Source organism: Apostichopus japonicus, chromosome 21 (assembly GCF_037975245.1).
Source record: "Apostichopus japonicus isolate 1M-3 chromosome 21, ASM3797524v1, whole genome shotgun sequence".
Classification (NCBI taxonomy): Eukaryota; Metazoa; Echinodermata; class Holothuroidea; order Aspidochirotida; family Stichopodidae; genus Apostichopus; species Apostichopus japonicus.
In genome coordinates, this window is record NC_092581.1 from 13,444,521 (window position 1) to 13,588,699 (window position 144,179).

General features: G+C 37.8%; 8 protein-coding genes across 9 annotated transcripts; 6 read left to right on the forward strand and 2 right to left on the reverse strand.

Moving 5' to 3' along the window:
- The first annotated feature begins 13,308 nt into the window (after window positions 1-13,308).
- Window positions 13,309-37,266, forward strand: LOC139962961 (uncharacterized). The gene is made up of 13 exons (XM_071963382.1): window positions 13,309-13,463; window positions 19,377-19,580; window positions 20,364-20,807; window positions 22,091-22,270; window positions 25,697-26,146; window positions 29,015-29,146; window positions 29,597-29,767; window positions 30,812-30,993; window positions 33,410-33,493; window positions 33,953-34,170; window positions 35,310-35,447; window positions 35,906-36,041; window positions 36,259-37,266. The coding sequence occupies exons 1-13, from the start codon at window positions 13,334-13,336 to the stop codon at window positions 36,469-36,471; spliced, it is 2,682 nt and encodes an 893-aa protein (XP_071819483.1). The 5' UTR covers window positions 13,309-13,333; the 3' UTR covers window positions 36,472-37,266.
- Window positions 37,267-41,431: 4,165 nt separating this feature from the next.
- Window positions 41,432-59,896, forward strand: LOC139962964 (histone-binding protein RBBP4). The gene is made up of 12 exons (XM_071963387.1): window positions 41,432-41,592; window positions 42,311-42,461; window positions 44,111-44,161; window positions 44,957-45,051; window positions 45,707-45,880; window positions 48,068-48,183; window positions 48,723-48,883; window positions 49,345-49,408; window positions 51,754-51,816; window positions 52,488-52,642; window positions 56,112-56,280; window positions 57,241-59,896. Exons 1-12 carry the CDS (start codon window positions 41,574-41,576, stop codon window positions 57,307-57,309), a joined length of 1,287 nt encoding a protein of 428 aa, XP_071819488.1. The 5' UTR covers window positions 41,432-41,573; the 3' UTR covers window positions 57,310-59,896.
- A 3,601-nt stretch (window positions 59,897-63,497) lies between these two features.
- Window positions 63,498-74,178, forward strand: LOC139962965 (betaine--homocysteine S-methyltransferase 1-like). Its single transcript, XM_071963388.1, has 7 exons — window positions 63,498-63,658; window positions 70,165-70,355; window positions 70,627-70,821; window positions 71,160-71,271; window positions 72,013-72,212; window positions 72,772-72,853; window positions 73,249-74,178. The coding sequence occupies exons 1-7, from the start codon at window positions 63,646-63,648 to the stop codon at window positions 73,521-73,523; spliced, it is 1,068 nt and encodes a 355-aa protein (XP_071819489.1). The 5' UTR covers window positions 63,498-63,645; the 3' UTR covers window positions 73,524-74,178.
- Window positions 74,179-74,321: 143 nt separating this feature from the next.
- Window positions 74,322-90,932, reverse strand: LOC139962962 (tubulin alpha-1A chain-like). 2 transcript variants are annotated; one of them, XM_071963384.1, is made up of 4 exons: window positions 90,676-90,932; window positions 81,259-81,481; window positions 78,868-79,016; window positions 74,322-75,377 (listed from the first exon to the last, which is right to left on the reverse strand). In XM_071963384.1, the coding sequence occupies exons 1-4, from the start codon at window positions 90,754-90,756 to the stop codon at window positions 74,391-74,393; spliced, it is 1,440 nt and encodes a 479-aa protein (XP_071819485.1). In that variant the 5' UTR covers window positions 90,757-90,932; the 3' UTR covers window positions 74,322-74,390. The 2 variants fall into 2 exon arrangements, with proteins under 2 accessions (XP_071819485.1, XP_071819486.1); XM_071963385.1 differs by lacking the exon at window positions 90,676-90,932 and adding an exon at window positions 82,184-82,642.
- LOC139962963 (tubulin alpha-1 chain-like) lies at window positions 87,711-93,187 on the forward strand. Its single transcript, XM_071963386.1, has 3 exons — window positions 87,711-88,032; window positions 89,355-89,574; window positions 91,305-93,187. The coding sequence occupies exons 1-3, from the start codon at window positions 88,030-88,032 to the stop codon at window positions 92,435-92,437; spliced, it is 1,356 nt and encodes a 451-aa protein (XP_071819487.1). The 5' UTR covers window positions 87,711-88,029; the 3' UTR covers window positions 92,438-93,187.
- A 3,804-nt stretch (window positions 93,188-96,991) lies between these two features.
- On the forward strand, window positions 96,992-107,915 carry LOC139962967 (c-Myc-binding protein-like). The gene is made up of 4 exons (XM_071963390.1): window positions 96,992-97,151; window positions 99,791-99,912; window positions 102,078-102,207; window positions 105,837-107,915. Exons 1-4 carry the CDS (start codon window positions 97,137-97,139, stop codon window positions 105,882-105,884), a joined length of 315 nt encoding a protein of 104 aa, XP_071819491.1. The 5' UTR covers window positions 96,992-97,136; the 3' UTR covers window positions 105,885-107,915.
- Window positions 107,528-114,445, reverse strand: LOC139962966 (DNA-directed RNA polymerases I, II, and III subunit RPABC2-like). The gene is made up of 5 exons (XM_071963389.1): window positions 114,358-114,445; window positions 113,524-113,584; window positions 112,334-112,473; window positions 112,132-112,203; window positions 107,528-111,622 (listed from the first exon to the last, which is right to left on the reverse strand). Exons 1-5 carry the CDS (start codon window positions 114,381-114,383, stop codon window positions 111,532-111,534), a joined length of 390 nt encoding a protein of 129 aa, XP_071819490.1. The 5' UTR covers window positions 114,384-114,445; the 3' UTR covers window positions 107,528-111,531.
- An 8,007-nt stretch (window positions 114,446-122,452) lies between these two features.
- LOC139963065 (uncharacterized) lies at window positions 122,453-142,812 on the forward strand. The gene is made up of 9 exons (XM_071963549.1): window positions 122,453-122,561; window positions 126,969-127,147; window positions 128,595-128,746; window positions 131,216-131,474; window positions 134,037-134,209; window positions 135,175-135,266; window positions 137,810-137,971; window positions 138,822-138,891; window positions 140,151-142,812. Exons 2-9 carry the CDS (start codon window positions 127,008-127,010, stop codon window positions 140,219-140,221), a joined length of 1,119 nt encoding a protein of 372 aa, XP_071819650.1. The 5' UTR covers window positions 122,453-122,561; window positions 126,969-127,007; the 3' UTR covers window positions 140,222-142,812.
- Window positions 142,813-144,179: the final 1,367 nt, after the last annotated feature.

Genomic DNA, 144,179 nt, shown 5'->3' on the forward strand with positions numbered 1-144,179 from the left:
AAATGTTGATACAAAGTACTTTCATCATTTTATGTAAATAAATTATTATTTATGTTCTTTGCTGATGGCAAGTCATCTCTGTAACTTAATTACCTTGTTTATGTCATCTTATATTCCAACTGGAACTGGTTAAATTATCTGTTTGGTTTCGGGCTAATAAATTATCTTTAAACATTGATAAAAACAAACTTTTTGATTTTTCGTCCTTACCAAAAAGCGGTCTGTGATATAAATATAAAGATTGATAATCAGCTGATTTGTAATGTTAGCACTACTAAATTCCTTGGTGTGTTAATTGACAATCATATGAATTGGAAGTCAAATATTCATAAAGAACAAACTTATGTTGCTAGAATTTTAGGTGTCATGTATAAAATTAAATCATTTATTCCAAATAATATTCTACTCTCTATTTATAAAACTTTAATAATTCCGCATCTTCATTATTGTGCTATATCCTGTGCAAATTCTTCTCCCATGAAATTTAACTCCCTCTTTCTCCTACAAAAAGGAGCTGTAAGAATAATTTGTAATGCATCTTATCGTGATCATACCTCCCATTTATTTAGTGAGCTTAAGTTACTGACAATTTTTGACATTTATCATGATCAGTTGGGTATTTATATGTTCAAGTGGTGGGAATGCTTTCTTCCAACAAAGTTTTCATCTTTTTTTCACTCCTACTAATACAATTAATGACCATAATACCAGACAATAGTCAAATTTATTTCGTGAACATACCTATTCTGCAACTTCACAACTAACTGTTAGATATACTGTAACTAGGTTTTGGAATACCCTAGATACCCAGGTTGATAGTTCAAAATCACTTTTACATTTAAAAAAACAACTGAAAACGGTCTTATTAAATAAGCACGTGTAAAATTTCTAGTTTCTTTTCTTATGTTTAGGTGTATTTTGGTGGGGAGGTGTGTTTTTTGGTTGGTGGCCTAGACTTGATAAGCTCTGCTTCTGCCAGGTCTCCCCTACTTAACATCATTTGTATTTACCAATTGTTTAATTCATATTGAATGTATTTGTATTGTATATTCAAATGTTATATGTTCACTTTGTTTATGTTATGGTGAAGTGGAAATAAATATTTTTCAATTTCAATTTCAATTTAAAAAAAGGGCCATAATATGATAAAAAGATTTATACGTCATAATCCTCAGTGCAATTCCTTCTCAATGCTTATCTTATTTGTGAGAAAAGAAAGTTCTTCTTTCTTTTCTGCCCGATGTGCTACATGAATCACCTTTAAAGTAAAGCATTGTTTGGTGTCATACTTGGATTTGTTCCGAGCCCATTTATCTCCTCTTTTGCGAATTTTTTTTTTATTGGAAAAGGAGTTGTTCTTGTCTATTGTTACAATCAACTTTCACCTTTGCCTCCTAAAGCGAGTGATAAACCAGAGATAACCAAAATGCATTTCGCTTACTTTGTAACATTCTATCAGACCATTTATAGTGTGTCCATACTCGTACCCCGTAAACTTCCAAAGTTGCAATGTAATCTTATTAGACATCATGATGGATTCATAGTCGTTTTCGATTGCAATATTTAATACTTGTATTAACCATTGTAGTGTAATTACTGTGTAATCGTTCTCGACGCTCTTCATCTCGATTTTTATCAAATGAAGGACTTGCCATCTTTCATTTTGCAGAAGTTTCCATGACATAGTCGGTAATTGCCAGTGCAGAGATCTATACCTCTCTTGTATTACCATATTTTGCTTGCTTTCTTGCTTGCTGAAATTTTGTCTGGCCCCCTAAATTTTGAGACCTAGCTACGTGCAACCACTACTCAAACCGCCTTCAATCTGAGATCCTGACGATAGTGGAAAGCCATAAGATGTATATATAACCGCATATTGACGAATTTAGATTTAAAGCAATTTATCACAAAAATATTGTATCACCTGTTCAAGATCAGGAGAAACGACGGGCTCGGATTGGCCTAAAGTGTTTCTTCAACGTGTTTCCTCTTATCAATAAATAAATCTCGTTGGTACCTCAACAATTAACGGGACCCAATGAAATTGCATTGCAACTTGGGACCCATTAATATAAATAGGAAATACATGGGTGACAGCCTCCCCCCCCCCCTTCCCCTCATCCCCGATAGATCTGCCTATGAACACAATCTCAACCTCACTGCTCAATCGGAATAGGTTATCCAGATCACCATGACTCAGATAGCAGGAAAACATTAGCATAATTCGACTTTTTCTTTTTAAGACCTCTGCTGATATGACACGACATTCGACCTCTGTTGCCCTGGCATGACCTAAGATAAGATAAGATAAGTAAAACGTTATTGATCCCAAAGGGAAATTCAGGCACTCGCTCATAAAACAATGAAAATGTTACAAAAATAGATGTGTATATTGTATAATAAGACAGTAAGAATAATAAGAAAAAGTCAATATATGAAAGTCAACGTAACAAAACCTCATTGAAAAGCTTAACTGCACGGGGTATGAAAGAATCTCTGTATCTATTGGTTTTGAGACACGGAAGTCTCAACCTGCCACTGCCTCTGGACATCTGACTATTATGAAGTAGCTCATCGAGTGGGTGGATATGGTCCTTCCATACCGCGTCCAGTTTGGACTTGAGAAGGCTGTGGTAGACCGAGTCAATGGAAGGCAAGGGTTCTCCGACTACTCTCTCCGCTTTCTTATTGATGCTGTTAATACGATCTATTTCATCTTTGTTTACATTCCCACCCCAGCAAACCAAGCAATAACGCCAAACCCCGCTTATGGTACAATTATAAAACATTTCAAGGATGTCATGACGAACATCAAAATTCGACATCTTACGGAGGCAGTACAATCTAGAATTCAACTTTTTAACCAATATATCAATATGATCTCCCCATGCCAAGTGATGATTCAGCACTACCCCAAGATACTTATATGACGTAACACGATCAATTAAACTTCCTTTGACAACAACATCGGGTGGAGGATTAGTATTGCGACGAAAATCAATAATCATTTCTTTGGTCTTAGCAACTTTTATTTGGAGGAAGTTAAGATCACAGTAGTTCACAAAAGACTGAATTTGACGTAAGTAAGCATCATCACTATTACCATTGACTAAGCCAATCATGGCAGTATCGTCAGCAAACTTGATGAGCGAGCACCCTTGTTCTGATGACCTAGCATCGTACGTGTAAAGTGTGAATAGGAACGGTGCTAGAACTGTTCCCTAGGGTGCCCCTGTATTTGAAAGAATGACATCGAAGAGGCACGAATGGCTGAATTTCACCAACTGAGTTCTGTTAGTTAAATAGTTTAAAATCCAGTGAATAAAACCCCCGGGAACGTCCATATTCTTAAGTTTACTGACTAAAATATGTGGTTGGATAGTGTTGAATGCAGACAAAAAAAATCGAAAAATGTCACATGGGCAAAATGTCCTCGGCAAGAATGTTCTAAATGAGAATATAGTTTTTGAAGGATCAAAAGAATGGCATCTTCACAACTTCGATCTGATTGGTATGCAAACTGGAAAGGATCTAAAAAATGGAGTTACGAATGGTCTAAAGCGTTCTAAAAATATACGTTCACAAACTTTCATTGGCACAGCAGTGAGGGCAACAGGACGTAAGTCATTCAAATATGATATTGCACTGGTTTTGGGTACTGGTATGATACATGATTGCATCCATAAGTTGGGTATAACACGGGTCGTGAAAGATTGATTGAAAATATACGTTAAAATGTTCGAAAGTTGTATTGCACATTGTTTTAAGACCCGCGGGGAGAGCTTGTCTGGTCCGGCAGCCTTCGATGAGTGAAATCTTGACAAATGACGACGAACCTCCCCTACAGTAACCGTGATGTCACAGTCAGAATTTGCGAACTGCTGTTGAAAATCGTCGAAAAATCCTGTCGATTGAAACGATTATAAAAGCAATTCAGTTCGTTCGCATAGTCTTCATCCACTCTAGGTAATAGGCAAGATTTCGGTTTATTGTTGTATCCACTCATCAAGTGCACGCCTTCCCAGACGCGCTTCACGTTGCCACCAGTAAAATGCCCTTCAACTTTGACCTTGTACACGGCCTTTCCACGCGAATAATCCTTTTCAGTTCAGACCGGATTTTCTACAATCCCTCATGATCTCCTTTACCGAAGAGCCCTTCTACCTATTGATGACGTCCTTTACCCGTTTCGTAATCCAAGGTTTGTCGTTAGGATAAACTTTAATCTGCTCTGTTGGAATTGTAAGTTCAACACAGAAATTGATGTAATCGCTTACTGTTTCGGTCAATTCATCCAAGTCCCCGGCAGCGTCTATAAAGGCATTCCAATCAGTAGCATCCAGTTCAGCTCTAAGATGTTCTAAGCTGTCTTCATTCCATTGTTGAACAGTCACGGTCGACGGTTTCTGCCTCTGAACAATAGGTCTGTACTTGGGTAGTAAGTTGATGAGGTTATGATCGGCAATACCAAGCGCTGGCAATTGAATAGAGTTGTAGGCATCCTTTACGTTTGAATAGAGCAAATCCAGGGTAGCAGTAGCTCGTGTTGTGCAAGTTACATGTTGATAGTAGTGCATTTCCGGGGGCTACAATGATTGAAATCCCCATTGACGATGAATAATGCGTCGGGAGATGCCGTTTCCAATTCATGTATCACGTCACACAGTTCCAAAGCAGCCAGTTTCGCAGCACTCCGATGAGAAGCATAAACAGTACAAACAATGACATGGGAGAACTCCCTGGGTAAATAGTACGGCCTCAAACTGACTATCAGAATCTCAGCGTTTGTAGAACATGAATGATGCTTGATGGATGCATGGTTGGGATGGCACCAATTCTCGTTGACATATAAGCATACACCTCCCCCTTTCTCCTTCCCGAATCAGTAGTCCGATCACCTCGCATTAACTTGAATCCATTGATTGATACATTAGCGTCATTATGATGTTCAGTAAGCCAGGTCTCCGTGAATGACATGAGACTAGCATTCCGGAATTCATTTAGGTAGTTCACATTGGCACATAGCTCGTCGATTTTATTGCTCAGGGATTGAACGTTATCCATAATAATAGATGGTAAAAAAGGCTTACATAACTGTCTACGTATCCGTCTTTTAACACCTCCCGGTTTGCCTCGTTTCCTTTTCTTGATATCTTTCGGAATGTCCGCATGTTGGAATGTCGGAATGTTGGTTAGGCTAGGTGATCCAGTGTGTAGGCCTACACGTTTCACATTACGTAGGGCATGTAGCTGAGCCGGAGAATAGGACAGTCTGGACGCTGACATAAACACATCGTTTTCTCCCAAACCGAAACACGTCGTCACCAAAAGAAATACTAATCCAAACGTTAGAACCTTTGATTCCATGTTCAGTAATGTTCCATGAACTTCTAGTGTAGAACGAGTGTCGAAAATGGAAATTCTAAGAGCTTGAGCGAGTTGCGTCGCCACTAGGGTAGCGCCATCTATATAGTACCTTGGACCTTAACAATGTGGATCTTGCACTAACCATGGTGAACACGCACGTACCAAGTATAAGCTCAATGAAAGTTTCCCTTATCAAGCTATTGAAATGACGAAGTTTTCATAGTTTGATCTCTCGCCGCCTCAGATGACCTTGAAGTGAGCATATCAATTAACTATTGTGAACACACACTGCACACACACCAAGTACTAGTTCAATTGAAGTTTGCCTTATCAATGTATAGAGTTTTCAATTTTGACCTCTGTTGACCTAAGATTAACTTTGACCTCAACCGTAAACAATAGGGTTATTGTACTTACTATGGGTTATTTACCTACCACGTGATGTTTCTTTATCAAGTTTCGTTTTTACAACGGAGTAACATACACTCGTTCATACACATACACACAAGTAATCAAACATGTGAAATGGGAGAGTGGTGGAAGATAATAGGTTACCCGAAAAGCTTATCAAACCTCACGGTTTGTGACAAAAGTGGGTGAAAATTGGACAAAAATGGTAACCAATTGTGTTATTGTCCGCGACTCAGTTTCTACCCGACGATGGCTGCAATGTCCCACATCCACTGGTGTTGGTCTTAGTCGCACCGAATGCCAAGGTTATTTGGCTAGATTGGAAAAAGTCGAAAGATAAATGGTAATGATAAACTTTGCCTCACACAAGTCCATTGATAAAATGACTTAGGTTTGATAATAAAAAAGCTGATTTATTACTTGGCAATACTTAGACATTAATATACAGCACTTTATACTGAAATATTCCACTAAGCAAAATGGGCTAATTAAGAAAAGGTCAGAGGTGACAGACATAAACATACCTAGCTTGGAAGGGTGTTTAGTGTAATTCAAATACATTTTTTTTTTCGAAAACTACATGGCGATGCCACAATAGCTGTAAAACAGTGAACATCTATGTTGATGCTGGGTATTTCCATTCACCTAAATATTTTTTTTTAATTTCTTTTCTTTTAGCTGGGACACTAGAACTGACAATACCATTAAGCCAAGCCATTCTGTTGATGCTCACACAGCTGAGGTAAGCAGTGGACGCCAGAGAGAGGGGAATATTCTTACAGTGTTCCTTTCAGTTGGGGGGGGACATCCTTAGAGTGTTCCTTTCAGATGGGGAGGGGAAGCCTTACAGTGTTCCTTTCAGGTGGGGATGGGGGTGGCCATCCTTACAGTGTTCCTTTCAGGTGGGGATGGGGGTGGCCATCCTTACAGTGTTTCTATTGCCATGTTCTAGCAAATCCACTCTTTTCTTGATCTAGTCTGTGTCATGTCACAACTTATGCAGACCTGCTAATCTCTTACCATGACCTGTAGTTCCCTTGAAATCTCCCACTCACTGGCATTCTCCTTGAATCACTGTTGCCATGACATTGACAGATAACAAATAGTTCCTTGATTAAATCCTTCTCATAATTGTAAGGTTTTTGTCTCGATTAATAAAAAGTAGTATTTTTAGGTCCTGTTCACGTGGCAGATACAAAAGAAATCCTTTTGCTAGGGTTTGGTCTTGACAGGCACATACTACAAAATCGCCAATCCCACCCGGCACTATATTTCCACTTGGTGCGGGCAAATCTCGAACATATATTCCTGATCGAAAGTTTCAAATTCTACACTTGATAATTTCATGCAGAGTATAAAATAAATCTACCTTCTAAAAGTATCGTGATAGTTATGCAAACTACATAAACAAGCATTCGACATCGCTTAAAGCATCGGTTCATGTAGTAAGCCTACATAGACCTAGCATGCTATCGCCGGCACGCTTTGCCGGTTACATGGTTACATATGTAGTACCGTATGCGTTACTATTTGCCGCACAGCAGATTCATAACAGTGAGACAGCACAGACTTAGTATAATACAACTTTGATTTGATTAAAGTAACCAGTTTATTACTGCCCTATTTAGGCTAGATGTACAGCTGAACAGCAAAACTGCTCTGCTCATGGGGTTTGGATTTTGACCGACTAAGCCAATTTATGAATGTGGTCTGAACACTGCACTTGTGATTGCGCTAAGCTGTCAGCCTCGTTGAAGCTAGCGGCCACTAAGTGTAAACCTAGGCCACTAGTATTCTGTATATAACATCACTGCACTGTTTTTGTATGTCTATGTATATGCGAAATATATTAACTGAACTGAACTAGTCCAGACTTGTAACAGCAGCTGATTGGAGGAAAAGGTGATCAACCACGCATAACGTAGATGAATACTCTATTGGCTATAAACTGGCATTTGAGCACCATCAACGTAACAAAAATTCTTGAAGGAGACACCACCTCCCCTTTGACTCCTCCACCCAGGACGGCCATCAGTGCAAACACTTCCTGGGCACATCCCTGCATCAACTTTTAAGTAACCACGACTACAGCTAATCAAGAGTTGTTCTTGGTTCATCCGTGGGCTGACAGTCGTTTCCAAAGGTAACCAACTTCTGTTGGTTCTTCTAGTAGCTTTATACTGAGTCTTTGCTTCGTTGGTGATAAGTCTACAGCAGGGTGTTGATTGATTGATTAATTGATTTGATTTGATTTCGTTAGAGTTCATTCATCTGGAGGTGTGTGTTGTTTTTTCTCTGCACTGCTAACTCCATACAATACTCCAATACTAAATGACCAGTAACCGGGCACATTCCATGTAACAACGTTTGGTCGAAATGTCACTGCAGTCAGTAATGTAATAGGATGCATTCCTAGATGCCTGCATTGCCTGTTAGTAAGTATCACCTAGGCCCTTGCTGACCTTGCTAAATCAGTAAATGTACTGCATATTGAGAACCAGTTTTGTGATGCATATGACAAGGATTTACGTTTTGATATTCCAGCCAATATCGTGCATGAATACATGCGTAAATAGTTATGAGTCCGTCCCTGCTTAAGTACTTCATTTTCATTTTCTTGACGTATTTGTTACCAAAAGTTCGAATGGTGATCATTTTGGGGCTGGTTGAGAATTTGAGTCAGTGCGTCCGTTGCTTTATCAGTAACGTTTTCTTTCTATTAAGCATTTTATTTTTATCTTTCCAACAGGTTAACTGCCTCTCTTTCAATCCGTACAGTGAATTCATCCTCGCCACTGGTTCTGCTGATAAGGTAAAGTGTTAGCCATCAAGGCATCAATAACGTTTTAAAAACTAGCTATTCCATTTTGAGATCAACAAAAATTGTAAAGAAGGAAACATTTATTTACGCAATCTGAGAGGCTTTCTGAAAACGAAAAACTTTGTGAGTAATGCGGAACATATAACCCCACTGAATTTTACAGAGAATTGTGTTGTTAAGTACATTTTGCTGAAATCAAATTCATCTCCAAACTGACTGTTTTATAAAGATGTTAAAACAATGTGAATTATATTCACCGCAATACACTTTATTACTGGATTAACAATTCCATAACAGTTATTTTTTTCTGAAAAAATTGGTCAATAAATCTGGCAGATATAGAAAGTATACAATATGGATGTTAAAAGCAAATTTTGAATGTGTAAATAAATTGAAAACCAAAACAATGTCTTGAGTTTAATATAATGAAACAAAAATTGAAGAAAGAGTATTAAGTAAGTCATTGAAAAAGGCAATAAAAATATTTCCTTTGCTCATTTGAAAACTGAAATCTCTCTCCATATTGTGAGTGAACGAGGGTACGTCATGTGACTTTGACTGTACATGAATATTATTTTAAGATATCGTGTAGTTAGTTAAGAGTTTTTGTTTGGCTAAAGGAGTGATATTTCTTTCCATCCTTACCTCGTTTTTTCTTTTCTTTTTTTCAGACTGTTGCATTGTGGGACTTGAGGAATCTTAAGATGAAGTTGCACGCCTTTGAGTCTCACAGAGATGAAATCTTCCAGGTGCAGTGGTCCCCTCACAACGAGACCATATTAGCCTCCAGCGGTACCGATAGGAGACTCAATGTCTGGGACCTTAGGTAAAGATTCAATTTCCAATTTATTTCTATTTGTTTCAATCGGTTACAACCGACTTCAACTAGTCAAACCTTCAGACGAAACGGACTCGAACCTTGTGTATATTAGACTCCCTTTGCCAAAAGGGATTTTATTGTTTGTTTGGTATTTGTGTGACTCTTTGTTTGTAGGTAAGCATGTTGTTTCAAAAAAAAACTTCTGGATGAATTTTTCATATTTGGTAAACAGATTACCACTTTAACAGTGTTTACAAGACAATCCAATCATGTGATTTTGGAAGAGGTCAAAGGTCATTTGAGTATAGCAGAATTTAAAATCTGACGACCCTTTAAGACCAAATTAATGGCTCAAGCTGTGATTAATATATGTTCTTCATATTATGTAGGTTATCCACCATGCATCAATTTTTTTGGGTGAAACTCTTGCTGGTTAACAAGGCGTTCCTTTAAATTTACTTGAAATTCTTTGGCATCGGCTGCTTTGTACACTTAGGTGAAAGTCGCATAGCCCAATAACATATCTTGCATCTGTACAATTGAAACATTGAAGTAGAGAGTGTAATTACCGGCAAGGAGAGAAGTGATGACCAGCCCTCACCTGTAAAGTTGTTTTGAGAATTCTGATACTGCAAATGCCAATCGGCCCTTATTAACCTGCCAGTATTTTGAGATGTCTTACATTTCTTTCTCAAAACATTTCAAACATTTTCATTTCAAAAAGCTGTTTTAAACAGTTGCCTCAGCAGACACAAGTAGTGTGAAGACTGACTGCATCATCACTGGATAAAATGTCGCCCTGTGTATTTCTTTCTTGCTTCCCTTTATTTTTCTTCTCCCCTCTTCCTCCCGCCCACCCACCCCCCCCCCCTACCTCCACCTTTATCATCCAGTGACAGCAGAACTAGTCTTTAAGAAATATTGTAGTGCCCCACTCCGTGTGGTTATTTTGTTGGGATTGTGGAGCACTCTTCTTAGCTGGCAATTTTGATTTGGTTCTGATTAAAAGTTATTTTCTTTACATCTGCAGCAAAATTTGAGAGGAGCAATCACCAGAGGATGCAGAGGACGGAACTCCTGAGCTTCTCTTCATCCATGGAGGGCACACCGACAAGATCTCCGACTTCTCTTGGAATCCCAACGAGCCATGGGTCATTGCTCTGTCTCAGAGGATAACATCGTGCAAGTTTGGCAGATGGTGAGTCGTAAATTTTTGCGGAACGTACGTCCCATGATAAACCTTCCTCTGGTACCATAAATGGGTACCACAGGAGGAACTTCCTCCGAAATTTGCCCCAAAGTGTCATAAACAGATGCTTAAAGGGTGATGTAGGGACCACATCAAATTTGAATTTGTTGACCAATTTTATTTTTTAATTTAATTTTTTTTAACATGACCAATAAAAACCAATGCTATCGGTCTGTGGTGTAATTTTTCTATACCTCTTTGAACGTTCGAGAAGCGACCCAGTAAACTTCTTAGTCTCATCTAGTCTAAAGTACAGACCATTAGATCAGTTTGTCAGATGCAACATAAAACTGTCAAAAATATCCTGGGAAAAAAATGAGACTTCGTGGCCTCAACTAACCGTTACACAATTTCCAAGGACAATTGGTTTTGGAATGTAACCCATAGGTGCTATTTAATTTGTAAGAAATAATTAGAGCATTGTATGTGGCCGAGCGATTAGGATTGAAAAAATAAAGGTTTGACTTAATAGGGGACATCATCATTGACTAGTTATTTAAAAAAATTATTACTGGACATATTGCATTTGATAAAGGTGAATATCTAGAAACAAAACCCCAATGGCTCAAGGATTTTTTTTTTTTTTTTGTGGGGTGGGGGTGAACATGTTATCTCCGCAATAGGGAGTTTATAGAATGTTTTGCACTAGAAAATACTGCCTAAAGTCATCCCGTGATATATTACTTAGCAATTAAACTTTGGAGTAGATTTCGAAACCGCAATATCTTCAACATCACCTTCGTTGGATACCAGCATAAATGTGTTATGTATCTTCAATTGCAGAAGTCTTAGGATAAATGATACTCTCATAAATGTCATTGCTGAAGTCTGACGAAAATGTCTGGGAAAGTTGGAAGGGAGGTGTTAAAGGTATTGCCTGCAATGAATCCTACACAAACTAAGCGGTACTAAAAATCTACCGTTAACTTACAGAAGATACCATTTGGAAAATACATGTAGTTATGCACATTCCACCGAAATCACATCACAGAAAGAGATAATTAGGTTGTTTTTGCAAATAAAAAATGAAAAATATATATATATATATGTTACATTAAATTGTAGGGCGACACAAAATCTTTTGTTCTGAACTCAACTGTTGATAACTCTCCTGGAAGCCCAAATCGCTGGACTGATGATAACCAATTACGTTTTATGTTATACATGATTTGGACATATTGTAGCAACACGTAGCTTTAACGTGTAACGGATTCTATTTAAATTTAAAATGCGGGTATCATTAATGAACGTCAAAAGGAATTTCCATTAGAATAATATATTTAAAACTCTCTACTTCATACTAAAATTATAAATTCTTTGTTCAATGACCTCTTGCGATGTTGAAATGGTTACTTCCTTATTAAGATCATTTCACTTTGTGGTTCAATAATGGTAAGTAACACTACACGAATTAAAAAGGAGCAAGCCCATTTGCCATTATTATGATATATGATAAGCTTGTGTTTAATGAAAAATCCCAAACAGTTGAGAAAAATCTCATTCTATATGAAAGTTGTATTAAAATATGTATTAAAATGATGGGAATGATAACACTATTTTGCATTTAACCCTCCATGCAGACACAACAATTTCTGTGAGGGAAATATAACGGGTACCTAAGTCCCCCACACCTTCCCCACTGGTATAGACAGAATATTACAATAGCTACAAAAGTAAAGTAGGACTACATTGACATATAAAAGGTAAACGCGCTACAACTGGTTTAAATTCTTCAACCTTGTTCCATTTTGCATCCTCCATTTTCACATATTTTGCTTCTTGTAACATCACCATGTACAAATACAATACATTATAATGATTATCAAAATGGGTGGACACATCTGTACCTGATGCCATGTCCCGTCATTATCTCCAGCCCCCCCCCCACCTCCGCCCCACTCTTTCAACCGCTCTCTACTCAGACAATTAACTCCACGAAGGTGAATACTCAACTTGTGGTTGACCTGGGTAACTTCCTGGTTCTGGTTTTAACAGTAATTTGGATAGACATATAAAGCCTGCAATCAAATGTGGTTAAATTGTTTTCTTTGTACGGATGCCATGAAATTACACAATTAGATAATTCGAAAGAAGATGTGGTTATTAGGAAACCTTATCAACTGAACGTCAGTAACAAATATTAGACATGCTCTAATCTGGCCATTAAACTATTAGTTGTATGACTGGTATTACGTCGAAATTTGAACTCCAAGCCCCACGGGTAATCATAGCACAACACACTGGGTAAATTATTTCCGATTAGACCCATTTAACTTTAAAACACTTACATCGGACATTGGATGCTAAATGAAATTATAAAAAGCAAAAAAAAAGTCATTCCATACAATTCATACAGAGAAAGATGGCAGAAGTATGCGATGCGTTATTCAAGTAAAATCAGCTTTTAAGTTTGATCGTCAAATCTGCCAAAGCATAGCTAGTATTACTCAATAATAAGTTTTAAAAAAGTGAAAAAGTTCCGGTAGTTATCGATTGTAGACTTTGAAAGAAATTCTTATCCGTGAGCTTTGAAACGGAGGAGGCCCGTTAAAGCTCCCATATACTTTGTTCAAATAGGTAGAGCAGAGATCCCGTTTATAGTCGTTCCCAGTATGCACATTTCTCTCCGTGTTAAATAGCTGAAGAAGTACCGATATAAGGAAATATGGAGGGACGACAGAGATGTCTTAGTGCCTTATTTTTTGTTCTAAATTGTGCCGGCTTGTTAGCTATTAGTGATGCTGAACCCTCGGATGGAAGTGCATCTGACAGTAACAGTGTCTCCTCCAACCCAGGTAAAAGTTTTATAGTATTTCACTGCTTCGTGTGTTTTACATAAAACGGGTCGATATACTATTACTTAAAATACGAAAAACGACACTCCATTAGCCTGGTTATACAACGACCAGCCTCATTTTGTGTTATACTTTGTACCTCAATTATTTTTATGTATTTTTATTTAAAATATGATTTAGATGCGCTTTAGATTATATAGTACTCATGTGATAGCGTTTGATAAACGCCATTTGTCCAGATGGCACCACAGACCTCTTACTTTAATCCAACTTCATGAAGGGCGTAGTTGAATGTTTAGCCAATCGAAACAGGTCGCACTGAATCGGCAATCCTTCGAGTTTGGGGCAAGATATTGAGATGTGATTCTCAACTATAGAAGTGTACGTGGAATATTTTTCTCTTCTATGTGAGTTTCACATTGTTTGTCATCAGAAAACTTCTTTTTAAGGCTTGTCGTGCTGTAGTTTTAAAATAAGCTACTATACTTTAGGGAAGTAAAGACCTATGTACTAACTACACAATTCACGCACACGATCATCTATATAGTCAAATGAAAAGAGCTGGAACACGAGTGAAGCATAAACGAAAACAATTTCATTATACGTATGATATGAATCGTAGTTCATATGGCCCGTTTTTATTATACGTATCAATGAATCGTAGTTCATATGGCCCGTTTTTATTATACGTATGAACAGTGTTCGATTTTTCCGGTATCGCATCGCAAAATGCGATCCAAAACGACAAACTTGCGAGACGTTTCCAAATCAGCATCGCACATTGTGCCGATTTGTGCGATACAAATTCCTAGTCAGATTTGGGAGCAAACACTCAAACCTTAACTTACGAACTGTCGATCACAATGAAGAAGTTATAATTTATTGAGTTTATACTCAATGTACAACTTATTCACTTGACCGTATAGCGAAAAAAAACCCTGAAAAAATAATATCCTACCATAGTTAAGTGTAAAGCAAATAGCCTAACCACCTCGGCGGTTACGGATCTCACGTAACTAAAAGGTTCCCTGGCAACGTGCCCAAAAAATGTTAACAAACAGGTGTTACACAGGGGATGAGCTCACAGTTGTTGCGAAGGTACCTGTGCAAATTCGCAGCACATGTACCGTGGTACAGTAGTTGGGTATAGGGTTAAACACTGCAGTTGTAAAAATGTACGCATAATGCACGCTATTCATTGTTAGGCAGTCTAGAAACGGGGCTTTGCTGAACGTTGTTTGTTTCATAATATCGGAAGTTTTGTAAGTTGCACTTTTTAAAGATTGAAAGACAGATTAAATCTCTTTTCATTTTATAACATAATATAGCTACTTTAACTTGTCATTTTAAAATTTTCATCAGTTTCGTGACAATTTAAATAAAAAAAGTTGTCAGTATTTTGCATCCTCAACTGCGAATTTTTTCATCGCTAGACATCGCAAAAAATGACAACAATTTTCGGGGGCTTTCGCCCCCAGGATCCCCACGAGGGGTTCTACCCCATGACCCCACCATAGCCCTAAGACGGGCCCCTGGACACCACGCCTTTATGCTCGCACGTTACGCGTGCTAGGCAGGCAAACACCGGCGGGAAATCGGCAGTGTGTTCGCGGGAAATTGAACAAGGTTTTCCAACACTGCTGAACTGTGCAGTTACTGTATGCATCATGTTCAAGGTTTTCACGGAGGCCTTTGAGGAAATGAATGGTTAGTACAGTGTATATATGCTGCACTAATGCTGTGTGTAGGCCAAGGTTCACGAAGGTCATTGGTTATATTTGCGCGCCGTAGACGTGTTTTTAGATGTTACGGAGAGTCAGGTTTCCATGGATATTAATAGAAAATGAATCTGAGTTTAACTGACGCTAAAGAAATGGATCGTCTTGGGCAGATTAACAAATCATTGCAAGTATCAATAAGTACAGGTAGCTCTGCTGTTAAAAAGAAAAGTTCAATATCGGTTTGCTGTTATCGGCAATTAGGCAAAATTTTACCGATACCGATATGCTGCCGATATTGCAAATATCGGCCGATACCGATATTGAAAACGATTATCGTAGCAACACTAGTATAAATAATAATAATAAACAAACATTTTCTAGTTAATACATTAATCGCCAACATTTGGTCCGTTTTGTGGTAATTTCAAAACTGCTATTCAATATTGGGGAACTGCTATGCAACAAAAATATTGTATAGCAATTGTCGAAATTTGTTGCTATGCAATTTTTTGGCCATAAGTCGAACACTGCGTATGAATGAATCGTAGTTCATATGGCCCGTTTTGTTTATAAACAGAGGTCCAAACATAACGAACGCAAACATATCAGGCCACGTGGTCTATTCTTCCCGGGTTCCTGCATGTTTCACGTCGTCGACTATAGTATTTCACACAAGGGCGGCGGAACCGGGGGGGGCACAGGGGGCACATGCCCCCACTTTTCCTCAGGTTAAAAATGTGCCATTTTTCTACATAAAAATTTCTAAATAAAAAAAGAGTTTACAAAGCGAAACCCACGTCGAATGAAATATTTTGGGAAGTTTGGAATGTTTACCACAGGCGTAGGAGCCCAATTTGATTTGGGGGGCTGTAACGACTTGCCCGAAAAATATTGCCAAAATTTTTCGAGCGCTACGCGCGCGTTCAATATGTTAATGTGCATATCATATAGGCATGCATTGGTTATTACATCGCATGCCAATAACATACAATCATTTGCCGTGTTATAACGGTGTTATAAAAATTGGTTAGAAATATTGGGAAAGTCGTTACAATAATAATGATCATAATAATATCAGTTTAACCATTGAAGAACACATAGAAAATTATTTTTCTTTCAGTATTTTCACATATTTCATTTGCTTTCATGCATGTATCGATCGCGTGTGCAGGGACTTGGACTTTATAATGATTTCACCTCATTTTGTCTTTTTCCTTGTTTCCCAATTTGCACATTAGATATTGCAGTGCTAGTATGCATTGTTTCCTTGAGGGAGGGGGGGGGTGGCGTTGATGGAGTGATGTGTATACACAAATAAGATAATACAATAAGAGTTATAAAGGATACTAAATATCAGGCTGCATCAGTCCAATCGAATTTCTGAAAAGTGCCCTTCGACGTTGGTGCCCCCCCCCCCCCAGATTAAAAGTGCTTCCGCCGCCCTTGATTTCACACGATACATATACCGAAGTTGGCAAGTTAGCGTTAATTTTTGGTGCAGGGCGTTTCGTCTGGGCTTTCCGTTATTGTTAATATTCACGTAAGGGGCCGTTTGAAGTTTCAAGTTTCCAAAAGGACACTCAAGGATTTATCAAGGCATGTTGGAAACGTATGTTGATTTTTAGACTTTGGAAGTGAGTGCAGCCCTTATTATGCCGTTTACAAAGTGCTTTAGCGTATGCTTTCAATGTTGAGCCTAGCGTTAGGAATATTAACTACGGTATTCTAATCAATTCATACGGTGAAGCGATGATGTGCAAACATGAACAATCATGTATCAGAATGGTCACAAAATGATCTGTACGAGTATTTTATCGGCATATTAGCCTACAGCTTAATTAAAATCGGGCAGAGAACAAACTGTCACTCAGGAACTGTCAGACATGCATGTGGTAGGTCAAAGCTCACAGATTCCCAAAAGAGGTCACTGACAGGTCAGCTGTTAGAAAATGGCGCGAAATGTTCTATCCATGATAACCGTCTGTTCAGCTGGAGTAAAGGGACAGTTCACCTCATACGCTAAGTAATACCGGTCACAGATGACCCAATTACGGATGACCAGCTGCGGATAACCAAATTATGGGCCCTAAACATTAGATTAACAAAACTATATCAAAGATACAGTCCAAATGCATATACCAAATATGCCTAAATATCATCATACCAAAACGTTTCGATATCCACGACAGTGCTCCTTTTAAGTCGATCTGTCTGACCATTTAATCAATTCTGCACATTAATACCTTTCATACTGATTTCGAATATTCAATGCGAAATAACTCGATTTCATATCCAAACAGAACGGTAACTCTAAGTACATTCACTACAACTTATGTATAAACCACTGATCTTCAAAATCAACTTAAACGATATAGTTGACTTCAATTTGACCCTTTTGGCAATTCATGCAGAATGTGCAGTTCGAATTATCGGCATTCACATAACAAAAAACTTCATTTAACAATTTGACAATGTTTTCAACAATTACACGACTGTCTCGACATTATATAATCGGAAATATTCACCATAATTATTCAATGGATATTAATATTTGAAATATCTTGACAGAATCGTCCTTAACTTACATATTAATTTTGCATAAACTTATTTAATCGCTGGTCTTACAAATATTACACATACATAATTATCCACGAATACTCACTGGTAAACAATATGAAAGGCTTGTTCCAGGTAAATTCACAAGAAAGATATCTCCCTATATCACCTCTTGAAGAATGCACATATTTCACGGCTAAGAAAAGTTCTGTCCCTGGTCAAAAAGCAGTAGTTTTGGCGGCTTAAATCGGCGCCAAATCTTCCCAGCGTTCTGTGGGCTTTAAAACTGTGGCCGGTATATGGAACCAACCCCGTGAATCCCAAGGCAAACATTAACGGTGCCAATTTCGGTGGCTGAAATATGGAGCCAAATTCACTAACTCTCAGCGGCTAGCATTCGGATTCCATTTTGACATCACAGAAACTTTCTGGGCAACTCCCTTAGCCCATTCAATAACGTTTTCTTAACCAGAATTTACAAAGCACAGAAGTATGAGTGGAATGATTCCAGCAAGCCCCGAGTACTAGAAAAAAAAGTAGTGATGCGGTGCACTACCATTCGAGGCTGAATTCAATACAAACTATTAAAGGTTGTCCTCATGTCACTTGCATGTAAATTAATACGCTGATTACTCAGCCTTCATGCCTTCTCATTATCACATAGCAAATACTTTCATAACTGCGTACCTATTTGTGATAAGCAATGATTATTTATTAGTTATACATTAAGTAGCATACGAGTAGCTTATAACATGTGTTTAAAGTCAATGATAAATTTCCCTTCACTTGTTACATGGCTAATGACGAAGACCTTTATGAAGCAGATTGCCATGCAATCTGTTGCCGTCCCTGAAAATTTATGGTGGCGATTTCTTCCCCTGCCCCTCCACATGCAGGCTCTCACACGAGAAATCCCAGAGAAACCCCTGTAATATATTACTCTTCAACTTCATGAAATAATTGGTAATGTTGGTGAATCCATGTTTCTTACTTAAAAAGATCTGTACATATCATCGAATATGTCTTCTTATATCTCTTGTTTCGAATGATGGTGATTTTGTACAGGTACAGTAAGTAAGAAGAGAGATGAGATTTTAGTGAATGTCCTTTCCGCAAGAGTTGTCATATCAAACAGATTGAGATACGGAGCGCAAGAATAATGACAATAATAATTCCAAATATGTGTCATTTTCTATGCTTACATCTTTTTCGTTTAGTCGTTTGTTTGCGATTCATGAAATTTGTTCTGATTATGAAATTCCATGAATTAAATCTCCTGTTTGTAGCAATTAAAGCATTGAGTTCATATCTAGGTGGAACAATTGGATGGGAACTTATCATTAGAGCAGCCTTGTGTTTCCTCCCACCCTCACTCTCTTCCACTCACCGTGTGCTATCTTTTACAGAAGATAAACTCTTTTCATACTTAAAATCTTCGGTTTGAATGCACATATTGTGCAGTTTTTTAGTAAGCATTGAAATACCCATGAATCACTCTATACAAGCTGTGTACAAGCGATGGAGTTGGGAAGTGTCACTAGAAAGCAGTTTTAAACGTGTATCACATTAACAAGAGATATCACAAATTGTCTCCAAATGTAATAACGTGTATAAGTGTCCAAAATTTATATCTCAGTCGACATAACGGACCGAAATCCTTGCTCTTTCCGGGGACAGTTTCTTTTGCATTACCAAGGGGTGCGTCTAGATCCGTGCACGTACTGTACATGTTTCAATGGATCAACAACATGTGAAATTGAAAGCTGTCCTTCCGATGCTGGGTGTGGATCAATTGATATCGTTATCATCTCTCAAGAATGCTGTCCACAATGTCCATACAGTAAGTACATGTGTACAATAAACATCGTATAACCCTCTATGTAATATGTGGACGGGCAATTCGACAATTCACTATCATATCAGAATCATGGGCCAAATATGGCTCCCGTCATGATTAACATGTGCGAGGGTGGTCTTCATGTTCACAACTTTACGCAATGCGGCACGCTTTTCCAATTTCCTCGTTAACTAAGATACAGACAACTCAAGAATTAGAAGAGAGAAGGGAACGTTACCATGTTATGAAAAATTAAGGTAAAGACATACATCTGCACCTGCAATTCATTTTGCGATCTCTGGACGTTGACCAAACCAAAGAAAAAACACTAGCGTCACACAAGTTGTCGGATAATCTTCAATTCAAAGTAATAGTAGGAAACGTGTGTCTGAAACTGTTAGATATACGTAAATATTAATACGATTAACAATATCGTTTCTTAAAGAAAGATAGGTTTGGGAACTATGCCATAGCATATTGAATTCGTATTTTCATGTAACCGTACACATGAACTACTTGAACACACAATTGCTTTGACATGGACAACAGCAATGAACTCATACCAAATTGCATGAATTCTCAATACGTTAATCCATTGTATTCCATTAAACTTAGGAGTCGCTTTGTCAATATCACTGTTGTTCAATCATTGGCACCGATGGAAAAGAGAATTTGTACTTACAACACCGTATCTAACTACTATTTTGCTGCTGCATGTATAGTATACCTAACTTGGTATAAATATATATATATATATATATATATATATATATCATTTTCCTTTAGGAATTGTCGTATCTGAAGCTACTATTACTGGCTTCAACAAATTCTCATTCATGGTGGGTGACACAAAACGTTTCCGGTTTGGCCTGGACATTACAGTCAACAGAAAGCAAAGTTCAACAGTTGTCAGGGGTCAGAAACTTTGGAAACTAAGCATTTGGTTCAGTCGAAACGAAAATGGTTCAGGACCGACATTTGCGTTTCAAGACAACATCTTTAGTGAAAAGAATGCAGCAATGGAATACTATAAACCAAACTATCCACCAATGTACTGGACCAACTTAGGGGTAACATTGCAATTTAAAAACGCCACGTGTGATGACTACAAATACTTTTGCGTTGAATTTGGACAACAATCCAAAGCAAGGCCGCTTTATAACCTTTCTTTCACCTTTCAATCGCAAAAAGGAAGACTGATTGATTGTGTACGTCTTGGAACGTGCAAAAGTGAGTATCCACATTTTAATTGTAACTGTGATGATTTTTTTGTAACGAAAATCTAACAGGCCCACGTTCCTTGCTTGCGTACGATGCCAATAAGGGAGGGTAATCGTGTTCCTTTTTTGGTGTAATGCGTTCAAGACGAAATACTGACCTTAAGTAAAAAAAAAGGTAGTAAGGAAGGAAGGAATAGGAATATCAGTAACAAGATTATGCCGCATTCCGATTCTCTCTAGAAGTTGCGTTATTCATCAAATGCTTTAGTGCAGCAACACGAAGCATAGCACGATGGTAACAAAATTCGTTTCAAGGATGGCAAGTCTCAATACCATTCGTTAAGGACCGTTTCATAACAAGCCAAGTAGTAGTGACTCGTGTGCCAGGATTGTTCAAAACAGCTAATCAAGTGATGAGAATGGGATTGTTGAGGTGGTATCAAAATGTTAAAATGTTCACACAACTATATGAGTACTTTTTTCCAAATTGTTGAATAACTCACTTGTATTCCAACATAATGCGGAAAATTGTCGAATTTACTACTTGTCAACATTAGACAATTTGACATTTTTTTTTTAACAACGACTCGACAATTTTCTGCGAAATGTACTTTTACTATAGCTAAATATAATTTTGCAATTCCACATTTTTTGTTTTAAAATTGGTCAATTAAAATATTTGTTGCAATATTATGGCTATGTTAAAGTGCCGCGAAATATTAGGATCTTTTTCTGCAATTTTGCTACAATGCATCATTTTGCTGCAAATTCTTGAATGGGTGATAATCCGATACGTGCGTCATTAATCATATTTTGAAAACGTTCAGATGCCGTCAAAATATTAAGATCTCTCTTTATGACTTTGCTGCAATTCATCATTTGCTGCAAAATGTTGAAATGATGACATTCCGAAGCGAGCAAAATTAATTGGTTTGTTGCAAAATTTTATTTTCCGACATTTATCAAATTATTGTTTTGCTGCAATATGTTCTAACGTTTATATCCCCGATGCGAGCGTAGTTCATCATTTGTTGCATATCGCTGAATTTACGAGATTTAAAGTAACCGATTATCATTTATCTACAGATTGTGAAATTTTAATTTAATTTGTGGCAAATTGTTAACATGTCTGTGAACAATTAGTCAGTTTGTTGAAAAAATTGCTAAAGAATTTATCACAATATTTTGTAACATTTTTAACTACACCTTATTTTCTGTATTACTTTCACACTTAACTTGTTCAGATATTCGTTGACTTGTAAAAGATGTATCATTATTCCTTATAAAATCAAGATTACACTGAATGTAACTATCAACAACATATTCTTCGGGACAACGAAAGATTGGAGATTGATAAATGCACAACATGCACCTGTCGCAATAAAATAGTGACATGCGAGATTGAAATATGCGTTGCCGAATGTGAAGAAGGAAAAGACGTTACAGAGGAGTGTTGTCCTGTTTATCCTTATCGTGAGTAGAGCCTTGTCCATTAGAGCTTATTTTTCGTAGCAGTAAAATTGTTTCCGAATTAAGTAATGATAATGACCAATGTTACAAATCCTACTATACTTCAAACAGAACCAATTCAATCTTCAATGACTAGAACATAGAACAACCCTGCAGTAAACACAACGAAACATTTAACAATAAGTTTCGAGCAGTCTTATGAGATGAGCAAAACAGTTCTGTGGTACAATAAACTTACTTGTATTACTTTTTCAATTTTCGGGATTAGAATTAATGTAATTTTCTAATTTCAAAATGAATTTCATTTTGTAAGAAAAACTAGATACATTTTGGCATAATCTCATTCAACTTCAACACTTATATAAATAATATTTACAATGGAAAATGAACAGTTCATTTTTTTTTTAAATGCTGAACTACTAAAACTAAATATCGAAGCCTGAAATGAACATTTCCGAGCAGGAAAAGCTGCATAAAGAATACCGCAAAATGTTGTAAAGGGGAGCCTTGTCAGATAAAATATATCCCAAAACTGAGAACCAGTTATCACAATTGAGAGATTAAAAAGCAAGTACCGCTTATCACACGCACTTGAAGGAAAAGAAATAGGCCACATTAAGAGACAGTAAACCGCTTTTGAAAGACTTGGGGTATTAGAAATAACATTTATGAGATGTTCTTCTGAAGCGCAGGCTATCGAAGCCTGAAATGAACATTTCCGAGGAGGAAAAGCTGCATAAAGAATACCGCAAAATGTTGTAAAGGGGAGCCTTGTCAGATAAAATATATCCCAAAACTGAGTATAAGAAATTGGAGAACCATCATTTCTGAAAAGCTCCTTGATGTACATAATCCCGACTTGACGGATCTTATTAAAATAGATTGTTGAATTATTCATTCTTATGAAATCGTTATTACAGATACTCTGACCCTCGAAGTTTTGGGATGGAGTAACACAAGTAGCCTTATAGACCATGCAATGCAGACCTGTCTAATTAAAATGTTTCTTAATTTTAACAATATCGTTTACGTTAAAGTTACAATTAAACAAAAGTTCCTTCCGAAAAGGGGAAAGAGAAGCATCGAAAAAGTATTCCAGTAACCCGTGCAATACTTGTCAAGTAAGCATTTAACCCAAGAAGCTTTTAAGGTATTGACAAAGCAATCCACACGGATAATCTTGAACCCATCTCGAACAATAGGGTTGATCGTGGTATCTCTACTGACCTTATCAGGAGCATTATGCCAAATAAATAATACTATGAACCTTGTTAATACAATCCTTACGAGGGTTTGGAAGAACATGGAAAAGATACACCAATTGGCAAATAGAAAAAGACATTTATGTTTCGTCTAATAGGAGTCATACCTCTAATACTCCACAACAGAAATTGATTTTTAAGTCTAGATTGTTTTTGCTGGTAGTTCAGCCTTCGTCGCCATTATGAGTGAAACTTATACCCAGAAACATAATCGGGTGGAGTAATAATAAAGGAACCTATCGGAAAGACCTGAGTTTTCTGGAAACTTCACCTTAAGTTCAGAGGACAGCTTGAAAATGTTTAGGGTGTTGAGCATTCAAGAGTCGAGTCTTTGCTCCCATCACATAGAATAACAGTATCGTCGGCATACTGTAGAACGTTCAATTCATGACCATAAATACTAATACCAGTAATGTTATTGTTAATAATATTAGCTTTAGAGAGAATATCAGCGCAGATTATGAACATAAACGAGCTCATAGGGTGACCATGCCTAACACTTCCTTTTATACAAAAGGTACCGGAAGAATTACCATTGTGACATGCACAAGCAGTACTATTACTGTACAAGAGACTATGAGTCATATTGTCATGTGTATGGTTTATAAGATAACAAATAAAAACCTAATATTCTCACCAATAACTTTATTCACCATAGACCCCATTTGATTATCCCCGACACGATGCTTAATAATACCTTTCAATTTGCGAGCTTACACGTTTGCACGAATCTTAAAGTCGGTATTTAGTTGAAAAGATTAGTTTGTACTCAGTTAGAAACCATGGGTCGTTGACAGGTTTACAATGAGAGTGATCACTCCCCTACTTTGCTCCTTAGACAAATAGTGATTATGATAAAACTTAAAGTCTCCGCCCCATATAAAATAGCCTGACAATGAAGCTGTGTAAACTGCGTGTAATACTAATGCAAAAACCAGGATCATCTACCATCTTCATCACAGCGAACCTTATATGTATAGTAAATAGAAGTTTGATGTTAACAAAGTATAGCAATCCCTTTGTAAAGAGCCATACCATGAAAGAATCAAATTGGCCCACATTATTCATTTCTCCAGATTTGTTCAACATCTGGAGTACAATGCGTTTCTTGAACTAAGATTATATCAAAATTATGGCAGTAAAATTTTTGGAATTGCTGCCTAAGATTGACTGATTGTCTTATTCCCCTAACATTACTAGAACAGATTTTAAAGTCGGCCATCGATACAGCAAAGAGCAAAGAGCCAAAACAAACGAGATATCTACTACATAAAACGTGGTACTGAAATACCATAAATACTTAAAAAGAAGTGTTGTTTAACAGCTTTACGTTAGCATACAAAGCAATTGAGATGGGAAACAGGATGTTATACAAACTTCTTCGAAAACCTTTTTTTGCAATTTTGATAGTCCTCCTTTTCTGTCTGTCGTCTTTCAATCCAACTATACGTAAGTTGTTTCTTATTGAGAACCGCTCTTGTTTGTTTAGTAGACCGGCATGGTAATCTTTTTCACTCTTTTTCGTCGAGGGTATTACATCTCAGTTCATCTCAGCTCAGTAATTGACAGTTTCAGGTCTTCAATCGCCTTGTTGAAATCATCTTGAAGGGACTATATCTCTTTAAGGAGAATCTTGCGTAGCCGATCAATACCAGAGTTTATGTCCCTCGCAAAATCACCTTCCTCTGTATCAGAGTTATAGTCTTCACCCCTTGAGTGTGATAGGCTAGAGCGAAGGCTAGGTTGAGAAGCCGACTCATGAAGTGCTTTGCTACGGAGGCCCTTCTTTTGGTCTTCCAGCAGGCATTCCTTTACTCAGGAAGTATCCTTAATATTAATATACACTGTCAGAAAAAGGGGCTTTGCAAGACAAAGATATAATATTTAAAGAACATACATCTGCAGCCCAGTAGCATACGGTTGTGGTTAACCCAACATCCCAGTTAGGTAGTCCAAAATCACAGTTAGTTAGTCCAATAATAATAAAAACAACAATAATAATAATGATATGATATGATACCAGAACCTTCGTGTCACAGACCTATCAAGTTTAACCACTCGGCAACAGTTAATCGACTGGTGTGATGGATGTCAAAGGCTTTCTATAACCTGTCAACGAGAGCGTATTACGCATGTTTTACGATCATTTGCTTTCTTACTTTACCAGGTTTGTACCCAGAGAGTACCAGCATCATCTACATAAGTGACCAAAATTTCACTGCTGGAACGCAAACATTGAATGTAACATTTGGATTAAATATAACCGTTGATCGAGAAAAGACATCAAGATTTATTCTGGGCACAAATCTTTGGGAATTAACGGCTTGGGTAACTTCCAGAATAGATGGCGGAAAAAATCAAATCGAGGACGTATTCTCAGAAGAGGACTCTTCAAAAGGGTATGACCAATGTAAAAATGACCCACCTTGGATGGCATGGGAAAGACTGCATTACGAAATAGATCTCTCCGGTGGAAGTTGCAATGATTTCCAGTATTTTTGTGTGAGATTTCGAAACAAAGAAACTGCAAACACGACTTATGATGTTGATCTTGACGTGATAACTACACTACCCAGACAAACAGAGGACTGTATGGAACTCGGCTATTGTACAGAGGGTGAGCTACTTTATTGAGAGTATGTTCATGTAGTACTGAGGTTAGCCAGGTGTACTTGTACCATTTTCATAACGCCCTCTCACATTTCTATGAACATTTTCTGATGCTGTGAATTGGTAGTAAACTCGAATAAAGAAATAGAGAAATAAGGAAACATCAACCACAAAGTGTTTTTTTGCTGGGAAAAACAGGGAAACCCTAGCAGTAGCGAAATTGATGTATTTAGAAACAACAGTACAGACGGTGGGCTTGGTAATGAGCGGCCATATTTGAGTGTGTATGTTTGTCTGCACTAAGTCCATGTCATGGCATATTACGAGAAAGCACGTGAACTGAAAGGTTGCATACATCCATCCATAATACACAATTAGCAACTTGAACACATGTAAAAGAATTATAATTAAGTCCGGTAACTAAATCACATAAACACACGACAATGTGCAACTCTCAACGTAGATATGTAGAAACTGGAACCGTAAGCAGCATAATGTTATAGGGGTACAACACACACTATGCAATAACTACATAATGGACCAGAAGTGGACTAGCTGGAAAAGTTTGAGGTAAGAGTGACGCTGGTAGGTGCCGTAATACTTTATGCCCCTTTCTATCCTCTCTTTATCCGTACTATATAGAATTGGATGAATATTCACAATGTCATCTGCATAGATCAACACATTGAGGAAAGCAGATTTCGACATAGATTACTGTTCCCTCACCCACTTGGATATCTGCGAAGGCCTACAATTAGAGACGTGGCAATACTGCCAAGTAAAATAGTTCAAATTCACAGTATTTATTCTGTAAGACTGTTTTAGAGAAATGATATATAGATATTTATCCAGCCAATCATATAAAAATACAATGGTAATTGGTTGATAAAACATTGTTATTGTTGATTAAACATTAAAAATTTTAAACAACACATAAGACGTATAATAATGTACATAGATATGAAAACGTTCCTATAAAATATTAAGATGAACAAAATATAAAATGTACCTACAAAATATACATACATAACAAATGCATAACAAATGAAGTAGCAATGATCCTTGAAAGGCATTTCGAGATCTGTAAGACTGGCTGTCCATTCGTTAAGCCAATAACCAACCAAGTGCGCTAATACTGCTAATTTGACAGACCGATCATTCATGTGCGAGATCTGTACTGTTTTGGGTCTCTGATTTACAGTAACGCAATCGTGTGAAAGCACTCACAAGCTGCGAACGTGCCAAATGAACTTGTATACTGGCAGGCTGGGTGAACGACTAGTTCTACTTGTGCAGTTTCGCTGCGTTAAATAGTTGCCTTGACTTAAAACTTTGAAGTTCACAAATATGTTTCGAAAAACCTCTTCTTCCTCGTTTTTTTTTCGAAAGAACATTGTAGATACAGGTGGTCAACTCACGGTACCGTTCGTTATAATGTTTACTCATAGATTGCAACTTGTCGAATTTCGCGTAGCACGATAGGACAGATATCGCAGCACGCTCTGCTCATTCTTAAGCATGGTTGGGGAGCCACGTTGGCCAAAATTCTTGCGCATCACATTGAAGGTCATCCTAAAAATTTCATATGTTTAAGATTACCATATTTTAACTATCACACGAGTAGTATCGGTGCTACTTATTCACCCCCGCCCCATGGAGCCACAGGCACCCGTTTTCGGGGCCGTCTCACGTTTTATTCAGGGGGGCGTTTCGGGAGCCTTCGTTTTTTTTAAATGTTTTTCGGAAGCCGTTTCGGAAGACCCCCTCTGAAGGCCGGAAGCACCCGTTTTTCCGAGACTGTCTCCTGTTTTTCGGGAGCCGTTTCGGGAGCCTTTGTTTTGCGAGGTCGTCAACCATGTTGTCATCGTTTATTTTAGGTATTGCGTAAACAAGTCGTAACATGTTCATCATCTAATTTAAGAAACGCACAAAACGAGTTGTAACGCGACTATATTATGACATGATATGATGACATGATATGATGTCATCGTTATGTTGGGATTTGCTACAAAACGGTATTCATTTGATTTCGCATCAAAATAAAGAAGAAGCGAGTTGTTCAAATCAAGCACACTACTATAGCTGATTATCATGGACGACAAATAAACATTTCCAGAAATCTCAGACAAATTGTACAACGGCGGCTGGCGTACGTACGTGGCAGAAAGATAAACCCTAGTTAGTGTATCTAAAAACGAATCAGCGCATCGACGAATTCCCGAAGCTTTCAAAAGATATTTCAGGTTCATCACCAAACTTGACGCTTTTTGAGAATTGTATCGTCGATAACTTTATTGATTTGGAAGAGTTCGCCCTCAATTTTTGTAACGAAACAAAGCAGAGTGAACGACAACATGCATAAGTAACTGCACAATCATCGCCCGTCGAGAAAGGAGAAGCGCTGGATTAACCGTGCCAGTAACATACTGAGGAATCTATGACCCGATTCTCGTTGGGAGGTAAGCGTCACGTTGTCGTAAATCGGTATCGAGGTTTACCGTATGTTAACATCAGGGAAACATTTCATCCTCATTATTGGCGCATTCCCAAGAAAACGTTGACATCATATCATCTAGTCGCGTAACAACTCGTTTTGCCCGTTTGATGAACATGTTACGACTTGTTTTACGCATAACTTTAATAAACGATGACAACATCGATGACGATCGATGACGAGATGACGATCTCGAAAAACGAAGGCTCCTGAAACGGCTCCCGAAAAACGGGAGACGGCCCCCGAAAAAACGGGTGCCTTCGGCTCCCCTGGGGGGGGGGAGTAGCACGATAAATACTACTTACAGGTTATGTTTATAATCTCTTTCAAAACATGCCAACAATTTCCAGTTCACTGAGAACCATTATATATTATTTATAGCCGTTGCAGTTGCACCAAACAATCTCCTCCGGGTTGTCTGGCTTACAGTCATTCTGATCTTACTGTTGTGTCTGATACTCTTTTTTCTGGTTAAAAGAAGGAGACTTTACCAGACTGTTCGTATCCAGTTGGGTAAGTTTCTATCCACTTCCGTCCTCTTCATTTTTAGTCATCATAAGTTGCTAAATTCTTTAAATAGGTGTAGGGATTAATTGTTCTTCCGTAATCATGAAGTCAAAGTTAGTCCATTTTGCTCCGTGCCTTTAGAAGACTTTTTTCCGTGCCACTCGTGTTCCGTGTTCTTGCAGAAGACACCTTTCCGTGCCCTTGAAGTAGAAATCGTTCTATGACCTGTAAAACAAAAACATATATTTGTGAATTCGTGGAAGCCATTTTCCGTCTATTAGTTAAATTTGCGTGCCCGTCAAAAGACTTGTTGCTGCATCCATTTTGAAAGACTTCCGTGAATGGCTATGGATAAGAACGATAGAGCCGCTTGAACAATCACTCCTTTTTCAACAGTATGCCATGTGTATCGTTTGTTTCGTAACAATTATGTTAGGAAGACCATAATATTTACAGAGAACACCAGGGATGTGGAACCTCTACTAAAATCCAAGGAGATAAACCTCTGTCAAGTCACCCTGAAAGAAGAACTCGGAAAAGGTGAATTCGGTGTTGTGTATAAGGGCGTTATCACGGGAGTCATTGGTTATCCTGACAATATGGCTGTCGCTGTCAAAACCACAAAAGGTATTTTGCATTTCCCGTATAACGTATATTTAGTAGTTCTGAAACAGAGATAGATGAGAACAGAGATTTCCAGCAGCTTGTTATGTTCTTTCATATTGATATGTTATGTTAGTTTCACACATTATTACACAGCTACAGAGGCTTCATAATCATTCAGTCATTTGATTTTCCGCCCAAGAAAAGTATGTCTTAACAGACGTAAACAAATAAATAGCTAGCATTTTCAAAGAAAAGAAATAAATACTTGATGACTTGTGTGGATTCGGTCTCCAGTGCGAGACATCAAAGACCAGAGTTCGAGTCCTCGTGTTCGATGCCGTACTACAGCTCTTATGTGAGTTTTGAGGTAGCCAAGAAATCAGTGGCCACAGCGTCACCAATGCGGGAGGGGGGGGGGTGCACGGTGACAATGACTGAAAAAGCAACCACCCATCTCGCTGGAGACGCCCGTCGGGACCCTGTGTTGTCTGTAGGGCTTGAGAGTGCATGCCATATTCAGGAGTATAGAAGTACCTGGTATTCGTAATCTCTCACTTAAGCCCAAACCATGGTTGGGATCGTGTGAATGTTGAATCTCCTTTGAAGACGAATTTTTTTAACTGCTATAATTGCCCTGTTGTTTCCTGCTAGGCCACTGTTATTGTTAATGACTAAGGGGTTTAGATCACTGAAGACCTCAGAAGTATAACCATTACACGGATTCAGATCGTCTAAAACATTCTCTGCTCCGACAAATTTGTTGATAATTTGACCAAATTAATTTTCTATATTGAAGTAACATTACATTATTTCTCGGAGGAAATTATTCTCCAACTGATATCCTGGAAATTCACAGGCTTTATTCATATGGGATTGCTGATCATATAAATAGCTCTTTACTCTTCTTCCGTCCCAATTTATCCCTTTGGGATACAGTTCGATTTAGAACTATGTTGAACTAGGTTTGAAAGAATGGAAAGAAGATTCCGTGTATTTTGCATTTCATGTCCAGAGATGTTGTAATTGCATTTGTTTATAGTACGTTTTTTTTACACTTCTTCACAGTCGGCGCTTTCGCCGAGGCAAATGAAGACCTCTTAGATGAAATGAAGTTACTCTCCTCACTTGGAGAACACAGAAATATCATGTCCCTTGTTGCCTGCTGTTCAAGGAAAGAACCTTATTACCTGATCACTGAATACATGCAATTTGGAGATTTACTCAACTTCTTGAGGAAGTGCCGAGAGGTAAAGTCTATATATGCCAGTTGTTACTCTTCCTACCACACAAAAGCAACGTTTTATGGGAATGAAATGATATGGCAGTAATGAATTACGCATCTAGAGCTGTAAGCTGTATGTTATAATATGGAACTGCTCTGTAACGTATATGTATGCGATTTTATCTGATAATTTAAAGAACCAATCTTAATTGGCTAAAAGTAAACCAGTGATTACGTGAAAAATAAATTTGAGTTCATTCATTTTATACTTTGTGTACCGTTGACGGTATATATTCCCTATTTAAATATTGCGGTTACCAGGTGCAGATGCAATTGGGGTGTGATGGTGTTCACCATACCCACCCTCCCAACCCTCCCCCCCCCCCCCCCTCCCTACCCTCCCCCTGTTCAACCCAAACATAATATGGTCATTCTGTGTCAAATCACGGATGGCTGTTGCTGCACCCTCCCCAAATATTCCCAAATGTTTGGTATGATTGGAACACCATGAAATAAGCATACTTTGAACATTTCAGTTGTTATTCCTTCACAATTGGCCCATTTATCACACAATGTAATTTGTCATTTTCTTGACTTTTGAGGTCTCATTTTTCATCAATTAAACATCCTATTACCTTTTTATTACAGTGCTTATAAAGTCTGTCCCATAGAACAGGAATATAAACATTGGGCTACAAAAACATTGTATTGTGGAGTTAAAGGTGTCCAAATATTCCATTTTTGTATTTTTCAATAAAAAATGTGCTATTTTTAGTGATAAATTGCTCCTAAACCATTGCTTCAGGGTACTTGATTCTTTCAGAGGTTATTATGTCTAGTACAAAATATACACAATAATGATAACAATGCTTTCCTATGATATATTTGCAAGTTGTACAAGTTGTGCTATTTCATGCTGCGATTCAGCATGAGGAAGGGATTTTGATGCCAATTTTTACTCATTGTCCTTATCCAAATGGATTTTATAAGTGGATACAGTAATCAATACAGTAAGTGTTAATGTAAAGGTATTCACATTAACTAACAGTTCAAATTGGTAGGCATAGAAAACAGGAAGGACCAGCAACACAAAAGCTCCAGATTCATCTTTCAAAAGAAACTTGCATACAACTCAAAATACAATGCTATTGTAGTAATGTCTCAAGCAGTCTCTATGATGGATGCACTTTTACCCTTAGAGGATACTTAAGTACTATGAATTAATTTATGTGCTAATACTTTTCTGTAATATTGTGAAAATGGCTTGGCTACTATCATGTTTGGTGGGGATCCATTTGGATAAGGACAATGAGTGCCAGAAGACTATGTTTACACCTAACACTAATACACACTGTACATGTATATATGAATTAAACCAAATAGTATTTGTTTATATGACATTAAAAACTGCACAGTATTGAATTGAATGACCTTAAAGTACAATACCTCAAAACATGTGGAACATCGAAACAGGCAAAACGTTTTGTTTTTTTGTAAAAATCCCAAACTTTGAGGACTTTTAATTTCAAAATAAGGCGAAGTACCCTCCTGAAATATTTTGTACAAACAGGGTGGTACTAAATCTCTTCCAAAAAAAAATAACCGATTTTTGCAACATGACGCGTTTTGAGTTATTGGCTGTCAAAGACGACCTCTTTTGTAAATCGGAGCAACTTAACAACTTCATAAATTAAAATTGAGAAAAGCTAGAACCCTGAAATTTGTTTAAGTGTAAGAACTTTATACTTATAATTAAAGTATAAAACCCTGACAGCTCTAACATGCAGCATGAAATAGCAACTTTAGAGTTGCACAACTTGCAAATATATTATAGGAAAGCATTGTAATCATTATTTTGTATTGTTTGTACTAGGCATAATAACCTCAGAAAGAATCAAGTACCCTGAAGCAATGGTTTAGGGGCAATTTATCACTAAAAAAACTCCACAAGACAATGTTTTGTAGCCTAATTTTTTATATTCCTGTTTCATGGGATAGATTCTATAGGCAGCAGTAATAGAAAGGTAGTAGAATGTTTAATTGCCGAGAAATGAGACCTCAAAAGTCAAGAAAAAACCGAAATGTCAAGGTGGCGACAAATTGCGGAATTTCAAAGTATGAGAAATCGGCCGCTACAATATACTCCCAAATTTGGTGATTTGATTTGGAATGACCCAATATTAAAGGTAGTTATTAGCACAATCGTGCGTGTCGACCTAATTATAGATTTAATTTAGCCTAAAAGGAATCCTTCACACTCGTAGGTCACGTTGGTATCGGCATCAACGACCACACGGCCACACACCCTCTTTTTCTTAAATCCTGGATCCGCTCCTGATTACAAGCTTGAGATATGCAATTGCTAGAAATACGCTGTGTTTATAAAGGTACGAATGTTACTACTATACTACTATCTTCACTGCACCTTATTCTTTCACCAGGAAGGCAGTTCAGCCATCGATCCGATATACTCTTTAGGGGAAGAAAAACAGATCATTGTGGCTCGCGATATCACAAATGGAATGGTGAGCATTCAAACACCTTTGATGTTATAGTAGCCTAACCATATAGCATTGAATGTTAGGATGCGATGTCTGCATCACAATCAGCATTGGTTATTAACATTGGTGATTCTCGGCATAGCTAGAAATGAGCCTGTAAGTTCGTAAGTGTATAAATGGTCCAATATAATCATTTCAAGGGTTAAAGTTAATATATTCAGCCCCATCCAGAAACACACTTTGGTTTTTTATTCCCTTTGACTACGTATGTCGTCTACAAATTGGTTGGATTTCAAAAGTCTTCAACTTAACTTGCAAATATTTTCTTTGACAGTAGCGTAGCTAGGGTTTCAGTGTCCCTGTTCGAGAGAGTACCGAGATCTGAAACCTTGAACGTTCAAAGAACTGTATAGGTTGACTTCGTAGGATCCATAAATCAAATACAACATATCTATTAAAAATTATTTTATTTTTTATCGACAGGCCTACATGGAAAATGCAAAATGTTATCATGGAGACCTTGCAGCTCGAAATGTGCTGGTCGGTGATGGTTTAAAAGTTAAAATATCTGACTTTGGCATGTCCGATGACATCTACACGAGAGGATATAAGAGGCAGGAAACTGCAGACAAGAAAATACCTGTTAAATGGTGTAGCCTAGAAACTATTTTCAGTGGGATATGTTCTTTGAAAAGCGATGTGTAAGTATCGCAATGTATACATTTCGCTTGATTACTTCACAGTTTAGTTTATTGCTCCGGTCTAAGAAATCGTTTGGGTAGTATATGTATTGGTGGTTTATATATTAAAGATCCAGGAAAATTTACAATAAATCGTGACGCAAAATTATTTTCAGACAGCAATTTCTTTGCCGCTAGTGTACACGATAATCTGAACATTTGGTATTTTGGTAAAATTAATAAAAGACACAAACACAACAACCATCGTTTTGCTTATGTGAGAGAGATCTTTGTGAAAAACAACTTTCCCCAAACAGCTGACAGAAATCTTGTTTTGTTAGGGAGATATCACAGAGGAGTTTTAATTTGGTAAACTTGAGATGACGTCATAGAACCACTAGAAGCTAAAACCTTTTTCTTTCTCTCTATGTTTCTTTTGATGTTTTTTTCAAGCTAAATCTGAACAGAATTGACATTTAAACCCCTGTCATCATCTGTTAATCTGATCTTTCTTGTTTAATGGGTTGGGTCGATCATCTCTATATCCATCCCTCTCTTATTTCTCTTTCATATTTCTCTCCCACTCTTTCAGTTTATTTCTCTCCTAAATCTTTCTCGTCTATAATCTATCAAAACCTTTGTTGCATTGAAGTTTTTTTATGGACACTAACCAGTTGGCAATACTTCTGTTTTAAGGGTACGTCATATTATGCTACTTCATACTGTACTGTGTGTTATTTTTTCTTCTGTACAATAATATGAGAAATTAATTTAATATTAATTTTCTTTACTCTTTGAATTGTAAATGTATATTACAGTAATCATATCATTCAATATGTCGATTTGAATGGCAGCTTTAATCTTTACAACATGTATTGCTTGAGTTATTTTCTACGTCTTTTCTGTAAATTTCGATCAAGAGGAAAATATTGGGTCTTGTGCTTAACATACAACAGAGGGAGTGACATCATTATATTCGATAAAAAATGTACCATAGGGTGCAAAAATATAGATATTCTTAAATAAAAAGAAATTTTTGGGAAAATTTGCGTAAAGATGTGGTCAATAAGGTACTGTTTCATAAAGGTAACTTGACGTTCAATCTGGCGAAAGAAATATACGAACGATGTGCAAGTATTCTGTTTCATTTGACTTCTTAGGTGGTCATTCGGCGTTGTATTACATGAAATATTTACATTGGGTGGATCGCCATATCCTGGCATGGCACTGCGATTTCTGGTGAATAAGTTACGAGAAGGCTATCGTATGGAGAAAGCGGAACATTGTCCAGATGACATGTGAGTATAGTTCTGTGTGATCTGAAGAAGTTTCCAATCAGCACATGTGCAGACATTCGAAATTTCCAAACGGGAGTTTCCTTCAATGTTCAGAGCCATTGTCAGTCTGCAAAGGTATCGAGTATATATATATATATATATATATATATATATATATATATATATATATATATATATATATATATATATATATATATATATATATATATATATATATATATATATATATATATATATATATATATATATATGTGTATATATATATATATATATATATATATATAAATATATATATATATATATATATATTTGTACTTATACTTGTATTATTATTTACTAATGTTATTAATTACCTGTACTAGTATTATGAAAAGTAACTACTTAATACAAAATTTACAATAAACAACATATTTGGTGGGTGATATCGACCAGCTTGTTGATTTACTTACTGTTTTTAGCTATCAGTTAATGCTCAGATGTTGGCAAGAAGACCCAGCGGACAGACCAAAATTCGTTGACCTTTCTGAAGAACTTGGGGAATTGTTGGCCAAAAGATGTGATTACATTCAGTTTTCAGTGGATGACGAGATGGCTGTAAGTTTTTTTAAGTCTTGTTGCAACATTTTTGCATCTCTAAAGTTTCACGAAAAGGGACATTCCTTGATTCTTTTTAATTGATTGATTTATTTGTTACAAAATTGTATGCTTTTCCGGAATCTCACTGAGACTTTAATGACCTTACCATCCCTTGTCAAGTCTCCTCTGGATACTTTACTATTACAATGTACGTTTAATATTTTTTGTTGCAAAGGAACCTGATGGAGAAAACTCACATGGACGAATGTTAACTTCCTCCGGAAGTACCAATCCTCAGCTAAGACAGCCTCGGGAGCTACATCCCATCGATGAGGATGGAGGAGAGGTGGATGTAACTGAACTGCTAGCTGTTCTTCAAGAAGACGAAGAGGGACGTTCTCTTCAATCCAGAGAAGACAAAACAGATGAGAGTTTGGGACAGATTTGAACATGTTTAAGTTTTTTAATTCTTTTTTCGACCTTCAGAGGCAGGTGGTGGTAATTATACACATTTGTAAGAGTATAGAAGAAGTTATGAATTTATGTATGTATGTATGTTATACATGTATATATGTATATAGTCCGTACCACTCGACCACGGGGATTCTACTGGTGTGTTAAAGCGTATAAATTGGCTTTTGAATAACTGTCATTAAGGGCGTATTACCCAAGTGTAATGATTGTACAGAGTGCACCTCTGGGGCTTTGAATCTGAAAATTTTACACAGGCAAGCCAAGCCGTAAATAAGAATTGAATGTGTAGCTAATGGTATGACAGATATATAGTAAATCAATAAAGGATAACACACCAGAAAAAAATCCACTTATATATATATATATATATATATATATATATATATATATATATATATATATATATATATATATATATATATATATACATGTATCCTGTAAATTATCCTGTACATTATTAATAAAATTAATAAAAATAGGAGGGAGTATGGTCGTGAGGTTTTTGAAGGCAACATCCAAGAAGGGGATCGAGACTGCCTCCCACCAAGATAAACAAATTACATTTTTAGACGCGAAATGGTGCATTCGTAGGCATATTTAGGTTATAAATTATATCTGTAATTAAGCCTACACTCAGGAGTTTTCTAATCCCTTTAAACTTCTTCAGCTGTAAATAATGGTGTTATTGTCTCATTTGGTCATCTGGATTAGGAAACGAAACTGTCTTCCCTTAAGTTTATTCCAATACTATTTTTTTGTAACTGAAGGATAGTAGCCTCTAATTTTTATACATTATATATATATATATACATATATATATATATATATATATATATATATAAATATATATATATAGTATCTATGGTTTAATACCTTTTAGACAAACTTTATCTTTCCCAATAAATCAACCTTTTCCAAAAGATCTTCAATAAATCCAACAAATTTCTCAAACAAATTTCGATAAATATTTAAAATCCACTTTTAATAATGATAAATTCTTATTTGTATCCATGTTGGAAACATCCAACTCTCCTCGAAAGCTAAACGTAGGTATTGCATGGTCCTTTCTAGCATACCAAAGGATTATTTTTAAAAGGTTGACAATAGGAAAACCTTTAGTCCTGCTTTGTCATGTATACTCACAGAAAAAAAAAAACATTTGAGAGATTTAATTATGTTTTTATATTAATATTGCTGCTTTCAAAATCTCCAGCATTAACTTATACAGCCGGTATATATGTCCGGTAAGCTCTTTTCTATCCAGAAGGCTCGTCGGTGTTTGCCTGAGTGTTAAATTGAAGATGTTCTTTCAACTTCATATAAACAAAAGAGCACTTTTGGATGACATTCAACACCGGATCATCCTGGACGATTGTGTAATGACTTGTACACATCTTGCTGCTGGTGATAAAAATCTGACTGTTTCCCAGTTGTATCTGTTTCTGCAGCTGACAACCGCAACTGATGGTCTTCTGCGTGACGTAAGAACCTTTAGCTGATGAGCACATTTTTCAAGGGTCATCTCTCCAATTCATCATTTTATGTAAATAAATTATTATTTAAGTTCTCTGTTGATGGCAAGTCATCTGTGTAACTTAATTATCTTGTTTATGTCATGTCATATTCCAACTGGAACTGGTTCATGTATCTGTTTGGTTTCGGGCTAATAAATTATCTTTAAACATGGATAAAACAAACTTTTTGATTTTTCGTCCTTACCTTGTCCTTTTGGTCTGTGATATAAATAAAAAGATTGATAATCAGCTGATCTGTAATGTTAGCACTACTAAATTCCTTGGTGCGTTAATTGATAATCACTATGAATTGGAAGCCACATATTCATAAAGTACAAATTTATGTTGCTAGAATTGTAGGTGTCATGTACAAAATTAAATCAGTTATTCCAAATAATATTCTACTCTCTATTTATAAAACTTTAATAATTCCTCATCTCCATTATTGTGCTATATCCTGGGCAAACTCTTCTCCCAATAAAGTAAACTCCCTCTTTCTCCTACAAAAGGAGCTGTAAGAATAATTTGGAATGCATCTTATCGTGATCATACCTCCCATTTATTTAGTGAGCTTAAGTTACTGACAATTTTTGACATTTATCATGATCAGTTGGGTATTTTTATGTTCAAGTGGTGGGAACGCTTGCTTCCAACAAAGTTTTCATCTTTTTTTCACTCTTATCAATACAATTCATTACCATAATACCAGACAACAGACAAATTTAGTGACGATAGTGGAAAGCCATAAGATGTATAACCACATAATGACGAATTTAGATTTCGAGCAATTTATCACAAAAAAAATATTGTTACACCTGTTCAAGATCAGGAGAAACGGCGGTCTCGGATTGGCCTAAAGTGTTTCTTTAACGTGTTTCTTCCTGTTATCAATAAATAAATCTCGTTGATACCTCAACAATTTAAAGGGACCCAATAAAATTGCAATGTAAATTGGGACCCATAAATATAATTAGCAAAAACATGGGTGACAGCCCCCCCCCCCACCCCTTCCCCCATCCCCGATGGATCTGCCTATGGACACAATCTCAACCCCACTGTTTAATCAGAATAGGTTATCCAGATCACCGTGACTCAAATCCAGTTCGACTGTAGCCGAATGTTACATTAAATCTTTACTCGGTCAAAGGATGGTCATTTTGGGCATCTACTGACACACGATGATGTCATATATTTAAAGAAGAAAGCCAAGGGCTTTGTGATTCCTTGCCTTTAACAAGAAAACATGAGCCTAATTCGACTTCTTCTTTTTAAGACCTCTGTTGACATGACACGACCTTCGACCTCTGTTGCCCTGGCATGAACTTGGACCTTAACAATGTGGATCTTGTACTAACCATGGTGAACACACACGTACCAACTATGAGCTCAATGGAAGTTTCCCTTATCAGGATATTGAAATGACGAAGTTTTCATAGTTTGATCTTTCTCCGCCTCAGATGACCTAGGAGTGAGCATATCGATTATCTATTGTAAACACACACTCCAAGTATTAACTCAATTGAAGTTTGCCTTACCAATGTAAAGTGTTTTCAATTTTGACCTCTGTTGACCTCAGATGAACTTTGACCTCAACCACAAACAATAGGGATAATGTACTTACTATGGGTAATTTACCTACCATGCATGGCCTGATGTTTCTTTACCAAATTTCGTTTTTACAAGCGGAGTCACATACACCCGTTCGCGTATTTTTTTTTTCCAGGGCGAACGTGGGTTTCAGTTTTTTTCAGGAATTTACAAATTCGTTTGAAATCAGAGTTAGGGTTTAGAGAGTGGGTTAAGGATCCGGGCTATAGGAAACTGAAGGATTGTCGTTCATAATCTGGGGTCAAAACTAGGGAAAAAGATTCAGAACAAGGTTTTTCAAAAAGCGTCACATGTTTGGAATCCAGGGATTTGATTGGCCGATGCCCAAGTTCGTCCTGGAAAAAAAAATACGTCACACGTTCACACACATACACACAAGTAATCAAACATGTGAAATGGAAGAGTGGCACGTGGAAGATAAGAGGTTACCTGAAAAGCTTATCAAACCCCAAGGTTCGTGACGGAGTTTTAGCTCAGTGGTTAACGCCGGTGCCTTTCAATCATAAGGTCCCCGGTTCGAGTTCGAGTCACTCCAAGATTAATGTATGTCGTCTAGCTACAGAGTTGTTGACAATTGACAATTCATAATCATGGACGTTAAATATGAATGTAAGAGACTGACTTCGGTCAGCTTGCGGCTTTGATAAGCCTACGAGGCTTCTCCGCGAGTTCCTGTTTGCAGGAGGATCTAAAATACATACATACAAGTGGGCGAAAAGTGTGACAAAAATGGTGACCAATATGATCTGTTTTGGGTCCCTTGTTGTTTGTTGCCTATATAAATGACATCGACGGAGATATTTTGTGTACAGCTAAGACACCAAATTGTATTCTGAGGTCTCTTCCAAAAGTGATTCTGAGAAGTTTCAAACGGATTTGGATAAAGTTCTTCTCTGGTCTCAGGGGTGGCAAATGCTTTTTAATATTGATAAATGCAAGGTAATGCACATTGGTAGTATAGTAACAAAAAGTTTACACACAATCTGTCTTGAAGCTGCTAAAAGAGGTAATATGCTTTTAGGTATGACCAAGAAGAACTTCAGTTTTCTGAAAGAGGACATCGTAGTTAGGCTTTATAAGCAGTTTGTTAGGCCTCATCTGGAGTATGCTGTGCAGGCTTGGAACCCTTTTTTTGCTAAGGATAAGGAAGTACTTGGAAAGGTCCAGAGGAGGGCTACTGGGATGATTAGTTCCTTAAAGAGTGCTCCTTATTATAGGCGGTTACAACTGTTGAATCTCACCACACTGGAGCATATATGAGGTTACGTGGGGACTTGATTCAGGTTTTCCAGATTGTGTATGGTTTTGGCAATTTATCCTTTACCGACTTTTTCATGTTTGCTAACAGTAGTTGTACCAGAGGTCATTGTCTTAAACTCCAAAAGTCACATAGTAGGATTAATATTCGGCATAACTTTTTTTTCTAATACTAATAGGGTTGTGAATGAGTGGAACGGTTTGCCTGAGAAAGTTGTACTTGCAAAGTAGTGTCAATGGGTTTAAGAATGCTTTGGACAAGCACTTTAAGCATTGTTATCGGGTATGAGTGTTTGTGTCTTCAGTTTTTTTCCCTCTCTCTATAGGGTCCTTGATGGGGACTTAAGTGTCCATCCCGATCCTTTTTTCTACTAAACTAAACTAATACGTTTGTGACAAAAGTGGTTGCCACCCCAGTACAATGTACGAGGTCATGGTCAGTTGAAAGAATATATAAACTTACAAACTAGAAGAGCGCCACCGATTACATTTCAAAACCGCGGGGAAATCTGCTTTTGTTCCGCGAAAAGTTTTACACATGCTTTACATTGAAGTACTGTGTATATGTATGGTAGCGTAGCGTAATCAGTTTTGTACTGTTCTACTTTACTGTGAAACGTCGTCACTCAGCAGCCTAATTCGGTAGCAATTGGTACGCTTACATCGACCAACGACAGCTTAACTCAGACTTGATCCAATGGCTGATAAAGAGCAGGGTAATAACTCACACTATCCTTTTATAACACGGTTTTCGCTAAGCTCCTGTACAAATTAGTGGCATCGTTTAACTTTTCATGGAAATGATGTTGCCTATCACATACAATGGTAACGCTAGGCCGGACTGTGGTGTCCATTTGCAATAGGATAGGCTAGGCTTCACGTTAGGACCTAACTAGTATTAGAACCTAGTTAAGGTTGGGTAATTATACAGCATAAGCAGCTAACTGTGGAACGTTGATGTTTAATATCACACCTAAATGATACGTCCATACAAATCGTATAGCCTTTGCCTTTTCCGTAGAAGCAGGTCAAATGACTAGGCCTATTTAGATTTTGTAAAGGGACCCCAGAGTATAACATAAGCCTAGACATATCATACCATCTTTAATCTTAAAAGTATCCTCATAAATGCTCTTGCTGCAATACCAGTTTGGTACTCTAGTTAGAGATGGTTTAGCCTAAACTCTGATTGTTAACAACTACAAGTTAATTCATTCAGGGCTAACCGATAAATTCAACTCGGGATCTTTATAGGATTTCATAACCTGTTTTTCTCATTGCAGACTGTAAAAATGTACTACTCCATATAGCTGTTACTAAAGCACTGTGAGTTTTTAATGTGAGATATGTGTTGCACAGTAAATATTCTTAGATTCCAACACAAGGATGTGATCATTATAAGTTATGTGATCCAATTGGTTTTTTTTTTCACAGCTGAGACTTTCGATGATGCAGTCGAAGAGAGGGTCATTAATGAAGAGTACAAGATTTGGAAGAAGAACACACCATTCCTCTATGATTTGGTGATGACCCATGCCCTGGAATGGCCCAGTTTAACTTCACAATGGCTGCCAGAAGTCACAAAGTGAGTTAAAAAAGAAACTTAAATGCACTTAGTATCAATGATAGTATAAAATCCCATTAGAGCAAGAGCTGATTTGCATCATTTAAAATTTTAGTTTCAAAACTTGGCCATCTTTCACTTTACCTGTCTCATATCAATGTAGGAGCAGTTTGAAAAGAGCTTCAAAATGCTGCATAAAGTCAGACTGAAGGGGTAATTGGAAGTTTTGTATATATATATATATATATATACAAATCAGAAGACTAATTATTGTTTTACATTTGGCATTTCTTACTGACTAGACATTAAAACCACCTGTAGTGCATGTTTAAACATTAGTGACCTGTTTGAAATTATATCAACTCAACTCAACTATCCTCTTCGTGCCTTGTGGCACATAAGGCCATCACGCTCTGTTTCCACTTGTCCCTGGCTCGTGCACTTTCCCTTGCCTCATTCCAAGTCTTCCACCCACCTTGCTTTCTTTCTCTTTCTACTGTCCTCCTCCACGTTGTTTTTGGTCTGCCAACTTTCCGCTTCCCTTCTGGCCGCCATGTCAGGGCAATCGTACAATGGTGATCATTTGGTTTCCTTAAAACATGACCAATCCAATTCCATCTTCTTCTTTTGACTTCTTGACTTATTCTTGCAGTTTGGGTGTATTTATTGAGCTCATCCATTGAAATGATATTGGGCCAGAATATTTGTAGTGCCTTCTTCAAACACTGGTATTGGAAGGAATCCAGTCTATTTTCATCACTTTTGTTCATTTTCCACGTTTCGCAACCATAAAGAAGTACTGGTCTTACCAAAGTTTTGTATAGCTTGATTTTGGTTTTTCTTCCGTACTGTTTGGATCTCCATATCTTGTTCAATTTAGTAAATGCAACTCTTGCCTTGTTTATTCTGCTATTCATTTCCCTCTCTCCACCTCCATCTTTGCTTACTATTGCACCTAAGTATGCAAATTCATTCACATCATCTATGTCATCCTCTTCTATTTTGACTGCATCCCTCTTCTTGTTATTCATTCTCATGATCTTTGTCTTCTTTTTGTTTACTTTAAGTCCAACTCTACTCGCAAGACCAGTTATACTGTTTGTTTTCTTTTGCATTTGAGAATGGCTGGAAGATAGGAGCGCAATGTCATCTGCAAAATCTAGATCTTCAAGCTTAGACATCATCTGCCACCTGATCCCTGTGTTGTTGTCTTTGGTAGTCTCTCTCATCATCCAGTCAATCACAAGAAGAAACAAAAATCCGGACATTACGCATCCTTGCTTTACCCCAGTCTTTACTTGGAACCACTCTGTTACTTCGCCGTCATCTAACACTGCACACACACTGTCTGAATACATTAGTTTGACTATGTTGATGATTTTCCCTGGTATGCCGTAATGCCTCATGATCTTCCACAAACTGTCCCGGTGAATCGAATCAAAAGCCTTTTCAAAGTCGATGAAATTTTTGTGTAATGAAGATTGCCACTCAATGGATTGAAATTATATGCACAGACTAAAATCATATGATGGTCTGAGGTATTGTGTCAGCCCGTGTGGAATTTAAATTATCTTTTGGGACCTGGAGGTTAGCCTCGTTTTATGGTCTTATAATAATTGTTGGTAAATCATCAGGTATGAAATAATTCCTTTCCTCTGCTTTCTTCACAGACCAGAAGATAAAGACTACACAGTTCACAGACTTGTTTTGGGTACTCACACGTAAGTTTCTTTCAAATTTAGTTCCTCGTCCGAATGTATCATCGTCTTCACATGATCAAGGAATGCTCCTTGTTGGTGTTGGCGAGTTCCACAGGGGAAAGAGACCCAATGCTTGCACTTTTGTACATTAACGTATGACCAGCCTGTCAACTGTCAGAAGCACACCGATAAAAAAAGCTGTGCAAGTGCTGGTACAATTCCTCCGCTAAGGGAGACATTTTGTCTCCCAAACTTGACAAGCGCTTGCAGAAAGTTGCCGACAGGACAAATGTGAGGGTATCCTAGCGTGGACTCTAGACTCAGCTGTCTGCAGTATTATACACCATCGACACGAAAGAGTTAACTTTGCGCATGTGAAACGTAACCTCAATTGACTGACCAGAACAAAACGGGTTTTTAAAAATAATAGCGTTTATAGATATTAGTGTTTTATTCAAAGTTAATGAGCATGTCATGAAGATCACGTGCGTTGAAATTTGATGGAACGCTTCGGTAAGTTTTTACGGTTTTCTGTAAAGTTTTCACGACTCTCAGAGTATTTTCCACGACCTACCTTTCGGGCATCAGGGATTTAGATGGTAAACCAAAGACTGGACTCCAGGAATTTGAAGTAGGTTTTCCTGCAGATTGATTTGGACTGGACCTGCTATTTTTCAATGATCAAAATGGAGTTTTTTTTTTCTCCAGTCTTGTAATTTTTTGAAGAAATTTTATTGTCAAGGACTTTGCCTATGGCCGTCTGTAATTACTTGATATACCCAGTTTCCATTCTTTGTCTCTCCACCTCTCGCTCAGGTCAGATGAGCAGAACCATTTGGTCATAGCCAGCGTACAGCTTCCCAAGGACGACGTCCAGCTCGACGCATCCAACTACGATAATGAAAAAGGAGGTAAGTCGCAGCCTTAAATTTGACTAATTTGCAGCAATTGAAATTTTGCCCATAAAGTTTGCCGTGAAATACATAACTTGTGCCTTTCAATCTGTGCGTAGGAGCTTTTGACACACTTTATTCAATCGCACTACGACTCCTCGTGTAGTTTTGTAAACCAACTGGAAAGTAGTTAATGATTCCAACAGATTTGGAAAACTATTTCGTAATTAGTTATTTAATCATATATATATGCAAAAATCAGGAAATTATGAAAAGAAAAATGTTCTTTTTTTTTTCTTTTTTTATTGTATCAGTTTGAAATAAATATTGGCTAGCCAAGCAAGTGCAAATGCATCCTTATCAGATTCTATCTTTCATTTGTTATCAAGAAATTTCCCAAAGAGTCAAAGTTGATTTGAAAAGCTGCTTTCAATGAACTGTCCAAAGTTGAATTTTGAACAAGTTGTTGATCGACAGTCAACAAGTTGATCAACACTATTCCAGAGGTGGACTGTCGTGTTGTTGAAATAAGAATCAGAATTGCCAAGAGTTTCCGATGCAAATCATCGTTTCAACCCCAGCAGTGTACGTGCAAATTCATTAACATCCTCATTTATAGCAATCTGGTATTTAATATGACTTTACGCCCTCGCAATTCTTTTCTGATTACAAGAATTTGGAGGATTTGGTTCGGTAAATGGTAAGATTGAGATAGAGATCAAGATAAACCATGAAGGAGAAGTAAACAGAGCAAGGTACATGCCACAGAACCCGGTCATCATAGCAACCAAGACACCATCCAGCGATGTACTTGTATTTGACTACACTAAACACCCTTCCAAGCCAGGTATGTTTATGTCTGTCACCTCTGACCTTTTCTTAATAAGCCCATTTTAGTGGAATATGTCAGTATAAAGTGCTGTATATTAGTGTCTAAGTATTGACAAGTTATATATCAGCTTAAAATTGATAATCCTGTATTAAGTAGTGCATATCAATTGTGTGTGTTTGTTCAGTATGTGCAGTCTATTGTATGTGTAATGGGTCTTGTCTAGAAGTGAATATATGTAGTCTATTCTAGTAACTATTGCATGTGTGGTGTAGGTATGTGTAGTGTGTGTGTTGTTTATGTGTTGTATGTAGTGTATGTGTAGTGTATGTGTTGAATGTGTATCTGCTGTGTGTGTATGCTTAGAATGTGGTGTGTGTTTACATGTAGTGTATGTATGTGGTGCGTATCGATGGGTAGTGTGTGCTGTGTGTGTATAGTATGTGTTGCATGTTAATTTGTAGCAAAAAACTTGTGTTTGTATGTGTAATGTGTCTATATGTATGTATGTGTGTTTAGTACATGTATAGTATGTATTTGTAGTGTGTGTGAGTAGAGTGTGTATTTGTATGTGTCTATGTGTGTAGTGTATGTATGTGTAGTGTGTGTAAGTATGACATGTGGCAGATTCTTGTCTAGTAGTGAGAGGGGTAATTCTTATTATATATGTGACCATCTGGTTTCAAAATGAGATATTTTCTGAACTGTAAATTTAGATGATCACTCTGGTTCTTGATACACCTGCACCAGTTTAGTGTAACAACACACACTTTATCACATTGAAGTGACTGGTAGAGAGAATATGTAGAGACTAGTAGTCCAGTTTAGTGTAACAACACACACTTTATCACATTGAAGTGACTGGTAGAGAGAATATGTAGAGACTAGTAGTCCAGTTTAGTGTAACAACACACACTTTATCACATTGAAGTGACTGGTAGAGAGAATATGTAGCTCTGACTAGTAGTCCAGTTTAGTGTAACAACACACACTTTATCACATTGAAGTGACTGGTAGAGAGAATATGTAGAGACTAGTAGCCCAGTTTAGTGTAACAACACACACTTTATCACATTGAAGTGACTGGTAGAGAGAATATGTAGCTCTAGACTAGTAGTCCAGTTTAGTGTAACAACACACACTTTATCACATTGAAGTGACTGGTAGAGAGAATATGTAGAGACTAGTAGTCCAGTTTAGTGTAACAACACACACTTTATCATATTGAAGTGACTGGTAGAGAGAATATGTAGAGACTAGTAGTCCAGTTTAGTGTAACAACACACACTTTATCACATTGAAGTGACTGGTAGAGAGAATATGTAGAGACTAGTAGTCCAGTTTAGTGTAACAACACACACTTTATCATATTGAAGTGACTGGTAGAGAGAATATACATAGAGACTAGTAGTCCAGTTTAGTGTAACAACACACACTTTATCATATTGAAGTGACTGGTAGAGAGAATATGTAGAGACTAGTAGTCCAGTTTAGTGTAACAACACACACTTTATCACATTGAAGTGACTGGTAGAGAGAATATGTAGAGACTAGTAGCCCAGTTTAGTGTAACAACACACACTTTATCACATTGAAGTGACTGGTAGAGAGAATATGTAGAGACTAGTAGCCCAGTTTAGTGTAACAACACACACTTTATCACATTGAAGTGACTGGTAGAGAGAATATGTAGAGACTAGTAGCCCAGTTTAGTGTAACAACACACACTTTATCACATTGAAGTGACTGGTAGAGAGAATATGTAGAGACTAGTAGCCCAGTTTAGTGTAACAACACACACTTTATCACATTGAAGTGACTGGTAGAGAGAATATGTAGAGACTAGTAGTCCAGTTTAGTGTAACAACACACTTTATCACATTGAAGTGACTGGTAGAGAGAATATGTAGAGACTAGTAGTCCAGTTTAGTGTAACAACACACACTTTATCACATTGAAGTGACTGGTGGAGAGAATATGTAGAGACTAGTAGTCCAGTTTAGTGTAACAACACACACTTTATCACATTGAAGTGACTGGTAGAGAGAATATGTACTAGAGACTAGTGGTCCATTTCTAAAAGTTAACAAATTAAGTTAAATAGTTTTCTGCATGGAGGCTGGCACTCAGAGATATCAATTTATGTGACTGGTTCCCTAATCAATACTTTTAACTTATATGTTGCAATGTTCGCTTTTCCTGCAGACCCAAGTGGAGAGTGCAATCCAGATATCAGGTTGAGAGGTCACCAGAAGGAAGGCTACGGTCTCTCCTGGAACCCAAACATTAGCGGACATCTCCTGAGCGCATCAGATGATCATGTAAGAAGCATGTTACCTCTACACTCATAGGAATCGTGGATTTTACACTGTGCACACTTCAGACCATGCATGCATGTAAATTATGTTACACCAATCACAAAAGTCCTTGGATCATTGTGAACTTCCCACTTGTCCTCAAGTTCAAGGCACTTTTCTTCCTCCTGTCCACCACCCTCACCATCATCCCCACCCACCCACACCATCCCTACCCTAGAGAGAGAAAAAAACAGGAACAATTATGTATGTTGCATAATTTCAATTTTTGACTCCACTTTTCTTCCTGCTCCTAATACGGCATTCATTGTGTGTTTTGAAACGATGGTAGTCAGTGTACTAAGCGCTCTTCCAGTCCCTAAGTCTGTTTTCATCAATTTATGGGTTTTATTACAGATCTATTTTACCTTTTGTTCATGTAACTCCCAGCATACTGTCGTTGGGAGAAATAATCAATAAGTATTATTTTTAAGCTTTTGGCAAATGAGTTCGATAGAATATGTTTTACGACTTGACCATGGGTATTCATTCGCTCTCCCTCACAGACTATCTGCTTGTGGGACATCAGTAACATTTCACGTGACACTAAAGTCGTGAATGCCAAGACGATATTCACAGGCCATACGATGGTGGTGGAGGACGTCTCGTGGCACCTCCTGCACGAGGCGATCTTTGGATCTGTCGCTGACGACCAAATGCTTATGATGTAAGTGTACAAAGTTGTGCTATTGTCCGCGACTCAATTTCTACCCGACGATGGCTGTAATGTTCCACATCGACTGGTGTTGGTCTTAGTCGCACCAAATGACAAGGTTATTTGGCTAGATTGGAAAAAGTCATTTCCATGTGTTAGGGCGTCGAGAGATAATTGGTAATGATAAACTTAGCCTCATACTAGTCCATTGATATATGAAACACTGGAAAGGAAAGTTATAAGTCTTTGAAAAAGGAGGAACTTGCAAATTAAAAGTATGATTGTGATTGGATATTTGTGGGGGAAAAAGAAAAAAATATTGTAATTTTTGTTTTTTCCTTCTTTTTTTGGGGGGGGGGGGCGGTTTGGAAAACTACTTGGCAATGCCACAATAGCTGTAAAAGAATGAACATCTATGTTGATGCTGGTTATTTCCATTCACCTAGATAATGTTTTACTTTCTTTTCTTTTAGCTGGGACACTAGAACTGACAATACCATTAAGCCAAGCCATTCTGTTGATGCTCACACGGCTGAGGTAAGCAGTGGATGCTGGAGGGAGGGAATATTCTTATAGTGTCCCTTTCAGTTGGGGAGGAAGGGGCCATCCTTAGAGTGTTCCTTTCAGTTGAGGAGGAAGGGGCCATCCTTAGAGTGTTCCTTTCAGTTGAGGAGGAGGGGGCATCTTTAGAGTGTTTCTTTCAGTTGGGGAGGAGGGGGAAACCATAGAGTGTTCCTTTCAGTTGGGGAGGAGGGGGCAACCTTAGAGTTTTCCCTCAGGTGGGGATGGGAGGCATCTTTAGAATGTTCCTTTCAGTTGGGGAGGAGGAGGCATCTTTAGCATGTTCCTTTCAGTTAGGGAGGAGGGGGCATCCTTAGAGTGTTTCTTTCAAGTGGGGATGGGGGGTGGCCATCCTTACAGTGTTTTTATTGCGATGTTCTAGCAAATCCACTCTTTTCTTGATCTAGTCTGTGTTATGTCACAACTTATGCAGACCTGCAACATCTCTTACCATGACCTGTAGTTCCCTTGAAATCTCCCGCTCACTGTCATTCTCCTTGAATCACTGTTGCCATGACAATGACGAATTACAAATAGTTCCATGATTAAATCCTCATATTTGTCAAGTTTTGGTTTCGACTGATTAAACAGTAGTACTTTTAGGTCCTGGTCACGTGACAGATACAAAAAAATCCTTTGTTAGGGTTTGGTCGTGACAGATAAAGATAGGACATAATCAACAAAACAAAAGAAAAAAAAACAAAGTTGAGTAGGCTAGGACTGTCTGTGTTTAGTGTTAGGGTAGGGGTACCATGGACATCCAGGACCTTTGAGACATTAATCAACAGGGATGTACCCACGCCGAGTAGCCCCGCTCGGCTCTAAAAATTTCCACCAGGCACTAACTACAAAATCACCAATCCCGCCCGGCACTATATTTCCATCTGGTGCGGGCAAATCTCTAACATATCTTCCTGATAGAAAGTTCCAAATTCTACACTTAATAATTTCATGCAGAGTGTAAAATAAATCTACCTTCTAAAAGTATCGTGAGAGTTATGCAAACTACATAAACAAGCATTCGACATCGCTAAAAGCATCGGTTCATGTAGTAAGCCTACATAGGCCTAGCCTACTATCACCGGCACCCTTTGCATGTAACCTCCCCACGGTTTCATATGTAGTACCGTATGCGTTACTATTGGCAGCACAGCAGATTCATAACAGTGAGACAGCACAGCCTCAGTATGATAAAACTTTGATTTGATTAGAGTAACCATTTCATTACTGCCCTATTTAGGCTAGATGTACAGCAAAACTGCTGTGCGTAAGTGGGTTTGGATGTTGACCGATTTAGCCAATTTATGAATGTGGTCTGAACACTGCACTTGCAACTGCGCTAAAGCTGTCAGCCTCGTTGAAGCTAGCGACCAGTAAGTGTCAGTCTAGTCCAGACATGTAATAACAGCAGCTGATTGGAGGAAAAGGTGATCAACCACGCATAACGTAGATGAATACTCTATTGGCTATAATCTGGCATTTGAGCACCATCAATGTATCAAAAATTTCTCGAAGGGGACACCACTTCCCCTTTGACCCCTTCACCCAGGACGGCCATCAGTGCAAAAAATTCCTGGTCACATCCCTGCATCAACTTAACAATTTAAGTAACCACGACTACAGCTCATCAAAAAGTTGTTCTTGGTTCATCCGTGGGCTGACGGCCGTTTCTAATGGTAACCAACTTCTGCTGTTTCTTCTGGTAGCTTTATACTGAGTCTTTGCTTCGTTGGTGACAAGTCTACAGGAGGGTGTTGATTGATTAATTAATTGATTTGATTTAATTTCGTTAGAGAACATTCATCTGGAGGTGTGTGTTGTTCATGTATTTTCTCTGCACTGCTAACTCCATACAATACTCCGATACTAAAAGATCAGTAACCGAATACATTCAATGTAACAACGTTTGATCGAAATGTCACTGCAGTCAGTTATGTAATAGGCTTCATTCCTACATGCCTGCATTGCCTGTTAGTAAGTATCACCTAGGCCCTCTGGTTTTGAGTTGTGGACGTAACTTCACTATTTCCCCTTGCTGACCTTGCTAAATCTACTGCATATTGAGAACCAGTTTTGTGATGCATATGACAAGGTTTTATGTTTTGATATTTGATATATTCCAGCCAATATCGTGCATGAATACATGCGTAAATAGTCATGAGTCAGTCCCTGCTTAAATACTTCATTTTAATTTTCTTGACATATTTCTTACCAAAAGTTCAGGTGGTGATCATTTTTGGGCTGGTTGAGAACTTGAGTCAGTGCTTGCGATCATTCAGTAACGTTTTCTTCTGAGCATTTTATTTTTATCTTTCCAACAGGTTAACTGCCTCTCTTTCAATCCGTACAGTGAATTCATCCTCGCCACTGGTTCTGCTGACAAGGTAAAGTGTTAACCATCAAGGCATCAATAATGTGTTAAAACTCGCTATTCCATTTTGAGATCAACTCAAATTGTAAAGGAGGAAAGGTTTATTTAAGCAATTTGAGAGGATTTATGAATAACGAACAACTTTGTGAGTAATGCGGAACAGATAACCCCACTGAATTTTACAGAGAATTGTGTTGCATTTTGCTGCAATCAGAATTCATCTCTAAACTGACTGTTTGATAAAGATACTAAAGCAATGTGAATTATAATCACTGCAATGCACTTTATTACTGGATTAACAATTCCATAACAGTTATTTTTTCTGAATTATAAAAAATTGATCAATAAATCTGGCAGATATAGAAAGTATACAAATATGGATGTTAAAAGCAAATTTTGAATGTGTAAATAAATGGGCAACAAAATTAATGTCTTGAGTTTAATAAAATAAATAAAAAATGAAGAAAGAGTATTAAGGAAGTAATTGAAATAGGATAAAAAATATCTCCTTTGCTCATTCGAAAACTGAAATCTCTCTTCATATTGTGAGTGAAAAGAGGGTAAGTCATGTGACTTTGACTGTACATGAATATTATTTTAAGATATATCGTGTAGTTAGTTAAGAGTTTTTTGGGGGCTAGAGGAGTGATATTTCTTTCCATACTTACATTCTATTTTTTTCAGACTGTTGCATTGTGGGACTTGAGGAATCTTAAGCTGAAGTTGCACTCCTTTGAGTCTCACCGAGATGAAATCTTCCAGGTGCAGTGGTCCCCTCATAACGAGACCATATTAGCCTCCAGCGGTACCGATAGGAGACTCAATGTCTGGGACCTTAGGTAAAGATGCAATTTCCAATTTATTTCTGTTTGTTTCAATCTGTTGCATCTGTACAACATTGAAGAAGAGAGTGTAGAGTGAAGAGGTGATGAAAATGCAGGCCAGGAGAGGAGTGATGACCTCCCCTTACCAGTGTTTCCGCTAAGCCGCTATGACACGATTTTGACGCAATGGCTTGCCGATTTGACGCACTGGCGTTCAGAGAGAGAGGGAAAAAAAGAGGGTTTCATTTTCTCCTGAATTTTATACAGTGTGAATAGAAAAAAAAACGTTTCAAAAGGCATGGTGTTCAGAACTTCAACTTGAAGTGAAAAAATTATTACTGTAAATTGTTTCCAATTTTTCGTCAGAAATGTTAAATTAGCGATCGTTTACTTTACCGTAGCTATGTTTTTCTATACAGTCACGCAGATTTAGCTCGATAGCTGTAAAGCTAAATCATGTAACGCACTGATGCATTGCCTACACTACGATGGTTCACACTACCAGTGTACTAAATATAATATCTGTATAGCCTACCTTACATTACATTGCAACAGGGTCAGAAATAAGCGGGGGCGACGGGCGATTCGCCCTAGCAAGTGCTAAAAAAAGCCCTCCGAAAGCACAATTGCGAGGGCGAAAAAGAAAAGAGAAATATAAGAAAGTCGCCCTCGTAATATCAGGTGTCTGTGTAAATTTAATTGTGACATGCTTTTGCTTTAGCTACAGTAGGGGTTGCAAGTAGCAACGCGAATCACACAAACAGTTCTCACAAACAGTTCTCACAATCCCGCATCAAATTTGAAGCAGTGCGGGAGGGTCACGCACAATCACCGGGCCTTCACCGGCCTTAGTAGTAAGTTGAGTCTCGTCTATCCGACATGCTCAGTGATTAACCTCCGCCACGTATCACGATCTTGCGCAAGGTTTATTGCTTCCTAGAAATTGTTAATATTAACGTCCTTTAATTGCCTTCACTAAGCAATTTCAGTACCAGCGACAATAACCTAAAATCCCCATAAATCTCCGACCACATGGTAGCCTAATTTCACACTAAGTCAACATGGAACTCTAATCTAGCTATCTGTTTATTCGCTTAAGTTGTGTCGCAAATAAAATATAAAAATATCCAAGAAAAACTGCAACTGCAATCTTCAACAACATGTTAGCCTAACAACCACACTAAGTCAATGGGAAATGTAGCCTAACCATCGGTTTGCAAAAATATAATAATAAGAATACTTTGCGTAGCTTTGTTTACATAATTTCCTTGCTGCTATCGTCGCGCGCATGGTAGCCGAACACCATACGTAGTCAGCGGGAAAATCTACCCTAAGCATCTCTTTATTCGCTGAAATTGTGACGCAGTTAGCTAGAACTAAAATATCCATGAAATACTGCAACCTTCGACCACATGTTAGCCTAACAACCACACTAAGTCAATGGGAAATGTAGCCTAACCATCGAGTTGCAAAAAAAAAAAAAAAATCGTAGCTTTGTTTACAACTTCAATTTGCTGGAAATTGTTTGGCAGTTGTTTGGAAGGTATGTGGTATCTCTTAAAGAGGGAATGTTTTATTACGTACACCGTTGCTGTGGCGATGGATTGAAGGTTTTAACTTCGATTACTTTCCAGCGGTATAATGGTTTCGTATTTGGTGGTTAGTGATTTTATCCACACACGAAAAAATACATGATTAAAGGAAAGGGCACCTTCAGTGGAAGTAAACCTCAGTGTTTTCTATTTCAGCTGATGGGTTATTGGTTTTTCGTCATATATTCGGTGGATTGACGTTATTTGCTAAACGATCGCAAGTTTTGGCAATTATACTTTCAATGAATTTGCCATACGGTCGCAGCTAACTAGGAAGAGGGTAATTGTGCTTACTTGATCCTGATGAATGCTTACAACCTTTCCGTATTCAGCATATTGAACTGGAAAAGCGCCCCTTAAACCTTAACAAAGCCCTCGTAAATACATTAAGGGGGGTGGTTTTTACTTTTCATTTTCCAAAATAGCCCCAAAGCCAAATCTTAATTCCTACCCTGCATTGCAAATGGTGCACTATTTGAGCCAAATTTAGCTTGTAAAAATATAGCGTAATATGCAACGAACTAATTTATTATTATTTAGCAATCATTGTTTAAATAAAGCTCAGGGTTCCATGCCTCAATTTAAAATCAGACATTGGATTGGCCGATGTTTAGTACACAGGGGCGTAGCCCATATGTAGCACTGTAGGCCCGGGCCTACACTTTTTTTGGCCAAGTTATCTTTTTTTTTAAAACACCCATAATTCAAATCCAGCTTGCTGGACGAGTTTTAGAGTCTAGACAGGAAAAAATATTGAAATGAACGTAGCAAGAATATGGCTAAATTAGGTGACCTATTCTTCTGTCATCTACAGTAGGCTGTCATTTCTATCGCGTGCCCGTTTCAATCAACACTCTACCCACTGAAAAAGACTAGGATCCGATCTTGTCAGTTTTTTAACATCTAGTTAAGAACCCGTTTATGAAAATGATATTTCAGTTGAGAAACATTCCACAGTCAAATAAGCCTATAGTTGTTGATTAAAAGACCTTATAGAGCTGCAGCACTTTGTTGGCTGCTGTTACTGGCTTACTCTGTACATGTACCTTGCATTAATTTTAAATACAAATACATTATGTATTATCGAATTACGTACTATTTTAACTTGTTTGTTTTTTGTGGTTTAAAAGTGATATTAAATGAGGTGTCTCAATTAACCAAGAGGCCAGGGAACCAGAATGAACACTCGGGAAGGGCCGTTTCCGGCCATCTGGGGGTTTGTAAAACCAAAAATTTTCTTGTACGCTCCGCGCCAACCGATGGTGGCACTCCGCTCAGATAGTCGTGCCTACAACTTTGAAAATCCTGGCTCACCCCTGGTACTAATACTGTCGGCAAAATGTAACATCGTGAAAAGGCATGGAATTTTACCCCTCCCCTTAGACCCCTCCCCCAGGACAGTAGTGAGTCAAATATTCAGATATTAGCCATTTTGACTCAATGGGAAATTTCTTAGAGGAAACACTGCCCCTTACCCATTTTGAGTAAAATTATTTTTAGAATTCTGATACTGCAAATGCCAATCAGCCTTTATTAACCTGCCAGTATTTTGAGAAGTCTAACATTTCTTTCTCAAAACATTTCAAACATTTTCATTTCAAAAAGCTGTTTTAAACAGTTGCCTCAGCAGACACAAGCAGTGTGAAGACTGACTGCAACATCGCTGGATAAAATGTCGCCCTATGTATTTCTTTATTGCTTCCCTTTATTTTTCTTCAACCCTCCTCCCCCCACCCCCACCTTTTTCCCCTTTGCCATCCAGTGACAGCAGAACTAGTCTGTAAGAAATATTTTTCACTCGTGTGGTAATTTTGTTGGGATTGTGGAGCACTCTTCTTAGTTGGCAATTTTGATTTGGTTTTGGTTAAAAGTTATTTTCTTTAACCCTGCAGCAAAATTGGAGAGGAACAATCCCCAGAGGATGCAGAGGACGGACCTCCCGAGCTTCTCTTCATCCATGGAGGGCACACCGCCAAGATCTCCGACTTCTCTTGGAACCCCAACGAGCCGTGGGTCATCTGCTCCGTCTCAGAGGATAACATCATGCAAGTTTGGCAGATGGTGAGTCGTAAATTTTTTGCGGAACGTACGTCCCCCGATAAACCTTCCTCTGGTACCATAAATGGGTACCACAGGAGGAACTTCCTCAGAAATTTGCCCCAAAGTGTCAAAACAAATGCTTATAAGGATGATGTAGGGATCACATTAAATTTGAATTTGTTGACCAATTTGTTTTTTACTTTAATTTGTTTTTTTAAAATGACCAATAGAAACCAATACTATCGGTCTGTGGTGTAATTTTTCTATACCTCTTTGAATGTTTGAGAAGTGACCCCAGTAAAGTTCTTAGTCTCATCTAGTCTAAAGTACAGACCATTAGATCAGTTTGTCAGATGCAACACAAAACTGTAAAAAATATCCGGGAAAAAATGAGACTTTGTGGCCTCAACTGACCGTTACACAATTTCCAAGGACAATTGGTTTGGGTATGTCACCCATACCGTAGGTGCTATTTAATTTGTAGGAAATAATTGGAGCATTGTTTTTGGCCGAGTTATTAGGATTGAAATAACAAATTAAAATTAAGCTTTGACTAAACAAGGGGACATCATCAATGACTCGTTATTTAAAAATGATTACTGGACATATAGTATTTGTTAAAGGGGAATATCTAGAAACAAAACCCGAATGGCTCCAGGATTTTTCAGGGTTTGCACTAGAAAATACTGTCTAAAGTCATCCTGTGATATCTTACGTAACAAATAAACTTTGGAAGCAAGAATGAGTGTTTTATCATTTCTTTTGCTAGAGAAAACCAGTAGGCTGTAGACATTCACGATGAAACATGATCAGTTTTGGCTCTGAATAGCAAAACTGTTTACTTGTCACCAATTGATTGGGGATGTTTCCCTCCCTGTTGGTGATGTGATCTAATTTTTTCACAACTTTATTTACTCACCACCTCTTAGGTGTTCTTTGAACGGAAAAAAAATGCAACTTTTGAAATTTTCCCTCTTGCAGGCTGAAAACATATACAACGATGAGGATCCCGACACCCCCGCGGCCGAATTGGAACAGTCCGCCTGTTGATTCAATCTTTCAATGAAGACTTTTTCAGACTTGTTTAAAAAGGTACCATTTATGGAAGAATATCTCTGTACATAGCCCAGAGTAACCTGCTACAGCAAATCAAGAGTAGACAAAACATGGTTGGCGAACCCCGCTGATCGGACACTTACTTCCTGGTACAAGGCATCATCTTGTGTCTTGGATCGATCGTCATTTTCAAATTCAAGAAGACTGTTTGGTTGGTTAATATATATCCATATATATATCACTATATATTTTGGCTCGCAAGATTAGGTTAAAGGGTGATGGCTGGAACAATGAATATTCATTTCCTTTGAATGATCGTGTTTATGCACATCAATTAGTTAAAGTCCCAGAAGGTTACTATTCGTTGTACTTGTTTTTGGAATTCAACAAGACCTGCCTTTGTTTTAGCATCCATAGTAGCTCTCTAATTCCTGCACTTCTGAAAGAGGCTTGCACTTTATAACACTACAACCACCAAGAAATCTATTGGAGATCAATCAATATTTTTGCTGGTATCAACCTTGTACTACTATACAAGATCATATGTAGTGCCTTAATGTTTCAGAACAATTTAAAGGCAATGAAGACTCACCCCAACCGCATGCCGCAATCTGAAAAAGTTAACTTTCCGTTGCTTGCAAGTGACGTTTTGTTCTTGTCGCTACAAAATGCAGACAGTTCAGTAATGAAACGTGATACCTTGTTATCTTTAGCTGGACCTGAGATGTCCATCGCTGTGTTGTTTGTACACTGTGCTGTAGGTATTGACCGCAGCTGTATGTACTGACTGTACACTAGTGTCTAATTACCGACGGTAGCAAGCTGTGTGTATGTATTTCTGGGATCGATGGTGGTGTTTAACGCTTCTGTTACACCTCATACGAAACTAGGTCAGATTACCAGCATTAGGCGTTTCTTTTTGCGTGAGTCTTCATACCCTTTAAGAGAATTTTGCTTAACACACCTGAAAGAAGTTAGTGCCAAATAAGGATTGAGAAGGGGCCACGATTGGAAGAAAAAGATCTCTTACCTTAGTTAGGCTGGTAGAGCACTTGTGGTATTAACTAAAAACTTCCAGCTTTGTGTCACATTATTCATCAACAAATTGTTATCACATGTTACAAACATGATGGATGATGATTTTGTTCTGGACTAAATTCTTTGTAAGTAATTCTTTTGATGCACAAACTGGAGTATTGACTGTTTGATAGCCGAAGATGTTTCTCATACTAAACTCAATTAATTGTAATCATCTGTTACAATTCAATGATTGAACTGATTTTTTGTTGTTGTCCTAGACTACGTGGAAAATTTTGTATTCGATATATGTTTCACGTGATTAGGAAAGAAAAGTGGCGACTGACCACATTGGTCCCACATAGCCCAACAAATTGTCATCATGTGTTAAAACACAATGGATGATTATCTTGGCCTGGACTATTAGTAAAATCTTAGTATTTCAGAAGTGTTTCATGTGTTTAACAAAATAACCCAGTGACTGTTACATCCAAGGATGTCTCACATACTTAACCCAAAGACATTGTAATCATATGTTACCTTTCAATAGATGATTATCATTTCCTGGACTACTTGTAGAATCTTTGTATGCTTTAATAATATCACATGGTTAGGAAAGAGTGATTTTAAATATATCTCACATACTCAGCCCATTACATTGTAATCATATGTTACAATTCAATAGATGATTTATCTTTTCCTGGACTACCTATAGAATCTTTGTATGCTTTTATAATATCACATGGTTAGGAAAGATATGTGACTTTAAATATGTCACACATACTCAGCCCATTACATTGTAATCATATGTTACAATTCAATAGATGATTATCTTTTCCTGGACTACTTGTAGAATCTTTGTATGCTATAGTTATATCACATGGTTAGGAAAGATATGTTTTGACTTTAAATGTCTCACAAACTCAGCCCATTACATTGTAATCATGTGATATAACACAATGAGTGATTCTCTTATCCTGGACTACTTATAGAATCTTTGTATGCTATAATTATATCACATGGTTAGGAAAGATAGTTGTCTCACATATTCAGCCCATTACATTGTAATCATGTGATATAACACAATGAGTCATTCTCTTATCCTGGACTAATTGTGAAGACTTAGTACTTCCAAGTAAGTTTCATGTGATTAACAAGAGATTTGAATCAATCAATTGACTGTCTATGATTCAGTGATCCAGATGACAAATATTCCATACAGAATACTTTGTCCTCATAATTTGTGTAATGTAATCACATGTCCACACAGTGACAATGATTCAGGAAGCTCCAATTGATTAATCACAATGTTAGATGAAATCCTTTGAAAAAAGGAAAATGTTATCATCTCACCGATAAAAGGAAAGTAAGTTACTTCCTTCTGTAAAATAAGTCCAAAATTTTGTTAGGCTAGCAAGTATAATGAAACTGGAGAATATTGTTTTTGTTTACAAGAGTAGCTTGTAATGTGGTCATAGAAAAAAGAATACAGAAAATAGTTCTCTGGTTAGAACCATATTGTCACTTGTGAATAAATCAAATCGTTTTGTAATGTATGAAACAATTTGTTCCCTTGATGTCTTTATTGGAGTTTTCTCAAAATGTCACAACGTCAACCCACCTGGCAGGTTTCGCATTACCTTTTTGCTTCGATGATAATCGTAACCTTTGCATTTATGATGGCGTATGTGTGTATGTATGTATGTGTGTGTGTGTGAGAGTGCGTTTGTGACGCCCAGCTTGTAAACATGATATCTCAAGAACGGAAGATCAGACCAATTTCATATTTGGTGTGTAGAAGTACCACATTGAGTACAAGAAGCCTATTGTTTTTGGTGGAGGTCAGCAGGGGTCAAATTGTGAAAACCTTGTAAACACGATATCTCAAGAAGGGAAGGTCAAACCAATTTCATATTTGGTGTGTAGAAGTACCACATTGAGTACAAGAAGCCTATTGTGTTTGGTGGAGGTCAGCAGGGGTCAAATTGTGTAAACACGACATCTCAAGAAGGGAAGGTCAGACCAATTTCATATTTGATTTGTCGAAGTACCACATTAAGGATATGAAGCCTATTTTTTGGTGGAGGTCAAAGGTCAGTTGAGATCACCAGGGGTCAAATTGTGAAAACTTTGTAATCAGGATATCTCAATACTGGAAGCTTGGGCCGACCTCTTATTTAGTGTGTAGAAGTACCACATTGAGTTAAAGTATCCTATTGTTTTTGGTGGAGGTCCAATATCATTTTGGGTCATCAGAGGTCAAATCGTAAAACTCTTGTAAACATGTACACCCTCGCTATACATTACATCAGATTCATGAAGAAAACTGCTCATGTTACATCAGCGAACTAAAATGCATTTTTTGCATTCTGGTTTATGAATATTTTCGAGTACTATGACAAAGTTTCCCCTGGTGATGTCATCTCCATGGACGCTGATAGTCTGTCCAGGTTCGAAACCAGCAAGGAAGGCCGTCATGGCACTGTATGCTGTATCGAACAATGCTAGTTCTGTTCCTGAGGAAATGTTTTGCCTTACTCTCAATCATGATGCTTCATTTTTCACGCCCGCTGTGCACTCCCAACATTTTTACGTGCGTGAAGTTTGTGTTACGGTTTATGATTGAGTGTGGGTGGACTTGTCCATCGATACGAAACAAATCAGTATTAATAAATGTTCTTCTAACTGCTTATCAACTGCTCCCTTTAGCTAAGCAAGATCTCAAGTGAAGGTTTCATCTAAACTAATTGGATATATAATCCATGTATATATATTTATAATGCAAACATTCATATATATATATATATTTATATATATTTTATATATGTATACATATGTGTATATATATATATATATTTATAAAATTGAAAACGTAATGAGTTGAAAACAGTGAAAAAACTTCCAGCCTCCACCGGGATTCGAACCCGGGCCTCCCGCTTTATATGCGGACACCTTAATCACTAGGCCACGGACGCTGACTGCATGTCCAGAGGTTCGAAACCGGCAAGGAAGTTCGTAAATTACTGTAGGCGTTTGTTACCTGTGTCGAACAATACTAGTTCTGTTTTGGTGACATATTTGCCTTACTCTATAGAGATCAAACATGATTCTAATTAACTCGAAGTCATTTGTGATTCCTATGAAATGGATATATATATATATATATATAAATATATACATACATACACACACACACATACATATATATATATATATATTGTAGCCAACCTTCTGTGGAAGGTCTAAAGGAGTGATTGTATAGAGATTGTACAGTGATTGTATCGAGGTCTACCCGTCTTACCATGTTACGCCCGGCTACACATCATGCAGGCAAACACATTACACTGCATACCGTATAAAAGGGTGAGTTGATGCCCTCATATTATGTACGGATGCATAAACGAAGATTGTAATTCAGCTGGTTGCTTTTATCATCGATGATTGATCAAACGTTGATTCCTTGCCAACACTTTACATCAAGTACATTATTACAACATCTTCCTCGAAACGTGTAGAATCCTATACAGTGGATTAGCTGACAAAAATGATTTCAACAGAATTTCCCATTGATACATATTCAAGGCTAGACTTTATATCTACTGGGGTATATGTATTTTAACCATACATCGGTTGCAAGTAATTAGTAATATATGTTTGACCAGAAATTCCATCATATTCAACCTTGGCGTTTCATTCCGCAATGTTAAATTGACATGACCCTAATTAGTTTTATTCCGAAATGATAAGGATGTGGGTGGAAGGCCGGGTGGGGGGGGGGGGGGGGTGAGTATCAATCAATCAGCGTGCTATGATCGCTTCATACGGAAGTAGCTAGAAGTATTTATGCATACTTACAAACGCCACGGTCAGGTAAAACAAATATTGCGATGATGTCTTTTTTCACATCATATATATAGTTTCGATTCGAATTTAGTCGTTTCATCCTTCCCGTGTGTGTATCTTCATCCGTCTGTGAGAGGGTTATGAACCAGTAGCGCAGCCAGCGGGGGTGGGGGACATGGGAAAGGAAGAGAATAAAAAGGAAGGATAATTAAGGGAGAGAGAAAGAAAGAAGGAAAGAAAGGGGGAAAGATAAAAAGAGAAGAGTTGGGATTATTGACGAAGGAAGGGAGGGGGGAGGGATGGAGAGAATGAAATGGGGCTTGATAAGGGAGGTATGGACGGGGAGAAGGAAATGGGGTTTGATAATGTAGGGAAGGACGAGTACCGAGGCCGGAAGGGCGTACTTTGTATAGAATTATCTACTTTCTCATTCCACAACCACCACGCGTTATGCTACAAACCGATACACACCGGCCATATCCCATAACTATACAGGATGTGTTAGTATGCTGCTATCAAAACTATCATGGTGCACGTGACTCTATCAACCTACATCTGTACTTCTGTCCATCCGTAATTTAGAACTTTCCACAAAATTCCTCCTGTGTACATTCCTTGGACAAAAGTCTTTAGCAACCTCGGTTAAATCCAAGTCATCGGTCTTAGATTTGTGTACATTCAATAATAACAGACTGTTGTATCTATTTTGTGACATTGTGCTTCTCAGGTAATTCTTTAGAGGAAGCTGTGTGGAGAACGATCTTTCAGCTGAAGCGGTACTTAAAGGAGCCAACAATTATATATGAATGAGTTTTGCAAGTTCTGAAAGTTCATAAAAATATGGGATGCCATTTTAAAAATAGCATGTGCAGACTAAAAATAAATAAATAAAATATTAATATTAACAACGGCTTAAGATATCCAAAAGACAGTTCTTCATCAAAGAGGTACATTTTATTTGCCAGTAGGGCACATTTTGCTAATTTGTAGAAAAAAACATGGGGGAACGTGCCCCCAGTGCCCCCCCCCCCGGCTCCTACCTCCCTGGCCTACTCCGTATGCATGATTTAGCCTAAAGAGCGGGCTTGTACATTCTTAACAGCCTGGAAGCAAAGAAACATGATGAAGTACTTATAACTGTACAATACAAAGATGCATCATGGGACATATGTTGTCACATTACGGACGCTTTATTGTCACAAACGGCATCCTATGCAAGCCTAATTTGTGAATTATGAACAAACAAGGTACTTCTTAGGCTACGCCATAGCTATATGTAGGCATACGTGCATCTTCCAACCAAGCCTGCTCAAAGTTCGGAAGTGGATACTATATATAGGTTTAATCCCAAGCTGTATTAGCTTTTAACACATTATTCTGAGCATGATTGTTTGTTGTGGTTATTAGGTAGGCCTACTTACCCGATTCCTGCCTTGAAATAAACAGAGAGCTATCGCGTCGAACATCAATATGGAGAGAAAAGGTTTGAATATTTTTTCTTTTGCTCAGAAATTTATCTTCATGATTTTTAGTTTAATGTTGACATTACAGTAGGAATCAGTTTTAGAGGCCAGTATGAGTTCTGAGTGTGAGTTAGAATGACAAGGTGGTCTATTTTATCTACCTAGTAATGTGATGGTCTTTAATGCCTACTCATTCATTATGCTAACTTCCTTGAAAGAGAGGAGACCACCGTGTTTGAGTGAGAAGCTTGCGTTAAAACATACAGAATACCTTTTTTCCCCCTCTTCTAACTATAGGCTTAACAACAAAATAAACTCAATAGGTCCATACATCTTCCGACCCGATTCAGTTAGCTATACTTTGCAGTGGCGTAGGAAGGTAGTTTTGAGTGGGGGGGCTGAAGACTGATAGCCGGCCTGGGGGAGGGGTCTAAGGGGAGGGGGTGTCCCCCTCCCCTTTGGAATTTTTTTGCATTTCCAGGTGGCCTCAGATGCAATTTGGTGCAATATAGCACACTTCAATACCCACTCCATTTTGTAAAGAATTTTGCATTTTCACCTGGCCTTAGATGCAATTTGGTGCTTCAAATGAGATTTTTTTCTCATTTGGAAATGAAAAAGGGGTTTTCTGACTTGCGGAGCGGGGGGCGGAACGATACTTCCGCCCCCCATATTTTTCACTGGGGGGCTGGCGCCCCCAGCCCCCCCCGGTTCCTACGCCCTTGATACTTTGGCAGAAAACAAGGAAATTTTCAGACAGAGAAAGTTCATCAGCATCATTCGCAGGATAAAAATTACATATATTTTGCACTTGAACTAGAGCATGAAGCACATGGTAAATACCCCCTCCTTTCCAACGTATTGAATCTCAGCGAAACAGTGCCCATTCTGACTTTATAATTCGGTCATTCGTCACTTTAACCCCTTACCCGGGCCTTTTTCAGTAACTCTCATAGCCTATGTCGCATGCAGCCTTCTGCTATACAGGGAATAACCTGCCAGCTTTTCTTCCTAGTCCCGGCAAAGTTAAACCCTATAATACATGCTAGCATAACATTACTTTGCAATCACAGGCTTTGGGATGGATCGCGCTTGTTCATTTGCTCACGCATTTGACCATTCTCGTAATGACCATAGACAGCAAATCAGCATAGGCTATGTCAAGACCGATCATTTGGTTAACAATGGGGACGATAATCATCACTGTCTTGTCAATAACGTAATCGGTTATGGTATGTCTTGTAAAGTGCAATCAGATTAGAATCTGTTGATGATACCACTGTAACTACCAAACAAATGATAAAGTCTAATTACCATATATCAATCGCGTTGCTTCACCAGAGACTGGTGAAAACAACGTGGGAGGTCTATATGCATGGTGTGAACAAAGGTTTTCCAAGTCAAACACATTCTATATAGTGCCTCAGAATGTAATGTATTTGATATATGCACTTATATACATCTTATTATGCCAGTTAGGTTTACTTGTAATGATATATCGTATAGAGTGCATTTTCGTGAACAAAAGCACACAGTTCCTTGCACATATATCGGCCAGGTCGATAACGCGGAACCGCGGTTTCCGCGTTTTCGACCCGGCCCACATATATCCGTCACAAAGAAGCACTGCACATTTCTTATGGATGTTTTTTTCAGCGGGGATGTGGATAATTGGGTGGCACCTGTTGGGTCAGGCTGTTACATGACGTGGTTATAGTATGTTCATGGAGCTATAAACAGATAGCTCCATGGTATGATGCAGTCAGAACCCAACGTCAAATACAGAGTTAGTCTAGCCATTTTGGCCACATAATTTTTAATCTTCCTTCGGATGCATGCTTTTCTTTAAAGTGGCCATGACACGAAAATTTCAAAGTCCTATATTTCTGGGATCCATCAAAGAATGTTCTCTAGAACATGTATCAACCAATCTGCCAGTTTAAAACTTGATTTTTCAAGTCGAAAATTGAGAATGAATTTACCCTTTTCGGCGTTTGAAACTTTGTTTACTCGAAAATTTTCCGATTCGCATGACGTCATGTGACGTCACGTTTTGAACACATTTGTTGTCGCTGCTTACGATCCTCCGAACATACCATTCACGTACATAGTAGACAAGTACACATACCACTAGTAGTTACTAAACAAAACACCGATCACAAGTGCGATATCAAATCAAAATTTCCTGTGAAATGGCGGATCCAGAACCAATTGCGGCAACCGAAGTTCAAAGTGATAATGGTTCTTCACTAGGCAGTGAAATTGGGCTATAATTAGAGTGCCCTTTCTCATATTCGAAGCAGAGAGTGAAGGCGATGATCATTCCAATATTGAACCGAACGTTGAGGGTGGAGCGGAGGTGTTAGAACCGTATCAGTTCGAGCCTGTTAAACGAGCCGAAATTGAAGCTCCACAACATATCGAAGAAGAAATCCGTTCGAAACCATTGCAAGGAACCTACAACGTGGTAAGAATTTATTAACGAAGCATTTAAAAACAAAATCGAGTCCATTTTGTGCATGTGTTGTTGGAATTCGCGGAACACCCTAAACCGTATTGTGCGTTGTGTTACGGTAACTTACAACCCATATGTAGAGTGTGTAGTACTAGTAGGGTTGGTTGCATACTGAAAGTTTGGCTCGGGATGTAAGTTGCATTATGCAGCCATGCTAGGTAGGCATAATAAGATATTTTTATGAACTTAAAGAGGCCATGACACGAAAAATCCAACTCATCGAGAGTAACTTCCTCTGAATCTATGAGAAAATCTATGTTCAAAACTATCCTCAACACCTTGAAAACCGCAAGGACTAATTAGTAATTAACGTTTTAATATTCGCAACCGAAAATAGATATCTGAGAATGCGATTTCACAACAAGACAATGATGACGTCATGTTAGGAACACACGTGCAAAGCCCAGGCATGTATCGGATGCGCGACGATCATACCGTTCCATATACACTCACATTTACACTGAGAGAACAACCACTGTATTACGCTATATCGTTAGAAATTTCAAGTTTGTTTTACAACTGTTGTAAACTATCCGAGAGAAATGCCGGTCCGTTGTGTTGTTGGGGGCTGCATACATATCATTACCCATGCAATTAGCCTTCATCCATGGCTGAAGGACGAAAAAAACACGGCGATTATGACCACGTTAGTGCACAACACCAACGCCGATTTCACTGGGCCTAGCCAGTATGCAGCTCCGAATGAAGCGAACACTTCACGGAAGCATACTGCGATCCCTCCTTTTTGTTATGAAATAAAACAAATGGACTTTAACGGTTCGACATAAAAGAGTCATTCTTCTGTCAAGTAATCCACAAAAAAAACTACTCTGAAGACCAGATCGGGGAACAGGAAACCTCCAATGGGGCGAGTGGCGATCCTTAGGAGGTAGCGCGCCGAGCACTAGTAGTACTATAGTATTAGCGTTACTACACTGAAGTCGCAATAGACGAAGAGATTTTACTGTATCATCTAAATTAACACCCCCTTCATTGCTCTCTTGTATACTAATAAGCTATGAGGTTAGCTTCAGAAGCGATGGGTTACATCTACTTGTGAACAAATCTCAGTGCCCCAATTTATTTCTGGAATATGCTGGATCAGTTAGTTATAGCAATAATTTCTTATTCCTATTCCAGGAAAACCATTTTTATGTTGTGGAGGGAATGGGGGTAATGGGGATGGGTCAAAATAGGTAGGTAAAAAGATTTTATTCCAAAGGGTGTTTAATTAAATCTCAAAGCGATTTATTTTAAAGTCACAGAGCCAAAAATTCACACAACATAGTTCAAGTGTTAAATCATTGAACAAAATTGATTCAATATCAGTTCTAGACAGTCATTCTGGACAATCTGAACTAACATTAACAACAATCATTGTATTATATGACATTAAAGTAAAAATGTACTTTCCATAAACATTATCATTCCTTAATTACACTAATGTAATTTGTGACATCAAAGGAGGTTAAAAGAAAACAACTTACATGAATTTTTTTGCTTTAAGCATACAAAGCAGTTGTATGTCCATCGCTATCAATCGTTGTTGTGACAAATTAATTAGAATAATCCAGAAGCAAATACAATAAAGGGTTATTTAAACCAAGAAACACTGCACGAAGTAACTCACATGCAAAAATGTTACACAAGCACGACGACACGTACAACACTGATGGGCAATGTGAAACACAGCATCACACGCATTAAAACAATCGAAGACCATTAACAAAGTGTACTGCTGAGTTTTTGAAGAAAGCCTACAAAACAAACCAACTGCTACTGAAGAAACACAGTCTAAATATTCAAGAGTTCTGCTGCCTCCATTGGTCTTTATTATGACTTTTCTGTCAAATATCATTGGTGATATGGATATTTTGGCTTCCAGATTAAAGGTACGAATCAAACGTCTGGGAGGTAAATGCCCCTAAAAAGGTCAATGCCCGTTCCCTTATGCACATATTATATGACATCACGGTCACGCCAATACTTGTGTCCAAATGCTTCAAAACATGCCTTTTCTTTCATTGTTGATGTTGGGTCTGGAAAATAACCTTTTCATCCTGAATTAAAAGTCTTGAATTTCAATATATCAACACTGAGGGAACCCTGACGGATTGATAATCCAACACAATCGTAGTTTAGAAAAGGTGTTTCTGGAGGAATTTCTCAACCTAGGCTTCCTATACAATGAGTTTTCTCCTGGCAACTTGAATCCAGTGTAATGACCATTGGCTGGAAAATCACTTCTGATCCTTTGGACTGCACATGATGGTAGCACAACCCTGACGTGTCTTGCTAGGAACCCCAAGTATCATTGAACCTGTTGACCGTAGGCTATGTATCTGTACTGCCTGGGAAAAAATTTATGAAAGTACAAAATGTATTAATGTTGGCCCATGATGTCCACAATAACAAGCAGGCATACAATGTACAGTTATGGTTACATTTGTTGTGATTTTACACCTTCCATGTATCATGAAACATTCTTTTGTTTCAGAAAATTGATTTGCAAAACTCCAGGCCAAAGTACTAGCCAAGTAATAATGAGTATGAAATAACACATATGCCTACCTAGCATGGCTGCATAATGCAACTTACATCCCGAGCCAAACTTTCAGTATGCAACCAACCCTACTAGTACTACACACTCTACATATGGGTTGTAAGTTACCGTAACACAACGCACAATACGGTTTAGGGTGTTCCGCGAATTCCAACAACACATGCACAAAATGGACTCGATTTTGTTTTTAAATGCTTCGTTAATAAATTCTTACCACGTTGTAGGTTCCTTGCAATGGTTTCGAACGGATTTCTTCTTCGATATGTTGTGGAGCTTCAATTTCGGCTCGTTTAACAGGCTCGAACTGATACGGTTCTAACACCTCCGCTCCACCCTCAACGTTCGGTTCAATATTGGAATGATCATCGCCTTCACTCTCTGCTTCGAATATGAGAAAGGGCACTCTAATTATAGCCCAATTTCACTGCCTAGTGAAGAACCATTATCACTTTGAACTTCGGTTGCCGCAATTGGTTCTGGATCCGCCATTTCACAGGAAATTTTGATTTGATATCGCACTTGTGATCGGTGTTTTGTTTAGTAACTACTAGTGGTATGTGTACTTGTCTACTATGTACGTGAATGGTATGTTCGGAGGATCGTAAGCAGCGACAACAAATGTGTTCAAAACGTGACGTCACATGACGTCATGCGAATCGGAAAATTTTCGAGTAAACAAAGTTTCAAACGCCGAAAAGGGTAAATTCATTCTCAATTTTCGACTTGAAAAATCAAGTTTTAAACTGGCAGATTGGTTGATACATGTTCTAGAGAACATTCTTTGATGGATCCCAAAAATATAGGACTTTGAAATTTTCGTGTCATGGCCACTTTAAAAGAGCTTTGATCCCCGAAGATCTTTCTCCACCAAACTTTGACTTATAAGGTAGCATACTCCATATACTTGCCCCATTGACTTACACACTAAATCGTCAAAGTAATATGGTCCTTGCAGAAGTTATCATTAGCTGAACCCTCAATATCACTGGATAGCTGAAACGTTGGCCATTCATGTTACGTTCTAACTTTCCGTATCATGGAAAGTCAGCTTTAATGACCTCGGGGCTGCACTCTTTCCTTCTTTAAAATCCTTGATGCACCTCCAGCCCTCCAATACTGATTCAATCCTGTTCCTAAATCAGTCGGGAAAAATTTTGAATTTTACATTATTTATTCTTGCGTTTAGAGGTATAGTTAAATATAGAACTAAATATGCCTCAGAATGTACCAAGTGCACTCTATGTTTTTATTTTACTTTTTTCTTCTTCTTTCTGATGGTTCTGATACCGAGCACGGTGTCTAATGTTAACGCGCGAGGTTCAGACACAATTTTTAATATTGAACACCTAGCGCTGGGTCTGATCCGTAATATATACACTGTGAAAAAGTAAATCTTTTGTCACTGTTCATAACGCGTGGCGGAATTTGCTACTTTGATACCTTTAAAGGGCTTATGGAAAAACTGAACAACGGTGAAAAAATCGTAGTAGCAGAAGGTTACATCTTCCAGTTTGAAAGGCGATGCTACCTTAAAGCAGGACCATTCGTTCCAGTTGTCGTCTTGGAGCGCCCGGACCTGGTCAAGCAATTACATCACGAGTTTGTCAGAGCCGGAAGTGACGTAGTACAAGCATTTACGGTGAGCAAGATGCCTTTATGCGTTTTTACATAAATAAATGTAAAGCTGTGCTTATCTTCTTTATTATTATTATTATTGATTTTTTTTTCTCAACTGTAACTCAAGTGAGGAAACTCAAATGAAATATCAAATGATCAAACCCCAAAAGGAAATAGAAAAAAAAATGGTTAATAATATACATATTACAATTGTTGTTTCTTATAACTGGATGTTATAAAAAAAAAAAAACTTCATAATGTTAATTTTTATAATTCATTAATTTTCATTGTAGTATTACAGTCATCGTGAAAAGATGAAACTCATCAACCGAGAAGGAGATTTGGAGAAGATGAATCGAATGGCCCTGAAGATTGCCCGCGAGGTCGCCGATGAAACAGGAACACTTATGGCCGGGGACATCTGTAGTACCAACCTATATGACCCTAAAGATCCCAAGAAAAATGAAGCTGTGAAGCAATGCTTTGTGGTAAATTTATTTGCTCGTTCACCGGTACTCATAAAGTAAAAGTTGACATTGAGCAGTTTAGGTTGTCTTCTCAAAACGCAAGATAAGTGGCTTCCATAAACATTATGTTCTTATATATACAGTACCCGATACATGTCGTTAGCAGAGAGGGCCTGGTGACATATAATTGTCCCTGATCCCCTTTGTGTACTCTTCATTTTTTTCTTTCCGATTCACACAGTTGACGTACTTATAATGGGGGCGGGTGGGTGGGGAGGAGGAGGGAAAGAACCGGTAGAGGATATGCCATGTTGTTGCCTTTCTAATATATATAATGTTGTTTTTTATTTCTCTTCTAGGAACAGGTACAATGGGCGGTGGAAGAGGGCGCTGATTTTATAGTAGCAGAGACCTTAAGTTGTCTTGGTGAGGCTTTGATAGCTCTAGAGGTTATCAAAGAATACGGAAATGGTAAGCTGATAAGAGGTATAGAGAGGGTGGGAGGAATAATGACGTCGGAGTACACAGCCTCACAAATAAGACATCTTATATATACTTCCACGGCCCCCTCCTCGCCTCATGAAAAACACACGCTCCTACGCCCTGACGTATACAAGTCAAAGTGTGACAACTTCCTTTCGATTCTAAACCGAATCGTTTTCAGATGCGTACATCCAATCATCCACATCGTTTTCTCTTAAATATCCATGTTCTTGTTGTGAATGGTATCTGCTAATGAAATGCGTTCTGTTGCCCATAAAAGTAAACATTTTCGTTTGGATATACCTTAAAGGCATTGAAGACTCGCCCCAAACCGCTTGCGGCCATCTGAAAAAGTTAACTTTCTGTTGCTTGCAAGTGACGTTTTGTTCGTGTCGCTACAAAATGCAGACAGAAATGAAACGTGATACCTTGTTATCTTTTATCTAGACCTGAGGTGTCCATCGCTGCTATGTACACTGTGTTGTGTGTATTGACCGTAGCTGTATGTATTGACTGTACACTAGTGTCTAATTACCGACGGTAGCAAGTTGTGTGTGTATTTTCTGGGATCGATGGTGGTGTCTAACACTTCTGTTACACCTCATTCAGATTACCAGCATTATACGTTTCTTTCTGCGCGAGTCTTCACACCCTTTAACTCTTTATGCCTAATTGCGATAACATGGTGATATACAGACGGTATACTCATGAATAATCATATACATACAGGTGTTCCTGCTGTCATCACTCTCGTAGTTCATGACAGAGAGCATGACGAAGGGAACGCGTACACCCTCGATGACGTAGAAATCACCGAAGCCATGAAGAGACTTGAGGCTGCAGGTGCTGACGTGGTTGGTCTGAATTGTGCTCGAGGTCCCGAGACGATTATCCCATTGATGGAGAAAATTAAAAAGTCAGGGGTCAAGGTGAGTTTTAGCCGCAATACTCAGCCGTTTTAACGATTCCAACCGAACTTGCGCAATTCGCTTTAACCTTCATTTTATGAGTATGAAAAAAAATAGACAAGAAAATCATCTGATTGTCACTTTTAGCTTCAAAAAGCCGAACTCTGATATGACGTCATAAAACCAACTGAAAAAAAAAGGATATATATTCCAAACTATATTCCTAGGTGTGATGTATGCTTCGTACAGGTTGTGTTAATTTAATAACACGACACCTAATCATCCAGAAGTACCACGTGCGCATGCTCATAGTAATGAAAACACTTCTTCTTTTGTGTAACAATTCAATCAGCCAAGGAAGGACGAAGGTTATAGAACAGTACATACATCAAGCCTATATATTATCACACATAGCCACTATGAAACATTAATGTTCATTGTCGAAGGTATTTCCAGCTTGATATTTTTAAGATATCCATTCCTTGTCTATAAAAAATCGCATCATATATTCATGTCCTATATATAGTTCATTCGAATTTTTTTCATAGATTGTTTTCCTTTCGTCTGTTCCGAATCGTAGGTACCTCTGGCCGCGTTACCTGTGATGTATCGAACTACCAAGGCGGAACCAACTTTTATGAGACTCACAGATCCGAGGACAGGTATGACCATTTATTTTTCATTTTATCCGTATAAATTTTATAAAATTGAAACATCAATAAACATTCACATTGGGAACGAACACAATTCTTTTGTGTGTGTGCGAGTACTTTATTTTGTATTCTGACTGAGGACTTTCAGAAAATGAATTCCAAGTCCTCAGATTTTATTTCAAAAGAATCACCATGTCCTCGGAAGGATTCTGTTGTTCAGGGGAATTGATATGATATATGGATTTAAACAATGAAAAAAAACAATGAGGTCCTCAGTCTTACTGTAAAATGCACATGTCTGTGCTTGTATGTGTTTGTTTGTTTGTTTGTTTTTTGTTCTGTTTTTGCTTGCTTATTTTTTGTTCATAGTGCTTTCTCCTTCCGTTATTTATTGTATACACTAGGCAAAAAGCTCTTCCCGACCGACTTGGACTGCGCTATGAGTTCTCGTAGTGATATCTTCGAATTCGGTAGACGGTGTGATGAAATCGGTATACCGTACCTTGGTCTTTGTTGCGGTAATTCTCCCCACTACACCCGAGCCCTGTGCGAGAGCATTGGAAGACGCCCTCCTGCGTCTAAATATTCCCCGGACATGAGCCTTCATTGCATCTTCGGAACTGATGACAAATTGAACACATTCCTCACGAAGAATGCGGTCGATCGAATCGTGAGCTAAGCAATGTGATGAGTGGTATTCACACATGGGGAAGAAATGGGAATTTTTTGTTTTATTATTATTTAAATCATTTAGAAATTGTTCAGTAAAATTTCTTTTAAAGTAAATGGATGTAGGGAAGTTAAATGGGAACAATCGTTGTGATGCCACAAATGGAGTGGGACTTGAATGACCATCCTTCTGGACCCCATTCTTGTTCAGTGCCACTACTACCCCTTCCCACCTCCTCCCTTCCCAACTGTTTCATTGCTGGCGTAATGGTGTTCTGATTAAGAAAGGTTAAGGTCTATTGTGTCTATAGGGGTGTTGCATGCTTGTTGTTGAATCATTGTATACATCATTGTCTATGGACAAATTCAAGGTCAAGGTATATTGGGACATATTTATAGTCAACATGTCCGTAGACCTCTTGATGACTAGTGTCTTGGGACACTCTTTATGGTCAGGGTTTATGCCCCGTTGGACATATTCATGTTCAGGTGCGTTATAATATTCATGGTCCGCAAGAATTACATTTTTTTCGTCAATTGTATACGATTTTCATATTCTTAGATTTAACAAAAGACTCGGCCCGACTTATAAACAAAACTAAGCAACAGTGCGATTGATATTAAACTTTATTTCAACTACGTAATAAAATACAAAAAATAATTCAGTTCTATATTTCTGTTCTATTCTATGTGTATGAAGGTCTGTTACACTACTTCCTCTATCCCCCACCCCGCCCCCGTACAGTCTGTTAGAAAAATAATCACAAAATATTATCCAGAAAAGTGTATGGCTTTATATGCCAATACTGAAAAGACATGTAAAGTATAGCTAGTACAAACATCACCAAAATTGCTATTTTTTTATTAATTTTTTTATTTAGTATTCCTCCTCGGCCTCTTCTTCTCCATCTTCGTCATCTACGGAGTCAATACCAACCTCTTCATAATCCTTCTCCAGTGCCGCTAAGTCCTCCCTTGCCTCAGAGAACTCCCCTTCTTCCATTCCTTCACCGACGTACCAATGCACAAACGCCCTCTTAGCGTACATCAGATCAAACTTATGGTCCAATCTAGCCCAGGCCTCTGCTATTGCAGTGGTATTACTCAACATACACACGGCACGTTGGACCTTCGCGAGGTCACCACCTGGTACCACAGTTGGTGGTTGGTAGTTGATGCCGACCTTAAAACCAGTGGGGCACCAGTCAACAAACTGGATGGTACGTTTGGTCTTAATGGTAGCCACTGCGGCGTTGACATCTTTTGGGACTACGTCACCGCGGTAGAGCAGACAGCAGGCCATGTACTTGCCGTGACGTGGATCGCACTTGACCATCTGATTGGCCGGTTCGAAACACGAGTTGGTGATGTCAGCTACAGACAACTGGTCATGGTAGGCCTTCTCAGCTGAGGTCACAGGGGCATAGGTAGCAAGAGGGAAATGAATACGTGGGTAAGGAACAAGATTGGTTTGAAATTCTCCTAAGTCGACGTTAAGAGCGCCATCAAACCGTAGAGATGCTGTAATAGACGACACGATTTGCCCGATTAACCGATTCAGATTAGTATAAGTCGGTCTTTCGATATCGAGGTTTCGACGACAGATATCGTACATCGCCTCATTGTCAACCATGAAAGCACAGTCGGTATGTTCTAGTGTAGTGTGGGTGGTTAGGATAGAGTTGTACGGCTCGACTACCGCGGTAGACACTTGAGGAGCAGGATAGATAGCAAATTCAATTTTGGTTTTCTTGCCGTAGTCTACGGACAGTCGTTCTGACAAGAGTGATGTAAATCCCGAGCCAGTACCACCTCCGAAGGAATGATATACGAGGAAGCCTTGTAATCCAGTGCAAAGATCTGCCTGCAAAAGATAATAACAAAAACCATTTCAAATAATATAAACATCACATTAAGGAAATAAATTACAAATTTTAGATTCATTATACAAATATGTATATATAAGGTGGTATAGGGTATCTAATTGACGCCTTTCAAATACAACATCCTGTTTGACTATCACCTCCAAAATCACGAGTTTTGAATGATCCGACGTAACTCCGATATATTGAAAGTTCTACTCAAAGATAAACTGATGTTTGTTTTTCCTCTTTAAATCGCTTGTAGATATTTCACGCAAGACTACGAAAAAATTACCTCACCATCTCCCACCCAACTGCTGACCCACTATACGTCAACTTGGATGTAACCATGTTATCATAATTGATGAAGACATGTCTTTGGTATATAGTATCACAGTAGTACCAAAGCCAGATGTTAGTGTCATGTCAATGAAAATAATATCTTGTTTTCACAAATTAATAATTTGTTACAAGAACAAATTAATAATCTCAAATTATGGACTTCATAACTTTATCACAAAGGCAAGCCTTCATTCAGTACCGTAGTATCACAGTCGTACGAAAGCATATTGATGTTGTGCCAATAACAAATGTTAAATTGACCTTACCACATTAATATATTTTATTATAAATGATTAAGTCGTAAGACGAAATTAACAAGAATACGTTATTAACTTATCTGCATAGTATATTCACAAAGTGGGATTTTGAAGAAAATGAAACGCATGAGACAAAGGGCACGGAAGTGGGAACGTTGGCACTTTTTCGAGGGAAGGGATTCTAAAACGCGCAATTTTGACAACGGGGGGTGGGGGTGGGGATATGCTCAGCTGATTTTCAGCAGAAGTACTCTTCAACATAATCCACCAACCCACCTCACCCGCCCAACTAAAAAACACCCGGCCCACCAAAAAAAAAAAACTCATGAACATGGATGCACGTGAGAATTAAGTTAACCTCAGTTTTTTACAGAGATTATATACAGAAATAAATTTCAGAGGCAAAACGTAAAAAACAAGAGCCATGTTGATGTCATTACTTCTAATCTAGTTAATGCAATACAATGCTTTTCAACATTGTCATTGACCGTATACAAAACAGACAGATTGCGTAATAACTACGGTATCTTGTAATACCATACTGAGATAGTGAGAAAAAAACAGGCTTTTGGAAGATACTACTTTTAGGTCGATGTTTGTAGCACTTGTATTTGAAGTACCGTCATCGTGAAACTGTATAATTGTAGTACGGGTACAGTGTGATGGGCAGACGAGTACAAATTGAGTTCCCCCGGGAATGAGTATGAGTACAACTTGTACAAGGACCTTAGCGCGAGTACAAGCAAGTAGTTTTTGCACTACTATCGATACTATATTTTCAAGATAACTCGACTACGATGAGAATAGTAAAGATCCATAAGGGACGAGTATGAGATATCCTGACTATAGGCAGTTCGAGTACGTTCATACGACCTCACAAGTCTACCGTACAATGGAGAAACAGTCTGAGGTTTAACACACAAACTTCCTTGTAAGTGCCAAAATTGTCAATTGTCCACAACTTGTTTTCCGTGCTGCCTCTCTAGACGTACTGTCTGAACTTTTAATTGGCGACAAGAGATTTGAAAGAGAAAGATATAGTCAAATATGTCTGGACTCGCTATAGATAGACCAAAAATTAAACGAAATATATTGAAAGTTTGAAACCATTATAATAAGGATTCTGCTCGAGGTGCATGACAATGCTGCTGCTTCCCATTGTCTATGATTCATTTACATAATTGATTATTCCGACTATTCATCTCTTCAAATACAAATCATATCAGATTACTTTCGAGAGAAGTAGGAACTAACAATTCAAACTTGTTGACATTTTTACCTTACACAATGTCGCCTTTATGTAACCACGGAGTTGTTAACTCCCTGGTTTAATTTATGAAGACAGGTGTGATTCCTGTGTGTGTGTTTGTATGTGTGTGCGTGAGAGAATGTGCGTATTAGTGATGTGAGGATCTATACCCAAGAACCATTCACGACGTGAAAAGGGGTGTACGTGGGCATGGTAAGTTAATAGCCACGTTTCATAATGTCATAACTACATTTTCAAAACCGTATTTTCCACTTTACATGCCGATTAAATATAACGTAATATTCATCATGAACCCCGTGCATGGAGTACGGTAGCTATTCCCTGTAAACAACACAATAAGTATGTATTAGTTGGTAATTAAATCTACCATTAAATACGAATAGAAGCTACACTCCGGACTCGTAAGCAAAATATATGAACGTCTATCATTGAAAGGACTCTTGCGCAGGGACGCACACGAATATTAAAACCTTGATCGCCTTTTCGTGTTCGTGTTGATAACAAGTGGAATTTTACTTGTACTCGTACATATAACAGTGGCGGTGCAAAGGTGAGGGCGGAGAAATGCCCCCAACCCCCCCCCCCCACCAAAAATCCCCTCCCCCACCAACTCCTTCATCGTCAGCTAGTGGGGAAACGTTGAGTTGTTGTTGTTTTTTAATTCACAGGTATTTATCAGCACAACCTTGCGTTTAAGACTTGTTTATCGTCCTAACTTATAGTGTAACTATACCTCAGAATGATTTTAGTTTTTGCTTTCTGTGGGAGGATCCCCAGGTCCCCCTACATGGGATTTCAATTCAAAGACCCCACAACCACACTCCTCTTTCGTGAAATTTTTGTTCCGCCCTACAGCCTGTCGATAAAGCTCCATACCCCTACCAAAATCAGTCGGAACCACTCCCCCCCTCCCCCAGCCCCCTCTACTCCACCACGTTTGAAATATATCACACGTCTCTACTGCTGTACTCGTACTGGCTTTATAATCATGCTATAACGTAATTTCCCTATTGTCTTTCATCACCAGAGCAATGGATATCTTAAAGGATTGGTTCAGGTTTTTAACATGTCTATTTTGTATGAAAGAGCACGAAAGGACAAAAAGAACAGTGAAGAAACTACCATGATAGCATGCTCTGTTAAGGAGATATCACACTTTGAAGATATAAAAATTTCTTTGAAACGACTGGTGTAGAAAGACTTACTGTGAGGGTGTGACGTCACATCCTCACTTCCTTAACATTTGTGAATATATTTCCTTAAAAATTATTTACATTTTTTAACACATTTGAAATTAATATAATCAAAAATTCTTCAGATGTTTAATCTCAAATACTTCCTTTGACAAATATGAGATCTCCTGATATATCTTTTGGTTGAAAGTCATGAAATCTCACAAAATATTTAGAGAAAAAAACAAAGACTTTTCAGGAATGTGAGGATGTGACATCACAGCTAGTCAGATTTCAGCAGTTTCTACACAATCTGATAAAACTTTACACTTGAATATCTCTTTAACCGAAAAAGATATTTGAACAGTTTTTTCACAAATGTGTTTCTTTTATTGTCCTCTTTCATATAACATAAACATTTATGACAACTGAACCAATCCTTTAAACTTACCAGTTTTCTAATCCGATCCAATGCCAAATCTATAATTTCTTTACCGACTGTATAGTGCCCTCTAGCATAGTTATTGGCGGCGTCCTCTTTCCCTGTAATGAGCTGCTCTGGTCCAAAGAGTTGTCTGTATGTCCCTGTACGAACCTCATCTGAAATGTTGAATGAAAACAGGAATCATGCATGGTCTAAAAATTATACTATGCGAGAGTGCATATACAGGTCTAGTGGTGCTGAGATGGGGTACACACAGCGTATATACACTGCAGTGTGTACAATATCATACGCACACCGTCTATATATAGAAACTTTTCGGCAACGGTTTTCCGAGCTTGGTAGTCCAATAACCGCGCATGGGCAGTGAATTAATTGTACGCCTCCCACCAAAATCACGATACCTGGCCTTTAAAGGCCTTTAAAGGCTTCACGATCAACAACAGAGTCTCGATGCAAGGGGACTGCGTTGTTTTGGTTTTTCGTGCCCATGTTCTTTCCTGGATGACTTTTCTTTTAAAGTATATGTTCCCTATCCATGGGGCTCGTAATACACATTTGACAATAATCACACAGTCAGAGTCTCGATACAAGGGGACTGGGATGAGAGTGGATCAATTGGGTAGTTTGGTATTTGAGCCCAAGTTCTTTCTTGGGTGACTTTTCTTAAAATGTACAATATTTTTTTTCTGTTTTCGACTCAAGACTTCATTAATTACTCGTTAGTAAATCGGTAATGTCAAATAATTGTAAACACAAAGATGTCTTGCTTAGATTAAGGGGTTTCCAATTATGTGAATATTACATGACTGGGTCAAAGCATGGAGCTATAAACAGTTTGTAGCTCCATGGTCAAAGTGACCCAAAGTTACAGCCCAACTCAAAATGCAACTTTAAATGAGCCAGTCTCCGTCTTCCCCATTGTGTTTGCGATGCTCTCTTCCTCGTCCAGTAGTAGTGCGCCTATTTGGGTAAGGATCAACTTATCAAACACTCGATGGCCGGTTGTATGCAGGTGGATTAAGGGATTAGATAGGGGCATTGTGGACAATAATGGGTGCTATCAGAGATGGGCTCTCATATAGTTAAGATGACAACGGTTAAATTAAGGAGTAGACCATTGGGGCGTAATGTGATTGAAAAGGGCATGTTAAAAAAAACATGTTGTAGGTGCATCAAAACACACGAGAAATCAATATCCATTATGCTGTAAAATAACGATGTGATTTTAGCATCGAGTCGCAAAGTGGTTTATGGAATGGTTGGGAACCCACTCGAAGCAAAACAACAAAGTCATATTATTTTATTCCACCTACTTACAAATAGCAACGGATAGTATCCCGGTGTTGGCTGGAAGTTGTTTCACCGTTCTGGATTTTCCAATTCACTACAATTTCAATTATATATATATATATATATATATATATATATATATATATATATATATATATATATATATATATATATATAGCATATATATATATATATATATATATATATATATATATATATATATATATATATATATATGTGTGTGTGTGTGTGTGTGTGTGTGTGTGAGTGTGTGTGTATATAACGTCCACTATTGTTTTAATGACATGGATATCTATAACTGCTAACAAAAGAGGCGTGGCCAGCTTTATAAATTTAGAAGAAAATTCAAATTGGGAAAATTATCTTCTTTCTTTTCTTTTTTTTTCAATATTTTCTAGGGGAGGGGTATGTTGATTTTCTATATATATGGAGGAGGTCGGTCTAGTGGTACTTCAACTGGCATAATTTTCATTGGTTTAGTACTATTTTCAGATCTTTTGGCCTCTATGTCGCCATTACCCTGTGAGGACATTTAACCAACTAAGTAATGAACTTATCACTCTTAAATTCAAGAACAGTAAAATAATGGTTTGGATATATTTCGTCACAACGAATGTGTTTTTGGATGTTCCTGTACAAGGAAAATTAATTAAATACATGAAACAATAGCCAAATATTAAGTTTTTTTCTGCCGCATAACAGAGGGCGCGCTCGGCCCATGCTCAAGCAGATTCCACAATGTTGTACTATGTGAATTGGGTGATGTGTAAATTGACAGTCCGCAAACTATTGGGCCGCGAACGGAACATCGGTTGAGAAACCTTTTCGGTGATGAGTCGAGGGATTTTGTAGACGTCGGAAAAATTTATCTGCAATTTACGGAGCTTGTCGACAAAGAACGATTAGGTCAATTTTTTATCATCAAGTCCATATATAGTCCAAGTGATAGTTCATGCCTTCTGAGCAATGATTCCGTGGTGTGGGAGGGGCGGGGGATCTGGTCGGTTGTGTCTCAGACCTGATAGAAAATTCCGGGTCTTGGTGCGCTTATATATATATGACTTATGAAAAAATATATCAACTCACCAATTACAGTTGGTTCCAGATCAACATACACAGCTCTAGGAATGTGTTTGCCAGCTCCGGTCTCGCTGAAGAATGTGTTAAAGGAGTCGTCACCACCTCCAATGGTTTTATCACTGGGCATCTGACCATCGGGCTGGATACCGTGCTCCAGGCAGAAGAGTTCCCAGCATGCATTACCAATCTGAACTCCAGCTTGTCCAATATGCAGAGAAAGGCATTCACGCTAAAACGAAGAGAAAATATATATATAGTTGAGACTAGTGGAACACTATAGTAGTTGTTTATACGATATCACTATGTACTCTATCATCCCATTAATACTCCCGGCATGGTATATCTGCTATACCATTATTTTGCTTTAAATTCATTGCAAACATTCAGTTTAAATATTGTATCATGTGCTCAGTGGCGTAGTTATATAGTAATTAATTAGGCAACTACAAGCTGTCGTTAATGAAATTAAACATACTAAGACATAGGCATGTTAGTACTCAGTCAATTATTAAACCATGACTAGGCGGTTGTGATTTATTGGCTCAAAATTTCGGAATCTGGGACGAGGAGGAGGGGGGGGCGTGGACATTGTGGGCCACGGTAAAATAAACCGCCTACTTGCTACATCTCTGCATGTTGTACATAGATTCGACAATTTACCATGAGCAATAGAAGAAACTATAATAAAGAATAATTGAAAAGTAAAATAATAACTCCGGAATTGTGTAGACCAACAAAATGTCAATCTCATATTCGATTGAAAATGTGCACGTAAGTTTCTCTAACTTCACAACAACAAAAAATTTTTGTTTCATTTTATTGTATATTTTGTTCATTTATACTCGTAAAACGGCACAATACCGTTGAAAACACCAAAAATTGTTTTAAAATAAATAATGTAGAAGGAATATGAATGAAACAGGTAACTTACCATTTTGAAATATGGTTTCTCAAACTATATCGCGTGGTAAAGAATGAAAAATTTGGTCGCTCTATTTTTTTTGGGTACTTATTTCTCCTTTAAGGAAAACAAAAAGAGTTGTCTAATATTTATGAAAATTCCAGTTGGCTACAGCTTATCACGTGACCTCATCGAGAAAAGAAGTATACGAGATGGTTCACCCGTCCGTTGTTTTGTTTATCCTTAGTCGTTATTCCTTAAAACGAAGGTTTACAAGTTAAACGCTTAAATCTTTTTCTTCTTCTTTTTTTTCGTTTTAAAATTCAATTATAACTATATTTCTGAAAGATGATAAACCACTGATCCATTCGTTTCCTTGATCTGGAGACGAGCAGTTAAAAATGTTGATTTTCTATCCTCTTGCAACCTCTTTGCTATCTGTTTCCCTGTCTCGCTTCTCAGTGGAGACTGGCAGTTCACAATCTGTTGCTTACGACGCGACGAAGCGTTAACAACCAGAAGGTTTGCCAAAACTAATCACAATCCATTGTTATGTATAGTGGTGTCTACCCTTTTGTTATTGAACAACCAAAGAGATCCTCCCATTTTGAATGAAATTAAATTCGATAGTATAGTAGTAGCGACAGGGGAAGAAAGTTCTAGTTAGAGAAAGATGAATGCTTAATGCATCAGGGAACGCATCACCCCCATCTTGTGAATGTGACTGAATTGAATTAACGTCTGGTGGGGAAATCAGCATGTTAGATGTATAGAGGCCTAGCTTAAATGAAATGCTGTATAATAAGGTAGCTTTGTTTTTTGGAAACGTTTTTTTTTTTTGGTAAATAAAGAGTCTGTCATAGAAGAACCGTCTTCTAGCTGTGAAACATTTAATTAGGGTGGGCACATTCTTGGGGTACAAAATTTATACCAACTTACCTTCTCCGTGCCAACACCACTATGAAAATGTATGTTATATAAACATTATTATAATTCTTAAGTAAGGATGGAATTAAGACAAAATTCATAAAATGACATTTGTACTTGGGAATGGGAAACTTGAACGAGTAACTTTTTTAGGGCGGTAAAGCATGCTAGAAGTTTTCAAATGTATAACTACTTTCCAAGAGGCCCTGATCCTCCAAAATTAACTGAGTGGCGAGTTAATTGAGGAGTTTTCAAATATAGACAAGTAATTATCTCAGTGTGGAGTAGTACTATTAGAATGGCAGTGGAATACTTGTAAAAATTTCAATATGGGTGACCACTATTTGACTTCTAGCATATTTACAAGCTATTCGAAATTCAACCTGTTTAGCGGTGATGAATTGTTCAACCTAACAAATGATTTGGATCATCTCCTGATCGTCGCCAGTTGTTTTATTTTGGACTATACCATTCGATAAGAGGTTGGCGTTGAGTTTAACAATGGTAAAATGTTCTCATTGGTTAGGGATTAATAATAATAATATAAATAATATTAATTCAATAAACTAAGTGGGGATGTGAAGTATCGTTTCTCAAACTAATTTGAAAACGACAAAACAAGGACTGGTTTAGATTGTACACAACCCCTACGTAATATTGGAATATGACGACGACGTATACATGATCCAATACTTTCCATTCGGCAATTGCAATCGCCTGCTCATTCCCATATACCAGTAGTCCTTGGTAACTCAATCAGCGTCCAATCAACATCGAGTATCCCAGTTAATGTATACCGTTACCAGCCATTCATTTAACATTTATCTATAGAAGCTGAAAATAAATGTCTTTTTCATCGATTACATCAACGATGAAAAGGAAGTTGAATAAGATTTATTGAACTGATTGTGCGAGGTAAATTGACCGTTAAAGTAACGGGCAACTTAAGTGGATAACGAGTTAATAAAGATCGCCCTCACTTATAACCAATCCAATCGATCTTCAACGCTTTCCTATTTAGACTACTTGGACTTGATCAAGTCTTCGTTGGTAAGATTCATGTTCCTGCCATTGATGGTTCATATCCTGTATGCATGTATACGCGATGGACACAGTGGCGCCGAGAGCCTTGTCGGGGCCTGGGACTATATTTATCACCGGGTCCTCGAACTTGAAGTCTTCGCTTTTTTTCCTTCTTCTTAAGTATGCATTAATTTTTACCACGTATTTAACCCCGGCCCCCCTTATTGACCCTGATCCCAATCTCATTTAGGCGCAAGGCAAATGAACAGAGGGAGGGAGCGATTGTGGAACAGCGGCAATTTTTCAGATCGATGAAACGAAGAGTCGGTCAATGCTGTAATGTAAATCTCTGCAGATCGGACGAAATGGGTCGATCAAGGGGTGCAGCCTCGAGTCCCTGGGTCATAGAACAGCTAGCGGGGAGCAATGTATGTAACTGATTCACGTTTAGTCCGTTAAAGGTCAACAGTATTGGCCCAGCATGTTAAGACTAACGCTCCGCCGGTATTGGAAGCATTCCCGAGGGCTGCAGAAAATCTGTCAGCAGGTCGCATGCATAGTTACCGGTACTTTGTCCACCTATACTATGCTTCAGACCATAAACGCATAAGTAGTCTTAATAAAATTCGACTAACGAAAGGGCGTAGCCAATGGTGGATATTACTTTGATCGTACAGTCACCATATAACTCTTCATATAGCATAGGCAACGTCATACAGGTATAACATTCGTGCAATTCTATAAAGAAGGTCACAAAATATATAAAAGGTGATATTTGTCGGTAATTCCAGGAAGCTATTACTTCCTGACTCCTGCAAAGGAGCTGCCAATTTTAATTAGTAGCTCCCTAAATTACCAACTCATTAAAGGGAATGATACAGACGATGAGTATAATGTTCTTTCTTCATTTTTAGCTTTTTGTAGCTTAAGCATTTCTAGAGAAGATTATAATATCTCTTGTAAATCTCTTTAAGTTGCACCTTCAGCGTTCAACAAGATTTGGTATCTCAAAAAGTATACATATTATTTGTTTAGGGGTTAAAACTCGTCTAGACTGTTACAAGAGCGTGTCAGCATTGCAAGACCATAACTTCCTCGTCATCCAGACACGTCCACGTTTAAGGAACTTTATTACCAGAAATATAGGATTAGTCTATAAACCTAGAAACTCAATCTAGGATTGTCTAACGACTATAGCATTGAAGTACTGGTATAGTTTCATATAGTACGTGAAAGTATAGAAAATTTAAAGGGTATATATATATTATATTTTATTATTATTTTCACTTTAAATATTTATTTCGTATCTGGAATGCTCGTATAAAACAAATTTGATGAAAGCATCAGTTCCTCTTGTCAGGCCTAATTGGTTTAATTCGGTTTTAATCTGTGGTAAGCTTTATTAATTTTTTTTAAGAACCAAAGTCCAAAAGTCTCATTTCAAACGATTAGGCAAGCCAAATAGCATATACAATAAACTAAAATTTGGCTTACGAGACCTTGGATGCTAAACTGACATCCTGAGATTTTCGTTTTCTAGGTCAATTGCAATTGGAGCATTAAGTATGCATGTGATAGGTATATAATGTGCCATTTTATACGAAGAAAAACAATGTTTATAATGCACAAGGGCGTTAGGAGCCCAATTTAACTGGGTTGGGGGTGTAAAGATTTGCCCGAAAAATGTAGCTAATATGGAAGGGCGTACTGGTGAGATCCCTCTCACGTTTGAAATTAAAATTCGTTATAAAGAATGCCAACAGTTATATATACCTGTCATAACATCGTCTTGGGCAGAGAAGGAAACCATTGAAGGCGAATTGTGTAGAAAATCCACAACATCAATGTCAGATTCGTCGGGCAAGCTTAGAACGTTAGTCACGTCATTTTTTAACGAAACTACTGACTCTCATCAAACAAAATTATTGCAGTTTTTTGTTGTTGTTGCAGTGACCGAAATAATATCAACATATTGCCCGAATTTTCACGGAAAATCTTCTCGAGGGCCGCATCCCCCCCCCCCCCCCCCACCCAGTTGCGTAGCGAGGAATTTGCCAAGGGAGGGGCGAAGCTGTAGGCAAATTATGAGAGCCGTAGATTCGGCATTGGAACTATCTAAGCGTAGCGCGCCACCACGCGTTGGCGCGAAGCGTACATGAAAATTTGGCCGAAAATGCCTCCCAGATCGCTGGAAATGGCACTTCCCAGGCCTTGCAAGTTGCATCTAAGCATTTTCGATTTGAAATTACTAGCGATATCATAAAAACGTGCACAAAAAATATGCTCAAGGGGAGTGGGCGGTCGCCCCCTTTGCCCCACTGGCTACGCGCCTGACCCCCCCCCCCCACCCATTCCATTGCCTTCCTCCTACCTATGACAATGTAACGTTTGAGACCAAGAAGGATATATACTTACACTTCCTTCTGGAATACGGAACAGATGTGTATGGATGTTGCACAATCACCACAGATGGAAAGATAAGGGATGAAAAGGTATAGTACGCTGACATTTGCCCTACGTGCATGATATAATGATTTGTTCAGTAACCCCTGAATTCAACAATGCCATATATTAACTTCTGTATACAATGTTCGATACTACATGTGTTATGTTTTACTTCGATTAGTCATGTATCCCATTTTTGAGCCAATATTATATACGGTGGGGTGACGAAGTAACCCCTCACCACTTTCTCCTCCGTCCGTGATGCCCCCCCCCCCCCCCGTCGCAGACAAAATTATTTAGATTACCACATTCAGTTGTCGATTCTATAGGATTAAATTTGTTGTTCTGTAATTCTTATTTACAAAAGGGCTCTTTAACTGTAGATAGGCTATAGTATTTAAATTTGAATTTGAATATGTTAATATACCGGTTTGCCATGCAGGTAGATTAGATTAAGTTATTTTCTAGTAGTTGCGTTATTGTGCGATTACAGTATCGAACAACATAAAAATTGTCATAAAAATTATAAAGCTAATTTAAAAAGTAGACAGTTGTTATTGGAAGATTTCAAACATGGCGCCCTCTAAAAGCATTCACAACCACTTATTTTAAAAGCGTGTAGAACATTCGAACTGCAGTAAGTCATTCCGTTCACTTTTCTATATTCACTATATCACGCTAGCATAATAGCGAATCGGCCGAATAGTGTCATTGCTAAAATATTTATAGTTGGCAAAAAAGAAAAAAAAAAGATATACAAAAACTTTTATTGAAACTAATCCCATTTCGTGAAGCGACGGAATTTGCACAGACCCTTCCACTGTTGTCTATACTCTCTACATGATATTTGCTGTCTTCGCCTCAAGCAATCCAAGAAAAAGAAACGTCTTATATGGGTTTAAAAAATGTCTGTTTTCAAAACAAACCGTTTCCATTTTTCCCCATCGTTTTCATTTTTTCCCCATCGAAAGTCCTTAGACCGCAATTTATTCAAGGGAATTGCTTGTGCAGTGTGTACATATTTTATTTTTACTGTATATAAGGCCTGGATAATTATAACAGTAGAGTATACGTATAAAGTATAACGTACGCTACTGCAGGAAGTGTATACAAACCTCGGGGTCGCTTTTATTGGAAATCACTTAATACAGAGCAGGGTATATAGCCTATGCAGTGTATGATATAGGCAATATATGATAGCACGGTACGTTGGTTACATACAAGCACCGGATATACGTGCTAAAGCCATTAGAATCGTTTAGCTGTATGTAACATGTACATAGTACAAGTATATATCATAGCATAAGCCTGTTATACGTCTTCAGTCAGTACTCGGTAACCGCCATACCGCCAACTTCATATTTGCACGTCCTGCATCGTCTAGGCATACTGCAACATTTGTTAGCGGTTAACTTACCACACAACAGTCTTGTGTTTTCAGTTTCAATTTACAAAAAGAAGCAAGCGAACGTTACTACATCATGGTAAGCAATATTATTCAATTTCTTTCAGTTTCATATAATTTCATGTTTTATTCAATTTTTTTCACAATTTACTGCAATATGATGTAATGTTGAGATGTTAACCCAGCACGTAATATTGCGTGAAGAAAAGGGTAAAAACAGATGTATAACAAATGTGAATATCAGGGTTTGAAGCCGAACGTTGGATACCACGCCCTTTTCAGTTTTTTATTTCATTTTAAGAACAATGTGCTATTGGGGAGAAGCATCATGATTATTACATTATATCTATATTTTAGCCTAAAATATAAAGTCCCCAAATTCCTGAAATGGAAATCACGATTAAAATCTTTACATTTTATGTAGGCTATGCATCGGTGGTTTTATTGGTCACAACGTTTAGGCTCATTCAATTATATTGGGGTCACAAAGGATAGCCAAGGTCTTTCCTGAAAGTTCAAAGAGTTTGTTGTGAAATATTGTGAAGTTTAATTTCAATGATAAAAATGCATTTTTGAGAAACTGTTGGCACTTTTTGGTGAAACATGAAAGGTAGTATATTTGCGACCACTAATGTTTTTTGTTTTTTAGTAATAGTATGACCATGCATCTAAAAGGACTGCATTGTCCTAATCCCTGTAATAGGCATATAGAAATCATGAAAATAGTTGCAACTCCCATCAAAATCCATCAAAGATTGACCAGTTTACAAGTCTTTTCCCACTTCTAGTTTTGTTTATGAATAAACATAAGCTAATTATGCACATTGATGATGTAAAGGGAGTGACTGCATAATATGTTATTCCTTTGTTTGTGCATCCTTCGTTTTATAAGGACACTGAACACAGATTTGTGGCCTAATGCGATTTTTTTATTATATATTTGATTTTAATTTCTGAAAAGATGAGCATCACATTATTCCAACGATAGATGTGAGCTTGTAATTAGGGGTTAACTTGTTAACGGGTTAAAATAAGAAATTGAGATGAGCGCAATACCCCATGTCATAGTTTGAACATTTATAATGAGTTTCCCAGATTAATGAAAACTTCAAATGTGTATATCTTGGAACGTAAAGAGCTTTTCGAAAACTGTCAACAGATTTTGAATGAAATTATCGCACACAACAAATTGTACTGAATATGGAACAAATTAGCTAGGTGTCCTTGGTACTTTAAGAAGGAATAATCTCTCAACACAAACCCCGCTACCCAACACCGTCCCCGTATGGTTTATGTATTATTCCACCAAATTTTATGATCCGGGCAATTTTTCAAGGTTTCTTTTACCTCTTCTGTTCAAACTTTGAAATTATACAATCTTCACGGTTTTGTGCCTTTCAGCGTGAATGTATCAGTATACACGTTGGGCAAGCCGGAGTCCAGATCGGTAATTCTTGCTGGGAGCTTTACTGTCTGGAACACGGAATTAACAAAGAAGGTCTAATCGCTGAAGGTTCAACGGCCGGCCAAGACGACTCTTTCAGTACCTTCTTCGCGGAAACCAACGCTGGTAAACACGTCCCGAGAGCAATCTTTGTAGATTTGGAACCAACAGTTATAGGTAAATTCTTAGTGACTTTTCATAATCTAATTTTATTATGCAAAAACTCCAAACTGAGCCTTAGAAGCTGCACACATTTCGTCGCAGGTCCCGTCCCCGTCCCCGCCCCCCATCCCCCCCCCCATTGCCGCATTAAAGCCTTATCGCTTATAACATGTATTAATGAGAAACAGTTAACATCGAAAACAATTGATTTCCTTCATTCCTTTAATAATTTTCAACGACAATCACTGCTAATGTATGGGGTAGTCCCCCCCCTCTTCCCCACCTTCCTAATACAAGACACATACAAATTGTTTTCTGTGTCACTTTACATAGATAAATATGCCGGATATGTTGTGTCTTTCAACTTGCGATAAACCCCTTTTTCACCATTCCACTCCCCTCCCTTTATCTGTCATGAACACCTCACCCCCCCCCCCCCCCTCCCTCCCAACCTTGAATGACTATTCTCGTCCTTACTACATACCAATAAATTCAAATCCCTAAGCAAGAATGAAACACTCGATTTACAGCAGTTAGATCATCCACCGAATTCATGAGAAGGACTTTTTCGCTTTCTTTATTAAAGGCCTTATTCTCTTTAGACAGGCAAGTGTTCAACCTAAACAGTAAAAGAAGTGAATATAAATGACCCCCCCCCCCTATCTCTTTCTCTCTCTCCTCCCTCCCCTCCAAAGAAAACAAAGCAATACAACTACAGAGAGGTGGAGAGAGAGAGAGAAAATAAGTTTTCTAAACAGAAATAGTATTGAACGCCTACACAAATAATGTGCCATTGTAAAATAATACTAATAGTACTAAATTACATTTATATAGCGCTTAATACAGCGTTTCAAAACGCTTTACAAAGTAGGAAAGAGACATAGAACGAAAAAAATAAATATTGTATACCATTGTAAATAGAAATTGAATGGAGTTTATTATGCTCGTTGCAGTCAAAGACAATTCATCTGCACAAATAAATGTGAAATCAGTTTCACAGTATTGATAGTAATATAATGGATGAATGCCACAGCATGTATATATAAACGTTCCACTGATTGGCTTGAGTGAAGTGAGGTAAAGGTGTTGTAGACATGCCACGTTGAAAACACATACCTTGAGGTTTTCCCAGTGAATAATTTCCTGTTCATCGTTTGTATTGACTGCAGCCTTCGGAAACATTAACCTGTTAACCATGATCTGTACATATATATGTGTGAGGATAGACTAGTTTAACGAATACTATCAGTCTTATCAAAGCTTATTGAAGGGACTATGCATGGAGGGTTAGAACAAGGAAGTATTCCTTATGCAAAAAATAAGAAATGTAAAGTGTTATTGGCACAAAATACAAATGGATAATGATAATGATAATGTACCTTTTAGCACTTGTAAAAATAAAACGATTCCATTCCTTGTGTTTTTGCTTTGTTTTGTCTTTATTTTTCTTGAGTGGGGGTGGGGGGGGGGGTGGAGAGAGTGGCGGAAAGGTTGTGTGATTAAAAAGTCAACCTCTTCACTATCAAAGTAAGAACATTTCAAAAGCTTTGTGTTGAAACTCTATTTGTAGTCGGTCAGCACATACGCAGTAGTCATATATATATATATATATATATATATATATATATATATATATATATATATATATATATATATATATATATATATATATATATATATGCGTGTGTGTGTGTTTATTCCGTTTTTCGTATAATGTACACGTTATCCTGCTTTCAACTTCACAGGTGAGATACGGGTTGGTGCATACCGGCAACTCTTCCATCCTGAACAATTAATCAGTGGCAAAGAAGATGCGGCTAATAATTATGCACGTGGCCATTACACAGTAGGCAAAGAGCTGATTGATGATACGGTCAACCGTATACGTCGCCTCTCAGAGCAATGTGTCGGTCTCCAGGGATTTCTTATATCTCATAGCTTCGGTGGTGGAACTGGCTCAGGATTTGCAGCTCTACTTCTTGAACGGCTCTCTGTTGACTACGGCAAGAAATCGAAGCTTGAATTTGCGGTTTATCCTGCACCGCAAGTTGCTACTGCAGTGGTGGAACCTTACAACTCCGTCTTGACGACCCACACTACCTTGGAGCACACCGATTGTGCATTTATGGTCGACAACGAAGCTATTTACGACATTTGTAAACGCAACCTTGATATAGAAAGGCCGGCCTATCTCAACCTCAACCGGTTAATAGCCCAGGTTGTGTCGTCAATCACAGCTTCGCTTCGTTTTGATGGGGCCCTCAACGTCGACTTGACTGAATTCCAAACCAACTTGGTACCATATCCGAGAATTCACTTCCCACTTGCGACCTATGCACCGATTTTGTCCGCAGAGAAGGCCTACCACGAACAGCTCACTGTCGCCGAAATCGCCAACGCGTGCTTCGAGCCGAACAACCAAATGGTGAAATGCGATCCTCGACGCGGAAAGTATATGGCTTGCTGTCTTCTTTTCCGTGGCGATGTCGTACCCAAAGACGTCAGTGCTTCGATTGCCAACATCAAAAGCAAGAGAAGCGTCCAATTCGTAGATTGGTGTCCTACCGGCTTTAAGGTAGGAATCAACTACCAACCTCCTACGGCTGTCACAGGGGGAGATCTCTCCAAGACACCTCGTGCCGTGTGCATGTTGAGCAACACCACAGCTATTGCTGAGGCCTGGGCCCGACTCGATTATAAGTTTGATCTAATGTACGCAAAGAGGGCGTTCGTCCACTGGTATGTCGGTGAGGGTATGGAGGAAGGAGAGTTTACTGAAGCTAGGGAGGATCTAGCTGCCTTGGAGAAGGACTATGAAGAGGTTGGAGCCGATTCCACGGATATTGGAGAAGATGACGATGAAGAAGAAGAGTACTAGCTGAAAATATGCACATTTTTTTATTTTTTATTTATAAGATATTTCATCCGAATGTCGATAAGTTATGCCGTATGGACTGTGTTTTTTTCTCTTTCTCTTTCTCTCTCTCAAAGAAATACTCATTGCATTCAATAAGTTATAACTCCATTATAGAATTATACAAACTACTCATAGAGGTACACAAGCAGTGATCCAAATATATGTTAGAAAGAGCCCCAAAATTTTCACTTCGGCAATGGTCAAACTTATCACCTCTGTACCACTTTTATAGTTGTTTGTGTGTTTGTTGTAGTTTTTGTTCTACTCGAGGCGATCACGTGACTATAACTCCACCAAGTTATTCAATGTCTTTCAACAAGATTAGGGAACAATAGCTTTAAGGAACCCGAAGAGCAAGAAGAATATTCCGACTCTTACTTTAACGACCGTTACACGATGAGAAATAAAACTACCTTAGCCATCTTACTAATTTTTCATGAAAATGATGGAAAGCTGAACGACCAGATTAATGTACACACTATATAGGCTACTGTTACAGACATAATTCAATTAGATTTGATATACAGACATCGATACTCACCGATTATCCAATTGCCAGGTATCTTACCCATTCTGTATGAAATGTCACGGCTAATTTTCGTCTAGCGTGCATTTAATATCTGTTTAATTGTCAACACAGTGTGTTTCAATCATCTTTGTTTGCAATGCACACATGGTTTTCGGATTAATAAATGAATTCCAGCAAGATTATACTGTTTTCATGATAGTGTTATTTTGATTGGAGTTACTCGCGTGATACCACTAGAGGTGAAGGTTATGTAGGCCTATTATACATAATCATCGATCAAAGGAGACCAGTGGTGTGCCAAAAGAGGACCATGTGCCGCCCCCCCCCAGTGGCGGAGCGTCCATACAGTCAGAGGGGGCGGATGCCCCCCCCCCCTGACGGACTCAAATGGACTGCTGGCGCCCTTTTCAGCTTTTTACCACTTTTTACTTGTTCGCGATTATTGACTTTTTTATTGCGCTCTCAAATACCTATTGACATTTGTCACACTTTGTTGGTATCATTTTCTGACAAAATGGCGATGACACCTATTTATTCTTCGTTTATCTGCAAATTAGCAAGGCCCGGAAAGGGCCATTTCCGGCGATCTAGGGAGTATCGTTACTCAAAAACTTTCTGTACCGGCTCCGCGCCAACCTGTAGTGGCGCTCCGCTTAGACAGTGTCGAAAGCGCCCCTACAGACCATTCTCGTCCCCTGACCAATACCCCTAGCTCCGCCACTGCCCCCCCCCCTCCGCCCTAACCACAATCGTTCAGCCGGTGACTCCAGAAGTACTAAGCTTCGCCTTGCGTTTAGACATAATTATAGACCTGATATATACACTATATCAGCGACGTAGCCAGGAATTTGAAAGGGGGAGCTTTTTTTGCGATTGATATGGATTTTCAAAGTTGTAGGCACGACTATCTGAGCGGAGCGCCACCATCGGTTCGCACGGAGCGTACAAGAAAATTTTTGGTTTTACAAACCCCCCAGATGGCCGGAAACGGCCCTTCCCGAATGTTCATTCTGGTTCCCTGGCCTCTTGCTAACTTGAGACACCTCATTCAATATCACTTTGAAACCCCAAAAACAAACGAGTTAAAATAGTACGTAATTCAATAATACATAATGTATTAAAATTAGCAAGGTACACAAGGGCGGCGGAGGGGGGGGGGCACCGACGTCAAAGGGCACTTTGCAGAAATTCGATTGGACTGATGCAGCCTGATATTTAGTACCCTTTATAAATCTTATTGTATTACCTTATTTGCGTATACACATCACTCCATCAATGCCCCCCCCCCCCCCCCGTCTTAGTAGTCTTACTTTTCAACTTCTGATACTTGTAGATACAAAGATAGGCCAGAAATGTCTTTGATACAACCATAGCCTGTAATTGTCTTTGATACAACTGTAGCTAGTAAATGTTTATCGAAAAGGCTGTTTTGGAACTTGGAACACCGATCGTGACAACAACAGGCAACAAAGTGTTACAGCTCCATACATATAAAGTCTGTTAATCAACGATAGGCTTATTTGACTGAGGAATGTTCTCAACTGGAATTTTATCTGCGTAAACGGGTTCTTAAGTAGATGTTTAAAAACTGACAAGATCGTATCCTAGTCTTTTTCGGCGGGTAGAGTATTGAATGAAACTGCACGCGATATGAATGACAGCCTAGATGACAGAAGAATAGGTCACCTAATTTAGCCATAATCTTGCTACGTTCATTTCAATAGTTTTTCCTGTCTAGGCTCTTAAACTCGTCCAGCAAGCTTATGGGTTTGAATTATGGGTGTTTTAATAAAAAAGATAACTTGGCCAAAAAAAAAGTGTAGGCCCGGGCCTACAGTGCTACATACTGGCTACGCCCCTGATAGTTCTAAATTAGGAATAGATCTCTTACTGAAATATCGCTGACCTAATAAGGTGATCAAGAGTACAAGTTTTATGTAGAAAAAGGGCACATTTTTAACCTGAGGAAAAGTGGGGGCACTTGCCCCCTGTGCCCCCCGGTTCCGCCGCCCTTGAAGGTACATATACAGAGTAGTCTTACTTTTCAACTTCTGATACTTGTAGATACAAAGATAGTCCAGAAATGTAGTCCAGAAATGTCTTTGATACAACTGTATAGCTAGTAAATGTTTAAGTTAGCCTAATAAGAGAAGGCGAGAGCTATCCGACGATTGCCATCTGATGCAAATTTCTCAAGGGTTTTCTCAACTGAAATATTATCTGCGTAAACGGGTTCTTAACTACATGTTAAAAAACTGACAAGATCGGATCCTATAGTCTTTTTCGGCGGATAGAGTGTTGAATGAAACTATCGTGCTACATACTGGTTACGCCCTGATCATATGATATCATTATCAGCAGATTTTGTTTCCTGTTTAAATTCTTTTACATAATATATCAGAAAGACAAACATAGTGCTCTTTTACAAGTTTTCCAGTAGGATGATTCTTGTTTATTGTCCAATGTCTGGACTTTAATACATTTGACGAACTTAACTGATGGACAATATAAACTTTCATATTTTTTAATACAACCAGATATGCAGTGGCCTAAAAACAAATATCGTTATCGCAGTGTATTAGCAGTGTAATAATTATTTATAGGAAGTGCGTATCACGTACGATTGCTAGCTTAGCTTCATAACATGCTGTTCGTGCAACAACTTAGGACGACTCATTGAACGAACGTTGTCGACGTTGTTGTGCATACAGTTCGTGACATTCCATAGAGTGCGGTTAGGTAGGCATTATGTATTTTATTACGCAGTGGCCAACTGTAGGCTTGTAATTGGCTATAAGCTAAATTTAGCTAATTGCATCTGCCAAACTAAGTAAGTAGTTGAATCAGTAGGCGTGAATGTTACTACGATTACAATTGAGTTAACGGAGCTGACGAGTATTCAAGATCAAAAGAGCACTAACAAAATACCATGCTAAAAAAACGACAGTTTAAAAAAAATCGACACTGAAAGGGGGAGCGGTCGCTCCCCCTGCTCCCCCCTGGCTACGTCCCTGCTCTATATATGCCGTAGGAGTGCAAAAGAAATTCCTCATGTATGTATGTATGTAAGTACTTTAGATCCACGAAGAAGCCTCATTGGCTTATCAAAGCCGCAAGCTGACCGAAGTCTAGTCTCTTACATTCATATTTAACGTCCATGATTATGAATTGTCAACTGTCAACAACTCTGTCACGTGAGTACAAGTTTTAAGTCGTTCCGTCTTCCTTTTAGGAATTTTGTAACCATGGTCAGGTATATAGGCCTACTAATACTATATATTACTATCGGCTAAACATATTTGAAAGTATTTCAAGTCTCATTATTTGATAAGACCCAAATTACAGTTATCAAGGGCGTAGGAACCGGGGGCTGGGGGCGCCAGCCCCCCAGTGAAAAATATGGGGGCGGAAGTATCATTCCGCCCCCCCCCCCCCCGCTCCGCAAGTCAGAAAACCCCTTTTTCATTTCCAAATGAGAAAAAAATCTCATTTGAAGCACCAAATTGCATCTAAGGCCAGGTGAAAATGCAAAATTCTTTACAAAATGGAGTGGGTGTTGAAGTGTGCTATATTGCACCAAATTGCATCTGAGGCCACCTGGTTAGATTGGAGTAAGAATGTTCATGTTGGTAGTTTTGTACAAGACCTTGCCACAATAGTTAGAAATATATATCCTTTCTTGGACTTGATATTCATCGGCCTTCTAAGGTTTGAACAATAATGCAAACGAGTTTTACGAAGTCATCATATAGTTCGCGACAGTACAAATCGTCTAAAACGTCACCAATATTATCATATACTTACTCGATTCCGTGCTTATAAAATGAGCTGGTTTACAAACCCTTCCTTATCCCGTTCTTTCTTCCATTTCATTGTCCCAATTTTGACTCTCCCATAGTTAGAAACTATCATCCCTCTGTATTTCAGTACATTTATTTCGCAGATCGTGAACAAGGCAATGCAGTCTTGACAGACTTTGTTTATCTGCGCAAGCAGTCTGCGCATCTAGCAACCTGTTCTTGTGTTTTATAGTCACTGAACTAAAATAACGTTCAGTGGTTTTGGTGTGAACGCCGGTTAAAGTTCCTTCCTAGTTCTCGAAACCATTGTAATACCTTTACAAAGAATAAAATGGCATCTTTTCGGGTGAGGAATATTCTATCTGTATTCATAATGTCTTTTTATGTTGAACCTAAATTGTTAATTGGTGTCATGTTTGAAGTATTCTTGTTATGACATGAGCTTGGAGCTTAGGCTGCCAGGGTGGAGTTTGTTTTAAACGTTAGGCTAACGAGCATGAATTTGTAATGCAAAACTTCAATTTCATACAGCCTGACCTACAGTAGGCTACAGTACATGGAATAGATTGGATAAACTTAACAAGATAATATCAAACAGACTTGCCAAGACTGGTTTCCATCTGCGATGGGAATTTAATTCTGGCATAGGCCTAGGCATAAGGAAAAGTTCTCAATACTGTTTTAATCCATTACAGGTATGTGCTGATCAAATTGTGGGTTTTTATAGCTTTTAACACCCTCTGCCCAATTTTGCACACATGATGTATTTTTGGCATTTTGAAACCCTACTCCCTAAAAATAACCAAAACTACCTCACCATAATACCACTACTCTCTGGGACCTGATCTGTCTGGGCTTAGAGACTCAGAGCATAGCAAACAGCATCCAGAGTCAATGGATGTATACTTATACATTAGATTATCAACCAATGTGTCAATTTTGAGGTATGAATGATCAAGACACGGCGGACATTATGTGGTCAGATTCTGCTCAATTGTACGTTGTGTAGGCTGCAGATCAATAAATATTTTGACATCATTATATTTCTGAAGAACTACACATGAAAAATGCATACAGTTGAGTGATTTGTAATTTTCCTTGATGGACAACTTTGATCAATTATGTGATGATCTCAAGCTATTATATTCCTTGTGAAGCTGCGAACAGTGTAATCTAGCTAAGTGGTACATGTTTTCAATGTTTACTGCAATTTTCAATTCCGAAATTGCAATTTTTTTAGCATTTTCTTTTAAAAAATTGAACTGCAGCTGGAGCGCATGCAGCTATTAATATAACACTAATTTACACAGACACGAGAAGCAGATGACAGGATTCTTTGCTCCTTAGCAACACAAGACTCCTTGCCGTTTTTGCATGTATATATACATGTAAAACAGCCGTGTATGATATGATAAGACTCTGACAGTAGCCAGGGTTTATACAGATCAAATTGTTTTGAGACAGAAAATAAATCTTAACAATGTTATCATCCAAACCTAGCAATTATTCTCCTAAGTACCTGTCATAGTGGCGTTCTGTTGTCTACGGAGTGCTCATCTCTTCGAACTGACAACTGGTTAATTATACATGTGTAAGTAACACCTGGGTGCACAACACATGACCCTCCATGGTTGGCATGTTTTCATACTAAGGAGTGAATCCCTCCAGGTCATCTTAAATTCGATGAGCTGGAAAGGTAGCCTATACTATAGCAAAACAAAAGTTAACATCGCCAAAAAATGGCTGATCGCTATCATCTATTCAAATTGGAATCATACCTGTGGTTTGTCAGAAATTCAACATGGTTCCTGATTTGGGAATGAAAGTTCTAATCTTGATGCTATGCTAGAAAAAGAATGATTTGGCCTGCTAGGGCCTCACATGAGGCTAGAATGAACTTCTGATGGTAGGTTGGCTAAGGGCTAAGAATGATAAGAGTTGGACTTCTGCGATTAGGTTACTACAATTACTGTACTACTGTACTAGTTATTTTGTCTTGATTTATCAGATTAGTTTTTATTCCTACCCATAACAGTATTTAAATCCCTGAAACTGAAATCTTAGTCGATGAAATCACAGAGGTGTGTGTAATTTCTATAGTTGTGTGCATAGCCAGTGCATATGGTAGAAAGTGCATAAACAAGTGGCCACACTATGTCATGGTATTTTAATATCGATAAGAAGTTGGGTTATTTATTGGCTACTTTTTTGTCGGACAAAATCATGTGATATCACCTAATTTCAGTTATTTGTCAAATATAGATTAAACTAATGTTTGAATTTAAGTTCCAGTCTTCATTTCAGTCACACAAAATATTATGTCAGTTTTTTGGTTTACACAAGACAGTGAATATTTGGATAATTGTTTTAGGCCCTAGACCACCAATCAGTAGCATTTGCAACTAGTTTTCTAAAAAAAATTGACTAAAGTCGAACTGTGGTTCTGTGAATGGTGTTTGATCGAAATTTCAGGAAATGTTACCGGTACCATCTATTTTGTTTGGTGATAAGGATATGTCTTCCTGATTCACTACGATTTTGACCATGTAAAAAGGAGGGAAGTGTAGTGTGTAGGCTTCATAGTCCATACGACTTATTTTAGGCTTGAAAAAGTCTGGAATTTCATTTGTTTAAAAGTGTGGGAACCATATATAGCTTTGGCTGAAGTTTCCCCACTCTGCATCCATGCAACCACTTGAAGATATTAGTGGTGGACTTTTTGATTGTTTTCAACATTCACATGAGCCAAAAGTTACAAAAGCACCTCTGTTTAAAGTGCTGCTCTCCACTTCACATCGAAGCATCCACTTTAATCTAAATCTTGACCAGTCAGGGTTGCTATACTTGCCAAAGTACTGTAGGCCACATTTGCTTAAATATTTGCGAAACCAACCAACAATGATCTTTGAAAAAGAATTCTCCATTTCAATACAGGAATATTAAGATTTAAGAGTAGTTAGTAACAAATTAGTCCTTTTTTTCCAGCCCGCAGATTCAAAGAGAGAAGAATTTAGAAAGTATCTGGAAAAAGCTGGTGTACTTGAAGCATTGACTAAGATCTTGGTGGCCTTATATGAAGAACCTGAGAAGCCTAATGATGCATTAGAGTATCCTTTTAGTATATAACATACCAACACAAAAACTTGTCAATTTTTGTTTTGTTGAATTTAATGCACTTGTCTATTCTCAACAACAGGATCGCTGTGTACTATAGGCCTTTTGTATTCATTGGAGTTTTTGTTTGTTTGTGTATGTAGGTATCTATGTATATATATATTTATATATTTATATATACAGTATATATATATATATATATATATTAATGATATTAAATATATATATATATTAGTGTTTGCACGGGTTATCCGGGTACCCGCCCGATGCGATACTACCCGGTTCATATTACCCAAATCCTACTCAAAGTGTGATTTAAAAAAAAAAAATTGGCAAACCGACGATTAGGCAGATTTCCCATTGGCTTAGTGTGGTGTAAGGCTACCATGTGGTCGAAGATAACAGCAATAACGAAGGTACACGCCTGACGCGATACTACCCGGTTCCTAATTTATTACCCGAATCCTACGCAAAGTGTGATTTTTTTTTTTTTAAATTATTGCAAACCGATGGTTAGGCAGATTACCCATTGACTTAGTGTGGTGTTACGAAAGTATTCCATGGATATCTTATAACTGCGTCACAATTTCAGCGAATAAACAGATGGTTAGGCTTAGCTAGATTTTTCATTGACATAGTGTGGTGTTAGGCTACCATGTGGAAGAAATTATTATTTATTCATTCGTTTATTTCATAGAAGGAAAGGCTGACAAGGAATTTTACGAGATGTTTATGGATTATAGACGGGATAACTAAAAAATAATAACAGCAAGTGGCAACTAAAAAATAATAACAGCAAGTGGCATTTTACTAATCGTTTATTCCAAATGCGATCAAATTTCGCGTATCGCGCAATCTCGCGGCTAATGCGAACCCTGGGCCTGCATAATAGATAGTAGTTGTAACAACTGTTTAAGAGCCAAATTGGATAGTTATATGGTCTGATCCAATAGAGGTGGAGCGAGCATAAGCAGGGCGGGAGTGCGATGTTAGTAGAAGTTATTAACAAGTAAATGAAAGAAACATTAGCAAATAGAAATTATTGAGGAAGGTTTTATACCTTATCTTACACCTACGTTTTTGAACATGAAAACATTGTAAGTAGAGAAAATAATTCATTTATTATAGGATCTAATATGTAATTTCTTGAAAATCGTGACACATGAGGGTAAACAATTTTTTTCCTGGTACCTGAATACCCGACAGGTAACGGCTCTCGGGTACCCGGTTCCAGATTTTTGGACCTGTGTAAACACTAATGTATATATATATATATATATATATATATATATATATAAATTCAATTCAATTGTTTCTCAAGCATGAACAAATTTGCCTTATTCTACTGTAATACAATTGGCTGATGGTCAAAATGAAGTACTGTATAATGTTTTGTCTTGCTGCTGTCATTAGACGTAGGGAAATAAAAATTTCATCAAGACCCTTTGTAGGATATTTTTACTTTGACTTTGAGGGATTCAATTAACCTTGCTGTCAAATGAATTTTACTTTTGTAATCTGTAAATCAATGATTTCGATGAATGCAAAGCTATTGTGGAGTAATTTAACAAAATGTTGTGATGAACCCCTTTATCATGACTACAAAGTGCTTCTCAAAATGAAAGTGTTACTCCTCATTTCTTGTGATAGAAATATGCACTCTAAACCAAGCATAACTTTATATACAGTATATATAAAAATTGTAATAGCAAAAGAGATGTTTCACTTTCTGGTTGTTTTTACATTTGCCCCATCTCAATTGAAGAGACATTGTTGTTATGAAGATTGTGAAAACTTAAGTAACTAAGTATCGCATGTTAAGTGGCTTCTGCATGGTCTCAAACTACCGAGAAAGTGAGTCTGTTGGTCTGAAATGTTTCAAATGTAATACAGCTTCATGATGATTGTTGAGGTTCCTTTCTGTTAACAGTTTTTGTCCCTTTCTTCTTTAATATGGCAGTAACTAAACTTTATGTTTACTTATGATTATTTTTCTACAAAGATTAACCAAATTTTGCCTAATTCTTCCAGTCCCATCAAGTTCATTGTGACAATCGCCATTGAATCTCTCCACTAAGTTCTTTCAAATTTGTTTTCTTTTTGTCATCTCAGACCTTTGAAATTAAACTATTTTTGACCCTTAACCCTCGACATTCAGCTTTCTAAAGCAGCATTTAAGCAATACCAACCCAGACACAGCAGATGTAGAAGCACTGAGGTTACAAGTCAGCGAGCTCCAACAGAAAGTTGAACAGCTTCAAGACGAAAACAAGGAACTCAGGTCAAAGGTTAATATGCATTGTTCTCATTTATATTCCTACAACATAGTTACCTGTATCGTCAAGTTGGTCTGTATATGTATTCATTTATCACGTCCTAGCTTGCATAGATCTTAAGCACAGGGATACAGTAGCAATGTGACACTGGACATATGGTTTCCCAATAGTGAGTGCCCAAAACTTTGTCGTGGAGGTCAAAGGTCATTGGAGGTTAACATAAGGCTCTTCCGGAACGATAAGTATACATGTGCATCTTACATTAAAAAACTTATATGAGTCCATTAGTCTTTTTACTTTGTGTTGGTCAAAGGTTAATAGTACTTGTCTTTACCACAAGATTCCATAAACATGATGCCTGTAATTAGATAATGTTAACAGAGACTCAAAACTGCATATGTACAGTTTTGTTGTGAATGGTAGCTTGCAACGGTCAACAACAGTCTCTAGATGCCAATAGATGTCAAAATTTGAAAATCTTGTGATAATAGATTTCTTACAAATTGGGTTTTCCTTTCATTGCTACAAGTTGTTCATTATCATTTAATAAGGGCTCTCTGCTTGGGCTCCTTGATAGATATAATAACCTGTCAACACTTACCCAACACAACCTACTTGCATGCTGGTGAATCTTTCCCATTTACCCTACCATTAGTCACTGGAAGTGCTGTCATTTAGTGAGCAATCTTGTGTCAGTTAATACCTAATTATACTGGACATTAGGGCTGTAACGGTTAAACGGTTAACCGGTTAACCGACCGAACGGCCGGATAAACGTCCGCCGTACATCGTATAAGTTTAACCGTTTTGTAATGCCAATTACGCAGTCGCAACGGCGCGTCTTCACATCACTTTATTCCCGAAATAGACCGCAACATTTGATTGCCGAAAATCACGTAACAATTGCAAACTTTATCACGCATCCATACAAAAGATTTTTAAGATTGGCGGTACGATTGAAGGGATTACCAAGCGGTATGCGACCCGTGAAGCGCCTATTGTTACCCCGTTCGACGTGGCGAGTCTGCATCTAATCCTTTCAAATTTATATTGTATTTAAGCAGTAAACGTTTTCTTTATTATGATGTAATTTCAGTTCAGTGTTCCCTCTAAGGTGCGGGATTCCATTCAACAGACGCAGTAATCCCACAAAGAAAACATTTGTCTGCTGGAAATCACTTGCATCGTTTTCTTGCGCGCGATAAGTTTATACTCAATGCACAACGTATACACTTGACTGTAAAAAATACTCTGAAAATCAGTAGAGAAATAACCAATTGTGTACGAAAAGTAAGTTGGTACACCTTTCAAATTTTACGAAAGATCGAGCAAAAACTTTCGAAAAATTCACCCGAAACTGGCATATCGTGCTAAATGCAACTAATGTCATGTAAACAAGGCTCTAATACACCCAATTTTGAATAAAACGTAAGAACACATCTGGTGTTAAGCGGCGAAAAAGTATTTTCTAGAATTTCCAAAATTACGGAGAAAATAATATCCTACCATAGTTTAGTGTATAGCAAATAGCCTAACCACCTAGTCGGTTACGGATCTCACGTAACTACAAAAACACAACTAATTGTATATTGCGAAGTTTACGTTTTCTACAAGAACATGGAAACAATATTAAGCATTTAGTTAATCATGCCAAGTGGCCTTAAACATGTGATTACAAGGTTTACTTTCATGTATCATGTGGAATAGATTGTCTTCTTCATGCGGAGGAGTCAGTTGCCTGTTTTACTTACCTAGCTGTTACGGGGATCATATTTTACCTACTTTTCTTAAACGTCTAAGATAACAATTCTCATAACTTAACCGAACCTTTACTGACTGACCTTATTAATTCTAGACCATGAAACGTTCCTTGGCAACATGCCAAAAAATTGTTAACAACAACAGCAACAGGTGTTAGACAGGGGATGAGTTAAACTTTTTAATGATTGTAAGACATATAGATCTCTTTTCATTTTATAACAAAATATGGCTACTCTAACTTGTCATTTCAAAATTTTCATCAGTTTCGGACAATTTAAATTAAAAAAGTTGTCAGTATTTTGCATCCACAGCTGCGAATATTTTATCGCCAGACGCGCCAAATTTTCCGGGGCGTTAACCCCTGGACCCCCACAAGGGGTTCCACCACATTACCCCACCGGGGGACTACCCCACGCCATTATGCTACGCGTGCTAATTGTGTTTGCTGCGCGAACTCCGGCGGGAAATCGACAGGGTGTTCACGGGAAATTTTACAATGTTTTCCACACTTCCCCTCTACCCTCTGCCTACCCCGCCACAATGCACAAATTCAATATATCTGTGACCCATTATTGTACTTGTAATTGCGTAGGCCTAGCCCCACTACCGTACACTTCTGTAGTAATCGCTTCCTAACAACCGACTTTCCTAACCTTGGCCTAGCTGGTGAAAGCCTTGTAGTCTAACACTCCATATGATCGCGAACTTCAATACTCAATGCCAATATTAAGTAGGCCTAGTAATATTAGGCTTATAACTGCCATACAATGCCTGCGCTATTACAGTAGGGGCTACGCAATTAACGAAGAAATATTTGCTTCAAATATCTCTGTAACAGTTACCGATGAACTGAAAGAGAAACAAAAATCTGTTTAAAACTTCATGAAAACGCGCGATTCGTCTTTTTCAATGCAACGATCGTCAAAACTAAGCAAATACAACCAAATTCTTGACATACGCGTTACGAAAAAACGATACTTGCAGCGCTATTTTGAGAATGTACTTCCGCATCAAAGTGGTGGCGCTCTTTCGGAATTATAATCTGAGCTATATAACTCTGATTTTCGGCTCTTATTTTGAGGCAACAACACGGGTTACGTTTAAACGTTAACCGTTCGGTTAATAGAAACGGTTAACCGGTTAGTGAATTAACCGGAATGACACAGCCCTACTGGACATCCCCCAACTGCACTATGACAACTCAGGTGATGTGGTCCAAGGCAAAGTGCCTTTAATACAATCTGATGAACACAAAAGCAATTGTTATCAAATGGTCTGATCCAAACCATTCTCAGCAGACCCTACCAAGGTTTCCATACTTTTATAACTAATGTTTTATTTATTTTGTTTTTTCAACTACACAACTTGTCTTTTTGTCCTCCAAATATTGCCTGACATAATAAAAGCTAAGAGAGAAAACTTACCATAATAAATATACTTACATACTAAATGAGCCTATGTTGGTGTTTTCATTTTATGGGTAGATCGAGTACAAATGGTATCTGTGACATTTAACACTACATTGGGGTTCATACACTTCACCATTCTCATACACTGATTTTTGTTCCATGTGAACACTGTACAGTATACACACGCATGTATCTCCTGTTATGTCCTGTGTGATAGTTTTTGCCGAATAAACTGTGTGTCTATTAACAGTAAACACACTACGATAAGTTCAAATAGTCTCCAAGGGCGGAGGAACTATTACCACCATAAATAGAGAGTTATTGTGCAGCAATAAGCGCTTCCTGTATAAGAAGATAAACATCTTAGATATTGTTTTAGCAGATGGCCTGCAAAGTGAAGGATGTGAATGATTATATGGTCGCAGAAAATGATCAGATATGTTTTTATATGATTCTTTTTTTCAAATTTAGATCCAACAGCAAGAGCCACAGGAAGGAGAGCAGGCTGTAGAGAGCTGAACTCGAAGCTAGATATCAAGAAGGACAGCTTACGTTTTCATAAACTTTTCCAAACACAGATGTAAATATGTCTTTTTATTTGTTTAAAAAGAAATGGTCTCCATGCCCTGTCCTGAAAACAGTCGTCTTTCCAAGGATGCTATTTTATGGCATACAGTTTTAGTGTAAGCCTATGTATGCTTCTTTAAACCATTTATAGATTATTGACATGTATACATTAACCCAAGGGTGGTACTTTTAGAGGTAAACAATATGTTCATTTTTGTTCTGTTCTGGCAGTTCCTCAGATCAATATTCAATTCTGATTTGAAAGAGAGTGGAGTAAAACAGAAAAAAAAGTAAAAAAAGAAGAATTTAATCAGTTGAGGCGGTTTTGATAATTTGTCCAACGTTACACTACGTTTTAGTTCAGAAGCACCACACTGTGGAAGAAAACAAAAATGACTCACGATGACTGAGTATTATTACGCAGTAAAACTGTTTTTAATGGGAATTATTCAAATCAAAGACAAATTTCAGAAAGAGACAAACTTTACCGGAAGTTTACGTAAATGTGGGCATCAAACTACAAGTATTTCATACGTCCTATGACGTTGGTGTCTCTGATGTCGCTTATTGTGTAAACACACGTTTCCATTCACTAGAACACAGATTCTGGGATGAGCAGGTTTGCGCTTTTACATCAGAGTAGCTGGAACAAAAAAACATATCATAACCTTTCACCATCTATGCATTATGGAAAGTAAAAAACACAGAGCGAGCTCAATTTTGGTTTCGTCTGATCTTGAAAAACTTTCCTCATTCAACCAATCCTGAAATATTTTATAGGTTTATAATTTCTTTCTTGATATGACAACGGCCAATTGCTACCGTCGGCTTCCACCACTTCTGTAGCATAATTTACATGAAGAGTAGTTCATCTTGTGTCTGTGCTTATGTTTGTTAACAATTGACATGAACATTGAAGATGTTTGCTTACATTGAAGCTGCAGAACCTTTTTTCTGTTTCCTCTTAAATTTTGAAAACTAAGTTAAGAAGTAAAGAACATTTGCAAGGCTGAGTTAAAAATATATTATGAATAGTCAAGGTTTTGACTGACGTTGGCATCTTGATCAACTAGGTAGGTATGTTTATTTTGGAAGAATTTTGGGTTATGTACCCAGTGTTATTTGCTACTTGATTGCTGATAAATGTTGGGGTGACTAGAGACATTTAATAGAGAGAAACGCAAAAGATTGGTGGTCGATTTTTGAGAGACATTTTGTTGTGTACTAAGTATATCTCTTGTTTAAGAACGAAAACATAAGAAATATGTGATAATTTCAACAATGGAAGCCAAAAAAAGTTAGGAAAGATTGTTCAATTAATTTGATATCCTTTGCACATTTTTTAAGCTACTTGTATATTTTTTTTACTCTAGTAAAGGTATCTAGTCTACTTTATATAAAGATGAATTGATCACTTTATCTTAAGGTTTCTTTCCTATACTTGCTCAGAACACAAAAAAACTACTTGTAGTTGTAGACAAACACACTGTATGTTAAGTTTGTTCTCAGGAAGTTATTGCACTCATTATGCCAATTGGTACATATCCCTTGGATTCCAAAACACAAGGTACTTGACAACTTATAACTTTTTGTAAATTTCCTGTATGAGCTTAATTCCTATTTCTGTTCTGTGATATTTACTAAATTCCATCATACGTTACTAGAGAACATAGTTGACCGAAGTTGTCACAAGATCAATTGGAGCAAAAAAAGACGGGGGGGGGGGGGGGGGTGAAGAGGATACCTAAATCATGTTCTCATTCAAGTCTATTTCAATGAAGAAGAACAAAGTTCAAGATGTCCTCCCTAAAACGTGTTGGTGTGTTCCTTGTTTGTTAGTGATTATGAAGGATACTGTTGAGACAGATTTATGGAGATGGATGGAGGCATGGAAAACACCATCCATGATCTGTATCTGTTTCTTGGCTTATAGTTGAGTAACAGTTACAGCGAAGGTCATCGGTATGATCACCCGCCCCCCCCCCCCAAAAAAAAAAATATGCCAGAAAATCAGATAATGGTCACCCATACTTATTTAACAAGTTTATATACTGGAACCTGAAAGTAGTTACCCACACTGATATATAGACTGGTTTATTTTAACCATCTTCAACGTCTGGGAATAATTTGACAAGTACTTAGGAAAGTACTTTTAATAACTTATAGCTGATGACCTTGAAGTAGGGTACATGTCTCTGAAATGACTGATTGCTCTCAAATATGTCTATGTGAAGAGAACATACTGCTTTTGTAAAGCCCTTTGTATTTTGCAAGTTTCTCTACATTACTACCTTGCTTTCGTAGTAGGATGGTTCTTTACCCTGGTCTTTAGTTCAACTTCCTCCAATGATGTATGGATGGATGGAGTGACCATTTTATGTTATATCTGGAATAAGCTACAACACAGAAAGTATCAGGTAGTCAGAAATGCCAGACCTCAACAAAAGTTTGTTCTTTAAAGGAAATAACTTCTTCCATGAGGAAATACAGAGCCTTACTTAAAGTAATCAGAAGCAATAATTATTAGTTTGCCGTACAATTAAACTTTTGTGGTTACCGTGACATAATTTCAACTTCAGCCATTCCTTTTGTTTTTCCTTCTTCTTCTTCTTGGCTTTTATTTGGATGTTAGTGGTGCTTATGTTATCAGAAACAACATTCGATTTCTGTAACAAATGCTATAGCCCTCATGTGTTCGTCTTTGTTCATGAATGTTTACGTATTTTACATCCTTTGACAATTGACAAGTTAAGAAAGATAAAGACCTAATCAACATATTATATTTGTTTCTGGTTTTCTTTTTTTGCTTGTTTTGTTATAAACAAATACTGAGTGTAGATAAAACCCTGCTTTTTTGCAAAGGAGAGAAATTTTGTTTACTTATTGAGTCCTCAACTAGTTTCTTTTCTGATGATATTTGTCGATATTTAGGAGGTAGAAGATGATGTTACTGAGTTCCCCAGATGTCTGATTTGTCCAGATGGTGCAAATGAATTGTACATCAGTTGTTAAAACAAAGCCAGTCCTATTGATTTCTTCTGAGAATACTCCTAAATGATATTAGTTCTCCAATATCTGCACCCAAGATTTGAATTGTGCTCTTTTCTCTGCCTTGGACCAATGATGCACCCTTTCGTAGCCAACATCAAGTCACCAGCCAGTGATCTAACAAAGTTGGGATCTCATTTTGATAAGCTTATTTTTTGTGTGCATACGTCAACAATTGTATCGAAACTGAAAAGTTCTTCTCAAGTAGATCACATTGATCAAAGTAAGTCACATGGGAGCAGTAGTGTAATAATGAACTTAGGGGATGGGGGGGGGGGCAAGGATTAGATAGGGCCCTAAAGTAAAAGAAGCAGCACTTGTGTAATGAAATTCAAACCCACTTTTTCTTGATGTTGAGCCTGTCACTTTTGAGAGCAAAGATCAGTGTAAATAGATTTTTTTTCTATTTTTAGGCTCTGGGGCTCACCCAATCTCACCTGGCATTATGCAGCTGCTTAGAAGGGCTTTTACCAAATGAGTGTTAACGAGCAAGTGATAAATTAACCCATTTGTTTCTCAGCAGTTAGTCTCTCAGACATCCATGTTAGCAATAATTACAAAAAGGAAATTTGAGACTTGACACTTTTTCCATGATATAAAATGGACTAGTCAAGAAAATGAAGAACATTGTCCAGGGAGTTTGGTATCATAAAGCATCAAAGAAAACAGATATATATATAACTTCAAAAGATATCTTTAAATTTGCATAAAATTAGAACAAACTTGGCTATGGGCTGCACTTTAGGATAATCCATCTGTTTGGAATTTTCTAAATGTATATGGGGTTGTAAAAGAGCATGGTAGGAGACCATATATTTGCTCATACAACCAGCACTTTTTAAAAGCTAATCTCATCATATTTGCAGCATGTTCATGAGCGAGAAAAACAGTTATGAACATCGGTGTGCAGTATATTCTTGTTTCTTTGAGGCAAACCTTCGCCTTCCATGATTTTGTTTTCAGCAAAGCAGGTTCTGGGGTATGTATTATTCTTTTATGTTGACAAATCGACCAGTCTTTGGAATGGGTGCATAGCAAATGCATGCAGAGTTGAAACCATTGGAGGGCCAGACTCTAACCTGGCCTGTGAGAGTTGTGCAATACAAGATGCACCAAAAATGAAAGTCACAGCTTTTAAAATCTACTCCACTGTATTTACAACATATCACAATACAAAATGATGAAAAAAAGCGCATCGACGTGATCAACGCCTGTTACATTTAACATTCAAATGGCAAAACTAGTTAAATTATGCCAATGTATAAAAAAAAATTGTTACTTTGATATGAAGGGGGTTGGGAGGGGGAAGGGGCATATATAGTCAATCATTGACATTAACTTAAAGTAGGCACATGTCATTATCCTAGAGAGCTAATTCGTCACATGACTATGATGCCAGGATATTCTTTGTATTACTTTAAGCAAACTTCCATTAAACAGCACCAGTTAACTGACAAAGAAGAACCAGAGACCAATATGGAAATTTAAATGAGCAAACTTTCATTCGATGAAATGTATAACATTATTTTGTGATTATAAACTAGAACTATGAGCAAGCAATAATTTCATCTCGCTTTCCCCCTCTGGACTACTGTACATGTCTAATTAGTGTTACAGGGTTACAACACACAAATTGAAATACATTTCCATGACAAAGTGAGCGAATTTCATGTGGAAGATAAGAAAGGCATATAAAGCAACGCAGTATTTTATATACTGAATAGAATATGTTTGACCTAGAAGTCCTCATCCCTTCACAAATCATTAAAAAGGCAGATAATTCCTTCACTTCCTAAGCAAACCAGTGCAAGTCTGAACCGCGTATAACAAATAGTGTGTTTTGACGGTTGAGAGCTAGCTTGCAACATTGAGGAAATGTTACTAGGTTGCTAGCACTTGCTAAAAACTGCTGCCTTAAAAGTCAACCGGCTAACATGACGTTCTCTCTGGTATTTTCTTCAGTTTCAAACACACATCACTTTACTGTACAGGATATTGAGAGCAGCCCATATATAATTTGCTGACAATAAGCTGTTATACAGAGCTTGTATTACGTACTGAAACCATGCCGATTCTTTGACCGATGACTGACTTACCATGAGGTCAGTCGACTGGCAGAACATGCCATTATCATTTTTGTTTCTACTGGCCAACAGCAATATCCACTGGCGATTTAGCCAGTAAATAGCCTGAAATTCAAGACCCGACTAGCAGCAAGAATTGACTCACATAGTGTTTAACCTGAATGTCTCACCCTTTTACAAATTATTCAACTGTCTAGCATCTCTCATATATCGTAAAAAAGATCAATACAGGTATCAAGTTGTGGAGCCATAAGAAATGTGAGAGAGCTAGCTCCCATTACATCCACACAATGAGAAGATAATACTATGCCATTACTAGCTCCAAGCACATTTAGTGCAAAAGAGAGGTCATAGAAGGAGGGTTACAGCATTTAGTAAAATGTCATCCATCATCCACAAGTTTTTATGAATAACTCCAGAAATACTTCAAGTATGTACCGTTGTCCGTAACCTGAGAAAATCACCTGCTAAATATCAATGATTAGCTCATCCACGCCCCAGTCCTCGTAGCTTCCATCAGGTAAGTAACGTCTGATGATCATGGGAATTTTTCTTGCCCTGCAAAAGAGCAACGGAGAGATAATTGCAAACCACCAGGTCAGTTAAGTTAAAAGGTCACCTGTATTGCTAACATAACTGTTTCCTTTTATGTGGGGAGTGGTTAGGGGAGGTCCAAAAGTTCCCTAATAAGACGATAAGATTTCACAAGGAGAGGGAATATGCTGCTTGAAGTTTAAATATAAGTTTGAATACTTGACTGTCTAGAATATTTTGAAGCAATACTGGGGACCGTCAAATTACCAATGCTAAAGTAGAAATTAGTAGACTGCATTTGGTGAAGCAAGTAAATGGCGAAAAATGAAAAGTTATTCTCATCATTTTGAAAAGAGTAAAGACAAGTTTGACTGGAACAGAACTAGATCTATCTTTGCAATACCATCTCCTTGTCCAAGTATGAGTAATTCTGTAGTGTATGCTTGATTATTGCCTTCCCCCCATCCCATCCCCCACCCCAAATCACCCTCTTAAATAGAAACTTTGTTGCACAGAGTTGAAATATGACTTACTTGAGTTCTTTCATAGCGATTTGGAGCGGATCTGTTTCTCCTTCTAATTCTACCATGACTGGTGCACACATGCTGCAATGAAAATAAGACGTTGACTAAAAATGGAAAAGTTTCATCAAGCTTGTAAGAATAGCATCTATTATGCTAAAAAGTGCAAAATGCATGAGATTTAGTTGGCAAAGAGCCTTTCTGTTTTACTTACGCTATCTGTAGTGCCCGGGTCCCGAGTACTCTGGCCCTCTCATACTTTGTCATGTAGTTGGTTGTAATTCTCTCCGTTACCTTTTGTCCTTCAGTGGGGGCAGGCAGTACCTCAATATGCTCATCATTAACGTCATCCTCCTAGAAATTGGGTACAACCCACAGAAATCAAATGCTGGGAGATAGGTATCATATGTATTAGCAAACTGGGAAATGATAATGCATTTCTCTTGCCTTTTGATATTAAAACGTGTCCACCATGTACCGAAGAAAACAGAGAACATTTCAAAATCAATCGATTACAGACCTACCAAACCTCCCAAAGGTACAGTATAAACCTTGCAATATTATTTTATCTTTAAATATCCAGAGCCTTTACAAAAACATTCTACAGTCAAATAACACCCATAATTTTAACAAAGTTTAATGTTAATCTGCGGTCCTTTACATAATTTTAGTTTTTTTAGTTTTGCTGCATGTGAGACTTGGAAATCTCTCTGTGAGATGATAAATTTAACATGCGAGCCATGATACAACCCTCTCTCATCAAAACGTTACAAATATTTAGACAAGAAGAAGTAGAACCATGTCATTTTTAAGAAAGTTTATGAAAGTGACGTTATAAACCTAATATTGGAAGACTTACAGTACAAAATTGTCTTGTCAGTTTGTTTACATTAAAGCCACAACAGAAGTTTTAATATTTGCAAACCTTGAGAATTTCTGTTGAATTTCAATTGCAAATGCTTGACCATGGCCTGATGTACAGTACTGACATATCTAGGCTCTAGCATAAAATTCCACTTATTATGCATAACATCTTTTCAGATCTTTTATCATGAAATGCTTAGGGTATATACTACCTTGTCAAAACTTTTTATTGGGGGAAGGGGGGGGGGGAGAAAGGTTAATTTAAAAAGATGGAGACTGGAAAAGAATGGTACAAAGTAAATAAAGCTGAATAATGTTCACATTTTACAAATTGAGTTGGGATGGGTGACTGTGTATTAATACAAACTGGGTTGAAATTAATCCATCCAAAAGACTAAAAGGTGGGTTAGAAAGGAGCTGCTACAATCATAAAAAGTGGATCAGTATGGAAAGGGGATAAGGGTGAAGAAAAGTCACAAACAAATGATTTGAAACCCCAATCACTCTTCTGATAAGCAGATTAGTAGTCTTCACTCCTACCTCTGCATCTTGAAGTTCCTCTAACTGATCTCCTTCATCTTCATCAAAATCTTCTTGGAAACTGGAAAGATTAGAGTAATAATGAGGAAGTATTATTAGTCAAAACACCATGGAAATGCATATTAGATTACAAACAACAAAGCCTTCTGTCTCCTATTTAAGTGTCAAATTGGCTGCCATCCAAACAATAACTAGTGTTAAGGCAACAAGCCTCCTAAGTGACACAGAATATTGCAGTCAGGGATCCTAACATGTATTCATTGAAGATGTATCACTAATCTTGACCTCAGCACCTGTAACAAAACACAATTAATATCAAGCTATGAAATTGTATTGCTGTATGGTTGGAAGTTTGGTGTACGTTCAAACCAAAACTTGTTACTCTAGAATGGGGCAAGTTATGAAGACAGTTTGAATACCACTTGCTACAGCCTCCTTTTATGTACTGTCGAAATACTTAACCTACAACAGGAATTGTTTTAACATTTTGTTTTAATTCTTTTCTAGTCTTAGAACTGCTGCTATATTAAATTCATGTTCACTTTGAATGGAAATTGATCAATGGAAGTTTAAACCAAAGTCGAATGTACATCATTCAATCACTATAGTTGGAGTACCTGGCCAACGTACTTGTTGAAGCCTGCGGTAGTAATTAAGGCATCGCGGAATCGGTATGAGTACTGATAATATGCAGTTACAAAGTAGTAGGCGGCCTACTTGGCAATTTTTGATCGAAGAATTAAAACTACAGAGAAAAACTTTAACTTAAAACGAAGATATTGACAAAATATGTTTTTCATTCAAATTTGAACAACAAATACAGTGTTCTCTCACTTGTTATATTCGTCGTCGTCTGCCATTGTGGTCGCGTGTGACACGGCTGTGACGGCTGGGCTGAGGTTAGTTCCAAGGCTGGGCTGAGTTTCTGATTGATATGCGCGTCTGTATGGAACGCCAAAAGGATTACAGGTAGCGTTGCTACCCGAAAGATCTCATCACAATTAATTGTTCCATTGACTTAAACACTAAACTCATCACTTTCAAGACCTGCCAAAGCATAGATAGCATAGATAATTTTCAACTGGTTTATCCTAGCCGCCACGTGATAGCTGGCATCTTGCCATATCATGGCACTTGCAAATTTCCATATCATGACCGTCTAGATTTTGAGCTAGAAGAGGAGCAAGTTTAGCATACTGAACTCCAACCCTTCCATCTGCTTGCTCGGAGTAATATCAAAATTAACCAACAATTTTCTAAAATGGGTTATATCACCTTCAACCCTCCCTTTTTTCACACCATCTGTATTTTAAATTATGCTCTTTCACATTAAGGCAGAAAAAACAATGATGGTGACTGATAATTATTAATTATATTATATAATTATATTAGGTAGTTTTAGCTCTTTCCTCCGACAATGGTTAACCTTTCGAGCGGATGTACACTATACTCTTAATGTGGTGCGGTACCTAAACAGGGGGTTGTACTATGGAACGCCAAAGGGACCTCAGGTGGCGTTACTACCCTAAACAGAAGGTGCTACTATCCCAACCAGGAGGTACGTGTTTCTACCTTAACAGGAGGTACTACTACCCTAAACAAGAGATGCTACTATCCTAAACAGATGGTGCCATTACCCTAAACAGGAAGGTTTTTTTACTTAAACAGGATTCGATACCACTCTGTAACTACGACCCGTTTCCAACGCAAACCACTGTGAATAATAATACCATTACAAATCTTCTGCTTATTTTTTTCCGTATACGTACACCTTCCATTTCGCTGAATTAAAGAGATACAATGTTTCAAACAAAGGTTAATTTTCAGCCGAAAGCAGTCGCTTCTCGGCCTTTGGCTAGAATCATGTGTAGATTCTGTTTCTACGGGAATCTGCCCAATTTGCATAAATGTATAACGTGTACCATCACATTAGTTGAATTTTACTTGATTCTCAGAGTTTATAGTATAGTAATTCATATCACGTGACAATAATTACTACGTACGTATATAGGCTACCCCTCTTCAAGGATGCGCCGAACGTAATATGTATTGTGATACGGACGTGAAGTTAGAAAAGAACTAATCACGAAACAGCGATCGTTTTAATTGTTAATTGGCTTAATATATATCTAATGCTGGGTACTTTGTGATTTATGTTAGTTTAGAATTCTAACATTGATCGTAAATGTATATTGAATCAACCTTCGCAAATAGTCGGAATAGCCATCTTGATGAAGGTTTGGAATGGACTACGTCAGTGGCGGAGATTTCTTGTCAGAAGTGGGGGGGGGGGGGGGGTTGCAGGCCATTGATGAAATAAAAAGTCATAACTGCTGGCTCACTATCTAAGTGGAGCGCCACCATAAGTTGGCGCGAAGGGCACAAGGATTTTTTGGTAAATATTGCCTCCCAGATTGCAGTAAATGGCACTGCCCAGGCCTGGAAAAGCTGCATTTAACCATTTCATATTTTGAAAATTGAATCTCATGTTCTGTCACTGATGTGTTACTATAATGAAAAGCAAGATTTTTCGTTTTTTCATGTTTGTATTCTCAACTTGTAAATAAACGGTCACCATGGATTATATAGCCTATTGGCCGTATCCAATCAACTTTTTCTGAATCGCATGCGCTCTACCACTGCAACATATAGGATACAGTGAAATTCATTTTAATGCAGTTTTCCCGCGTGGGTGCAATGAAAGGGGGGTGTAGGCGGTTTTACACTATCTAACGCAACGTAGTCACCAAGAACCTAAAACCGCCTACACCCCCTTTTCATGAATCACTCAGACTATCAAGCCGAAATTGAAAGGCAATTAGCTAGTCACCACTACGAAAAGTTAGAAAGTGATCTGACGTTTCAAACTAAAAGTTTAGTCCAGGAAACACTAATAGAAATGTTCTCTGCAAAAGAAATCGATGAAAGCACCTTCGAGTACTTGTCACCATCATGGGCGGCGATCCTGGGGGGGATAGGGGGGATATATCCCCCCATGAAAATGGGTGGAGGGGATGTAATACACCATATCCCCCCCACCAAATGCCAGGAATAAGAATATTTTCATGCCTTCATTTATGCATTATCGTGAATGTACGGCTCTTTTTTAGCTTCATTTCTCGCCTACCATAAACGCAGTGCGATCTTTTCAAATAAACCGTCTTTATAAAGCAAGAATAGTTGACTGTAGGCTTCATTGGCCCTATAACAGCAAAATGTATTATTGCGCCCACGGTATTGATATAGTACATATATGCACCCTCATAGTATTCATATAGGCCCTATAGTAGGCCTACACACCTACATGTTCCCTCGAACAGCTGAGAATCTCATGTTACCAGGGTAATGCTTAATTAGGGGCGTCGGAGCGGTTCGCCGGACCAATATTCACGGCGCCAAAAAAAAAGGGAGAAAAAAAAGTAGCACTAAGAAGAAAAAAGGCAAAAACTAAAGAACCAAAATGAAACATACTTCAAAATGTGTTTCAGAAGATTAATCGGGTACAAAAACAGACAAGGGAGAATGCACAGAAGAAAAGCTCGGGAAGTGCCATTTCCTGCAATCCCAAATAGCTTCCGACGCCCCTGTTAATACACGTACGTTTCACCTGGATGCCCTAGCAATCGGTACCTAGGAATGTAACTATGTGTAATTGTGTATTGCACGTGTATAGGCATATATAATAGCCTGCATGAGGCCAGTTTCTTCATCGAATAATATAAAGAGCTCTCGAACATTCTAACGTAGCGCCTGAAACAAGATTGACAGGTGCAATTTTCCCAAAATAACACCCGAAATTAAAAAAAAAGTATTTTGGATCCTGATTATGAGATATTTCGGACATGATATCCCTATTTTAAAGTTGGGTATATGCCGCTTGGAAACCTCGGCAAGTGCCGTTTCCGGCCATCTAGAGGGTTTGTAAATCCCAAAATTTTCTTGTACGCTTCGCGCCAACTCATGGTGGAGCTACGCTTAGATAGTGAACAAGGTCATATCCCCCCCACTCGGAAGTACGGATCGCCGCCCATGGTCACCATATAGCCACAAGGTCCGCACACCGGTCATATATGTGCTACTAAAAATTCATAAAGCACCCCCGGCTAACTCAAAATTTGCCGGCAGACCGATTATAAGCGGAAACGGATCACCGACCGAAAAAATATCGGAATTTGTGGACTATTTCTTGCTTCCTATTTTATTAAAACAAAGCACCTATGTGAAAGACACAAATCACATTCTGAAAATTTGGAAGCCACCCCGTTACCAAAAACAGTAGTACTTGCTCATAACGGAAAGTTTTAGACCAAAACGCTCACAGCGAAAACTAAGATTTGCCTTTGCAGCAAGCACCTCTTTGCGGTTTTTCTGCTGACCTACTTTTCCCTGCCGCTCTGTGGACAATCACGCGACGGCGGATTGCGTCAGGGACTGTTCCATTATACATTAGGGGGTTAATACCAATGTGATACTAGGCCGAACCCCACTACGACTTGTACTTGAATAAGTCTATAGGCTACAGTATCATTAATACTGTTTTATACGCAGCTAGTATAGACATTACACTGTAAGGCTATATTGCGTGCTAAACAGTACAGAACTATAGTCTTTAGAACAACTACATACCCCACAAACTGTGGTTTGGTACGCTCCAACTTAGTCGTTTCATCGCGTGGTCAGAAACAGGTTCAAAAGGATACAGAAAATGTCACTTTGGAGGTATTATTTTCAACCGAAATTACAATAAATTGAATGAATAAAGTCTTCTGAAAGTTACTGAGAAGCATTTTGAGTTAAATCCAACAATAACTCAAGATATCACAATCAAACGACAACACTTCTTAAATGCACATTCACCAACGTGTGCTGAGTACAGTATTGTGACGTCATGTCGATTGAGAACAAAGGGAAACAGAAGGAATATCCCTGATTTCTTTTTAGTTTGCAATTTGGCGTAAGGTTCTCATTGGTCAATTTAGTTAAGAATCGGTAGAAAACGTGATGAATATTCATAGTTTAATTCACCGTTTGAACTGGGATTTTAGGACTTAGCAAACAAAAGTTACGGGGCAAAAATAGCCCACACAGTGCGGAAAAACTAGGGTTTTCAAGTGTTCTCTCATTGAAAATATCCTAAAATCACTTTTTTAATTAAAAATTGGCGTAAGGTTACCAAAATATATATGGATTAAGGCATACACCACCAGAAAGCTAACAGTTTAAGCTTTCAAAATGTGGATGGTCCAAAATGATTGACTAAATACACATGAAGATACAGGTCAAAACACACACAAAATAGCTCTTGCGCTACACAGTTAAGGACCCTCTCGGAGTGCCGTGAGCGCTATGTTCCGTTATGCACTCGATGTCGTCGCCATGTATACCAATACTCCCCAAGAGGAGGCATTAGATATATGTCAAGAAGTCTATGAAAAGGCGGAAAAAAGCGAACATGGAATAAATAAAATAAAACTTATTTTAACAAGAAACTGTTTCGAGTTCAATAACCAATTCTATCTACAAAAGATCGATTGCGCTATGGGTAGCCAAGCCTCTCCGGAAATCTGTGATATCGTCATGCATAGACTGGAAAACCAGACTTTACCGACAGATAATAAAATCTTAAAATGGCTCCGCTATAGAGATGACATGCTATTGCCTACGACGGTTCACTTCAGGAACTTGAACAACTATAGTAAACTGGCTGAATGAAATTCACCGCTTCTTAAAGTTTACGGTAGAAATATCACACACCGAGGTAACATACCTATAGATTTGAAAATCTTCAAAGGTCCAAGCCGTTCGAAACCAATGGGTTATTAGACACCAAAGTCTACACCAAACCCACGGAAACCTTCCAATACCTCGACAGAAACTCTGCACACCCACTTGCCACTTTTAAAGGCTTCATTAAAGTGGAAGTATTACGATACGCACCGCTCTGTAACAATGAGACTGATTTCTTACAGAAAAAGAACGCGTTCACAGAGAAACTGTTACTCAGTAGCTATAAGAAAGAGGAAATTGCCTCAGCCACGAAAGGCATACAATTTGAAAACTGTGGGCAATACCTCACTACCAAACCTAAACAAAAGAAACCACCACTGGTGTTCAAGCTTACCTATACACCCCATATTAAAAAAGCACTTTTTGAAACATTGGCACTTAATCTCGCAACACGCGGAATTATCCAAACTGTTTCCAAAAGAACCGATTCTAGCCTACAAAAGGGCCCAAAATCTCAAAGATTTACTTGTTAACTCAAGGTTTCGTACTAACGAAGAATCAGCTGACTCTCAAGGTTCACACGAAGCTCTTTTAGATGCTCTTATAGCTGCACTATGAGTCCATAAAAACTCGTGCACAGAAAATAGATGCATTTTGAGAACGAGACGCCCAGGCCGAATATAAAATATTCAAAGGCTTCTATACTGATGAAGCTCCTCCTATAAAGTTTGAGAGCAGAAACCGGTCTAGTTGATCATAAGAACCTACGCTAGTCTCTCCTACTATTAACAGTAGCTTACACTCAATTCACCTAACAGGTGCAATTATGTTTCACCATGAGGAGCCTGCTATAAGTTCATGTTCCTCGGGCCCTCCCTTAAAAATACTTCAGGTTCTTGGCGACTACGTTGCGTTAGATAGTGTAAAACCGCCTACAACCCCCTTTCATTTCGTTAATTGTTGATGTACCAGGTAAAAGGTTAAAATGACTTTAACAATTTCAAATTTAATAATTTGATTTATTATGCCATTTGGAGCACATAACATAGGCTAGTATAACAGAACATTACTGGCAAAAACTAGGGAGGAGGGTTGATTGTGTGGGCCAACCCCTCTTCAAAAAGTGGGGGGGTTAAAACCCCCCAACCCCCCCCCCCCCCTCCCTGTTTCTCCGCCAATGGACTACGTATGCCTATATACCTTCAAGTTATACCACTATTAATTTCATTAAAAGTAATTGTAGGCCTAAATTCTAACTAGTATCTTTCAACATTTAGCGGACTAGAAGGAAATCAAACCAAAATTCTTTATCAGCCTTAGTGTTTCCGAAGGCCGGAAAGTGCGACGGAAGATCGAGGTCCAACCTTGATAGGGACAGTCGATCGAGGGACGTATACGGCGAGGGACAATGGGACATGCATAATGCATAAAAGGGGGCACTTCTGTCATGTGAGAAGGTCGAAAATGGAGGTTTTAATAATAATAAATAACATTTATATAGCACCTAATAAAAAAGTTTCCGAGCGCTTAACAAAGGAAAATAGAAACAAAGTAAACAAACAGTAAGAAGAAAAAATAAACGTTTTAAGCTGTTTTTTGAAAATTTCAAGTGTGAGGAATCACGCACACGGATCGGGAGTTCATTCCAAAGGACAGGTGCAGCCATGGGCGTCGATCATTGGCGGGGGGACATGGACATCCCCCCCCCAGTATTTTAGGTTGCAGGGATATAGTATCTAATATCCCCCCCCCCAATATTTGGTGGCATAATATTTTTGTGTGGCTAAAATAGAAAATAATGCGTGAGATTATTTATCCAAATCATATTTGGCGGTGGCTAAAACTTCATCCAGCACATGCTGCATAAGGTAAATGACTCTTCGTGGTCGTTTCTGTGACTTGTGACCGTATAGCATGTTGTCACTCATGATCATAATGTCTGTACATCTCTTGTGTATGAGTGTAAGTGTACATACAATCATATATATGATCCACATCGATATGGGTTCAATGGGTTTCCATTAGGCCTGTTTCCTACAACATTTCTTACCGCAGGCGCGTAGCCAGGGGGAGAAGGGGGAGGCCGTCCCCCCCCCCCTCGAGCATATTTTTGTAATTTTTTTATGATATCGAAGTTTTATAGTAGCCGTGATAAGAGGTTTTAATATTTGTACACTAATAAATTAACTGTGTCTGAATTTTCGAAAATTCCCTGACAAACATTCTTCATCATACTTCCCTCTACTCGTGCAATTTTGACCGGTCTGTTAGGGGTTGAAGGTTTTTCATTTTATATTGGTTGTCCAAAGATGATATTTTGTGCAACATTATGGGCATGTTTGAAGTGGATTTACTATTCAAATTCTGAACAAATAATGGGCTTGAAACCTTGAAAAGTGGGCTGACGGGTATTGTGGGCCGTTACGTCGTATTACCTACAAAAGCAATGATCCACATGAGATGCGATGAGGTCGAACGTAATGTGTTACTGGTGACAATCTTGAAAATGTTATGGATGGAAAAAAAAAACTATTGGGAAAAACTTGGTTCTCAGGCAAAAGTGTACATCTGGTTGGTCATTTTCAAGCCCGAGAAGTACCATTTCCGGTGATCTGGGGGGCTATCAAAACTATAAATTTTCTTGTACGCTGCGCTCCGCTTAGATAGTAATCAGAGCCGTAATATCACAAAGCCCGCGAACAATTTTGAGGATAAAAGTTGCTTCGCGTCTGCACCCAAGCAAATGTCCCCCCCCCCCCCCCCAATATTTGAAACAAATCGGCAGCAACAGAAAATGGAACGATCGCCATAGAGCAAACTGCAGGTGTCTGCTATATGGGAGGATGAGCGAAGCGTTACAGAGATGACCCGTCACATTAGAGTAAGAATATCGGTGATGTAACGTGGGGTGAGCTCGTTCTTCACTTTATATAAAAGGTTTTACAAAATTCCCTCTACATGGCCTCACAGGCTCCCCGCTCTGCTGACTCCCCACGCCCTGACCACATCGCCTCATCGTTCTTTGTTGTTAACCTACTTTCCTGTAGGCATCCGTAGGTACTGCTCCCAGAAGTTTGTTTAGGACGTAAAGAAAAACAAATTCCCATTGAGTTTAGACTAGCCTTGACACGGTGGGAATCGAAAATGTTTGTGGTCATTTAGCCGGGTGTATTGAAGCTACGTAGTGCAGCTTAGCAGAGTTACATGCACTTTGAACTACGCAAGAAGCAGACCGGAATCGTTTTTTGATCCGTCAATATCATTGGCATTAAATGGTTGTCAACAATAAGTACTTGGTTAGATTCAAATATGTAAGTATTAAATCTAATTTATTTACAGTAAATGTTAGTAGAGTCTAAACTGGAGGATGAACCTACGTACATTATATATTGTATTTCACAGTAGCCTACTTATGTTGGCGTAACAACTTGCGATCGTTCAAGTGGCAGGCTCAATTATACAGTTCTTGATTCGGCCTTTGAAGCATATACTATGTTACACAAATAAATGAAATAATCCTTGCTTAAGTTTGTTAATATATGTATCTTTTCTTAGCATCCAAGTGGCTAAAATTGTGAAATTTTAGGCCTTTTTCACACTTATTATCTGTGCACCAGAACTTCATAAAATAAGGTGACCATATTTTTTCCCAGAAATTCCGGAGACTTAATATTTCCCTTACTCAAAATCCATATATGGCCCATATATGGCAATTTGTATCTGGCCCATATCTGTGCCATATATGGAATTTATTATATCTGGCCATATCAAGAATTGGGCAGATATAACTTGATATAAGATAAAGGCCATATCTGCCTCAAATAAAACTTTATATGGGTCACTTTTTATCCGGACCAGATATGGTCCATATATGGCAAATCCATATCTGGCCCATATATGGCAAATCCATATATGGCTAATATATGGCAAATCCATATCTGGCCCATATATGGCAGATCCATATCTGAGAAATCCATATTTGGCTCATATATGGACAATCCATATCTGGCCCATTAATTAGAAATCTATATGTGGCCCATATATGGCAAATCCATATCTGACCCATTACTTAGAAATCCATATCTGGCTCATATATGCCACATCCATATATATTGCCCTTGGCAAATCCATTACTGTCCCATATTATGATAAATCCAGATTGAACTAGTTTAAAAAAATGGCTTCATCTGTGCCAGAACTTCATCTGGCGATGTAAAGAAATATAATTTGAAACCAAATAAGGGCAATATTTGGCGCAGATAAAGCAACTCTTTATTTACAGCTTAATTATCTGGCCATTAATTACATTTCCTGTTTGATCCATCAGCAGGTATTTTTCCTTTCCTTGTTTCACCTTACCCACAGTATGTCCAAGCCTTTACAAATAAAAAACTAATATTAAAAAAGGGTCTTCTGTTCAAACGATCATTGAGGCAATACGACCGTCAGAACAAAAATACATGGTTAAGAGAATAAAATATCCTGGCATGATAAAATGCTCCACGAATAAATTGGCACTTGAAAGCCTGCTTCATGACAAAATGCCCATCACTCTGCCGTCTCTAGGCTGTCTTCAGTCTCTGCAAGGTCTGCGAGTCCTTTTCATCGACACAATTTTCAAAACAATGACGAAGACATAAAGTTGGGATACTTTATTCCCAGCACATTCCAAACCCAATTGCGTACATAACTTTTTTGTGACACATAGTTTTATTTATGACTCACAATGCTTCCAGCTAGAAAGAGATTTCAAAATCATTTCAAATTGTGTCTGAAAAAACCCATCTCCAGACAATTTGACCAAAAAAAGCAGGGCTTAATTGGAGGTAAAGATCAACTTATCTTGGACTTAAGAATCTGCAGTTTTGGCCTCAAACATATCACTCAAAAAGCTCCTTGCTGTTACCTAATCCGACTGCTATGGTCATAAAATGACCGCTGTTCAAAAATAATACTTGAAGGTTGAGTTCTTTATTCTTCTGTGGTCCTGTAGAGGTTGATACTAAATTGCATTGTGCTATTCCTTTATTTATTATATTTGGTTTAGAAAATAAGTTCCAGGAGGGCGATATATGTTCCATTCAGTATCGAAGTTCAGTCCCAAAATATGTTGTTTCCATCCGTTCCAAAAAAAATTCTTCCTTCTGACTGTTCAGTTCACTGTAGAATCCTTTGCCAATGTCCTAACTCAATAGGTTATTTTTTACGAATCTCCATCACCCTTCTTTAATGTACCAATCCTTTCTATTAAATTTCCTTCTGTTCTCTACCCCTACCATGTGAAAACTGTTTTTCCTATCCATCACTCCCAGAGTATCAATACACATATGTCCTTTGTTCCAAAGAAGGTTTTTACATAATGGAGGTCTGTTTTTACCTCCATGTTCACACTTAATTACCCTCTGAGACATCCTTTTTCCATCAATGACCCTGTGGTTACCTAGCAACCCAGATAGATCAAGTAGCCAATTTATACCCCCTTTGACTTAGTGTGCACTGTAAGTGCTTTACCATTGAAATATGTGCAGTACCACAAATTCAACAATATAGGGCAATGTAAATCTCTATGAAAATACACTAAATAAGAGCATACAGTCTTACATGTATATCCAGTTATATCTGGCTTTATCTGCATATCTGGATAGACTCTATGTCCAGTTATATCTGGCTTTATATCTTTATTAGGCCAGATAAAACTTGATTTGCCTATTTGGATTGACTCTATATCCAGTTATATCTGGCTTTATATGGCCATATCAAACTTAATAAGGATATCTGGCTTAAAATTATATCGAGATATATCTGACTTTATATGGCCATATCAAACTTTATATGCATATCTGGCTTACAATTATATCAATATATATCTGGCTTCATATGGCCATATCAAACTTGATATGCATATCTGGCTAACAAGTATTTTAAGATATACCTGGCTAAATATGGCCATATCAAACTTGATATGGATATCTGGATTACAATTATATCAAGATATATCTGGCTTTATATGGCCATATCAAACTTGATATGCATATCTGGCTTACAAGTATTTTAAGATATACCTGGCTAAATATGGCCATATCAAACTTGATATGGATATCTGGATTACAATTATATCAAGATATATCTGGCTTTATATGGCCATATCAAACTTGATATGCATATCTGGCTTACAAGTATTTTAAGATATACCTGGCTAAATATGGCCATATCAAACTTGATATGGATACCTGGCTTACAATTTTATCAAGATATATCTGGCTTTATATGGCCAAATAAAATGTTATCTGAATATCTGGATTGACTCTATATCCAGTTATATCTGGCTTTTTATGGTCATATCAAACTTTATATGCATATCTGGCTAACAATTATATCAATATATACCTGGCTTTATAAGGCCATATCAAACTTGATATGGATATCTGGCTTACAATTATATCAAGATATATCTGGCTTTATATGGCAATATCAAACTTTATATGTGTATCTGGATTGACTCTATATCCAGTTATATCTGGCTTTATATGAACATATCAAACTTTATATGCATATCTGGATTACAATTATATCAAGTTATATCTGGCTTTATAAGGCCATATCAAACTTGATATGGATATCTGGCTAACAATTATATCAAGATATATCTGGCTTTATTTGGCCAGATAAAACTTTATATGTGCATCTGGATTGACTCTATATCCAGTTATATCTGGCTTTATATGGCCATATCAAACTTGATAAGGATATCTGGAATACAATTATACCAAGATATATCTGGCTTTATATGGCCATATCAAACTTTATATGCGTATCTGGATTGACTCTATATCCAGTTATATCTGGCTTTATATGGCCATATCAAAATGTATATGGATATCTGGATTACAATTATATCAAGATATATCTGGCTTTATATGGCCATATCAATCTTTATCTATCCAGATATAGCCAGATATAAAACCAGATATGGAATTTGAGTAAGGGTTATGTCGATTCCCCAAGCAATGGCATCAAGTTATTACGAAGTGCTAAGTACAGAAGTAATACCCGTCTGTGTCGCGGGCAAGGCATCAAGGGGATACGTAGTATCTGCATGCACTATACATTTTAAAGTTACGAATGGAATTTTGAGACGTCACTGTTGTGGTGCTAGTGTATATGTTTCAAGAATGGTGGTAAAATGTCCACATTTCTGTAATACATTCCCTTGAAATGGGCATTTCTTATACAAATTTAGATTATTCCAGCTGGTCTGTTTTACAAATTTGGGGATGATCTTGACAGTGTGTGAAATCCTGGGACAAATTCTGGTGCCGGCCCCTTGGAATCTGGGACGTTTACTCACCTTTTCAGAAACTCCACCACAATATTGAATTAATTTTCTTGGTCTAGATTAATTTTCAATTTTCAAAAAGTAATGTACATATGGTCAAGGGATGGATGGCAATTTGACTCATTTTCAGTCCAATATATTGCGGTAAGCTTTTAATTCCCTTGATAATATATATCTAAAGAGGGTCAAGTAGAGGGCCAGAACTGCTAGTTTTGATAATTGGAAGAAGGACAAAGATCTAAATTTACCTTGTGAGTGGCCAATTAGTTTTAATTAATGCAAAATCTGTATCTGTTGGAAGGCAAATCTCTAATATTTGTTTTATTTTTTCGTGCTTGTATACCTTTAATGATTTTTTGTTTGTCTTCTACTTCATATGAAGATTTTTTTTCCTACAAACCTGGATCATCAATAAAATAAGATGTCAATCGATACCAACTGTTCAGCTAGAGATTACGAACGATTGGCCAAACAGAAACTTTGTCCGAAAGTGTGGGGTTATTATTCTGCTGGGGCTGGCGAAGGAACTACATTGCAGGAAAGCAAAAATGCTCTCAAAAGGTCAGCATGTGCAGTTACTTAAACTATTACTGTAAATCACTTAAGAGCTATAATTATTATAGTCGTTGTATTAATTGTGATCTTGATCCTTGCTGGAAATTTTGTGTAGGGAAGGGCATGTGTAATGTCTAGTCTATGATTATTTCTATGCAATCACTGTAGGCCCCTCCTCCCATGAATAGCAATGACTATGAACATACACGTGAAATTTGATACATTGTCATAACTGGTGGCGTGAATATTAATAATATTAATAATCACCAGTTATTTTTACGACGCTCAAAGGGTGTGAAGACTCGCGCAAAAAGAACTGTCTGGTAAGGCTACAATCTTTGAAGGAATAGACACAAAAAAGAAACTTTTATTAAAAGCAATTTACGAAGATTTTCAAAATGGACAAGACAAGGTGACAACAATTTTAGGTCGACTGGTAACTCTATAAACTTAAAGCCAAACTAAAGGATAAAGTTTACTTTTAAAGAGTGTGAAGACTTGCGCAAAAAGAAACGTCTAATGCCGGAAATCTGACCTAGTTTCGAATGAGGTGTAACAGAAGTGTTAAACACCACCATCGATCCCAGAAAATACACACACAGCTTGCTACCCTCTGTAATTAGACACTAGTGTACAGTCAGTACCTACAGCTGCGGTCAATACCCACATCACTGTATACAAACGATACAGCGATGAACATCTCAGGTCCAGCTAAAGATAACAAGGTATCACGTTGCATTACTGTCTGCATTTTGTAGGGACACGAACAAAACATGACTTGCAAGCAACAAAAAGTTATCTTTTTCAGATGTCCACACGCAGTTTGGGGCAAGTCTTCAATGCCTTAATTTAAGGGACCACAAATGTGGGAGAAGCCCACAAGAGCTTATGGATTACAACTCACACGCCAGGTGGCTTCCTAATATGTGGGTATGACAACCCATTAGCTGAAGACAAGTTTGAAAATCAGGAGATGTTATTCATTTTGTTCTGTCATAAATACAGTTCATTACAGCTCTTAAAGTTCTTTCCCCATACCTACCAAACTGGAAATTCAAATGAAATCCTCTTCTCAACAGAGAAAGTCTGATTGCCATATCTGGGCATCTAGAGTATTTGCCAAATTTATGACAACATTCCCACCCAAGCCAAAAACATGGTTGGGCTTGGGTGAATGGTGACCCTCCTTTCGGGACAACAGCTGTAGTTGCACCTTGCTATGCCACTGGTCATAATGTTGGTCCATTTAAGACCTTCAGGCATAATCTTTAAACCAGAAATTCAACTTTTACTTCAACTTGACATTTGTACATATTTTTTTCAGGAGAATATGCACGGGTGTCTAAGGCTACTAACATGTCAAAATGATCTGTGTATCAAATCTTCCACTGGACATTCTACACACACAGTTTTACTAAGAGATAACATGCTCTCTGTGACTTAACACTTATAGGTTAGGTTTCCGACCACAGATGATGAGGACGGAGTTTGAAAGGGATTTCTCAGTGAACGTTCTGGGACATCGGATCAGAGCTCCAATTGGAGTTGCCCCCACTGCATATCATGGTCTTGCACATCCTGATGGGGAGAAGGCAACAGCCAAAGGTACTTATGGAACCATTAAAGTGTCATCCAAATGTTCAGATATTTTTTCGTAAAAAACATTCAGTCGCAATCATCGACAAAATGATTTATTGTTCAGTTAATATATTTACTATTTGCTTGCAATGAAATATGACAAATACCAATATAACTGTGCATAAGTGAGGAATACTGAATTTATAAAAAGTCGTCAAGGTTAGCAATAATTTTGCAACAAAATGATGAATTACCCTCAAATCAGAACTATGTCATCATTTGAATAATTTTTACTGCAAAATGCAAAAAAAAACATGATCATTTCAATAAAAATCTCGTCAATTCAACATTTTGTGAAAAAAACGATTAATTACGCTCACATTAGAACGTCATCATTTTAACATATTGCAGCAAATGATAAATAAAATGTAGCAACATTCCAGAAGGATCTAAAAATTTTGATGGCAATTTAAGGTCTCTATAGAACTTTGCTGAGATCGGTAAGTACTATATTCTATCTCATCATACTTTGCATTCCAGAACCACGTGAGAAGCGCTGGCTGACTAAATACCATCATTGTGCTGATTGACTTTGAACCGTCAACATCATTGACTGGTTTAGTTAAGCCAAAGTAACGCTATTGTGTGTGTCTGCTCTCGTTTATAGCTCCATGGTCTGCTGAACGTGGACGATTTTGTTCACAGCAGATATTAGCTCTTTTGTCTCGGAGTTGCTGGCTATATGGCAGCTCTCTAATTTTCATTACGGTGATAGCCAATGTCTGATTCCTTCATGCAAAGCATATGATTCGATAGAATCTAAATCAAACTTCACTTTAAGCTTGTTTAATTAGAATATAGTGTTGGATTACTCTTTCTGGCTGACTAAATACCGTCATTGTGCTGATTGACTTCGAATTGTCAACATCATTGACTGGTTTAGTTAAGCCAGAGTACTACGCTATTGTGTGTGTCTGCTGAACGTGGACGATTTTGTTCACAGCAGATAACAGCTCTTTTGTCTCGGAGTTGCTGGCTATATGGCAGCTCTCTTATTTTCATTTCAAACTTCACTTTAAGCTCGTTTAATTAGAATATAGTGTTGGATTGCTCTTTCTGAGATCTACTTCCAAGTCTTTCTGCTAGTTAGGTCTTTCTTTAATATCTGGTTGCATTTTTGAGATTCCCCATTATCATATGAAAATTATATTCACTGATTGTATTTATAATTAGCATAAATAATTTGCATTTTGCATTGAACTTTTCTGTCCAGTTCTACAGCACTGGTCTGCTGTAGGATGAATGTGTGCACAAAATGATTTTGATATGTCGTAGATTTATAAAAAAAATAAAATAAAACAGGGATGGCAGGGGGTGGGGGGGGTGGGTTGGTGGAACTTCACTGACCCCCACCAGACCTTTCATATACAAGACAAAAAAATTGAAATCCTCTCTCTCACATGTATTCTTGTGCTAGTAAACTCACTAAGAATGAACAAGAAATATCTAAATATGTTGCAGGTTCCAGGGCTATTCCCCATGAATCCTCACCATATGGCTGGGGATCCACTCCAGCAAAAGTTTAAAGTAATTCCTCTCTCTGACCTGGATTTTGTTTTTCCTTTGTGAAAATCCAACTTGCAGAGTGTCTTCTTTTTTATATGAAAATGCAGTTTCTGGGATGTGACTCTACACCCTCCCCCCACCCCAAACCCCCTGTACTTCAAACCAATAACAAGTTGTTTTTATGAATCAAATAATTTCATTTTTGGTATTATATTTTTCCAGTCACTGCAGTCAGTTTCACAAAACAACTTTTATGCCCTCAAATAACTTGTTTACAATGCATTTCATATTTTTCAACAACAAGTGGGTGTTGAAAGTCACCAAGAAATGATCTGTAATTGTTGCCTAAGAAGTTATTGGAATTTATAATACAATTAGATTAACATTAAGCCGCCACTAATGAGAATTAACTATTCTAAGCTCAGTCTTAAAGGAGCTTTCCCATACTTTAAAGGCCAAATATTAACCAGAATAGCTACAGTATAAGAACACTACTATAGAAATGGCTAAAAATTCTGCTTAAAAGTCATCTTTTGAAGAAGAAATAAAGACAGATGAAAACAATATGTCTAAGTCTAGCCCGTCAAAGAGGAACAATGAAATATACAAAAGAGACAAAGGTTTAGGGAGTGAGGAGATAAAAACAAGAAGATATTTCAGTATTAAAGTTTGTGGATCGACTATCTATATTCTAGGTCTCAGAACAGTAAAGAGCCAAATGGTTGTAGTAATTCAATAGATTGTCTCAGCGAGAGTGATGTGTATCAAGTTATGTTCAAACATATCTTGAACAGATTAACACAATGAACATTGCTATGCAAGTGGTTAATCACCTTCTACAGTCATACCTTCATTAAGTTTTTCAAGCCTATGTCGTATATGAAGTGTACACAATTTATGAGAAAATTATTCTCTGCATTCATTTGCAAGGTGTGGAGAATTTTGGAGCCATCATGATTGTAAGCAACTGGGCCAGCAACAGTATCGAGGATATCGCGGCGTCAGCACGTGGAGCACATTTATGGATGCAGACATTCATCATGCAGAATCGTCAGATCACAATCAACATAATCAGACGAGCGGAAAAGTTGGACTTCAAGGCAATCGTTATTACGATAGACGTACCAATCTGTAATCCCTGGAAATTTGGATTCTGCCAGGACCTGTTGGATCTGGGATATGATATGAGGTAGGAAACATTCAGGTATGTTTATATATATACAGTGGCGGACTGGCCACACAGGCATTTGGGCAATGCGCGGTGGGCTGGTGGGCTGGGGAGCCTGGTAAAAATTACAGCCCATTTTCACAGTAGTTAATAGAATACAGATGGGCTGTGTAGAAATATATTTTTAACTCTGGGAATCAGCTCATGAAATCACCATGTTAGTTAGTCTGTTAGTTCGTAACAAAAGAACGTGCTATTAGCAACCCGTCCATGCTAATGGATTTTATTTAGGTTTTTTTTTTTCAATTTTTTTCAAGCATGTTGTCACAAAATGCTTGAAAAACTAAATAAAATCCAGTCTAAAACATATATTTGTGTCTATTTTTGTTTACGTTTATATCTTTCCTCACTTTAATCAAGTGTTGCTTCTGGAAAAAAAATTGGGGTCATTTTTAAGCATTTTTGTAACCTACATACTTGAGAAATAGACCCCTCCCCCAGGATGGCGATCACTATGTAAGTAGCATATCAATGAATAATGGCCCGGTCTTGGTAGAAAATGCCCGGCCGGTTTTAAGACCCAGTCCTCCCCTGTATATATATAATTACCTGCAATGTATACCTCTGTTTAAGATTGGATGGTAGCTGGGAAAGATGGATGGCATGAAGAGAGAGGGAGGGTGCACTGAGGAGGGGGGGGTGTAGATGTGTAGGTGAAAATAATAAAATAATATTGATAAGAATAATCCAAAGAAAAGTGGTATTAGAGAGCTTACCAGGCATTTGACTCCAAACACTTTCTTTCCACTGTTAGCCCTGGATAGAAGTGACTTGTATGCAACCCAGCTACTCACTCCTCCAACTTTTTCCCTCCTTTACAATCCAGCTCGTCCATCCACTAGCTTCATTTAGGTTTGTATACAAAATACGTTTGTAGTATTACAAGAGGAAATTGAGAAAATTGGTTTTTATAAAATGCTGCATATTTGTTTAATTTCATTGAATCCGAAATCTTTTCATGTCTTGATTCTTATTATGGCTGGATCAGAAATGAGCATGCTGCAAGGCACATCCTTCACCTAAATGGGTGCAAGGTCACTGGGGGGGGGAGGGGAGGGGACAGTATACAAAGTCATTATAGAAGTGAAATATAAAAATCTTCCTTCACAATGTAGGTTAGCAGACAGTTGTAGCATCATTATTATCAAAAACAAACCTGGCTGTGATTTATCATATAATCAGTGCCTAGAATAAGTAACCTGTATTCTTGTGTTTGTGATATTTTTGTATTGTGAGATGCACCTACCAGTATGTTGTAGCATATGTGAGGGTCAGAATTGTGTAATATACAATAACATTCCTGATAAAAAGAGTTTGGGATTTCTTTGTCATTGCCTAGAGATTGCAAAATCTAAGATGATGAGATAAACGTCTAGCTACCATCATCCGCGATTCAAACCTGTGTCTAGTTATGAGATCCGACTTGTGGAATTGCAAATGGTCTTTTTTTGGGTTGGATAACATGGGTGTTGATCTCTACAGTTGTGGTAAATACATCATCAAACAGGAACAACCTGTTGCAACAACTTATCAAGTACTCCTCAAATTAGTACGTCCAATAGAGAAAACGTTTAGTCCCAAGTTGGCTTTGGTCTATTACAGAGAATGTAACCCAGAACATCACCATTGATCCCAAGGGCTAGATTTGATGTGTGAAAGAGGGGGGGGGGCAAACCTGGGAGAGGTTGTCTAAGGGGAGGGAGCACATTTTTTGGATTTAATATAGCCCCTAGATGTAATATGGTGCAATATTTATAGGTTCTTTCCCAGTACTAGTTGTGTATTTGAAAATGTAATTATGCTATCTGCGTAAGAGTGTTGCCAGATTTATTAAGCGGCATAAAAGTTTACAAACAGATGTAAAAATGAAACGTCAAAATCCATCTTTTTTATAACTTGTGTAATGATGTTATCAATAAGTATAAAAGTGTCGCAGAGTTGTCTGTGGTATAACCAACAAAGTACTGACCGATTTTGGAATTAAAAAGCCAACTCGAGTTCTGGGAATAGGTGTATCCCCTCTGTGTCTGTGATGTCATAAGGGGTTTTCTGCAAAAGCGTTACTGAGGCTATAATATTCTTGTTTGGTTTGTGCTGGAAATAATGTGACCCATTTTATAATGGTTGCTTTAGCTTTCAATGATCTCTGTATTTATAATTTCATCAGAATGCATCTGTTTTGTAAAAACAATTTTTCTCCTCAGTGGATAAATTATTGAGATATACAGAGAATAAAAGAAACCGAAGACCTATTCAGCTGAACCATATACCTTCTGTTGCTGCTAGATAAACTATGCAATGTATCACAAACTTGGAAAAAATCATATCTTTATGAAACAAAATTCTATGAGGATGTGGTTTCCCCTTGAACATGCAGAAAATCAACTTTGGCCACAAAAAAATTACTGTGAAGTTTTTCCTTGTTTTCTTATATAGTAAACACCGTAGGAAGAAACAGTACACTGAAAAAGAATACCAGGTTTTTCAGTCAAGTTTAATCCCATGATAAATTATATTTCCCAGGGTCGCCAATATAGATGAAAACACAGATGAAGTTCGTGCTGCCAAAGCATCTGGAGACGTGATGCTTATGAACTATATGAAAAATCAGACTGCCAGTTGTCCAAAATGGAATGACATAGCTTGGGTTAAAACTATCACAACATTGCCAGTCATAGTTAAGGGAGTGTTAACAGGTAAATTATCATCTTTTGGTAAATAGTATGCCATTAATGAGTGGAACAAACTCTAAAAGACGAACTTTCTGTACTTATATGGACAGTTACCCTAAAAATTGATGGTTTGTACAATGTTATTATGTTGGCAGTTCTAAATTGCCACTATTGTTAAAGCAAAAAAAGAAACAAATCGCTTCTTATATGTTAGTGGGGCTGGGTGATAGGTTGGAGGAGGGGGAGTGGGAGTTAGGGGTTGGGGGGAGATGTTTGAAGATGGTGGGGGAGAGTTTGGAAAGATTGGGGGGAGACATAGTGTAAAGTCTCACTCAAACACTAGTTAACCACCAAATGGTAAGAAGTAACCATTTAATCACTAGCTGTAAATAGGAGTAAAACAATGAGTAAATAATGTAATTGTAATATAATAATTAATCAAATCTAAAATGTTCAAATATAAACCATAATTTATATGCTGTGAAAGTAATTTCCTATAATTTCACATAATTTTCTTACTTTAAGACCAACTGTGTCAAATGTGACAAAAGAAATTTAGTGAGGTGAAAAAAATGTTAGTTATATCCATAGGCGTACAGTAGGAGAAAATTTTTGAAAATTCGGGCAATATGCTGAGAAATTTTCGCGCACCTACTGAAAGAAAAATAATTTGCAATGTGTTTTTCAATGGTTAAACTTATATTTTTCTTATCATTATTATTGTAACGACTTTCCCAATAATTATAACCAATATGGAAGGGTCAAAACACGGAAAATGATTGTATGTTATTGGCATGCGATGTAATAACTGATGCATGCCTATATGATATGCACATGAATGGGTAGAAAGTGCGTGGAGCACCCGAAAAATTTTGGTTATATTTATCGGGCAAGTCGTTATAGCCCCCCCCCCCCAAATCAAATTGGGCTCCTACGCCTATGATTATATCGCACCATGATGTGATATGTGTCATTGTCTCTCGTTTCAGCTGAGACAGCGAGGGAAGCTGCAGCCATTGGAGTGGATGGCATTATAGTCTCGGCTCATGGAGGGAGGCAGCTAGATGAAGGTCCTGTCCCTGTAAGACTAAGTAACATTTTCAGAATATTTCTTTGTTTTCAATTTCTATTTATTCATAGCAAGGTGAATTTTGTTTCCAGAAAGCTATTTGTTCTGGTCCAGTATCTGGTAGGTCTCAGCTTCATAAGTATGTAAAGGCAGTGGGACTTTTGAACTGACACACCCAACAAGGTTTAATATGGTTTTATAATTAGGGCCACCAGCAAATAAAGAGCTGGCTAGCACAGAGAACATGGTTTGTATTCTGAGGTCAAGGTCAACTTGATGGTTCCAACTAATAAGGTTATTTGCTTCTTTTTTTTAAATTTGGTTTCCATTTTGCTCTCTGTATTAAGTTTATGGCTTTAATAATTGCTTGTATATTTAGCTTTATACTTATAATAAGATCATGAACAGCTACGGAGAATCTATTTATCCTTTTCAGTATTAATAATTAATCAAACAACTTTCATAACTTCCAGTTCTGTTATGAGTCTCTCTTTTAATGAAAGATACTTAAAGGCATTGAAGACTCGCCCAAAACCGCGTGCAGCCATCTGAAAAAGTAAACTTTCCGTTGCTTGCAAGTGACGTTTTGTTCGTGTCGCTACAAAATGCAGACAGACTGAGACAGTAATGAAACGTGATACCTTGTTATCTTTAGCTGGACCTGAGATGTCCATTGCTGTATCCAGTGTTCGACTTATGGCCAAAAAATTGCATAGCAACAAATTTCGACAATTGCTATACAATATTTTTGTTGCATAGCAGTTCCCCAATATTGAATAGCAGTTTTGAAATAACCACAAAACGGACCAAATGTTGGCGATCAATGTATTAACTAGAAAATGTTTGTTTATTATTATTATTTATACTAGTGTTGCTACGATAATCGTTTTCAATATCGGTATCGGCCGATATTTGCAATATCGGCAGCATATCGGTAAAATTTTGCCTAATTGCCGATAACAGCAAACCGATATTGAACTTTTCTTTTTAACAGCAGAGCTACCTGTATTTATTTATACTTGCAATGATTTGTTAATCTGCCCAAGACATCCATTTCTTTAGCGTCAGTTAAAATCAGATTCATTTTCGATTAATATCCATGGAAACCTGACTCTCCGTAACATCTAAAAACACGTCTACGGCGCGCGAATATAACCAATGACCTTCGTGAACCTTGGCCTACACACAGCATTAGTGCAGCATATATACACTGTACTAACCATTCATTTCCTCAAAGGCCTCCATGAAAACCTTGAACATGATGCATACAGTAACTGCACAGTTCAGCAGTGTTGGAAAACCTTGTTCAATTTCCCGCGAACACACTGTCGATTTCCCGCCGGTGTTCGCCTGCCTAGCACGCGTAACGTGCGAGCATAAAGGCGTGGTGTCCAGGGGCCCGTCTTAGGGCTATGGTGGGGTCATGGGGTAGAACCCCTCGTGGGGATCCTGGGGGCGAAAGCCCCCGAAAATTGTCATTTTTTGCGATGTCTGGCGATGAAAAAAATCGCAGTTGAGGATGCAAAATACTGACAACTTTTTTTATTTAAATTGTCACGAAACTGATGAAAATTTAAAATGACAAGTTAAAGTAGCTATATTATCGTATAAAATGAAAAGAGATTTAATCTGTCTTTCAATCTTTAAAAAGTGCAACTTACAAAACTTCCGATATTATGAAACAAACAACGTTCAGCAAAGCCCCGTTTCTAGACTGCCTAACAATGAATAGCGTGCACTATGCGTACATTTTTTACAACTGCAGTGTTTAACCCTATACCCAACTACTGTACCACGGTACATGTACTGTGAATTTGCCCAGGTACCTTCCCAACAACTGTGAGCTCATCCCCTGTGTAACACCTGTTTGTTAACATTTTTTGGCACGTTGCCAGGGAGTTTAGTTACGTGAGATCCGTAACCGCCGAGGTGGTTAGGCTATTTGCTTTGGTAGGATAATATTTTTTCAGGTTTTTTTTCGCTATACGGTCAAGTGAATAAGTTGTACATTGAGTATAAACTCAATAAATTATAACTTCTACATTGTGTTACTAAGTTAAGGTTTGAGTGTTTGCTCCCAAATCTGACTAGGAATTTGTATCGCACAAATCGGCACAATGTGCGATGCTGATTTGGAAACGTCTCGCAAGTTTGTCGTTTTGGATCGCATTTTGCGATGGGATACCGGAAAAATCGAACACTGGCTGTATCGTTTGTACACTGTGCTGTGGTTATTGACCGCAGCTGTAATTACTGACTGTACACTAGAGTCTAATTAACAATGGTAACAAGCTGTGTGTGTGTATTGTGGTGTATTGTGGTGTCTAACACTTCTGTTACACTTCATTCGAAACTAGGTCAGATTTCCGGCATAAGACCTTTCTTTTTGCGCGAGTCTTCACACCCTTTAAAAGTTAACTTTTTCCTTTAGTTTGGCTTTAAGTTATAGAGTTACCAGTCAACCTAAAATTTTTGTCACCTTGTCTTGTCCATTTTGAAAATCTTCGTAAATTGCATTTAATAAAAGTTTCTTTTTTGTGTCTATTCCTTCAAAGATTGACGCCTTACCAGAGGTAGTCGATGCCTTAAAGGGACAGGACATCGACGTGTACGTGGACGGAGGATTCCGGACCGGGTCAGATGTCATGAAAGCCCTCGCTATGGGAGCGAAAATGGTCTTCCTCGGTCGACCAGCGATATGGGCTCTCGCAGTGAAGGTATCAGGTCACATTTGTATATAAAACTAGGCTTTTATCACTGAAAAATATACCTGATTTACTTTGATAAATTAGGATCATTGATCAATGTACTGATTAGTTAATATTTCAAGTTAATTTGATAAATCAAACTAATCGAAAACCTAAAAGTTTAGTTTTCTGATGGTGGGCTCTTTGCTGTCCAGGTACTCTTGATTTCTGCAATATATAACAAAATCCAGTGCTTAATAATTACATATACTTGGATTCAATAAACCTGGGTTATGACCCCCCTCTCCCCCCCCAAAAAAAATTGGTTTATCAATTGATAATCAATAACTTAAACACTGATAAACTTTTAAAATTTTAGAGGAATAATTTCTCAACTTTGCACTTGTTAAATTACCAAATTGCACTCTTTGTTTTCTTCTTTTATCTTTTTTCTTCTTTTGCTTGCAATGTTAACCTTCCTAAATATTGTTCTTCGATCATCGGGCTTGCCCCTTCAATATATCACTGACCCTCTTACTCCTTTGCGTCAGTCAACTACTGTTACGCTTCGCTCTTACTATCATGCGCATTTGCAATGAACTCCTGGTCCATGCATGTACCCGCACTCGTTATGGCGATTGTGCCTTTTCTGTCGCTGCGACTTTCTCTTTGGAACAAACTCCATTTCACGTTCGTGCCTCTCCCTCCCTCTGTATTTTCAAGAGACAACTTGAAACATTTCTGTTTGATTCCTAGTTTCATTTTTTCCTTGGTTTCCTTTGTCTTTTTTCTACTTTGTAAACCGCTTTGAAACGCTGTATGAAGTGCTATATAAATATAATTTATTGTTTTTATTGTTATTTCTTTTATGGTTGTACAGGGTGCTGACGGTGTTTGCAACTTGCTTGAAAACTTGGAGAATGACTTAGATTACACAATGGCCTTATGTGGTAAGGATGGAAAGCTTTTCGTATTTAAAATCTGTCAGAATTGGCATTGGACAAATTTACTATTAAATTACTGAAATATGAAATTTCTTTAGTGTTTCTAAAGCAAGGATGATCACTAAAATTGATCTTTTGTGCCAGATTGAAGTTATGCACCCAATCTGTGGGCCCTCCTGTGACAAAACTGGGAGTATTTCATCGAATGGGGGAAAAAAACATGAACAGGTGCAATTGCCCATCTGTTAATTATATTGAAATATCCCTATACAAAGGCCCTCAATTTACCAGATTATACTTATGGCATATTTTGCCTCGCTAAAGTTCTGTGGGCTATATTTTTAACAGGGATTTTTGAGAATATTCTCTCTGTCTGTACCTGGGTTTTAACAAGATATTTGTGTTAGATGTTTGTGAGTGTCCACTGTATAATTCAGTACGTATTAGGGCATAATTTATTTACACAGTAACATATCAGCAATACTGAATGAAACAGTTTGTTAAATGGTTACCCCTTGGGTGCAGTTGCTACGTAATCTAGCAAAGGGTGGTGTCAGTTACAATTGGGCAAACTAAATGCCCTTCTACATGTATATTAGTAAATATATCAATTAAGCATAAGAAGTCTGAAAGCCACGAATGGAGAAATATTTGAGGGATTTTTCTTGTGCTTAATTTGACAGATATATTATGGTCTACATTTTTTCGTATTTGGCTTGGAAGTGCTGACAGGGCCTGGTCACATTTGTTCATTTTCATAAATTACAGTAAAAAAGTTTTTTTCCAAAGACTCAATACTAACACACTTTATCCAGTATACATGATTAGTATGTTGTTTGTTGTTACTGTTGTGTTCTCGTAGTTAGAAAGATTGCCAATAATGTTTATCATCATCGGGAACAGCCTGTGTACCTGTCGCAACTTCTCTTCCATATATTCCAACTCGCACACTTCGTTCCTCCAACTAAATGTATTTAACTGTTCCTAAACCACGCTTGAAGACCTATGGTTACAGAAGCTTCGAATACTCTGGCTCTTATCTCTGGAACAAGTTACCAGATCACATTCGAACATGCTCTAAACTTTCTACATTCAAAAGTCTTCTTAAGACCCATCTTTTCACTTGTTCTTTTGTAAATTAATCTGCTTTCTTTGTAAAGCGCCTTGAGCAGTGGAATTTTGTCTACTAATTTGGCACTATATAAGTCTCATTTATTATTAATATTATTATTTTTATTATTAATGAGCTTGTTTTTTGTTTACAGGATGCAACAAAGTTAGCGATCTGGGTCGCAGTCATCTACGCTACAAATCTCAACTACCCTGTCGACTTTGAAGACTTAAACAATACCGAAGGATAAATTTAACTACAACTCCTGAACGGCTGATGCATTTTCTATATTTATTCCATTGTTGTAAATGTCAATATTTTATAATCTTCATAGTTCCTTATATATGATACACATCAGGAGATGTTCTGCCTTATAGCAATGTACCAATGAGCTTACTAATTTTTTTAATTTTGGAATCTACTTCTTTTTTTTGAAGTTATTTTCAATTAAACATTCAGTTTAGATTCTGTCGTTGTATATCACTGAGACGTTTCACTTTTGGTCTTTCTACTTTTTGACAAGAGGATATTTATATTATACAGAGTAGGCTGTTATTATTCTTCAGTATTGTTATTATTGTTATGATATTGTAATCTACTCAGGTACTTTTGAGTGGGGGGCTGAAGACTGATGGCCGGCCTGGGGGAGGGGTCTAAGGGGAGGGGGTGGCCCCCTCCCCTTTGGTTTTTTTTTGCATTTCCAGGTGGCCTCAGATGCAATTTGGTGCAGTATAAATGTTGAGCACACTTCAACACCCACTCCATTTTGTAAATAATTTTGCATTTTCACCTGGCCTTAGATGCAATTTGGTGCTCCAAATGAGATTTTTTTCTCATTTGGAAATGAAAAAGGGGTTTTCTGACTAGCGAAGCAGGGGGGGGGGGCGGAATGATACTTCCGCCCCCCCCCCCACATTTTTCACTGGGGGGGCTGGCGCCCCCCGGTTCCTACGCCCTTGAATCTACTATCCCATTATGTACACTGTCATGTAATAATAGTATTTAGTTTTTATACACCATAAATCATTTATCTGCAGTACTCATAAATAAGTGTAACGGTCGTGGCAAGACGAAAATAAGGATGGTTTTGTACAAAAGTTGGAGTCACCGCAATTTATTCTACTCGCAGTCGCACATAGACCCCATGGCTCCGTAAAACTATCGAAATACAAAAATAGAAAACTTACAGTACTAAATACAACATTTTATCATTTTATAGTTTGTTTTTTGGCACAAATAGAACTAAACAAATTTCACTATTGCATGAACATTTACCAGCAAACACACACGAAGAAAGCATTTAACTTATAATATATAAACACCAAAATACCTCTTTAGCCCTTTAACATCGAGAACATCAAGAAACAACTGGTCCCTATTACAAACAGCATTATATTACGTGGCATTACTTTCCAACCATTTTGCAAGTAATTCTCAGATGGCTGAATATAATCAGCAAAATTTTAATGTTCATAGTTCCTCATATATTATACACATCAGGACATGTTCTGCCTTATAGCAATGTACCAATGAGCTTACTAATTTTTTTTAATTTTATAATCTAATTTTTTCTTGAAGTTATTTTCAATTAAACGTTCAGTTTCGATTCTGTCGTTGTTTATCACTGAGCCGTTTCACATTTGGTCTTTCTACTTTTTGACAAGAGGATATGTATTTTATACAGAGTAGGCTGTTATTATTTGTCAGTATTGTTATTATTGTTATTATATTGTAATCTAATATCCCATCATGTACACATTCAGGTAATAATAGTACTTAGTTTTCATACACCATAAATCATTTATCTGCAGTACTCATAAATAAGTAATCAGCAAGATTTGCGGAAATCAGTTTGTGCATATTAAGAAAGGTTTGATACGAAAGTTCAAGTAAGAAGTGCAGCATATGGTTCTAAGTGTGTATATAAGTATGTAAATTCCAATAGGTAGGCCGAGTACTTTTGCCCTGTAGGCTGGAATTACACGAGGACACTAATTGCCTACATACGGACACTGTAGGCTAGTCTGTACTGTATGAATCACAGATTTATTCTCACATTACAGATGCAGTGGTGTGTGCTGGGATGTGTTTACAATTAACTTATGAATATGTATTTATATCGCAATGTAATAAACATTTAAGAATATCTATAAGAATAATATATGGAGGGATTAGTTCTATGTTTGACAGGTTATCGTGAAACAGGGTAATATTGTGATACGCCTTGAGCACCTTTTTTTGGTGGATATATATGCTCTTTATAAATCCTCAATATTATTATAATATTATGAATATCCTTGTAGAAGGATTAACTTCATTTTTGTGTAAATCAGAGTAGTATTAAAATAAGAATTTATGACAAATATTTTTTTATGTACAATCATGCTTGAAAACTTAACTTCAAGTAAATATGATAAGAAACGAAGAGGCTTAAACAAAGCACATGAATTTAATATATTGATGTTGTACTAGCCACGTATATTATTATGTATCATTTGTACATGCATCACTGTTGTGTGGGTCATCAGACATTGTACTACAGCAGGCATAGTACAATTTGTGTAACAGTGTAATCATATACAATGGTGTCAAATTATTCCCACGGCAGTGCGACTGTCTGTTGTGATATTAAGAAAACAAAAGAAAACACTTGTATATCTTAACAGAATTTGAACTACTGGATAGTAGGGAATGAAACATGCAAAGTATGGTATTAATATTGAATTGTTAACAGTGGAATGGTTGGATTTCTGGGTTAGATTATAATCCAAGATCTGGATAAAAGTGACCTGGATTATCGAGGTTTTACTGTAATTCATTACACACAAAAAGAAAGAATAACCGACATTTCCTAGCTTGCAAAATATATTAAAATTTGTATTTATTTATTTTTTATTATTTCTCTAAAATTTAAGGAAGTTATTATAACTTTAATATTGGCAATAATATGCATATTACCATTGGTGGTTATTAAAAATCCATTGTTACTGTATGTATTTTTGCCCCTTGTATTCAATTTTTCAAAGGTACATACTCTATTGGGTTAATTGATTATTGATCAGTATACTGCCCCCAATTCTAGCATACTAAAAACTATCCAGAACTTCTTTGCAAAAGTATCAATAATTGATTTTAACATCTTCAACCATAAACACCTTGTGGCTATATTTATCTAGGAGAGCTTGCATGTGCCTATATCAGCTATTTTATAAGCTGTATATTTGAACATGTAAAACTGCCAAATACATTAAAGGCCTAGCTGCATTATAAGCTGAGCATTTCTTGATTGAGTTTTAATTTTTATGGTTTTCTAGAATTTCTTGGATTGAAAATGTACTGGTTATAGTTCTTTGCAACACTGCATACATAAACATGATATGCTGGTAGGGATATTCTGTGGTTCTGAATATTGGAGTTTACCAACAGTGTTAGCTATAGTCGAAGCTTACTTGTGCTCCTGGTTGTTTGTCTGTTATGGAACTGATCGGGCTGTTATGCAGTGGAGTCTCCTTGGTAAATGACTTAACCGCGCAAAAGGAACTAAAAATGGTATAAATTTTTTAGGCAAATATTACAGTATATTTACATATTAAATCATCTTGCAATAATATATGTTGACAGTTAAGTAACCAGTGGAGTGGAGAACAAAGAGTTCTGAACAAACCCTATCTCCCTAGGGCCTCTCCTCTCTCTTCATCCTCCCTGGTTCCTCTCCTCTCAGCCATCATGCTTCTCTCTCTTCAACCTCTTATCCTCCCATTGGCTCTCTCCCATCATTCCGCTTACCACGTTCCACCTGTCGCCATATTCCCCTCGTTCCACCTCTTCCCCCACCCTCCACGTGTCCCACTCCCAGCCTATATCTTCCGCGTAATCGACAGTCTACAAGGTAATTCTGCAGAAAGTAGTCGTAATAATCAAACGGTAAATAAACTGCTCTGATTTACTATCGAGTCCCTTTAAAAAAGGCACTCTAATGTGCAATAATGCATAGCGCCACCTTTTTGATGAAAGTCATTTGTCAATGTTGAGCCCGCAGGTATCCTTAATTAAACGTACGCTCCGTAATACGGATCAAGGGCGGCAGAACCGGGGGGGGGGCACAGGGGGCACGTGCCCCCACTTTTCCTCAGGGTTAAAAATGTGCCCTTTTTCTACATAAAAATTGAGGTGTCTCAAGTCA

What these genes read in the sequence shown, in the direction of transcription:
- LOC139962961 (XM_071963382.1), top strand. Translation starts at nt 13,334, where the DNA reads ATGGAGGGACGACAGAGATGTCTTAGTGCCTTATTTTTTGTTCTAAAT. An exon ending in CGCTGTCAAAACCACAAAAG is followed by an intron (nt 29,768 to 30,811) that starts GTATTTTGCATT and finishes ACTTCTTCACAG; the next exon opens with TCGGCGCTTTCGCCGAGGCA. An exon ending in CAGTGGATGACGAGATGGCT is followed by an intron (nt 36,042 to 36,258) that starts GTAAGTTTTTTT and finishes TTTGTTGCAAAG; the next exon opens with GAACCTGATGGAGAAAACTC.
- LOC139962964 (XM_071963387.1), top strand. An exon ending in GACGACCAAATGCTTATGAT is followed by an intron (nt 48,884 to 49,344) that starts GTAAGTGTACAA and finishes CTTTTCTTTTAG; the next exon opens with CTGGGACACTAGAACTGACA. An exon ending in CCACTGGTTCTGCTGACAAG is followed by an intron (nt 51,817 to 52,487) that starts GTAAAGTGTTAA and finishes TATTTTTTTCAG; the next exon opens with ACTGTTGCATTGTGGGACTT.
- LOC139962965 (XM_071963388.1), top strand. An exon ending in CTGTGAAGCAATGCTTTGTG is followed by an intron (nt 70,822 to 71,159) that starts GTAAATTTATTT and finishes TTTCTCTTCTAG; the next exon opens with GAACAGGTACAATGGGCGGT. An exon ending in ACTCACAGATCCGAGGACAG is followed by an intron (nt 72,854 to 73,248) that starts GTATGACCATTT and finishes TGTATACACTAG; the next exon opens with GCAAAAAGCTCTTCCCGACC.
- LOC139962963 (XM_071963386.1), top strand. An exon ending in TTTGGAACCAACAGTTATAG is followed by an intron (nt 89,575 to 91,304) that starts GTAAATTCTTAG and finishes TCAACTTCACAG; the next exon opens with GTGAGATACGGGTTGGTGCA.
- LOC139962962 (XM_071963384.1), bottom strand. Translation starts at nt 90,756, where the DNA reads ATGGTTAACAGGTTAATGTTTCCGAAGGCTGCAGTCAATACAAACGAT. An exon ending in TTCACTGGGAAAACCTCAAG is followed by an intron (nt 81,482 to 90,675) that starts GTATGTGTTTTC and finishes TCTTCGTTTTAG; the next exon opens with CGTGAATGCCTTTCTCTGCA. An exon ending in TCTGGAACCAACTGTAATTG is followed by an intron (nt 79,017 to 81,258) that starts GTGAGTTGATAT and finishes TCAACATTTCAG; the next exon opens with ATGAGGTTCGTACAGGGACA.
- LOC139962967 (XM_071963390.1), top strand. An exon ending in AAGCCTAATGATGCATTAGA is followed by an intron (nt 99,913 to 102,077) that starts GTATCCTTTTAG and finishes CTCGACATTCAG; the next exon opens with CTTTCTAAAGCAGCATTTAA. An exon ending in ACAAGGAACTCAGGTCAAAG is followed by an intron (nt 102,208 to 105,836) that starts GTTAATATGCAT and finishes TTTCAAATTTAG; the next exon opens with ATCCAACAGCAAGAGCCACA.
- LOC139962966 (XM_071963389.1), bottom strand. Translation starts at nt 114,383, where the DNA reads ATGGCAGACGACGACGAATATAACAA. An exon ending in AGGAACTTCAAGATGCAGAG is followed by an intron (nt 112,474 to 113,523) that starts GTAGGAGTGAAG and finishes CCCAATTTCTAG; the next exon opens with GAGGATGACGTTAATGATGA. An exon ending in ATCGCTATGAAAGAACTCAA is followed by an intron (nt 111,623 to 112,131) that starts GTAAGTCATATT and finishes GCTCTTTTGCAG; the next exon opens with GGCAAGAAAAATTCCCATGA.
- LOC139963065 (XM_071963549.1), top strand. Translation starts at nt 127,008, where the DNA reads ATGTCAATCGATACCAACTGTTCAGCTAGAGATTACGAACGATTGGCC. An exon ending in AGTTAAGGGAGTGTTAACAG is followed by an intron (nt 134,210 to 135,174) that starts GTAAATTATCAT and finishes CTCTCGTTTCAG; the next exon opens with CTGAGACAGCGAGGGAAGCT. An exon ending in TAGATGAAGGTCCTGTCCCT is followed by an intron (nt 135,267 to 137,809) that starts GTAAGACTAAGT and finishes ATTCCTTCAAAG; the next exon opens with ATTGACGCCTTACCAGAGGT.